We start from the raw sequence: 140458 nt of genomic DNA, 5'->3' as shown, positions 1-140458 counted from the left end.
TGCTGTTGCACGGTCTGGTGAAAAATAAGCTTGAAGAGCTCTCAAGACCTGGTCTGGATTTCAGATGTTATGGCTATCCCAGGTTAGTAAGAGGCCATTTTTTCCAACTTAAAATCTTACACTATCTATCCGTCTATCCGTCTATCCATCCATCGATCCATCGATCCATCGATCCATCGGTCCATCGGTCCATCGGTCCATATCGGTCCATATCGGTCGATCGGTCGGTCGATCGGTCGATCGGTCGGTCGGTCGGTCGGTCGGTCGGTCGGTCGATCGGTCGATCGGTCGATCGGTCGATCGGTCGATCGGTCGATCCGTCGATCCGTCGATCCGTCGATCCGTCGATCCGTCGATCCGTCGATCCGTCGATCGGTCGATCGGTCGATCGGTCGATCGGTCGATCGGTCGATCGGTCGATCGGTCGATCGGTCGATCGGTCGATCGGTCGATCGGTCGATCGGTCGATCGGTCGATCGGTCGATCGGTCGGTCGATCGGTCGATCGGTCGATCGGTCGATCCGTCGATCCGTCGATCGGTCGATCGGTCGATCCGTCGATCGGTCGATCCGTCGATCCGTCGATCCGTCGATCCGTCGTCCATCCAATCAACACGCGTGATAGTGGTGGACACGAAAGATAACAACTGTTATTGGATTTCCAAATCTCCTGTACTTTTCCATTTTTCCAACATTTTAAAGTGCATGCAGAGATAGACAGATAAAGCATCTGATTGCGCAACACTAAAACTTCAAATGAATGCGTTTCCAAGCCAACTGGAAACAATAAAAGCGAATATTATTTTTGGACAAGCTGGATTTTGGGTGTCATTAGATGGAAGGAAGGAGCCATCACACTTTTCTGTAAAGCGTAGAGCGTCTCTGCAGTAAAACTTTATTCCCCGCTAACAAGGCAACAAAGCAATATATAGTACAGCAAATGGACAATAATGACGGATGGTTTTCCCTCCAGCGAGCAAAAAGATGATGAACTCACCTGAGGACAGCAAAGCACGCGTTTCCTTCCTTCCTCCGACAACAACAACAACAACAACAACAACATAGTCGCAGTAGCGGGAAACCACTCCGATATTGTTCCACATATCATTGTTATGCTTCAGGGGCAAAGTAAATTAGATTTATTTTGTATTTACAATGTTGTATGTTTCCTTTTTTACAGTATAAACAATGGAAAGTCACATGACTCTTCAGTACAAGGTTGTTCAAACATTAATAAATAATCATTATTAGCGCTTACTAGTTGTTAATTATTTAAAGCTATTCAAGTTATCATTAAACCTGAGAAAATACAGTAAAATTTAAGAGTGTATGAATTATTCTACAGTTTATCCCAATGGTAAATCAAGTCTAAATTATGAGAAATAAAGTCAATATTATGCGATAAAACATAATCGTGATAAAATAAAGTCAAATATGAGGCCAAAAGTTGGACTTTTTCATTATTCTGAGATATGGAAGTCATAATTATTATATAAAAAGTAGATATTATGAGCTAAAATGTTGAAATTAGAAGATCGAGTCATAATTATGATAAAGGAAAAGCATAATTATAAATAAAAAGTGAAAATTATGTGGAAAAAAGTCGATATTATAAGATATAAGACATAATTATGAGTTAGCAAAGTCAGAATTATTGGACAAAAAGTGAAACTTACAAGATAAAAAGTCACAATTATGAGAGCAAATGCAAAATCTAGTCATAATTATGAAATAAAAGTCATAAGTCAGACAAAGAGTTGAATTTATGAGATGAAAAGTCCAAATTATGAGAAATAAAGTCAATATTATGCGATAAAACACAATTGTGAAATATTAAAGTCAAATATGAGGCCAAAAGTTGGACTTACATTATGAAGCCATAATTCTGAGATATGGAAGTCATAATTATGACATAAAAGAGTAAATATTATGAGTTAAAATGTTGACATTACAAGATCGAATCATAATTATGAGAAAGGAAAAGCATAATTATTGGATAAAAAGACAAAATTATGAGGAAAAAGGTGAAAATTGTGAAATAATAAAGTCAAATATGAGGCCAAAAGTTGGACTTACATTATAAACTCATAATTCTGAGATATGGAAGTCATAATTATGAGATAAAAAGTAGATATTATTAGCTAAAATGTTGAAATTACAAGATCGAATCGTAATTATGAGAAAGGAAAGGCATAATTATTGGATAAAAAGTCAAAATTATGAGGGAAAAAGTCAACATTATAAGATATAAGACATAATTATGAGTTAGCAAAGTCATAATTATTTGACAAAAAGTGAAACTTACAAGATAAAAAGTCAAAAATTATGAGAGAAAAGCTACAAAATGCAAAATCTAGTCATAATTATGAAATAAAAGTCGTAAGTCAAACAAAGAGTTGAATTTATGAGATGAAAAGTCGTAGTTATGAGACCGGAAAGTCATAATTATGCCATAAAATGTTGAAATTTAGAAACACAAAGACTTATTATAAATTATGACCGCATCGTTATGACTTTGTTTTCCTCACAATTTCGACTTTTTAAATTAATAATTGTTAATTTTCTTTCAGTGGTGGAAACGGGTTTAAAAACGAAGCACTGATGTTTCGCTTTTTCATTGTATCTTTTCCCCATAACCCAAGTGCAGTTTTAGAAATGTCCACAAGATGGCGTTATTGCCCAACTAATATTTAGCTTCAAAGGCGGGGAACTAAAAATCCACCAAGGCTCCTTGAATGCAACACTGTTCACTTATGTATTATTCTTAGTCTGATTTAAACATGCGTTTTTGTAACTCGGTTGTTTTATGCTAGTGTTTAAAATATCTTTTTTTTTTAAATATCTTATTTCTTAACTCTCTCTTTGAACAATCCCTTGTCAACATCCATGTAATCCCCCTAGTCTCCACTAGATGGCAGTAGCGCAGCATAACACTGCTCCAACTGCTGTTGCTATTGTTTCCCAAACGGAGTTAGCTTCAAAGGCAACAATGATCAGTTTTTAATCAATTACTCCAGATCACGATCACTCAGCACCCCAACATGAAACAACACCCGAAAACAGCTTTTTATTTATGAAACATGTATCATGTATCATAAGCCGGCTCTGCTTATAAATATGCATCACATCTGCAACTGAATTAGGCTCCATTGAAAGGTGGCCTTTTGATAAAAAACCTGCACCTTCATCACATCTCCATAAAGGTCTAAGCAGGTTATGATAGTGATGCACACATGATATCATATATTACCACAGGATTATGATAAAAGTTTTTTTTATGATTAAAAAAAAATATGATTAAAAAAAAAAGATTTTACTGTATAGCTAGCTCGTGCATGTGAAGTATTCAAAATGAGAGCCGCAGCTTCATTAAATTTGCCAATAAAAATATGTGCGATAGCTCATTGGCTTCTAATGGCCGTCACGAGGAAGAACGCGGCTGGATCCAAATGGGTGTATGTTACATTTAATTTGTTTGGCATTTCACAGATGGTAATGCATTCACAAGTAGGCACATTACAGAACCAGAACATAGACCGAGCCGTACCACACACACACACATATAAAGCCTTTTTTTAAGGAATATGTGGAGCATCCAAGTGTGTGCTGAAGCTAGGACATAATAGAAATGCCATTGGTTGGCGGCGCCATATTACATTGCAACATATTAGGTTACTGCAAGTTAATTAATGCAATTCCATTCCTGGTGAATATCTTTGTGCCTGGCTGTGCTCCAAAGTCAGAGATAAGATTGGCCCACAGACAAAGCATGCTAACAGCGCAATAAACAATGAGGTTGGTTGTCATCTGGGAGCTGGAGAAGCGGGGGGCGGGGGGAAATGTAGGCTGATGCACACCGCAAAATAGGAATCAAATAAATACTCAAAATGTATCAGTGTGTTTATTTGTACCATTTCTAGCTCTACTACATTAAAAAATAGCAATTAATGAATAATTTTTTGGGCTGCACGGTGGTCGAGTGGTTAGTGCAAGGACCTCGCAGTTATGAGACCCGAGTTCAATCCCGCCATCTCCGTGTTCATTCATTCATTCATTCATTTTCTACCGCTTATCCTCACGAGAGTCGCAGTGGTGCTGGAGCCTATCCCAGGTGGCCAACCAATCACAGGGCACATATAGACAAACAACCATTCACACTCACATTCATACCTATGGACAATTTGGAGTCGCTAATTAACCTAGCATGTTTTTGGAATGTGGGAGGAGATGGGGAGAACATGCAAACTCCACACAGAGATGGGTGGAATTGAACTCGGGTCTCCAAGCTGTGAGGCCTGCATGCTAACCACTTGACGACCATGCAGTTGGATTCATTCATTCATTCATTCATTCATTTTCTACCGCTTTTCCTCACGAGGGTCGCAGGGGGTGCTGGAGCCTATCCCAGCTGTCTTTGGGCGAGAGGCGGGGTACACCCTGAACTGGTGGCCAGCCAATCACAGGGCACATATAGACAAACAACCATTCACACTCACATTCATACCTATGGACAATTTGGAGTCGCTAATTAACCTAGCATGTTCAAGGGAATGTGGGAGGAGACAGGGAGAACATGCAAACTCCACACAGAGATGGGTGGAATTGAACTCGGGTCTCCAAGCTGTGCGGCCTGCGTGCTAACCACTCGACCACCATGCAGTTGAATTCAATATTAATAAATGGAATATTTTCCAAGTTCAAAAATGACCTTTGAAATGATTAGAGCCCTGTAAACATGAAATAACACCCCTATAGTCACATTTATACTTGACCTAATATAGCAGACATGATAAGCAATATTCGGTTCGCCAGCCAATCACAGGGCACATATAGACAAACAACCATTCACACTCACATTCATACCTATGGACAATTTGTCGCTAATTAACCTAGCATGTTTTTGGAATTTGGTAGGAAACCGGAGTACCCGGAGAAAACCCACGCATGCTCGGGGAGAACATGCAAACTCCACACAGAGATGGCCGACGGTGGAATTGAACCCGGGTCTACTAGCTGTGAGTCCTCGGTCACCTTGCAGCCACACATAAAACAATAATTGTAAAATAGAAAGCAACAAGCATAAGCAAGACTTATGTTTAAACTAGCTTTTCTCTCATTATGTCTACTATACTGGGTATTACGAGTGAAAAGGTGAATATAGGGGTGTTATTTATGAATAGAGGGCTACCGAACAATGTTCGGTAATGGTTTTATTTCATTTGAACATGCATCAGATTACAATTGAGTGCATCCCATAATCAGTTCCCAGTTCCACATGTCCAAAAGGAGTAGGAAGAAACAAAGGTTATTAAATCCTACCCCTCCATCTGGTACTTTTACAATCAGTAACTGTTACATTTGTTCACTTCCTGCTTTCCTAGTATAATTTAAGGCTTTTAAAATAAAATAAAATAAAATAAAATAAAATAAAATAAAATAAAATAAAATAAAATAAAATAAAATAAAATAAAATAAAATAAAATAAAATAAAATAAAATAAAATAAAATAAAATAAAATAAAATTAAATTAAATTAAATTAAATAAAATAAAATAAAATAAAATAAAATAAAATTAAATTAAATTAAATTAAATTAAATTAAATTTAATCAAACTTGTGACATAATGGGTACCATAGTGCATGTCAATATAGTGATATATATAGCACATCATGACTGGTTCAAGACTCTTCATCCTTGTATTTAGCAAACATCAACTGTGCTTTAACTACAAAAATATTCCATTTAAAAATAATGAATTCTACTTTAAAGTGTTTTAAAGTCTACTTTATTATGTTTTTTTTCCACTTCTCTCATATTAAACGATGCCAAAGCAACATCGATACCAGCAATGAGTTCAATGTAAAGAGTTCACATTTTAAATCTCACGTAGAAGCCCATAAACGCTGGACGCTGACCACTCTCGATACTGCCATCTTGTGCAGTTACAACAGAATTACGATCAATTTAAGGCTAACATGACATGGACTAATGAATCGTACGCACACAGTCCAAAAGATGACACCGTGTCATGAGAACAAGACTCAAGATGATTACTTCCTTACTTCCTACCTTCCCTCATTCGGACTGCTGTTAGGCGCAATCTTCTTCCATACAGCCAAGCCAGCTAATCAATGCAAAGATGCTTTTCATACATACCCCCCCCCCCCCCCCACTCCCTGCAGTGTGTTGCAAAGATAAATTGGCTGCGACCTAACAACGACCCCGGCTTGTGTTCACGAGACCATTAAACAAGGATACTGTGGCAGAGTAAACACAAAGAGCAAAATGGGAAGGCGGTAAAAAAAAACAAAAAAAAAAACATAAAAATACACAAATACAACAAATGATGGAGCTCATAAATATAAATAACTGTTTTGACAAGAATGGAATATACCTGTAGCCTTTTTTGTGTATAATAACGTCTTCCAAAAGGTCACTTACATCCATTGAGAAATGCTATTAAAATACAGTTGTTTACTCTTCCGAAATGATGGCTGGAGTGTGCAACCATGAAATGAAACTTCAGGCAATAAGGAAAAATACGCCTCCGATGTTAAAACTACATAAAACCAACCCTATCCATAAAACGTCTCCTAATAAAATCTATGAAAAAGCTTCCTCATTCAGCAGAATTGCAACCTGTTTGCAACCTTCTAAATAGGGTTTTAAACATTATTAGAGCCCTCCACACATGATATAACATCCCTATGGTCAACTTTACTAGTAAAGTAGTAGCTTGTAGCAATGTTCTTGCTGATTTAAAAAGCCTGATCGGTCAATTCTTAATATTTTTCACATATTTTCTGGTTCTGGTGCTGAGGGAGTCGAGTCTGGGAGGCAAACAGGAAGTGATGTCTGGGATCTAGAGTTTAGCTTGGCGTATAGGTAGCCCATGTTAGGGATTATTGTGTCTTTTGTGAGATAATTCAAACCCATAATAAAACTCGTTCGTGTTCCGATGATTAAGTCACAATAAAAATAAAAATTTTAAATAAAATTTAAATAAAATTAAAAAAATAAAAATAAAAATAAAAATAAAAATAAAAATAAAAATAAAAATAAAAATAAAAATAAAAATAAAAATAAAAATAAAAATAAAAATAAAAATAAAAATAAAAGTAAAAGTAAAAGTAAAAGTAAAAGTAATAATAAAAGTAATAATAAAATTAAAATTAAAATTAAAATTAAAATTAAAAATAAAAGTAAAAATAAAAATAAAAATAAAAATAAAATTAAAATTAAAATTAAAATTAAAATTAAAATTAAAATTAAAATTAAAATTAAAATTAAAATTAAAATTAAAATTAAAATTAAAATTAAAATTAATTAAAAAAATATGAATAAATAATTTAAATTATATTAGGAAAGCAGGAAGTGAACAAATGTAACTGATTGTTTACTGATTGTAAAAGTACCAGATGGAGGGGTAGGATTTAATAAACTTTGCTTCTTCCTACTCCTTTTGGACATGTGGAACTGGGAACTGATTATGGGATGGCCTCAATTGTAATCTGATGCATGTTCAAATGAAATAAAACCATTACCATTACCATTACCAAATACGCTAGCCTTGGCTAGAAGCCCCGTGGCAGCCTTTCTCTCGTGTTAACATAATCCAGAGTGACGTCTGTTTAATTTGTTTGGCTATTCTAATAACCTTGCATATAAATATAGTTACCAGACGCATCTACTGCATTTTCACCCCGGAAGCCTCGAAAGAAATTAGCATTGGGATTTATAATCATTTTAAGTTCAATCATCACAGGCACAAGATGAAGTGGGGGGTGGAGGGGGGGGGGGCGAAGAGAGGGTTGAGGGGGAAACTATTAACCTGCACAGCTAAAGCAAACAAGAGGAGCTGGCAAAAAATAGCTCGGAAGAAAATGATGTCAGATTGCATGTTTTTAGATGCTGTTTTCATGAGAGACTCGTCGACTTTATCAACTGGTTTACGTCATGTGACGCTACTTTATTAGAATGGGAAACGCCACTCGTCAGTACACAGCTGGGATAGGCTCCTGCTCACCTGTGGTCCTAATGAGGTACAGAAAATATACACACAATTTCATCAAGGAAGCATATTACGCCAAACTCCAGATAATGAGCATGGATAAGATTATTTCTACTAATAATTTATTTCCAATAATAATAATAATAAAAAAAAAATTTAAAAATTAAATTTAAATAAACTCGATAATTTTGCCGGCCTCAGTATATTGCCATGTTTCTGTATTCCGTCACCTTTGTCAGTCATACAGTCTCTTTGTCTGTATGGGTGGAGGCGGGGCCGCTAGCATACACACAGTGCAATGTCGAAAAAATTAAATCAACTACATTGCAATTTTTGCATTGTGCTTTTCGGAAAAATAATCTTATAATCTCATTTTGTGTCCCCTAATGTTCCCTAATACTCCTAATTCACAATTACACAGGAGTACTTTTATTGTTTTTACATCCTACTGCAAAAACTTTAAGATCCTTGATAGGAAAGGAGTGCTCTGATGTGTTTAAGGACCTACTGCAAAAACGCTAACCTCAAATCCTCAATAGGACATGAGTGCTATTGAGCGTTATTTTTTTTTAAGTACCTACTGCAAGATCACTAGTCAAAGATGCATTCACGGACATCAGGTCATCAACAAACTCCAGTCAAAAATCTTAAAATGCATTCATTCATTCATTTTCTACCGCTTATCCTCGTCGACAATTAACCTAGCATGTTTTTGGAATGTGGGAGGAAACCGGAGTACCCGGAGAAAACCCACGCATGCACGGGGAGAACATGCAAACTCCACACAGAGATGGGCGAGCGTGGGTAAAGACAAAATAAGAAGCCAAAAAGTTACCACTTCCACACAAATAGGAGGAGAACTCATTCATTCATTTTCTACCGCTTATCCTCACGATGGTCGTGGCGGCGCTGGAGCCTATCCCAGCTGTCTTTGGGCGAGAGAGGCGGGGTACACCCTGGACTGGTGGCCAGCCAATCACAGGGCACATATAGACAAACAACCATTCACACTCACATTCATACCTATGGACAATTTGGAGTCGCTAATTAACCTAGCATGTTTTTGGAATGTGGGAGGAAACCTGGAGAAAACCCACGCATGCAAACTCCACACAGAGATGGCCGAGGGTGGGATTGAACTCAGGTCTCCTAGCCGTGAGGTCTGCGCGCTAACCACTCGACCACCGTACAGCCAAGTCAACATATTATCCGACAAATTTTTCAAACAAGTAATCTCAACAATTCAACATATTGCTAAGTTGATGTACCACACCCGTAGTTTTGTGCGATTTGGCACAAAATGGCGGCATGGACAGCTATCAAACGTACCTGAAGCGAGTATCCTGAGGTGCTGGGCTGTCTTAAAACGTAATGAAAGCAAATAAAAAAAAGAGGCTATCAATTATAATATGCAAAATGTACATTATGTATGCCGAGCATGTTTTTATTTGCTTAACACTTCCCAACATACTTATACAACTTCCACAACAAATTTTGCTGAGCGTCAACATCATAATCAATGTTTGTGAGAGCTGCACCCGAGATAAAAAGTCATTTCCGAAAAAGCAAAAGATTGAAGTAATCAACAAGTCTCTTTTACAGCCCATCTGATACACAAATTGTAGTTAATGAAGCTTGCGAAATCAATTACCTGCCTGATACTTTGCATGCACGCCGAGACACAACGCAAAGACGCAAACGCACGAAGCGTGCGTAAACACGCATTACTCACAGCGCTTGTATTATTGTGCTCTATTTAAACTGCAACGAGCGCTCCATAACTCAACCTCGGGTTCTTCCACCACGTGAGGCAAGACGATGATCACTAAACGCGGCAACATGATTAAACATGGCGTGGATTAAAGAAGCAAAAAAAAAAAAAAAAAAGAGGCAGTGTGGTTCACTGTGCTTTGTGGGGGGGGGGAAGTAGGTCACAAAAGCTTTACTTGCATTGACTTTCTTGCTGATCGTGTCAAGATCTTTAGGGCTCGACAAGTTGAAGAGAATCTTCCTGACAGACGACTCCCTGTGACAGGAGCACTATGCTACTCAAATGTCCTCCAAATGACAGGGACACTTTAAAATACCTACTGCAAAAAACAGGAGTCAAAGATCCTTTATATGACAGAGGAGTTATGCTTGTTTTTAAAGACCGACTGCAAACATGCTAGTCAAAGATCCTCCATATGACAGGAGCACCATGCTGAAAGGATCTACTGTAAATATTCTAGTCAAAGATCCTCTACATGACAGGGGTTCTGTGCTGTTTGGAAGGACCTACTGCAAATGCACAAGTCAAAGATCCTCTATATGTCAGGAACTAGCGGCTGTTTGTAAGGAGGTACAGCAAAAAGCCTAGTCAAAGATCTTGTAGAAAACAGGAGCATTAGGCTGTTTGTAAGCACCTAGTGCTAAAATATAGGTCCAAGATCTTTTATAGGACAGGGTTGTTTATAGAACAGAACTTACTGCAAAAATGAAAGTCAAAGATCCTCTATATGTCAGGAGCTAGCGGCTGTTTGTAAGGAGGTACAGCAAAAAGCCTAGTCAAAGATCTTCCGTATGACAGAAACACCGGGCTGTCTGGCAGGAGCTACTGCAAAAACACAAGTCAAAGATCCTCTAGAAAACAGGAGCCTAGTGCTAAAATTTAGGTCCAAGATCTTTTATAGGACAGGGTTGTTTATAGAACAGAACTTCCTGCAAAAATGAAAGTCAAAGATCCTCTATATGTCAGGAGCTAGCGGCTGTTTGTAAGGAGGTACAGCAAAAAGCCTAGTCAAAGATCTTCCGTATGACAGAAACACCGGGCTGTCTGGCAGGACCTACTGCAAAAACACAAGTCAAAGATCCTCTAGAAAACCGGAGTATTAGGCTGTTTGTAAGCACCTAGTGCTAAAATATAGGTCCAATATCTTTTATATGCCAGGGTTGTTTATAGAACAGAACTTCCTGCAAACATAAAAGTCAAAGATCCTCTAGATCCGATGTCAGAGTTATGCTTGTTTTTAAAGACCGACTGCAAACATGCTAGTCAAAGATCCTCCATATGACAGGAGCACCATGCTGGAAGGATCTACTGCAAATATTCTAGTCAAAGATCCTCTACATGACAGGGGTTCTGTGCTGTTTGGAATGACCTACTGCAAATGCACAAGTCAAAGATCCTCTATATGTCAGGAACTAGCGGCTGTTTGTAAGGAGGTACAGCAAAAAGCCTAGTCAAAGATCGTGTAGAAAACAGGAGCATTAGGCTGTTTGTAAGCACCTCGTGCTAAAATATAGGTCCAAGATCTTTTATAGGACAGGGTTGTTTATAGAACAGAACTTACTGCAAAAATGAAAGTCAAAGATCCTCTATATGTCAGGAGCTAGCGGCTGTTTGTAAGGAGGTACAGCAAAAAGCCTAGTCAAAGATCTTCCGTATGACAGAAACACCGGGCTGTCTGGCAGGAGCTACTGCAAAAACACAAGTCAAAGATCCTCTAGAAAACAGGAGCCTAGTGCTAAAATTTAGGTCCAAGATCTTTTATAGGACAGGGTTGTTTATAGAACAGAACTTCCTGCAAAAATGAAAGTCAAAGATCCTCTATATTTCAGGAGCTAGCTGCTGTTTGTAAGGAGGTACAGCAAAAAGCCAAGTCAAAGATCTTCCGTATGACAGAAACACCGGGCTGTTTGGCAGGACCTACTGCAAAAACACAAGTCAAAGATCCTCTACAAAACAGGAGCATTAGGCTGTTTGTAAGCACCTAGTGTAAAAATATAGGTCCAAGATCTCTTATAGGACAATTGTGTTTATAGAATAGAACTTACTGCAAAACACTGGTCAAAGATCCTCTAGAAAACAGGAGCATTAGGCTGTTTGTAAGCACCTAGTGTAAAAATATAGGTCCAAGATCTTTTATAGGACAATGGTGTTTAAAGAACAGAACTTACTGCAAAAACACAAGTCAAAGATCCTCTAGAAAACAGGAGCATTAGGCTTTTTGTAAGCACCTAGTGAAAAAAATATAGGTCCAAGATCTTCTATAGGACAGGGGTGTTTATAGAACAGAACTTACTGCAAAAACACTGGTCAAAGATCCTCTCTATGTCAGGAGTGCTTTGTTTTTTTGAAGGTCCTGCTGAAAAAATGAAAGTCAAAGATCCTTTATATGACAAGAGCAGTATTCTGTTTGTAAGGATGTACTCCAAATACAGTAGTCAAAGATCCTCTATCTAACTAAATAGTGGTGTGTCAGTTATGAACGAACGGGTCAAAAGAACTAGTTCTTTTTTGTGAACGGAATGAACGAGATCACCGCTCCTAAAATACCCGTTCGGTTCGTTCAGTTGGTAATGCTTTTTTTTTTTTTGATTGGCAGGTGAGTCAGTTCACGGTTTCTTTTGCAGGGCGGTACTTTCTGCGTTCTTGCATATCGTCGTGCCTCGCTCTGTGGGCGAGTGGAGTTAGCTGACTGAAAGACCAAGACCGAGAGATTGACCGACACTCGTCGGGCGTTCGTTCATAACCGACAGTTGAGTCGGAACGACTGTGAACATGAGTAAACTGACAGACTCGACATGACTGATCGGGTCTATGCATGGGGGAGATCACATGCTAACATCCAATTGACCGAAATGAATGAAATGAACGGATCTTTTTTACTGAATGAACGTGAATGATCCGGTTCACTGAAATGAACGGTTTTACCCACCACTTTAACTAAAGCACTATACTGTTTGAAAGGATGGATTGCGAAAAAAAAGATCCTCTATATGACAGATTCCCTGTGCTGTTTGTAAGGACCTACTGTAAAAAAAAGATCGTCTATATGACAAGAGTTCTTGGCTGATTAATGATGTACTGCAAAACTTTATACTATATTCTTATATTGAAGCTCCTACTGCAAAATTAGTACTCAAAGATCCTTTCTATGACAGGCACACTGTGCTGTTTTTAGGAATCTGCTGTAAAAATGTTAATTTGAAGTGAATTCGCGGGACGTCTGCGTTCATTCATGAAGTGGACTCTGCTTCATTGCCACTGAATTTTGAGATTCTCACCAGCTGAGAAATAAATCTACAACGGGTATCATGAATTATTCAAGCTGACTTTCAGGAAGTTTTCTTCAGAGAAGAGCGTCCAAGTACAGAAAAGTATTTTCCATATCCAATACTCCACTGCGACATAATGGCGACTTGAGCAGCATGAAACATGAGCTAAACAGACGCACAGAACAGAGCTTCTTCTGATGGTCAGTGTCTGTCTTTGCCATGGCAACCAGCATTTGAAAGCAAGGGGGGGGGGGGGGGGTGAGAGAACATGGTGTACCTTATTAGATGACAAGCACAGATTTACCTCGGCTGAATATCAGCAGACAATAAGTGTCATCTGACGATGAATTGCTCATCCGACTCTGGTGCCTTTGTGGAATTGCTTTGTGTGTGATGCGTTTATTGTGTGTACGGTATAAAACGCAGCCAAGCGTACACATTACTGAAAGAATCATCATTTTGATTTTTAAAAAGGTTACAACACATTGCTCAACAATAGTACGCAGGCTTCCCGATCAGTATAATCATTAGGAAGCTAGTGAGCTAACAAAGGCATACCAAAAACTTACCACTTCCACACAGGATGAGAGGAGAGCTTATTTTCACGTCATCATGTCGGACGTGCCATCGGTTATTTTCCATCATGCTCTCACTGGGGGATAGAAATGTTTTTGACAGTTCACCACGCCTCCCCCAAAGGGGCCCCCGCCCCACTATTTGAGAAGCACTGTAATAATTGAACATTACTGAGGCCTAGTTGCCAGAATATTTGCAATTAAAAAAAAAAAAAAACAATAGAGCGACAGAGCAATTATTGAACCGCAATATTTCAAGGGACAAATGCAAACGAAAATCTGAAAATTAATCAATTATTAATCAATTATTAATCAAAAATTAAAAATATCCATATATTTCTTCATAAAAAAAAGACCAGTAAAAAAGTCTACAAAAAAAAAAAACATTGGAAGACAAGTTGTGTTATTAGTATTCTAGTATTAGTTATTAGTATTCTGGCCAATCCTTGCAGTCATAGTGAAAAAAAGTTATCCTCCCATTCTGTGCGGAAGTGGTTCGCTCTTAGCTTCTTACTTTGTACCTTCTTACCCCTCTCCGCTTGAAACACGTTCTTAAGTTTAAAAAGAAATAATTCTAATTCTAACTCGCTAGTTCGGAAGCTTGCTATTGCTATGGCTAGCGGCCGTTTCTTGTGTCCCTGCAGTGATTCTAACCACTCGACCGCCGTGCAGCGTAACGGTGCGTTGTTATGTCTTATTATTGCTTATCATGTTTACTATGTTAAGTAATAGGAGTGTAAAGGTGACTATAGGGGTGCTATATCATGTCTTCAGGGCTCTAATGTAAAAAAATGTTTTTTTTAGTCAACTACAAAAATATTTATTAATAAAATATTGTTTATTGACCAGTCCAGGGTGTACCCCGCCTCTTGCCTGAAGACAGCTGGGATAGGCTCCAGCACTCCCCGTGACCCTCATAAGGAAAAGCGGTAGAAAATTAATGAATTTATAATAATATATATTTATTCAGATTTATTCAGATTAATTCACAACTTTGCGGAAATTCATCTATTATGCTTCCTGTACTAAAAACTTGCACTATGTACTAAAAACTGTACTATATGTATACTCACTATCCAATGCCGTATGCAATCAGAAACAAAAAGATCATCTTAATCTTAAATCAGTTCATCAGATTGCTTTCCGTTGGGAGAAGACGAGCCATTTCCAATGTTTAGATCATTTTTGAAATATTTCAGTGATGGGGGCTCTCTGTCCGCTTGAGTGAACGTGTCTATAAAACGCTGAGAGAAATATAGGTTGCTAAAACACACTTAATTTGCCATGATAGATTGAGTCCATGCTTCAGTGGCTGTAATTGAATCTGTGACCTATTTTTCTTCTTCGTCTTCTTCTACTATGCAAGGAAATTGTCTCCTGGGTTAGTTTTCAACTCATGTTTAAAAAAAGAAAATATATTCTTTCAAAATGGATGGACAGCATTTATATATACATTCTTATTCAATCATTAGCATGTATTTCCATGCAAATTGGATTTTAGCACGCATATATATAATACTCAAATATGCCCATAATTATCATAGCTCTCGTTTAAAAAAAAAAAAAAAAAAACGCTTTGCAAATCAGCAGGACAGTAATTTATCTTTTCCTGCCCGACACTTAATCCTACTCGCCGTACCAAGATGAGCTCATTCGTCTCCAAGTGAGTACTACAATAACTACGTATAGAAATGTCAGTTATGTGCTGTCGGTGAGGCAAAACCTCATAAATAAAAAAATATTATAATAATTATTAGCATTTTCTTCACTTAAAATGGCTGAGTTGTAAATTTTCTGATCAAATACAAGGAAAAAAACGACGCTGAAGCTTATTGGTTCCCGACCCGACCGTAATAAGTGACTCACAAAGCAGGATTTCTTAATCATAAATGAAATATTTTCATAATTAGAACATTTTAACCCTGTTTCTGACCTTCTGACTACGTTTTTTCAACATTATTAGAGACCTCTAGACGGCAAATAACACCCCTACAGTCACCTTTACACTTGTATTAGCTAATATAGTAGACATAATAACTAATAATACATAATCATAGGCCATATTCTACCACAAAACAGCATGATTTATTAATATGTTTTGGAAAACCTGTGACTGTGAAAAAATATAATAGCTAATATAAATTATTTTTATTATTAATAATATTACTTAAGATTTTCCTTTTATGAGATATGTTACATTTTTATTTACATACATTTACATAAATATAAATAATTGTGTCTAATAATAATAATAAAATAATAAATAATAATAAAATAATAAAAGTCATCATAATAACTAAGATTAGTCAGATTCTCAAACTATTATGTTTATTTATACTGACATTAATACGTTATATTAATATATTTTATGATTAAAGCTTATATTTACGTATACAGTATGACTGAATTATAAATATAATTATATAAATATAAATAATTGTGTCTAATAATAATAAAAGTAGTCATAATAATAAAGTTTAGTCAGATTCTCAAACAATTGTATTTATTTATACTGACATTAATATGTTATATTCATATATTTTATGATTAAAGCTTATATTTACGTATACTGTATGACTGTATGACTGAATTATAAATATAATTAGGTATATAAATAATGTGTCTAATAATAATAATAAAAGTAATCATAATAATAAAGATTAGTCAGATTCTCAAACTATTCTAGTTATTTATACTGTCATTAATATGTTATATTAAATTATTAAATTATTAAATTATTAAATTATTAAATTATTAAATTATTAAATTATTAAATTATTAAATTATTAAATTGTTAAATTATTAAATTATTAAATTATTAAATTATTAAATTATTAGTAAAAATAGTATTAATTTTACATAACATATATTATTATATCATATATTATTATATTATTATTATATATATTATTATTATATTATAAATAAAATTATATAAATATAAATAATTGTGTCTCATAATAATAAAAGTAATCATAATAATAAATAATTGTATTTATGTATACTGACATTAATATGTTATATTAATATATTTTATGATTAAAACTTATATTTTCATATACAGTATAACTGTATGACTGAATTATATATAATTGTGTTTTGTTACCATTAATGTTATTATCAGGGTGGATGCGTTCTGTCACTTAACCCAAGCAAAAAGATAAAAGATAAAAGTTGTTTTTCCTTACGGAATCGCACTCTGCAAGGCCGTTATTGAGGTCCTTGCAGGTGGCCACCAAACTGCCCGTATAACTCCTGCAGTTTGAGTTGAAAGCCCAAAACTTCTAGCGTATAGCAGTAATGTGTTTACTCCCTCAGGTGTGTGATTGCATGTTTCATAATAAAAGACTACAGGTAATGTTAGGTTGCTGTTGATTTTCAAGGTGACAGAACGGGCCCCCCCACTGACAAGTCACATTTAGGAGCTGCAATCTTGCCGATTTTTCTTAGAGAATCGCAGAGACTCAGAATTCATCCGTTTTCCTACGGATCATCTAGTGGTGAGTACATTTTGTGGTCAGTCATTTTATGAGTGAAAAAATACGTTTTGATGACTTAACAGGCTACATAAGGATTCTTTTTTCATGGCGCTCAAAGGAATTTCTCCTCCTACGTTCAAAAATGGCAAAAATAGAGAGGAGGTGGAGGGGGTTGGGGTGCAAAAAAGTGGGTCATCGCTGTCCTTGTTAAGAGAACATTTAGGGAAATAGACACATTCCCACGCCAAGTTCATTATGGAAACCATGACAACGCACCACCACATTTAGACCAACTTGCTGAAATCTGAGATGTACTTCGTAAAAATTGCCAAAAAATCTGCCAACAGAAAATTTGATACTCAACAATTTATTTTTATGTTTTTTGGGGAATTCCATTAAATAAATAGTATTTAAAAAGAATCAAGAACACATTAAATGAAATTAATAAGTAAAATATAACATTATTTTTTACATAATATAATATTAATATATTATATTTGTATAATATTAATAACATTATATATATTGTATAATATTAATATAATATTTTTAATATAAATGACTTAATATATAATATTTTAATTTAAAATAATTCATCACAATCAGTCTAATTACTTATTTATTAATTTATTTTAATTTCTATTTATATTATTTTGCCATAAAATGTATCTTATTCAAATGAAAAAAAATCAATAAAAATATCCATCGCAAAATACATAAATTGATTTTGCAATAAATAAAGTTCCCTTGAAATAAATGATTTGTAAATCATTTCAATTATTGGATGGAGAATCATTAAAATGAATCATTTCATACATTTCTTTTGACACAAAATAAGGGACTTCTGCACACAAAACATTTCTGCTTCAGATTATTGTTTTATTTGGAACAGGCAGCCAATGTTCCGTCAGCGCCATAAAAATGTGATTTCAAAACATCAAATGGAACAGTAGGGGGGTGAAAATCGGGCACATCATAGTCTCTGTGGCATATATCGCTTTTTTATATTCAAAATAAAGTAAAAAGTACACACACACACACATATATATATATATATAATATATATATATAGTATGTGAACCAGGCACTACACACTGTGGCTGCGATAAAGATGAAGGACTGATGATCATGCTTTCTGACTGCAGAAGAAGATTGCCTCATGGCCAAAATAAAGTCACTTTCACTTTATTGTGAATTCATCTGCAGTCCAACACAATGTAATGACATCCACTACAAAATAATCATGCTAAATGTTATTATTTATTTTATTACATCTTCTCAAGAGACGACACTATAGAAAGTAGACTATTGCACTTTAGAGTAGTCAGTGTATACCTTCAATAGCAGTATAAAACCATTATTGTCTCAATAATATAACTAGAAAAACACAAGTGCCGTAGTCCCTCCTGTATTGTGATTTATGTATGATTTATGCATGTATTTGTCCTACATATTTACATTATTTGACTATGAAAACATACCATGGAGGGATTTGAATGACTTAAAGAATAGTAGCAATGCTAACATGCTAACATAAGTATGCTAATATCTAGCATAATAGCAAGTGTTTGTAGTATATACTTCTGAAAATGCTAAAAATGTTAAATATGCTAATATACTGTTAGCATGCTAACAGCTAACATGATAGCGCTACTCGCCTGCTTCAGTTTATAAGCATAGAAATTCTAAAAATGCTACTATGCTAATGCTAATAAGCTCATGTTAGCATGCTAGTAATGTTAACAAGCTAACAAGCTAACATTATCATATTAGCATTAGCATACTAGCTCATGTTAGCATGCTAGCAATGTTAACAAGCTAACAAGCTAACATTATCATATTAGCATTAGCACACTTAACTCTCATGGTAGGTGTTGACTCATGTTGACAGTATGTTATCTTGGCTAACATGCTAACATTCATATAGTAGCATTTTTATCCATTTACATAGGTAGACGCTATCATGCAATGTGTTAGTATGCTAATGTTAGCTTGTTGACATTGTTAGTATGCTTATGTTAGCATGATAATGTTAGCTTGTTAGCATTGCTAGTATGCTAACATGGGCATACTAGCATTTTCTCCATGTTACTGTGCTAATTTTAGCATGTTAACAATGCTAATATGCTAACTGTAGCGTGATAACACCTAGTGTGATAGTGGCGTTTTATGTGTCTACCCCCCCCCCCAAAAATGCTAGTATATTAACATTAGCATTCTAGCAATGCTCACATGCTAATGTTAGCATGCTAACACCTGGCATTCTAACACAATGGACCAGGATGGCTAAATGTCAAAACAAGTGCTTTGCACAAATGCTGAAAAAGGTCCTACTTTCCCATTTTAGACAATAATTTAAAAAATCCATGATCCAAACCGTGATCCGGATTACCCACAAAATGTAATCATTTCTTCTATATCCCATTTCCAACAATTCCTGAAAAGTTATTTTGAACAAAACCAACAGATCCACACCGGCAAAAACAACAGTGGTAATAAATAACAAAAAAAACAAACGTATGTCAATTTAAGTTATTCGTTCATGATCACATTTCACATTTTGCAGCGTATTTCTGAGAAGTTCTCCAATCCTTGTTTATAAATTCTTTTTTGCAGCTTGTTATGACAAACCTTTCACCTGATTTATTTCGTGTTTGTTACGATGCCGCCCAGGCTGCGCCATTTAACAGCTGCAGTAAAAAAATGTAAACATCTGCTCATGCCGGATTTATTCTGGAAGCCTTTTAAAAGCTTGGCAGGTAGCTAAATTATAGGTTTGCTAAGAAACTTGTAAACTTAAATATACTGCAGTACACGTACCCCACCCTTTTATTTCCTTATACAATAAGGAATTCTCTGCACGGGATAAGCCTCTTTTAGATGGAAATGTGTGTGAATGGTTATTGTAAAAGCTTCCATTGCTTATCAATGTGAGGGAAGTGAATTGGTTTCATCCATCCAACCTTTTTCTATGCCGCTTATCCTCACTAGGGTCGTGGGTATGCTGGAGCCTATACTAGCTGTATTTGGGCAAGAAGCAAGGGACACTCTGTACTGGTTGCCAGCCAATCACAGGGCACATATAGACAAACAACCATTCACACTCACATTCATACCTATGGACAATTGGGTAACGCCCTCCACCCACTTTCCATCACACTGCGTTTTGCTAATAGCGTTTTTTGTCCGTTTTTTTTAGTTGGGACCTGATATTTTCCTGAAACTTACTTGACTTGACTTTACTGCTGATTACTAAAGAAGGCAAAAAGGTAGAATCAAACAGTTTTTTTCTGATGAAAGACGAGTGTCTTATATTTTTTTGGTAGGTTCCATGTTTATGTATGCATTTTGCTAATAGCGTTTTTTTCTCCGTTTTTTTTGTTGGGAACTGATATTTTCCTGAAACTTACTTTACTTTACTTCTGATTTACTTTACTTCTTTCTGATGACTAAAGAAGGCAAAAAGGTAGAATCATTTTGTTTCTGATGAAAGACGAGTATCTTATATTTTTTCATTTTTCATATTTTTTTTAGGTTCCATGTTTATGTATGCATTTTGCTAATAGCATCTTTTCTCTGTTTTTTTAGTTGGGAGCTGATATTTGCCTGAAACTTACTTTACTTTTGATTTCTAAAGAAGGCAAAAAGGTAGAATCAAACTGTTTTTTTTCTGATGAAAGACGAGTGTCTTATCTTTTTTGGTAGGTTCCATGTTTATGTATTCGGCCTGTAGCGTTCCCTGTGTGTAGTGTTATGTCTTGCCCTGAGTATCGTCTTGGGTAACGCCCTCCACTCACTTTCCTTCACACTGCGTTTTGCTAATAGCGTTTTTTCTCTTTTTTTTAGTTGGGAACTGATATTTTACTGAAACTTACTTTACTTTACTTTACTTTACTTTACTTTACTTTACTTTACTTTACTTTACTTTACTTTACTTTACTTTACTTTACTTTACTTTACTTTACTTTACTTTACTTTAGATTACTAAAGAAGGCAAAAAGGTAGAATCAAACAGTTTTTTTCTGATGAAAGACGAGTGTCTTGTCTTTTTTGGTAGATTCCATGTTTATGTATGCATTTTGCTAATAGCGTTTTTTCTCCGTTTTTTTTTAGTTGGGAACTGATATTTTCCTGAAACTTTACTTTACTTTACTTTACTTTTGATTACTAAAGAAGGCAAAAAGGTAGAATCAGTTTTTTCTGATGAAAGACGAGTATCTTATATTTTTTTTGGTAGGTTCCGTGTTTATGTATGCGGCCTGTAGCAATCCCTGTGTGTAGTGTCATATCTTGCCCTGAGTGTCGTCTTGGGTAACGCCTTCCGCTCATTTTCCTTCACACTGCGTTTTGCTAATAGCGTTTTTTCTCCGTTTTTTTTTAGTTGGGAACTGATATTTTCCTGAAACTTACTTTACTTTAACTTCTGATTACTACAGAAGGCAAAAAGGTAGAATCAAACCGTTTTTTTCTGATGAAAGACGAGTGTATTATCTTTTTTTGGTAGGTTCCATGTTTATGTAGCCATAGAACACAATATTCTGTGTGCTTTGAGTCCAAATCGTCGAAAATTGCCGGTACTGAAGGGGTTGTCTTTTGAAAAAAAATGTCTGGGATTGAATGAGTTCATTGGTTTTATTTCCCTTGGCCACAAAACAACATCCATAAAATTGTTATGAGTGTTTCTGTTTTTTGCAGAAGAACCTGCATCACACAACTCTTACATCAAAACGCTTGTGTTACGGAGGTCTGATGTGAAATAATAATTAATGAGATTACACCGTGCTACTCATGCCGTTATTTTTAACACCATGGCTGCCAACATTGGTCTTTGCCACAGCAGCTTGTAGTAAAAAAAAATATCTGGGAAGAGCATCCAATAAAAGCTTCAAATCTTGTAAACCAGATCTGGACGCAGAAACCCGAACCTCAACATGGAAGTCTCCTGGGAATACGCCACTGTGCCAGAAAAGGGGGTTCGATTTCACAAGCGACAATCAAACAAAACAAAATGTAACAAAACAAAGACCAGGGACGCAAGCCACCTGCTGCCCTTGGAACAAAAACAGCAGAGGACTTAGTCAGTTAGCATCGGGCGCAGACAAAAGCAATGATGGAGAGTCATCGCCGCTCTCATTGACTTGTTGCTTCTTTTCACAAACGTGCAGCTGTGTTGTCAGAGACAGTCAAGGCGGATGATTGAGACCAACGTTATCTTCTGTATAACGTCGAGAGGATGCATTCTGTGACAATAGACGTGGATAATGCAATCATCTTATAATGTCTGTGAAAATGCTGAGATGGCTACAACATTGGTTCTTAATATACTACAACACAGCATATGAATGCAATCAATGAATAACACACCAATTGATTAGATTATTACTATACCCAAAGTAGACTAATGCACTTTAGAGTAGTCAGTGTATACCTTCTACAGCAGTATAAAATCAGTCAATTCTAAAACTGATAGAATGCTAGTATGCTAATGTTAGCATGTTATCATTGCTAGCATGCTCACATTCACGTAGTAGCATTTTTAGCCATTTTCATAGGTAGATGCTATCATGCAAAGTGTAGAATAGCAGCAATGCTAACATGCTAACATAAGCAACACCTAGCATAATGACACTAACACCTAACATGATGGCGCGGCGTGTCTGCTTCAGTTTATATGCATAGAAATTCTAAAAATGCTAGAATGCTAATGCTAGTATGCTAATGTCAGCTTGTTAGCATTGCTAGCATGCTAACATTAGCATTATTAGCATTATTAGCATTATTAGCATTATTAGCATTATTAGCATTATTAGCATTAGCACACTTATCACTCATGGTAGATGTTGACTCATGAGTCAACCATGCTAACGTCAATTAGCATATTATCATTGCTAGCATGCTAACATTCACGTCGTAGCATTTTTAGCTATTTTCATAGGTAGACGCTATAATGCGAAGTTTTAGTATGCTAATGTTGGCTTGTTAGCATTGCTAGCATGCTAACATGAACATTAGCATTATTAGTGTTATTAGCATTATTAGCATTAGCACACTTATCACTCATGGTAGGTGTTGACTCACCATGCTAATGTCAATTAGCATGTTATAATTGCTAGCATGCTAACATTCACGACATAGCATTTTTAGCCATTTTCATAGGTAGTCGCTATCATGTGAAGTGTTAGTATGCTAATGTTAGCTTGTTAGCATTGCTAGTATGCTTATGTTAGCATGACAATGACGAGCATGACAGTGGATGGTGGGTCGATATTCATGAGACGCTTGTGGTAGCAATAAAACAGGTACAAATAAAACAGAATAATAAAGTACAAATAAAGGCCAACTATGAAAACACAATAAAAAAATAATCAGAGCAAAAAGTTTTGCACTATGTATTATATATATATATATATATATATATATGATTTATGATTATTCCATTTGCATCTGGTGTCACTTTTACATGGCCGTGAATGAAGCGCAAGGAGGAAGTTGCACCTGCCCCTTTGTTGGCTTCCCACAGGGGGGACGATCATTGTGTCTGTCCCAAAGCATTGTGGGTACAGTGACGCGTTTCACTCAATAAAAAGAACACAAAAGACTGAGGAATTTACTGCCACCTCCGCCCCCACCCCCACCCCCCCGTGACAGCTACACGGTATTGTTTCATGTGTTGGATTAAACCCGCAGCTTGAACTGCGTGACATCTTTTGCTTGCCTTGTTTCTTGAAAGCGCACCTTTACACGTCCAAACATGTACGCAATAAAGAGACGCAATTGGGCTTCTGCCAAGTGCATTTACTTTACAAAGCCATCTTACAGAGCAAGAAATCAATTAAATTGAATTGGATACAGCAAAAAGAGGATGAAGCGGGAATGTTATTAAGATGCAAACGGCATCTCCGACTCCTTCCAATCTCTCCGAGCTGTGCTCCTCCTGAGAGATCGGTGCTGTGCAATGCAATAAAGAAGGCATCTGTACTCTTCCAGGTCAGCCGTGCCCTGTTTGGAGAAGGCTGGAATTTGAGATGTAAGGATAAACATCAGCTCCCGGGAGAAGACGCTTACCCATGTTTGAAAACTGTAGCAGAGAGCGGGGGCAAAAAAAAAAAAAAAAAAAGCAAAACGGCCACAAATAAAGCAACATGGAAAAGAAAGTTAATTTTTCACTTGATGCTTCGGGCTACAACATCGGTTCACTCCTCTGGGTTGTGTTTTTAAATGCTAAATGAAAGTCAGAGTCAAAATAAAAGGCCATACGTTACCACAAAAGGCTACTGTTCCACTCCAGTCCTGTAGATGGCAGTAATGCTTTTTAGAAATTAATACCCAGTCGTCTCTATAATTGATGCTGCAGTATAGTAGAAACGGTGTAGGGTCAATGTCTTGTTTAACTATGACAAAATCAGCAATCAGTTAATTTTATTTATTCAAAAACAGTTTTAATTGGATGGGTGAATGTTCTGGGCTCCTATTTCCATACCAGTCATGAGTTGATCATCGTAAATACCATAAGCATATCATATTTTTGACATTTCCACTATGCTCATGGAAAACAGAGCGCTTATTGTGTGTGTGTGTGTGTGTGTGTGTGTGTTGTTGCAAAAAAGGCCAGTAAGGATAATTCATAATGCCGCCTACAAAGAACATACTAACTCCTTATTTCTAAAATCACAAATACTTGAACTTGCTGATATAGTTCATCTTCAAACAAATAAAAATAAAAATAAAAATAAAAATAAAAATAAAAATAAAAATAAAAATAAAAATAAAAATAAAAATAAAAATAAAAATAAAAATAAAAATAAATTAATTAAAAAAAATAAAAATAAATAATTTAAGGAAAGCAGGAAGTGAACAAATGTAACAGTTACTGATTGTAAAAGTACCTGATGGAGGGGTAGGATTTAATAAGCTTTGCTTCTTCCTACTCCTTTTGGACATGTGGAACTGTGAACTCATTATGTGATGCATTCAATTGTAATCTGATGCATGTTCAAATGAAATAAAACCATTACCATTACCATTAACATTAACATTACCATTACCATTATTTACCGCAGCGTTTTCCTTTCAGCCCACACGTTCACTGCCTGTGCCAACAAAATAAATGTGTTTGTGCGTATCCCAGAATAGAAAAGTAATGAATAGATTTGAGCCTCATGATTCAGCACAGGTACGGCTTGTGCTAGTGCTCGGTAGGTAAAATATTAAAAAGTAATAAAGTATCTCTTATATTTAACGTAGGAGAGATATTTGATCTCATTTCTTGGTCAACAATAAGTACAGGGACTTTGTCTTCAAGTATGGCTTGGTTGAGTGGTGGAAAATATGCTCGTTATATCCAGGGAGTCAGTCACTGAAAAACAGTGATGTGTTTCCATGGTGATCAAGGTCCACAACCCCGGTACTGGTCCATAGGTGGGGCCATACCAGCCCACGGAAAATTTTCAAAGTAGGTTCTTCTACTCAACTGCAATGGTGTGCAATATAAGGTCAAAGAGGGCAGGCCGGATTCAAACGCCTGGTGGGCCGCATTTGGCCCCCGGGCCGTAATTTGCCCACCCCTGCTGTAGGGACTCAAGATCGAGATCACCAGTTAGCGTTGAATGTATTTCTTCTAAACTTAAGAAATCAAAAAATTACCACTTCCGCATGGAATGGGAGGAGAAGGTTTTTCACTTTATCATGTCGGACATGGCATGACTGACTTTGTGAAGTGTTATAATAATAATGTAATGTCAGGTAATCGCTCAATGTGTTGTCATTACTGCCACCTAGTGACCAGAATATTTAAATCGGGTTTGACAACAACAAAAATTAACTCTAATTGCATGCAGTCCAGATTAAAAAAAATTACAAATACTACAAAAAAGTGCATTTTTGGTGTGTATTATTTCCAGGCATGTGTGTTAGCCAATAAGCTACTTCTGAGTCTCAGGAGACTTAAGAACTTAAGATGCTGCATATGGAATAGAATAGAACCGTATGCTATTCCAATTGATGGAAATAAATTCTGATACTTTCTGCAGATGAAACAACCCCTAGCTATTATTTGAGTATGTATGACATACTAAAGAGTGAAAAACTATATAGATTATCATCACAAACACAAACAACACTTTGGTGGCACTGTTAATGATGTTTCTTCACCGGAGATGAAATGACAGAATTTAGTTTTCTTTGCAGACGGAATGAGAAACGGGTAGCCATGCTGACTGATGTCCGCATCACGGCACTTAAAAGCCGAACTCGCGTCATTAATCATCGCTTTCTTTCATAGTCTTGACAAGTGAGGCAAGCAAATCCATGTCTGTGTGAGCACACACAATAAATAGAACATCTTACTAGATTAATCCCTAAAGAACACAATGGATCTTCTTTAAAGGGATGTGTTTTTTTTTTTTTTTTTTTGCTGTCATTGTTGTCAACTGGCTCAGATGAACATATTACAGAAATCCTTCAGCTTCCAACATCCCAAACTCAATCACACTAAAAGCACGGGCATCATTGGATGACAGCGGAGGTTTAAGTCCGACTCTAGTTGGAAATAAACCCTGAATTAATACTGTAAACACGACTCCATGCAAACCTAAAATTGGACCCAAACTGGTGTTTTCACAATGTCAAACCTTTGCATTATAAATCCAAGCCACCCTAATCAGGATACGCGGTGTAGAAATGGATGGATGGAGGATGGATGGAGGACCTCATCTGCAGCTTTAAGCGATGCTTTAATTTAACTCATTCAGGACCAAAAACGTATTTATACATTTTTACATACTCCAAAACCTGATCCCAAAGACGTATTTAAACATATTTTATGTTTTTTTTTTTTTAAATAAAATATGAAGACATATTTCTTTCCGTGGGCGGCACGGCGGTCTAGTGGTTAGCGCGCAGACCTCACAGCTAGGAGACCAGGGTTCAATTCCACTCTCGGCCATCTCTGTGTGGAGTTTGCATGTTCTCCCCGTGCATGCGTGGGTTTTCTCCGGGTACTCCGGTTTCCTCCCACATTCCAAAAACATGCTAGGTTAATTAGCGACTCCAAATTGTCCATAGGTATGAATGTGAGTGTGAATGGTTGTTTGTCTATATGTGCCCTGTGATTGGCTGGCGACCAGTCCAGGGTGTACCCCGCCTCTCGCCTGAAGACAGCTGGGATAGGCTCCAGCACCCCCGCGACCCTCGTGAGGAAAAAGCGGTAGAAAATGAATGAATGAATGAATTTCTTTCCGAATTTCTGTGAATTTTACCGCAAGGAAACGAGTTAATATGAGTTAGCTAACAATGAATGCCGTCGGTATTACATGTTATCATCATTCTTGCATGAACACAGCATGTATATCAAACGATAAAACGCTGTTAAAGGTTTTTTTTGGAGGGCTTCGTACTCAAAATAGGTGTGTATCAATGATGTGCATTGTTAGCTAGCTCATATTAACTCATTTTTGGGGGGTTATAATTAAGGATCAACCGATACATCGGCCGGCCGATATATATCAGGTTGATATTTGCGTTCTTTACTTGAATCGCGCGTGCGTTTGCCGATGTATTTTTCCGCCGCATGATTTACAGACAGGCATCCGCCGGGCAGCTTTGTGAAATTTTTGTCAGCTTTTTGAAATATTGCCATTAGATTACAATTGAGTGCATCCCATAATCAGTTCCCAGTTCCACATGTCCAAAAGGAGTAGGAAGAAGCACAGCTTATTAAATCCTACCCCTCCATCTGGTACTTTTATAATCAGTAACTGTTACATTTGTTCACTTCCTGCTTTCATAATATAATTTTGTTTTTTGTTGTTGTTTTTTTAAAATGTATTTTAGTTTATATAGTTTAAGTTTTTATTTTATTTTATATTTTGTCACGTACCAAAGTACGAGGTGATATGACCATACAATGACATAATGGGTACCATAGTAAATGTCAATATAGTGATATATATAGCATATCATGACTGGTTCAAAACCAGTGTTTTAAAAAAAAAAATGCAAATTTTCTCCCTTTTTTGTTGGGAACCGATATTTTCCTGAAACTGCTTATTACCTAAGAACGGAAAAAAGTATAAAAAAAAAATTCTGATGAAAGATGAGAGTATAATCCATGTTTGTATAGCCACAAAACATAACATTGTGTGTCAGAATCAACTAAAACAACCTTTACTGAAGGGGTTAGTTTTGGAAAAAATGTCTAGTTCAGCACTAGAGGCTACACAATGAAGCGAGCGTGAAGCAGCGATTCATACATAAAACTAGAAAATAAATGTATATTCAATACATGCACAGAGAGCAACTAATGTTATTTCTTTCTTAATGGTGGAAGGAATCATCACGGGACGACTGGCCTGAACATCCATCATATCCATATCCTCCTGAGGATAATTATGAATGTTTTCTACGACCCTTGCCGGCTCTACCATGTCATACATATGTAGACACGCCGGCAGGTCAGGAAATCACTGGATTCAACCCAAAAACCGGTGTGGATTTTTGTGTTTATTGAAGAATAACTCGGCAACTTTGACCTCTTCCATGTATATCCCAATGGTCCGTTGGTGATTGTTGACAGTGATTCAATGGAAAATTCATCCGAGATTCAAACTTTAACATTAAATTCAGTACAAAGGCACAACAGCAGCCCTTTTGTTATTATTATTACCATCATGCAGAGTTCTTGCGGGGCGTAAACAATGGTTTGATATTTGTACATTTACAAATTTTGACCCAAAATGAGAGCATTTTATCGGATTGCTTACAATCTGTCCAACTCAAACCAAAAGGGACTCTAACCAAGCAAGTAATCCAAATCCATTGAATCCCTTCTGGGTAGGCTCCAACATCCCCCGCGACCCTAAGCGGTACAAAATGAATGAATTTCTTATTTCTGCTGATTGTGGCTACTACTTACTAGCAATAACAAGAGGTAGAGATGCAAAGGGATGCATGAATAATAATTCGTCCAACTCAAACCAAAACAGACTCTAACCAAGCAAGTAATGCAAATCCGTTGAATCCCTTTTGGGTAGGCTCCAGCATCCCCCGCGACCCTAAGCGGTAGAAAATGAATGAATTTCATATTTCTGCTGATTATGGCTACTACTTACTTACCTTACTAGCAATAACAAGAGGTAGAGATGCAAAGATTTGCATGAATAATAATCCGTCCAACTCAAACCAAAACAGACTCTAACCAAGCAAGTAATGCAAATCCATTGAATCCCTTTTGGGTAGGCTCCAGCACCCCCCGCGACCCTAAGCGGTAGAAAATGAATGAATTTCTTATTTCTGCTGATTGTGGCTACTATTTACTAGCAATAACAAGAGGTAGAGATGCAAAGGGATGCATGAATAATAACCCGTCCAACTCAAACCAAAACAGACTCTAACCAAGTGAGTTATGCAAATCCATTGAATCCCTTTTGGGTAGGCTCCAGCACCCCCCGCGCCCCTAAGCGGTAGAAAATGAATGAATTTCTTATTTCTGCTGATTGTGGCTACTACTTACTTACCTTACTAGCAATAACAAAATGAATAATATCCGTCCAACTCAAACCAAAACGGACTCTAACCAAGCGAGTAATGCAAATCTATTGAATCCCTTCTGGGTAGGCTCCAGCACCCCCCGCGACCCTAAGTGGTAGAAAATGAATTTCTTATTTCTGCTGATTGTGGCTACTACTTTCTTACCTTACCAGCAATAACAAGAGGTAGGGATACAAAGTGATGCATGAATAATAATTCGTCCAACTCAAACCAAAACGGACTCTAACCAAGCGAGCCTATCCATCCCTTCTGGATAGGCTCCAGCACCGCCCGCAACCCTAAGCGGTAGAAAATGAATGAATTTCGTATTTCTGCTGATTGTGGCTACTACTTACTTACCTTACTAGCAATAACAAAAGGCAGAGATGCAAAGATTTGCATGGATAATAATCCGTCCAACTCAAACCAAAACAGACTCTAACCAAGCGAGTAATGCAAATCTGTTGAATCCCTTCTGGATAGGCTCCAGCACCCCCCGTGACTCTAAGCGGTAGAAAATGAATGAATTTCTTATTTCTGCTGATTGTGGCTACTACTTACTTACCTTACTAACAATAACAAAATGAATAATATCCGTCCAACTCAAACCAAAACGGACTCTAACCAAGCGAGTTATGCAAATCCATTGAATCCCTTGCAGACATCCATCCAACCATCTTCTTCCGGTCGTGGGGGCAGCACCCTGAGTATTGAAACCCGGCTTCCATCTCCCCGACTACTTTGTCCAGCTCCTGCTGACGGATCCCGAGGTGTTCCCAGACCAGTTGATTGACATTGGTTGGTTCTCCAGTGTGTCTCCTATTGGTCGGACTTACCCTGAACATGTCCCCAGAGAGGCGTTCAGGGGGCATTCTGACCAGATGTTCGAGCGGTCGAGTGGTTAGCACGCACACCTCACAGCTAGGAGACCAGGGTTCAATTCCACCCTCGGAGTTTGCATGTTCTTCCTGTGAATGTGTGGGTTTTCTCTGGGTACTCCGGTTTCCTCCCACATTCCGAAAACATGCTAGGTTAATTAGCGACTCCAAATTGTCCATAGGTATGAATGTGAGTGTGAATGGTTGTTTGTCTATATGTGCCCTGTGATTGGTTGGCCACCAGTCCAGGGTGTACCCCGCCTCTTGCGAGGGATAAGCAGTAGAAAATAAACGAACGAGTAGTAAAAACCTATATTTAGAAGGCCGTCAACAGGTTTTCTATGCGCTATAAAAATATTCTACTTATAATAAAGAAACTGTACACAGAAATTCACTATCAAGAACAAGTCTATGACCAATTTAACCCAATAAACCAGCTGTTTATGCTAGCAAATATAAAGTTTGCAATTCTTGCTTTCAACATCGGTATGTCTTTAAGTCCTATCCTGGAGCTAGCGAGATTACGCGACATGTTTGGCAAGCGAGGCTGAGAATGTCCGTCTCTGTTTACACCTCAGGCAACACAACATCTACTTTTGAACGCACGTTGAGTCTCTTTGATGGAGGTGTGACAGACCCGCTATAAATATAAATGATACTAACCGAACACTGGAATGTGTTAAATTAGCTTATTCATGTCTGACAGTTGCAGGAATGTCAAATAATGATATATAAAAAAAAAACAAATATCCATTGCAAGCATTTATTTTTCCATCTTTTCTCTGCCCCACTTATTTTATTTTATTTTTTTTATTGCCAAGCGCTACCAAAGGGGGATTGGAGGTAGACTGCAGTAATTCAAGCTCTTATCCAAACATGAGTAACGGTGCAGCAACAACAAGCAGATGCTAATGAACGCGATGCTTCCGCCTCAGGCGGCAGAAAGAAGAGAGAGAAAAAAAAAAGGCAGGGAAAGATTAGACAAAATGCATACTGGAAAACAATAAAGGATTATTACAAGACAAAAGTGATCAAACTCGGCAAGCGTTGGCTATGTATTTCTGCTCGTACAGTTTTTGATGGATGGGAGAGATGAATGCAGGCCATTTTGCATTTTCTCACAGGAGACTCTATGATCATTATTTATGCTTTAAAAGTCTTATTTCGGCTGCACGGTGCATGAGTGGTTAGCTCATAGTTATTAATAAATATTTTTGTAGTTGACTAAAAAACTTTTTTTAAATTAGAGCCCTGAAGACATGATATAGCACCCCTATAGTCACCTTTACACTCCTATTACCTAACATAGTAAACATGATAAGCAATAATAAGACATAATAACTCACTGTTACGCTGCACGGCGGGCGAGTGGTTAGCGCGCAGACCTCACAGCTAGGAAACCCGAGTTCAATTCCACCCTCGGCCATCTTTGTGTGCAGTTTGCTCGTTCTCACCGTGCATGCATGGGTTTTTTCCGGGTACCAAAAACATGCTAGGTTAATTAGCGACTCCAAATTGTCCATAGGTATGAATGTGAGTGTGAATGGTTGTTTGTCTATATGTGCCCTGTGATTGGCTGGCGACCCATCCGACCCTCGTGAGGATAAGCGGTAGAAAATGAATGAATGAATGATTTTTGTAGTTAGAGCACAGAAAAACCTTTTATGACCTTCTAAATGCTGTTTTAAACATTGTTAGAGACCTCCAGACATGAAATAACACCCCTATATTCACCTTTACACTCGTAATACCCATTATAGTAGACATAATGAGAGAAAAAGCCATTTAAGACATAAGTGCTTGTTGCTTTTTATTTTACAATTATTGTTTTATGCAACCGAGGCCTCACAGCTAGACGACCCGAGTTCAATTCCAGCCTCGACCATCTCTGTGTGGAGTTTGCATGTTCTTCCCATGCATGTGTGGGTTTTCTCTGGGTGTTCCGGTTTCCTCCCACATTCCAAAAACATGCTAGGTTAATTAGCGATTCCAAATTGTCCATAGGTATGAATGTGAGTGTGAATGGTTGTTTGTCTATATGTGCCCTGTGATTGGCTGGCTACCAGTCCGACCCTTGTGAGGCTAAGCGGTAGAAAATGAATGAATGAATGAATGATTTTTGTAGTTAGAGCACAGAAAAACCTTTTAAGTGCTGTTTTAAACATTTTTAGAGCCCTCCAGTCATGAAATAACACCCCTATATTCACCTTTACACTCATAATACCCAATAAAGTAGACATAATGAAAGAAAAGCCATTTAAGACATAAGTCCTGCTTGTGCTTGTTGCTTTTTATTTTACAATTATTGTTTTATGCAACCGAGGCCTCACAGCTAGAAGACCCGAGTTCAATTCCACCCTCGGCCATCTCTGTGTGGAGTTTTTTGGGTTTTCTCCGGGTACTCCAGTTTCCTCCCACATTCCAAAAACATGCTAGGTTAATTAGCGACTCCAAATTTTCCATAGGTATGAATGTGAGTGTGAATGGTTGTTTGTCTATATGTGCCCTGTGATTGGCTGGCCACCAGTCCGACCCTTGTGAGGATAAGCGGTAGAAAATGAATGAATGAATGTATTATTTCTGCTGATTGTGGCTACTATATTGAGTTATACAATTTTAAAGGTGACTATAGGGGTGTTATTTTCTGTATGGAGGGCTCCAGAAAGATAGATAGATCGGTGGTGATGTTTGTATATGATATAAGGTTTTATAATAAAGCACACTTATTATGGCATGGCGGTAATTTCACAAGACATCATCTTATGTTTTGCATTATTTTCTTAGGCGTGCCCATCACTGCCTTACATTACATTGCTCGGCTGTAATTGGTTGACGCAACAATAAAATATGAGTCATAAAGTCGCATACAGGGAGCGAGCTAGTTGTCGTAGAAAAGGTTGTAAAATGTCATGAGCTGCGGCGTGTACTAGCAATAACAAGAGGTAGAGATGCAAAGGGATGCATGAATAATGGATTTGCGCGCACACACACACACACACATCGACAACACAGCCACGGGCCTTCAGACGCACACGTTAATGGCAAAAAAAAAAAAAAAAAACCACACAAAACAAATCACATCAAATAAATGCTTGATTATAATGTATGAAATGTTTCTGATCAGTCAGCTGAAAAACTAATTTCATTTTCTCATTAGAGCTTTTAGCCGCCGGCTCATTCTCATGTCACTGTTTATTACTCGCAAAAACACAAAATTAAAATCATCAAGCCGGCTCGCAACCGGAGCTGAGAGCCGCTATTTAGACGACAAAATGAACGAGTTGACAACAATTGAAGGAATCCATCTTTTTCTCTTTTTTTTTTTTTTTTTTTTTTTTCTTACAGAGGAAGTGGATTTACAGCCGCTGTGACCTTTTCCCTCTCTGGAGATTTGTTACGCTGCAGTCATCCATCATCTTTATCATTCACTACCATATTGTCGCTGGTGGACTGTTTTCAGCACTACTAATGTTTACTATTTTGTCTTGTAGATTAGCTTTCCTGATGGAGGAAAAAACAAAGCTATCACGGTGAGGTTTTCTGCATTACAATCATATAACTGACCTTCTGATGGTGCATGAAGAGCATTGGAGTTGTATTATGTTCATATGGAAACAATGGTGGAAAAAGATGTCTGTTTCATGGTGCAGAATTTGCATAGATCTGCAGAAAAATACATAAATGACACTAACGTGACATATGTTGCTTTGCCTGTCTAATTTTTGGAGAGTGAAGGCTCAAATAATTAAAATTAGTACGGAAATATTGCATTTATAAATAGGAAATGGAAATTCACTCATCACGGTCGGGTCTGGAACCAATTACATAAGGTGGCAAGAAACATTTCAATATTAATAAATAATAATAATAATAATACATTTTATTGGTATTGCGCTTTTCAGAGTACTCAAAGACGCTTTACAGTAGAGAAAAAAAATAAAAATAAAGTTGAGTAAAAACAGAGTAAACAATGCATTAAAATACAATATCCAAACATTCATTCAGAGCTAAAATAAGGCTAAAATGCTAAATGCTAAAGCTAAAATATTGAACAAAGCAAAATTTGTTCTCAATCAGAAATCACTCCACACTCTTTATTGCTCTCTATTTCTACCATATCTTACTTATTATGTGGAAATATGGGGTAATAACTATAAAAGCAATCTTCACTCGCTAAATGTACTGCAAAAAAAGGCCAGTAAGGATAATTCATAATGCGGCCTAAAGAGAACATACTCACTCCTTATTTCTAAAATCGCAAATACTTGAACTTGCTGATATAGTTCATCTTCAAAAAAATAAAAATAAAAATAAAAATAAAAATAAAAATAAAAATAAAAATAAAAATAAAAATAAAAATAAAAATAAAAATAAAAATAAAAATAAAAATAAAAATAAAAATAAAAATAAAAATAAAAATAAAAATAAAAATAAAAATAAAAATAAATGGTATATTGGCAACCCAATTTGTTGGGTTGAAATAACCCAGCAGTAAAAATAAAAATAAAAATAAAAATTATAAAAAAAAACTTAAAAAAAATTATATTAGGAAAGCAGGAAGTGAACAAATGTAACAGTTACTGATTGTAAAAGTACCAGATGGAGGGGTAGGATTTAATAAGCTTTGCTTCTTCCTACTCCTTTTAGACATGTGGAACTGTGAACTGATTATGTGATGCATTCAATTGTAATCTGATGCATGTTCAAATGAAATAAAACCATTACCAATTAACCGCGATAAACAAGACATTTACAACATCATACAGTCACAAATGTTAGCATTTAGGCACATTTACGTGCCAATGCATGAGTAGTCATGCCAGGTACAGGGACACCTATTCCTAGCGTATCGCGCTACTGACACTAATCGAACAAAACCCGACTTTGAGTACGTCTAATAATAAACATGTGTGTTTCTGCAGGAGCTACTCCAACCAGATGGTGAGATGTTTTCCCTTTTCCTATCTCATCAGCCTATGAGATTAAGCAAACAAGCTCCGGTAAGCAAAACATAAGCTGCAAAAGTCCCAAAGAACGAGTACGCCGTCTTACAACTTTGATTGACAGAAATCCACTTAAGCTAATCACACTGGAAGTCATGTAAAACAACCATTTGAATATTTCACTTATGTCAGGTTTAAATTGTCAGATGTGATATTTTAAGGACTTTATCTCACCGTCAAGCTTAACATTTGGAGTAAAAAAAAAAAAAAAAAAAAACGGGTTTAAAAATTGTACTTTTTATTCCACATCAACACAAACATTGTCCTGACCTTTTCTACGGAGACCTTTTCATTTATTTTCTAATACACTTTCCTTTGTGAGTGCTTCACTTCTAGTCGTTGTAAGAAAAGGTCAAAACGAGCGCCGGTTGTCTCATGTCTGCTCGCCAAATTAGCTGCGTCGACTTTAATTTCGACACAATTGCGTCCTGACACTTCGACCAGGTTCATTTCACCTTTTTTTATACCCTCAACACCTTTGAATTTAGATCACAAATAATAGAAAACTAGTTCATTTCTCAAAAAAGAAACCTTTATTTAACTGAATTTCTGACAGTCATACAAGTGTAAAAATAAGTTAAGAACTCTTACTATTAAGGCATAATACCAACAAAACATTACTAACGAGTGACGAAGACACAATGCAATGGTGAGTCTTAATTTTGTCATTATAAAGTGTAAAAACAAATAAAACACACTACATCACTGGCATGGAAACAGGAGTTCAGAACATTCAGAGAGAGAATTCCCCACATAATTCAAAACCAAATACGTGGTTATACTTTATTAATAAACCTGAATGTCCTTCATGGGCAAAATGAAAGGCAATGATGCACTAATGGATGTCACTTTGAGAGCAATTTTAAGCCATAAAAACAACCACAAGGTGGCAGACTTTCATATCCAAAGAGCTCAGTAGCATACAACAGGAAGGAGGAAGTGTGTGTGTGGAGTGTACAGAAGGTTACACATTGTAGGGAAAAATTGAACACGTGCACACACATCGTTAATTTTATAACTATGAATTTTTATAATTATAAAAAATTTTAATAATCAAAAAAATATTAAAAATTTATAATTTTTTACCAATTTTTTTTTATAAATTTTAACTACTTCATTGTGTTAGATGTGTAAATATTAGTAATTTAATTTTTTTAATATATTTATTTTAATTTATTTAATTTATTAAATTTATTTACATAAATTTATTTTTTATAAAATTTATTTATATTCTAATTATTTTGATGTGGAACAACCCCTTTTTTGTGTTGTTTATGTTAGTCACTGCTTTTCTGTCAGAACTGTCGGGGTGTGTGGGGGTGGGGGGGGGGGGGCGAGAGGCAGGGACTTCCTTCAGTGTTAGTGCAGACCTGCCAACATATACACATTTTTTGTACTCAACATGCAATTTTGTATTTTGTTGGATTTTCTTGCTTTCAGTTTCGAATTCTCCTTTTTTTTTTTAGTTGGGAACTGATATTTTCCGGAAACTTACCTATGTTCTACTGCTGATTTCTAAAGAACTCAAAAAACGCATGCACGAGGAGAACATGCAAACTCCACACAGAGATAGCCGAGGGTGGAATTGAACTCGGGTCTTCTAGCTGTGAGGCCTCTGTTGCATAAAACAATAATTGTAAAAAAAAAAAAAAAAAGCAACAAGCACAAGCAGGACTTATGTCTTAAATGGCTTTTCTCTCATTATGTCTACTATATTGGGTATCACGAGTGTTAAGGTGAATATAGGGGTGTTATTTCATGCCTGGAGGGCTCTAACAATGTTTAAAACAGCACTTAGAAGGTCATAAAAGGTTTTTTTTGTGTTCCAACTACAAAAATCATTCATTCATTCATTTTCTACCGCTTATCCTCACGAGGGTCGCGGGGGTGCTGGAGCCTATCCCAGCTGTCTTCGGGCAAAAGAGGCGGGGTACACGCTGGACTGGTGGCCAGTCACAGGGCACATATAGACAAACAACCATTCACACTCACATTCATACCTATGGACAATTTGGAGTCTCCTAGCTGTGAGGCCTGCATGCTAACCACGACAAAAAGGTGAAAAAGTGTCAAAACTGTGGTGCATGTGCGTTACAAAGCACCCGCCGTAACTTTAAGATGGACCGCGAATCGCCACTAAATTTGGTACACACCTTTAGGGGAGTGACAAGCACATGTGTGTAAAATTTGAGCAAGATTGATTGAAAAGCATGGCCGCCATCAGGAAGAACTTTGCTGCGGCAGAGTAATAGATTTGAAAATGAAGCGCCCCCATTCCCAAGCACATCTGTCCCATGAATAACCAAAGAAGAGAGAAAGATCGGATGTGATTTTCCATTAATCATCAATGGCAGTCAGCTCGTTTGCACAGTGGAATTCAGAGATTTAGGACATTGTGCAGAAGTGACCCCCTTATGCAAGTAAAGTAGGAGGGGGGAGGGGGGCAATGGGCTTGTCAAAAGCATAGTGATGGATGGTTCTGCCTGTGATTGGGAATGCGGAATTAGCACACGCATGATGAATAGATGCTCACCTCTAAAGAAAAGGCGGAAGAATCAAACGCAGCGAATTCAGGTACCCAGCAAAGATAGCACAGAGCTTCTGTCATATTGAGGATGTCTACTCGAACCAGCGTTTTTGGAGTAGGTACTTACAAACAGCAGATCCTGCAATATAGAGGATCTTTGACTAGTGTTTTTGCAAGAGGTCCTTAAAAGCAGCAAATACTGTTATATAAAGGATCTTTGACAACAGTACTGTCTTTTCATCAGGTAATGAAAAACAGGAGCGCACTCCTGTCATATAGAAGATCTTTGACGAGTGATTTTGCTGTACAGTAGCTATTTAAAAACTACAAATCCTGTCATGGAGAGGATTTTTAGCAGTAGGGTTGTAAAAACAGTAACACTCTCTTGTCATATAGAGGATCTTTGAGTAGCATTTTTGCAGTAATGTTCGAAAAACAGTAGCCCTCTCTTCTCATATAGAGGATCTTTGAGTAGAATTTTGCATCATGTGATGCATGTGCGCTACAAAGCACCCGCTCCTGTCATATAGAGGATCTTTGAGTAGCATTTTTAACAGTAGGGTTCTAAAAACAGTAGCACTCTCCTTGTCAAATAGAGGATCTTTGAGTAGCATTTTTGCAGTAGACTACCTAAAACAGTAGCACTCTCCTGTCATATACATGATCTTTGAATAGAATTTTTGCAGTATAGGCTACCTAAAACAGTAGTACTCTTCTGTCATATAGAGGATCTTTGAGTAACATTTTTGCAGTATGGTTCTAAAACTGTAGCCCTCTCTTCTCATGTAGAGGATCTTTGAGTAGAATTTTAGATGTAGGTTATCTGAAACAGTAACCCCCTCTTGTCATATAGAGGATCTTTGAGTAGCCCTTTTGAGTAGCATTTTTAGTAGTAGGGTTCTAAAAACAGTAGCCCTCTCTTGTCATATAGATGATCTTTGAGTAGAATTTTTGCAATAGGCTACCTAAAACAGTAGCACTCTCCTGTCATATAGAGGATCTTTGAGTAGCATTTTTGCAGTAAGCTACCTAAAACAGTAGCACTCTCCTGTCATATAGAGGATCTTTGAGTAGCATTTTTGCAGTAGGGTTCGAAAAACAGTAGCCCTCTCTTCTCATATAGAGGATCTTTGGGTACAATTTTAGATGTAGGTCATCTGAAACAGTAACCCTCTCTTGTCATATAGAGGATCTTTGAGTAGCTCTTTTGCAGTAGGTTACCTAAAACAGTAGGACTCTCCTGTCATATAGAGGATCTTTGAGTAGCATTTTTAGCAGTAGCGTTCTTAAAACAGTAGCACTCTCCTGTCATATAGAGGATCTTTGAGTAGAATTTTTGCAGTAGGGTTCTAAAACAGTAGTCCTCTGTTGTCATATAGAGGATCTTTGAGTATAATTTTTGCAGTAGGCTACCTAAAACAGTAGCACTCTCCTGCAATATAGAGGATCTTTGAGTAGCACTTTTGCAGTAGGTTACCTAAAACAGTAGCACTCTCCTGTCATATAGAGGATCTTTGAGTAGCATTTTTAGCAGTAGGGTTCTAAAACAGTAGCTTCTCCCTACATAGATGATCTTTGAGCAGAATCTTTGAAGTAGGGTTCTATAACAGTCGTCCTCTGTTGTCACATAGAGGATCTTTGAGTAGATTTTTTGCAGTAGGCTATCTAAAACAGTAGCACTCTCCTGTCATATAGAGGATCTTTGAGTAGCACTTTTGCAGTAGCTTACCTAAAACAGTAGCACTCTCCTCTCATATAGAGGATCTTTGAGTAGCATTTTTAGCAGTAAGGTTCTTAAACAGTGATCTTTGAGTATAATTTTTGCAGTAGGCTACCTAAAACAGTAGCACTTTCCTGTCATATAGAAGATCTTTGACTAGCGTTTTTTTTTGGTCCAAGTCCATAAAAAAATGTTTATCCAAGTCCCCCCACTTTAGGAAGCACTGATTTAGAGTATCTTTGACTTTTTCATCAGATCCTTAAAAATGTGTTCAATTCCACAAAAAGGCAGAGCTGGTCAGGACCGGAGTGGAAGAATGGAGAGTGTATGACTAATCCAACTTTGCGGTACTTTTCCATCTGTAAGACCACCAACAACATAGACCAGGGCCTGCTTGAGTGCTCAGAAAAAAGCATCATAAATATTTCATCCGCATGGAGGAAAGTACAGCCCCCCCCCCCCCCCCCCCCCCCCCCCCCCATGATAATAATAAACATGAGGATATGTAGACTTTCAGGACAGGGAAGCCAGTAGGTGCAGGGACCCTGGTCCCCTGTCGCCGGCCCCCTCTCTCTCTCTGAACAAAGAAAGGACTCAAACAATGCATCACTCTAAGAGCTGAATGGGTCAAGGACTAGAACCCTCCAACCCCCCTCCATCATTGCGTTGGACAGAAACACACTTGTTCTGCTGAGGAGAAAGAACTAATAAAGGCGGGCTGGGCATTAAACTGATAAACCCACCAGGACTGGACGCCGTTTGCCAGACAAATCGACTCTCGTACGCCGCAAGATGGGGCGTCTGTCTTGTCTCTGCGTCACGCCGTGTCCACTGTACACTGTCCAGGCCGAGGCCTCGCAGTGCAGCTGTCCACTTTTACTAGAAACCAGTCAGCCTCCTGGAAACTTTGGCAGCTCGCTATTTGTTAGGCAAATTGACTCATCAACCGCCTCTGCTGTGTATTTGCATGTCTCTCACACACACACAAAAAAAACATGCCGTTTCACAGGAAATTACACGCAAATGCTGAAGCGTGCTGTTGCGAAGCCAAAGGAAGGAATTAATCCAGGACTTTGACACTAGTTAATGCGTCAGTACAATCCCCAGATAGGATGCAAATGTGCCCTCTAGTGTTTGTGAACGGTAGTAATGGTAATGGTTTTATTTCATTTGAACATGCATCAGATTACAATTGAATGCATCACATAATCAGTTCCCAGTTCCACATGTCCAAAAGGAGTAGGAAGAAGCAAAGCTTATTAAATCCTACCCCTCCATCTGGTACTTTTACAATCAGTAACTGTTACATTTGTTCACTTCCTGCTTTCCTAATATAGTTAAGAAATTTACAAATTTACAAATTTACAAATTTACAAATTTACAAATTTACAAATTTACAAATTTACAAATTTACAAATTTACAAATTTACAAATTTGGGTTTGGGTTAGGGTTAGGGTTGGGGTTGGGCTTAGGGTTGGGGTTAGGATTAGGATTAGGGTTGGGGTTTTGATTGGGTTTAGGGATGGGGTTGGGATTGGGGTTTAGGTTGGAGTTAGGGTTGGGGTTCGGGTCGGGGTATGGGTAGGGGTAGGGTTAGGGTTGGGGTTAGGATTGGGGTTGGGTTTAGGGTTTGGGTTAGTGTTGGGTTAGAGTTAGGGTTGGGGTTGGGGTTGGGATTGGGTTTAGGGTTGGGGTTGGGTTTAGGGTTGGGGTTAGGGTTGGGTTAGGATTAGGGTTGGGATTGGGGTTGGGTTTAGGGTTTGGGCTAGTGTTGGGTTAGGGTTAGGGTTGGGATTGGGTTTAGGGTTGGGGTTGGGTTTAGGGTTGGGGTTAGGGTTGGGTTAGGATTAGAGTTGGGGTTAGGATTAGGATTAGGGTTGGGGTTTTGATTGGGTTTAGGGATGGGGTTGGGATTGGGGTTTAGGTTGGAGTTAGGGTTGGGGTTCGGGTAGGGGTCGGGTTGGGGTTTGGGTAGGGTTAGGGTTGGGGTTGGGGTTGGGTTTGGAATTAGGTTTAGGGTTGGGGTTAGGGTTGGGTTAGGATTAGGGTTGGGGTTGGGATTTGGATTTGGATTTGGATTTGGATTGGGTTAGGGTTGGGGTTGGGGTTGGGTATAGGGTTGGGGTTTGGTTAGGGTTAGGGTTAGGGTTAGGATTAGGATTAGGGTTGGGGTTGGGATTTGGATTGGGTTAGGGTTGGGGTTAGGATTGGGTTAGGATTAGGGTTGGGATTGGGGTTGGGATTGGGTTAGGATTAGGGTTTGGGTTGGGTTTAGGGATGGGGTTGAGATTGGGGTTTAGGTTGGAGTTAGGGTTGGGGTTGGGGTTTTTGCTTAGGGTTAGGGTTGAGGTTGAGGTTGGGGTTATATCTTTGGGGTTATATATCTTCTTAGTACATATGTTGTATATATGCTGAAGAAGTTTTCATTATTTCTTATGTGGTCATCACTGGAAAAAGTTATATACTATGTAATATGTGCGTTTATGTTCTGAACACTAAATGTTTCTAGTACTGCATTTGGAGATACTTGCATGTCATTAGCCAGCGCCAATGACCGCAGCGCGTGTTTTGTATACCGACAACCACAGCATAACATAAACCTTGTCAACCTTTTAATCATGGCTCCATACTTGCGAGAGTAAATGTTTTCCTTCATCCTCTCCAATGAGTCATTATTGCTCATCTCTAACCTTTTCCTCCCCCCTCTTTTGTTTGGCAACAGCTGTTATCATGGATTTCTTTCTGGTTTTTTTTTTTCTTTTTTTTTTTGTCTTGCTCTTTTTTTCGGTCAGCTGTGATTGCTCGGGGCAAAACAGGAGCAGATGGTGTTTTGCTATGCATGAATGGAGCGTTGGAGGAGTTGCATTGAATAGGCCAAACTTTTGAATGGTGTCTACGCAGCACCTGCCTCTTGTAGCGGCACTGTGGCATGATGATCTGTCACCCCGGCAGAGGAAAAAAAAAACAAAAAACAAAACAATCAACCTTACTGGGCACTGTCCATATTTATTGATTTTTTTTTTTTTTTTGCTTTTGGTGGCGTAATGTGTAAGTGTACGTTGGCTTTTGACTTAATTGGATGTGACACAGCATGCTGGTGTAATCTATCACTGCTGCAGCCTCCTGGTACACCTAATCAGTTTTGTTGCCATGGAAACACATTGGCTGCATAATAGCTTTTTATTAACAGTCCAAGTGAGCTGCATTAAAAGGTAATTTCAAAGTCGGGACCCTCCGGAGAACACAAAGCACATAAAATACTGATGGACTCAAATGGATTGTTGTTCTCTTCACCCAAGGTATGTGTGCTTGAAAGCGCCGAGATAAGAGGAACTGCTTCCATCGACTTTTGGCGGTTACGGTAAAGGTTCACACTCGCATTAGTCCGTCACAACGAGTAGGAATCTTTTTTCAAAATGTTGCCTCGGTTTTCATACACGTTTTCGTATCATATTATATTTTCGTATAAATCTGCCCGACATGTTACTGATTCACTCTTTCTATATTTGTTATTGAGTGTGACTGCTAAATAACCCGCCATGGGGGCAAGGAAAGTTGTGTCCGCAATTTGAAACCCCCCCCCCCCCCCAAACAACTCATTGCAAAGTCCAAAGATGGCGTCCCCATCAATACAGGAAAAAATTATATGAACTGTTCATTTGTTAATTTTGTTTCTAATTTTTAATGATTTAGCATTTAGCATTTAGCAAAACTACAGTTACTCTTTATAAGACTTTACAGACTTAAAAACAGTTTTTACCCAATCGAAGTAACTACCCTCAAAGCCTTAAGGAATAATGCTTAAACATCGTGCGATAGCATTTTAATTAATTTTATGCTTGACTGAGTGTTTTATTTATTCATTTTATTTTTTATTTCATTTTTACTTCATTAATTTTTTAAAGTATTTTATTTATTTTTTAAATTAATTTAATTATGTTTAAAATAATTCTTTTTCAGTTTCTCAATTTTTTAATTTTTTTAATTTTATTATTTTAATTTTGTAATTTTGTAATGTTGTAATTTTGTAATTTTTTTCAAAATTCAAAATTTAAAAATTTTTAATTTTTAATTTTTAATTTTTAATTTTTAATTTTTAATTTTTAATTTTTAATTTTTAATTTTTAATTTTTAATTTTTAATTTTTTAAATTAATTTAATTATTTTTTAAATAACGTTTTCAGTTTCTCAATTTAAAATTTAAAATTTAAAATTTAAAATTTAAATTTTTTTCAGTTTCTCAATTTAAAATTTAAAATTTAAAATTTAAAATTCAAAATTGAGAAACTGAAAAAGAATTCTTTACAAAATAATTAAATTAATTTAAAAAATAAATAAAATACTTAAATTTTTAAACCCCAAAGTTTTTTGTTATCATTACAAAAATTATCATTTATTCTTAATGTAGTTGATATATGAATTATGCACTGACTGTTATGCACTTTTTCAGTTTGGTTGTACTGACAATAAAGGACTAGTCTATTCTAAAATGTATTTGTCTTGATATTTTTGTGCATAATGGCTCTCACTGTGGTTTGCTGGAGTCCCAAATCATTAGCTTTTGGCTTTATAACCTTTTTCCAGACTGAAGTTATGTTTTAACAGGGAGCCAATCACTTGTGGCCTTCAACTTCCAGGTTTACTGAGGTTTCTGGCAGGGAAGTTGAGAAGTATTTAAGGCCTTTATTGACTATGTTAATCATGGAGTACTTGGAGGAAAAAGAGAGGCCCATTTGCACTCATTAACAGCAGGGACACTTCCTCCAGCAAGATGAAGCGTATTAGAGCGCTATCAATCAGCACAGTGTAGGTTCCCACGCGGCAGCTTTACTCTGCGTTATTAGCCAGGCCGGCTAATAAGAGTGTCAGAGGAGGTCATGTGATCAAATATTTTCCTCTAATAGACACCGTGTCTCAATGAAACAAATCGGCTAGATGCCTGCAATATTTATTGATTCATTTTCTACGCAGGGGTGCTGGAGCCTATCCCAGTTGTCTTCGGGTGAGAGGCGGGGTACCTAACCTAGCACGTTTTTGGAATGTGGGAGGAAACCGGAGTACCCGCAGAAAACTCATGCATGCACAGGGAGAACATGCAAACTCCACACAGAGATGGCCGAGGGTGGGATTGAACTCGGGTTTCCTAGCTGTGAGGTCTGTGCGCTAACCACTCAATCACCGTGCAGCGTAACAGTGAGTTATTATGTCTTATTATTGCTTATCATGTTTACAATGTTAGGTAATAGGAGTGTAAAGGTGACTATAGGGGTGCTATATCATGTCTTCAGAGCTCTAATGTAAAAACAAACTGTTTTTTGTCAACTATAAAAATATTTATTAATAATATTCATTGATTCATTCAATTTCTACCGCTTTTCCTCACGAGGGTCGCGGGGGTGCAGGAGCCTATCCCAGCCGTCTTCGGACTGGAATAAAAATAAAAATAAAAATAAAAATAAAAATAAAAATAAAAATAAAAATAAAAATAAAAATAAAAATAAAAATAAAAATAAAAATAAAAATAAAAATAAAAATAAAAATAAAAATAAAAATAAAAATAAAAATAAAAATAAAATAAAGTAATGCCTATGGACAATGTGCTCTGGTTTGGTTGATTTTCCATTGTTTTTTCAACTATAGACAATCATTTGGTTTTTATGTTGTTTTGACCTCTAAATGCAACCTACACATGCAAAACCTATGCTACCTAATTCGGTGCTTTTTATTGGTTGAATAAGCAACGTAATCGGACACACCTGTCAGTCACATGGTCAAATACTAAATATTTCTATTCAACCTGAAATCAGGCCTTCAGGTTGACTTCCTGCAACCTTCAGGTTCTTCAGGACCTTCAGGTTTCAGGCCCGGTTCAGCATTTTTGCACCTCTTCCCCTCCAGCCCCCCCCCCCAAAAAAAGCGCTGAGTGTGCAATGTGGAGGAGTTCCGTGAGAGGGCATGGCGGCGGGTCGGCGTGGGCCTCGTGGTCAGATGGTCAGTGTCAGCACGGCCTTTGTGGCGCCCGCATTGTGAATGTGCGACGGACGGGAAAAGGACAAAAGAGGCAAATAAATCATTCAAATGGACAATCCCCCCCCCACCCCTTTGCCTGCACATCTGACTCTGCAGTCACTCTCTTGCATGGGGGAGCACCTCAGTTGGGGGGGGGGGGGGGGGGGTGCAATTAGGTCACCCTGTGATTACATTAGTGAAACATGACATACTGTATGTCATCACATGGTGACCGGGGGCCAATATTTACTCAAGTGGAGAGACGAAACAAGGCTGTTATTCAACATAAGGAGTTTCCTTGAAATGAGACATTTTTATTTTTATAATCATAGTCAATTCTATGCTTTACATTTTCTTCCCACAATTAAATAACATAAAAAATCCTTACAGTATGGCAAAAATTTGATAATTATATAAGTGTGTAATTAATGATAATAATCATAATAAATTATATAATTGATTAAATGAAAAAATATTTAAAAAAAAGTTAAAATAAAAGAATACATAAAAAATGATACCTAATGAAAATCAATCACCAATGTATTGTATTAAATATTGAATTCATGTAATATATTTATGTAATATCTTTTCTAAATAATAATGATATTTACTAATATTATATAGAAATATGTGGCTAAAAAATGGAAATTTATTGCAATAATTTTTTTAAATAAATGAATAAAATTGATAAAATAAATAAATAAATAAATAAATAAATAAATGATACCTAATGAAAATCCATCACCAATAATGGAATACATTACATCATTAATACAACATAAAATATTGAATTTATGTAATATATTTTCTAAATAATAATGGTAATAATGATAATAATGTATTTACTAATATTATATAGAAATATGTGGCAAAAAAAATGGAAATTTCTTACAATTAATTTTTTAAATAAATAAAAAAAGATTGATTAAAAAAATAAATGAATAAATAAAAAAATGACCTAATGAACCTAATGAAAATCAATCACCAATAATGGAATACATTACATTATGTATTGTATTAAATATTGAATTTATGTAATATATTTATGTAATATATTTTCTAAATAATAATGGTATTTACTAATATTATCATGAAAAAAATGGGTCTAACTAAATGCATTAAAATATATTTTTTTACATAAAATACACATACAAATAAAACAATATAATATATAATATATAAAATATACTTGTAATTTAATAATTATGTAATAATGATATATAATATGTAATAATAATATTTTATATTTGTATATGATGATATTTTTATTATTATTATCCCATGACCTCAGTGAGGATAAGCAGCATAGCCAATATATGTATGGATTATTATTATTATACTTTTATGAGTAGTAGTATTCAATTCGGTCAAACTGTCTCTGACATCAGGTGTGACAGGAGGCGTTTATTTGAGGTGAGGTGTTTATTTCTAAACAGACGTCTATTCCAGCCTTGTCGAGTGTTTGCACGACAACAAAAAAAACACGCATCAAATATCCATAAAGCGATATAAACACAAGTATATTTATTGTGCAAATAAATCTTTTTTTTTTAAATAACATTAACGTTTTTTTTCTATTTTTTTTAATCACGGCTGGCTGTGAGATATTTGTCCACGCGGTGACCGCAGCACTACGAGGGCTTATGGAATAACAAGGAGCTCCATGCATTATTAATGTGCTGGGCTGTGAATCTGTTCAGAATAATAACAGCCATTTCCCCGAGGCTCATTATTGTGTGTTTTTAAAGCGTGTGTTTGGTTGTCATGGACACCGAAGCCTCTTATACTCTCCCTCTCTCTCTCTCGCTCTCTCGCTCTGCCTTGTATTGACATTCAACTCATGGATGCCACTCACCGCTTTTAATTTTCATCTCATCATAAGGACTTTAAAGAGCGCCGCTATTTTTATTTGTTTGTTTTCTTACTGCAAAAAAAAATAAAAATATATTTTGTTGTTATAATGTATATTCATCTTATAACATGCATTATACAAAGGCATTTAAAAAATATTTAAAAAAAAATTTTTTTTCATAAATTGTGCTACCTATGCAAAATATAATATTTGTCTTTATAAATGCATTTTTTTGTATATTTTTTTCAGTTAATATATTCACTAGTGGGCCAGATGTTACAACCAAAAAAAACTGCATTTTCACTACAAAGGTACTGCAAACAACAGTAGTCACTGTTTAAATTGTCTCTGCTGCGTTTGGAAGAAGTAAAAAAAAAAAAAAAAAAAAAAAAAGAAAAAGCGCAGCCTATTGTGAAGAAGTGACAATTATTGTTTGCCTGCCTTCCCACCCCCATTCGTCGCATTATCCAAGTGAGCCCCCCCCCCGTCCTCCAAGCCTGGGGGGACATCTTGGAAATGAAGCTATTTTGAAGAAGGCTGATGCGCTACTCGGGAAGAAGTAGAGTGTTTTATTATGAGCATTAACATGCTGATAAAACACATTTTTGTGTGAAATGTTGTTGTTTTTTTGGTCTGAAAAACAACATTTGGGTCCCAATGTGGATGGTTTTGTTGTATGTTCTGTCTAATTTTGAGTGCTAGCATAAGCGTTAGCATAAAGAAGGACGCCATAACCAAAAACAACAATGGAGGACTTAACGGTGCTGCTGTAGCATTAGCGCTAATAGACTGTAGCTTAGCATAAAAACAATAACGACTCATCGGTTTACTGAGGAAGGTTATTCAAATGACCCTTAGGGAGTCTTTCTGTATATAACAATGTCGCCAACTAGTGGCCTGGCATGTGTACTACAGCTTATATTCTGTATTATGGAGCATAGTCGGCATTGCATGGGACGCTAATAGCTTGTAGGAGCAGGGACTCAAACTAGCATAAAAAAATAAAATTTTGAGAAGATTGTGAAATGCAAAAAGTTTCTATTTGCAATTTTCAGTAAGTAATCATACCTTAAATTTTTTTTTTTTTTAGATTTTTTTTTAACTATGAGAAACAAATTTTTGGACTGGTATCAACCAGTTATTTACCGGTTATTTTTTTCTTGTTAGTGTATGACTTTATTCCTGAAAATTTTCTCATAAATTCACATTATTCTTGTGACTTTTTTTCTTGGCGATGTACGAATTTATTCTTGTAAATTTACAACTTTTTTCTTCATAAATGTACAACTTTTTTTTACATAACGTTACAGCTTTTTTTTCCGGAAATGTATGACTTTATTTTTGTAAATGTTTGACTTAATTTTTTTTTGTAAATTTTCTACAAAATTCCAAAAAAAATCATTTTTTGTAAATTTAGGAAAAAACATAATTTTGAGGAAAAGGTCATAAATTTTCAAGAAAAAGTTGTAAATTCACAAAAAAAGACAAAAATTATTTATTTTATTTTTTTATTTTATTCTCGTAAATGTATGACTTTATTTTCTTAGTAGTGCAACTTTTTTTCTCGTGAATTTACAACTTTATTCTCGTATATTTCTGACTTTACGATTTACGACTTTATTCTCGTAATAGTACAACCTTTTTTCTCGGAAATTTAAACTTTATTTTCATAAATATATGAATTAGGCTTGTAAATTTTCAACTTTATTGTCATGAATTTACGACTTTTTGCCTCTTAAATTTACGTTATTCTTGTAAATTTACGACTTTATTTTTGGAAATGTAAGACTTTTATCTTATAAATGTATGACTTTATTTTCTTAATGAACTACCTTTTTTTCTCATGAATTTACAGCTTTATTCTCGTAAATGTATGACGTTTTGTCTTGTAAATGTACAACTTTTTTCTTATAAATGTACAATGTTATTTTTGGAAATGTAAATTTTTTTCTTATAAATGTATGACTTTATTTTCTTAATAATACTAAAATTTGGTTTTGTCAATTTACTTACAACTTTACTCTTGTAAACGTACAACTTTTTTCTTGTAAATTTATGACTTTATTCTCGGAAATTTTAAACTTTTTTCTCATAAATTTATGACGTTATTTTCTAAATAGTACAACATTTTGTCTCGTAAATGTACAACTTTTTGTCCTGTAAATGTGTATATTTTTTCTCATAAATTTTCAAATTTATTTTCAGAAATGTATACCATTTTTTTTTCTCGTAAATTTATGACTTTATTTTCTTAATAGTACCAACTTTCTCATAAATTTACAAATTTACTCTCATAAATGTATGACTGTGCTTTGTAATTGTAAACGTTTTTTTTTTGTAAATTTATGACTTTATTTTCTTAATAGTAAAACCTCTTTTCTCATAAATGTACAACTTTACTATTGTAAATGTACGATTTTTTTCTCATAAATTTGTTACTTTATTTTCTTAATAGGACAACCTTTATGCTCGTAAGTATACAACGTTTTGTCTTGTAAATTTAAAACTTTTTTTCTCGTAAATTTACTACTTTATTCCCGAAATCTAAGATTGTGTTTGTTTTTTCCATGTGGCGCTGTTAGCTTACGCATCTTCAAGAAAAGAGTATCGGTATCAGCAACAGTATTACACCAACATTTGCAGTGTGCCCCCCCGTCAACACTATTGATTGGAACTTATATATTGATTAAACTTATTTGCCTGTTACGTAAACAACAACGATGCAGAACACAATTTTTTTTTTTTTTGGACACCACTGATGTACGCATATTGTACCCATTCTCCCCTATAGAGGTCTCCATAGGAAACACATGAATGAATAAGAAAAATTGGCTCCGTTCACGTTCATCAGTGTGTTTATTTTCAGTAGCTAACAATAAGATAAAATGCGGAATAACTTCCAAAACCCACAAAAAAAAAGTCTCCCTTCAAATAATAAATATTTTGCCATTGATAGTTTAATAATTCTGAACACACAGAAATATATAATACTTCATACAAAATTATGGCTACCGTCATATTAGTGATGTGGAATGTCTTTGTTGACTCTACTCCCGTATGGCGACTTGGATACAAAGAAAAGTGTGATTGTTGCTATTGGAACTGATAAAAAAAAGTAGAAAAAGAGCAGAAAAATGCACTATGTGATATATATAGCAATCCACAGGTCATGTTTTTTTTTTAACTATGTTTTCATTAAAGCCTCACATATTAAAACTTTACAACAAGTGATATGAAAAATGTACAACATTTCTCCCCCCCCCTCCCCCCCCAACGCCCCCGTCGTTTATTTAGGGTCACTTCTGTACAACTGGCAAAAATACCTCCAATGCCTCTTTTTTTTTTAATTGGCTTTGGCAGTGCAGCAGACTTGATTCTGCTTTATTATTATTATTATTATTATTATTTGACTTTTTTTAAATGGTAAAAATACTTGACTTTAGAAAGCGTTTGACTTGAGAAATTAACCATAAAATATGCCCCCGCTTTGTGAGACAAAAAAAAAAAAAAAAAAAAAAAAAAACATAACTTAATGGTTAAAAGATGACATTAGCGGTCGGCGTAGCTAGCCCCGCCTCTACAAAACAGGTACAGCAGATTACAGCGACACTTTTAAACGGACGACATGGCGACGTAAATGACTCACAATGATTCGTCTTTCTTTTCGCTCGATGACTTGTCCATCCGTCCGGTTAAAGTCCGTGCTTGGTTTTTCGTTTTTTTTTTTTTTTTTTTTTTCAAATAAAGCTTTATCGTTAAATAAAAACAGCGACAGATACGTGGCGGTCAGCTTCCGTTGACAAATGAAAGACGTCACAATTATTTAAGTAAACGCCGTCCTCGCTGGGACGACCCCCCCGCCCCCACCCCCCCACAACCGCCCCCCCCCTGTACATATCCGTCTATAACAATGGACACTTGGAGTTCTTTGTATATAACATTCTGACACACTTCTTAAGTGCAACGTTGGAAAAAAGCAACCTGGAAATGCTGCTTTTTAAAGAGAACGTACTGTTCGTCGACAAAAGGATTTTGGCTCAGAAAATGCTAACTTGCGAGAGGACTTGAGCATGGGCCTGGATCTGGGATTGGTGCTGCTGCGGTTGCTGCTGTTGTTGTTGTTGTTGGGGGGCCGGCTGGGGGCTTCCGAGCGACGCGTTGGAATGCGGCGTACCGGGGGAGTGCTGCGGCGGGGAACACTGGGATTGCTGGAGATGTTGGATTTGTTGCTGATGCATGTGATGCTGCATCTGCATGTGCTGCATTTGCATCTGCTGCTGCTGCTGCTGCTGCATGTGGTGCTGCTGCAGCTGCTGCTGAAGGTGATGCTGGAAGTGCTGATGCTGCATCTGCTGCTGGATCTGCTGGTGATGCATCTGCTGCTGCTGCATCTGATGGTGCTGGAGGTGCATCTGATGCTGCATGGCATGCTGCTGCTGCTGCTGCTGCTGCTGCTGCATGGGCGGGCTCATCTGCGACACTGCCGTCGACTGAGCCCCCGCCACCATCGACCCGCCCATCTGGCCGAGCATCTGCGGCGGCATCCCGGCGGGCATGTTCTGGTGGGAAACGGTGACCGAGGTGACGATCTGGCTGCCCCCTAGTCTCATCTGTAAGGGTTTGGGGGCGATGGCTCTGGGGAGAGCTTGTTGGAGAGCCTGGGAAGCTGAAGGCATGGAGGGGTGCTGGTTAAGGGGCGAGGGAAGCACCAGACCCGGGGAGAGGCTGGTGGAGGCCAGGGTCTGCTGCACCGATCGGATCGTCTGCGCCTCGGCTGATTCCGCCGCAGCCTGAATCCAAGTGAAAACATTAATAAACTCATTTTCACTCACAAATAAATATTTTCAGATGATAAATAAGACGGGTGTCTCACCTTGGAAACCAGGCTAGCACGATACGCTGCCAGGGCCTTCAAATATTCTTTCTTGGCTGCCTCTGTTTTGCTTTTATACACCTGCAATCCCACAAAGAAAATGTGTTCAAGAGAGCCTGTTTATGAATGCACAATAATAATAATAATAGTAGTGTAAAGGTGACTATAGGGGTGCTATATCATGTCTTCAGGGCTCTAATGTAAAAAAAACCCTGTTTTTTTTAGTCAACTACAAAATATTTATTAATAATATTCATTCATTCATTCAATTTGTACCGCTTCACAAGGGTCCCTCAAGCGGGGTACACCCTGGACTGGTGGCCAGCCAATCACAGGGCACATATAGACAAACAACCATTCACACTCACATTCATACCTATGGACAATTTGGAGTCGCTAATTAACCTAGCATGTTTTTGGAATGTGGGAGGAAACCGGAGTACCCGGAGAAAACCCACGCATGCACGGGGAGAACATGCAAACTCCACACAGAGATGGCCGAGGGTGGATTTGAACTCGGGTCTCCTCCACTCGAACCACTTGACCGCCGTGCAGCGTAACGGTGAGTTATTATGTCTTATTATTTATCATGTTTACTATGTTAGGTAATAGGAGTGTAAAGGTGACTATAGGGGTGCTATATCATGTCTTCAGGGCTCTAATGTAAAAAAAAAAAACTGTTTTTTTTTGTCGACTACAAAAATATTTATTAATAATATTCATTCATTCATTCAATTTGTACCGCTTTTCCTCACAAGGGTCACAGGGGGTGCTGGAGCCTATCCCAGCTGTCTTCAGTCAAAAAGCGGGGTACACCCTGGACTGGTGGCCAGCCAATCACAGGGCACATATAGACAAAAAAAACATTCACACTCACGGGGAGAACATGCAAACTCCACACAGAGATGGCCCGAGGGTGGGATTGAACTCGGGTCTCCTAGCTGTGAGGTCTGCGCGCTAACCACTCGACCGCCGTGCAGCGTATCGGTGAGTTATTATGTCTTATTATTGCTTATCATGTTTACTATGTTAGGTAATAGGAGTGTAAAGGTGACTATAGGGGTGCTATATCATGTCTTCAGGGCTCTAATGTAAAAAAAAAACCCTGTTTTTTAGTCAACTACAAAAAATTTATTAATAATATTAATTCATCTTGGTTAGCGGGCGGACCTCACAGCTAGGAGGACCAGGGTTCGATTCCACCCTGGACCATCTCTGTGTGGAGTTTGCATGTTCTCCCCGTGCATGCGTGGGTTTTCTCCGGGTACTCCGGTTTCCTCCCACATTCCAAAAACATGCTAGGTTAATTAGCGACTCCAAATTGTCCATAGGTATGAATGTGAGTGTGAATGGTTGTTTGTCTATATGTGCCCTGTGATTGGCTGGCCACCAGTCCAGGGTGTACCCCGCCTCTCGCCCGAAGACAGCTGGGATAGGCTCCAGCACCCCCGCGACCTTTGTGAGGATAAGCGGTAGAAAATGAATGAATGAATGAACATGCAATTTGAATCTCTGTTTTGTTAGATTTTCTTGGTTTCAGTTTCGAATTCTCCTTTTTTAGTCGGTAACTGATATTTTCCGGAAACTTACCTATGTTTTTGGCTGGGGGGATAAGCGGTAGAAAATGAATGAATGATCCCAATTTATCCCAAAACCCCCAAAGTCATTCGAACAGTACCGTGCGTGGACTGTTGCGTTCTGCATTTTTTTGAGATAGAAACCATCTTTGCAGGGTTGGGCAAACTTTTTGACTCGCGGGCCGCATTCAGTTAACATAAACACCTTTTTCATTTATAAGTCGCTCTGGAGTATAAGTCGCAGGAACAGCCAACCTATCAAAAAAAGTGCGACTTATAGTCCGGAAAATATGGTATTTTTTTTACGTTTTTTACGTAGTTTGCCCACCCCTGATCTATTGGCAAGTAAGAGATCCTGCTATGACGTAATTAGCGCTCCAGCTCAACGCTATTAACTTCAAAAACCAACAATACTGTATCTCATAATTTCCTTACCTGCTTCTGCTCCTCCCCGAGGCCGTCCCACATGGACGCCACGATCTTGGACACTTCCCCGAAGGTGGCGTTGGGGTTCTGGCCCTTGATGGCAGCCTGCGTGTCTCGGAAGAAGAGTGCGTAAGCCGACACCGGCTTCTGGGGCTCGTTTGGGTCTTTCTTCTTCTTCTTTTTGGGAGTCTTGGGCTTTTTCGTGGGATCGACGGGCGCTGGTCGCTTTTCGCCGACCACCTGAAAGGACGGAGAATGGTCATGCTAATGCTAATGCTAATGATGCTAGTATTTGATACGCTGCTGATTTAGTAAGTTGACCCCCTTACAAAGATTATTTATGGTCGATTTATTGTTATTAACAGAGAGAGACAAATACAAAGAAAAATACAGAAAAATAAATAATGCACGGGAAAGACCAAAGAGCTGTCAAAAGGACCATCAGCAATAAGCACATCCAAAAACAGCACAGGTTCACATTTGCTTACCCTGTGGCCGTCCTCCTGGTCGTCTTCGTTGATGGAGCTGGAAGGCGACGGCGTGGCCGACTTGCTGGCCGGTGGCGAGGGCGAAGTGTGGGCGATGTTGTGTCCCCCCATGCTCAGATTGAGCTGCGCGTTGAGATGCGACTGGTTGATGGTGGTCAGCTGATTCCGCGAGATCATCCCGTTGGGGCCGCTCATGTTGGCAATCGACTTCATCAGCATGGCCGGGTTTGCCGTGTACTGGCGAAGATGGCCCGGTCCGACGTTCTGTCAGAATGGATGGAAAATGCGAGGCATTGTTAATATGCTAATGTCGTATTGATCCGACGCTTTCATGTCAACTTGGATGTTGCACTTGTACGACGCTCAAGAGGCTCCGTGTCTTTTTAAGTGTAAATGGGTCATGTTGATTGTTGTGTGGCAGATCGAGCGTCACAATGGCCGGCTTATAAATGTCTTGATTACGAGCCATGGTGAATTATTTTGACTCAAGCCACTGAGACATCACAATACACACACACACACACACACACACACACAAACACACACAGTAGTGCTCGGGACCTCCAGATGACGAACCGAGTACAGAACAACATAGGGTTCTAGAATGATAATGTACTTCAGGAAACAAATCATTACAGTAAATAAAAGTACTCATTCATTGATTTTCTACTGCTTATTCTCATGAGGGTCTAGGGGGTGCTGGAGCCTATCCCAGCTGTCTTCAGGCGAGAGGCGGTGTACACCCTGGACTGGTGGCCAGCCAATCACAGGGCACATATAGACAAACAACCATTCACACTCATATTCATACCTATGGACAAATTTGGAATCGCTAATTAACCTAGCATGTTTTTGGAATGTGGGAGGAAACCGGAGTACCCGGAGAAAACCCACGCATGCACGGGGAGAACATGCAAACTACACACAGAGATGGCCGAGGGTGGAATTGAACCCTTGTCTCCGAGCTGTGAGGTTTGCACGCTAAACACTCGATCGCCGTGCAGCCCCTAAGTACATTTAACTTTAATCACCATTTTAATTTTCAACACTTACATTATATATATATATACTTAGCTACTTAGCACTACTTAGCATGCTAACAATAGCATGTTAGCATTGCAAGTATTTTAACATTAGCATAATAGCATAGTAGCCATTTTCATAGGTATATATGGGTAGGTAGATACAATTATGCTATGGGTTAACATGCTAACCTTAGCATGCTAACCTTAGCATGTTAACATTTCTGGCATGCTAACTTGAGCATACTCAGATTTTTTTTGCAATTTTTGTCAATACGCACTTAGGGCTATTATGCGGGGTGTTAGCAAGCTAACATGAGCATGTTAACATTGTTAGCATTCTTAAATCATTAAATCAACATTATTAGAGTCCTCTAGACATGAAATAACACCCCTATAGTCACCTTAACCACTTTTACTTTAGAAAGTACCCGGAAGTATCTGAGTACCCGGAGAAAACCCACACATACACGGGGAGAACATGCAAATTAAACACAGAGATGGCCGAGGGTGGAATTGAACGAGGTCTCCTAGCTGTGAGGTCTGCGCGCTATCCACACGACCACTGTGCAGCCACAACTAAACATATTTTGCATAATAAACATACAACCATAAAGCAGTACACCCTGGACTGGTGGTCAGCCAATCACAGGGCACATATAGACAAACAACCATTCACACTCACATTCATACCTATGGACAATTTGGAGTCGCTAATTAACCTAGCATGTTTTTGGAATGTGGGAGGAAACCGGAGTACCCGGAGAAAACGATGTTTACGTTTTACTGCGAATGCCCCATTGACTATTCTGGTTGATTATAGCGGCACATGTAGACAAGATATTGGAATATTCCTTTCCATGGATACCATTATTTTGGGAAAGGTCATTCGGAATGAGAAAAACTCCTCATGTAAACATGGCTATTGAGATTGAACAATTGGTTTCAAGGGAATCAATCTTGAAGAAAAGATGTGTCCATTTTCTAATGGGAACATTTGGATACAACCACCTCGACTCTTCTCGAAGGAACAGTCAAACGAGCTGGTAAGAGCCTTGAAGGAACATCCACTCCTTAAACGAGACTTGGACGCAACCTCAAAGTCCTTCACGAGGAACATCTTGTTCTTGAACGACTCTTCTTTGAAGGAATAACTGATTCTTGAATGAGTCTTCGGGAAGGTGCATGTGTACATTGATTTGCACTGATTGCATCTGGGATGAAATTCTAGGTGCTCCCGAGAGGTCCGGATTGATCAGAGAGCAAACATGGAACAGAGGAAGAGATGTAAAACGCCACACTGTGTTTGAATCCATCTGCTATTCCGAGGCACAAACTCAATTTTCCCCTAAATCAACACATCATAAACCAACGCATGAGGCTTTATTGAACGCGCCTTGGAAGAATATTGTATCACCCTTTAAGGATGGAGACATATTGGATGTGCTGTCCACTTGTCTCTTCTGTCATGAATACAATTTGTGGAGTGACGGAGTCAAGGTGGATGAAAAAAGTGTTTTGTTTTCTACCCGATGACAATTTACATACCCGCCTGGCTTCCATGCTTTTGTCGTCTTCATTACTGAAAACATGATTGCTTGCAGTAAAAAAAAAAAAAACGATGCACGCTGAGCTCATTAGTCCAGGCCATCTGTACGAGACATTTTGTTTGGAATAGGCTGATTTGCTCATAATGCTACTTGAACACGGTGCTGTTTTTGTTCTGTTTTTTTGTAGGTATTGATGATATTTGGGAATTTTGGTGCAGGTTTTTGAAAAATATGGTAGAAAATATGGTAAAAAAAAATATTCGGTAGAAGAAAAGTAATTCTCTCTCAGGTTACTGCATGTTGTTATTTAATTGATGGTGTAATTTCTAGCCGTTAGTGTTTCAATGTTGCTCCACAGTGTTGTGTGGAGCAATGTTTAGCTATGCTAATTATTAGTTCCACTCAGTCTTCATCAGTCTAATATTGTTCAAAAAAATGGTGAATGGTTTCATTTATATTTAATATATTTCCTTGCGAAAATCCGCTATTATATTATGTACATACTGCGTCCATCATTTCCTGATGTTAGTGTTCCAGTGCCGCTCCACAATGTTGTGTGGCCAATGTTCAGCTATGCTAATTATTAGTTCCACTCAGTCTTCATCGGTCTAATATTGTTCAAAAAATGGGCAAATGAAAAATTTGCCCCAAAAAAAATGACACTCCACAATGTTGTGTGGTCAAATTATTAGTTTGGCATAATTTTCTGTTCTGGGAAGCTATGGAACTTTTAGCATTATTATGGTTTCATATATATTTAATATATTTCCTTGCGAAAATCTGGACGTTAGTGTTCCAGTGCCGCTCCACAATGTTGTGTGGCCAATGTTCAGCTACGCTGATTATTAGTTCCACTCAGTCTTCATCAGTGTGATATTGTTAAAAAAATGGACAAATGAAAAATTTGCGCAAAAAAAAAAATATGACACTCCACAATGTTGTGTGGTCAAATTATTAGTTTGGCATAGTTGTCTGTTCTGGGAAGCTATGGAACTTTTAGCATTATTATGGTTTCATATATATTTAATATATTTCCTTGCGAAAATCTGGACGTTAGTGTTCCAGTGCCGCTCCACAATGTTGTGTGGCCAATGTTCAGCTATGCTAATTATTAGTTCCACTCAGTCTTCATCGGTCTAATATTGTTCAAAAAATGGGCAAATGAAAAATTTGCCCCAAAAAAATGACACTCCACAATGTTGTGTGGTCAAATTATTAGTTTGGCATAATTTTCTGTTCTGGGAAGCTATGGAACTTTTAGCATTATTATGGTTTCATATATATTTAATATATTTCCTTGCGAAAATCTGGACGTTAGTGTTCCAGTGCCGCTCCACAATGTTGTGTGGCCAATGTTCAGCTATGCTAATTATTAGTTCCACTCAGTCTTCATCGGTCTAATATTGTTCAAAAAATGGGCAAATGAAAAATTTGCCCCAAAAAAATGACACTCCACAATGTTGTGTGGTCAAATTATTAGTTCCGCATAGTCTGTGTGTTCTGGGAAGCTATGAAACTTTTTGCATTATTATGGTTTCATATATATTTAATATATTTCCTTGCGAAAATCTGGACGTTAGTGTTCCAGTGCCGCTCCACAACGTTGTGTGGCCAATGTTCAGCAACACTAATTATTAGTTCCACTCAGTCGTCATCAGTCTAATATTGTTAAAAAAATAGACAAATAAAAAATTAGCGCAAAAAAAATGACACTCCACAATGTTGTGTGGTCAAATTATTAGTTTGGCATAGTTGTCTGTTCTGGGAAGCTATGGAACTTTTTGCATTATTATGGTTTCATATATATTTAATATATTTCCTTGCGAAAATCCGCTATTATATTATGTGCATACTGCGTACAACATTGTGCCGCTCCACAATGTTGTGTGGTCAAATTATTAGTTCGGCATAGTCTGTCTGTTGGTAAATTTTATTATAAGCAAGTAATGGTTGTATTTATGCACCACCTTTAAGATCGTCTTTTCCGCTGTTCACTCCTGCTTTAGCATTTTCCAGTGTGCGTTCCATAATGTTGTGTTTCTGATCTGAAAGCTATGCAACTCAAGATGTTTATTTGCATCACTATTGTTTATTATTATTCTAAAAATGTATTACTAAAGGGTTCCAGTTCTGGGAAGCTATGGAACTTTTTGCATTATTATGGTTTCTACGCTCCACAATGTTGTGTGCGTTTATGCTGTGGATAGCTATGTAACTTCACTCTATCCAGTCCGCTTCATTAATTTGTTGTTCATCTGCATTAATACTTTATAGCCATAATATGAATAATAATGGCTTTTTGATGTTCCACTGTATTTCTACCGGTTTTATTTGTCCACAACAACAAAAAAAGGTGCATCAGTCATTTTGCAGGAGGGTGTTTGATTGGAATCAATGTGCAAAGATAACAGCTAATAATGACTCACTTGTCAAAGACTCATCTTGTTGCCTTGAGTGAGTGTGAATGCTAAGCTGTTACTCCCGCCGCACTCATTTACATTTTGATTGTGGTATTGTCGCCACTCGCCCGAGATATTTTGATAGTCATCGTAAATCTGCAAATAAGTCCTTATCTGGAGCTCGCAGACGCCCAGATGTGCTCTCCTGTGTGTGTGTGTGTGTGTGTGTGTGAGAGAGCTGGAATCTATCTAATCAATACATGTTCATTCACTTTGTGTTATTTCCGTCAGCATTGTTCAGCATCATCATTGTTGTAGTCACGGTTTATTCCGAGCATGCATCGCAAAATTTACAGTGAGTCACTTCAAATGTTTTTCACGATGGATCACGCTTGAAAAGGAGTGGGAGGAAATAGTAATGGAGAATGTTATATAAAATAAAATATCAATATTAAAAAAAAATACAAATATTACACTATAATAATATAAATAAATTTTTTAGACAGGCTGACATTAGTATATTGGATGGATGGGCTTTTTAAAAACCTTTAACATGGAAAGTAGTAGCTTTAGCTTGTAGAAAAAAGCCATGCAAACGCACACAGCAACCTACCTACTGCACCATGTGGGCATGCCCAGTAGCTTGTGGTACTCTTTCTCTTAACATTCTATTGTGTTTGTCGCATTTCTTCGAGATTGCTAAATATTTTGAGGGGTGAACATCCAATGTTTTATTGTTTATAGTTCATATTGTGGGATGCACGGTGGTCTAGTGGTTAGCGTGCAGACGGCACAGCTTGTCCATCCTCGGCCATCTCTGTGTGGAGTTTGCATGTTCTCCCCCTGAATCCTGAATTTTTTTTCCGGGTACTCCGGTTTCCTCCCACATTCCAAAAAAAAAAAAAACATGCTAGGTTAATTAGCGACTCCAAATTGTCCATAGGTATGAATGTGAGTGTGAATGGTTGTTTGTCTATATGTGCCCTGTGATTGGCTGGCCACCAGTCCAGGGGTGTACAGCTTTATGGTTTTATGTTTATTATGCAAAATATGTTTAGTTGTGGCTGCACGGTGGTCGTGTGGTTAGCGCGCAGACCTCACAGCTAGGAGACCTGGTTCAATTCCACCCTCGGCCATCTCTGTGTTTAATTTGCATGTTCTCCCCGTGTATGCGTGGATTTTCTCTGGGTACTCGGATACTTCCGGGTACTTTCTCCCACATTCCAAAAACATGCTAGGTTAATTAGCGACTCCAAATTGTCCATAGGTATGAATGTGAGTGTGAATGGTTGTTTGTCTATATGTGCCCTGTGATTGGCTGGCCACCAGTCCAGGGTGTACCGAAGATGACTGGGGTAGGCTCCAGCACCCGCCGCGACCCTCGTGAGGATAAGCGGTAGAAAATGGATGAATGAAATTTTGTAGTTAGAGCACGGAAAACTTGTATTCTTGTATCTTTCTAAAAATATATATTTTTTTAACATTAGAGCCTTCTAAACATGATATAACACCCCTATAGTCACACAGTATTTTACCCAATATAGTAGACAATCAAGAAGTGATGGATAGTGGGCAGAGCTTTAAGATGCGTAGTGAAGCCTGATTTTTAGTGACGTGGTAGACTTGACTACCCAGCATACCTTGCGGGCATTTGAAAATAACCGTTTTAAGTTAGTTTAGAGCTCAGTCGGTGATTTATGTGATGCGTTATAGATGCGTTGTGTTTTCGTTTTGTTGCACCGTGAGCAAGTAAGTATGTCATTCTGCTATATAGACGACGCCAATGTCAATTTGTGCTCTCTCGGTAGACGGATGCCTAATTTTACCGCATATACTAAAAGTGTAAGTACTATAAGTGTAGTACTAACAAATAAATCACTCGCTGGGTGATACCAATCCGACGGGGCGATGACAGCGAAATATATTGAAAAATCCGAATTTTGGCAGCGCGAGAGAGAGACGCGAGAGAATTTATGAACAGTGGCGTGGCGCGCTAAGCTGTAAGAGCACTGAAAAGAATGTTAACAAGTTCAATTTCCATTCAATCAATGGCAGAGCTCTTGGAAATGTTCCATGGCAGGAGAGGGCTAAAAATCATCTATATGGTAATTATGAGCATGAATCCCCACAGTAACTTTCGCCAGCATGAAAGGTCAGTCCTATTAAAGATAGTTTATCAGCGCTCTGCACATATTCCTTTACTCGCCTTCTAAACGGCTACATCATTTTTATTTTTTCTCACACACACACACACATATACACACACACCTCCCACGTCCCTTTTTTTTTTCATTTTCAGCTTAAGCCAAATGAGAAAAAAATGGAATTGTGAATGTTGTTAAAGGATATAATAGCATGAAGATAAACTGTTTTGCAAACAGCGGCTCCCTCTCTCCATCCACCGTGTCCACCTTTAACCTCTGAACTCAAAAAAAAAAAAAATCTGTCATTCTCTCATCTCCCTGATGCATGATGGGTATTTAAAAACACTCAGTGTATTTTGAGGGCATGCCAGTGAAAGGTAAATTACAGAATCAATCACACAAGAAGGTCAGGCTGCATGAGTCTTCATTACAAGTATTGCACGGACGCATGAATATCTTTCATTTCTGACCGAGCCGATGTGTCACTCAAGCTCTTCGTCAAGGGAGAAGAAGAAGAAGAAAAAAAAATCCACTCTGTTAAATTGATGTACAGCTCATGTCAGGGCTTCACGGCTTGGAAGGTTTGATGTGATGCTTTCTGCAATGTGCGGTGAAGAGTGACGCTACTATATTGACAATATAATATTGTATAAATAAATAAAAATATATATAAATGTACTATATATATTTTTTTTATATTATTTTATTTTATAAATAATATAATATAATTATTTTATATTATTAAATATTATAATATTTATTATTATTTATTATATATATATATATATATATATAAATAAAAATTCGAAGGTTTGATGTGATGCTTTCTGCAATGTGCTGTGAAGAGTGACGCAACTATATTGACAATATCATATTGTATAAATAAATACATAAATATTTAATATATATATTTATTAATATTTATTAATAGTATTTTATATTATATTGTTTCATATATAATTTCATATATATATGGTGAAGAGTGACGCTACTATATTGACAATATAATATTGTATAAATAAATACAAAAATATATATAAATTTAATATATATATATATAAATTTAATATATATATATTAATATTTATTTATATTATTTTATATTATATTATTAAATATTATATTAATTATTATTATTCATTTTATATATATTTATTATACATATTTATGTATTTATTTACTAATGTTATACATATTATATATATTAATTTAATATAATTATAATATAATTTAATTTAATATATATTACTAATATATAAATAATATATATAAATAAATGTATATATACATATATACATATAATATATAATAACAACATTAATGTTCATTTTTGAGTGTATCCTACGTAGTTTTTTCTGTGTTTTATTTGTCTTTAGATGACCAGTATTTACAAGGACAGTACTATCGGGTTTGGAAAATACACAAGCTATGACAGCCTTCATCGTCCCTTTGACCCTGAACGGGATGAGCGGCGTGGGACTCGGTCAAATGGACGGACATGATATTAAATGGAGTAAGGCGATATCTCCTGCGTTACAAGACAACTACTGTATGCTTGACACCCAATCATAAAAACAACAGACACACACGGCCAATTTATCTGCGTCCTTGCACATGTCAGGACACACCCACAATGCAGCAAAGGCACCAGGTGTTTGTGGAAATAAGATGAGACCCTCGCTGTGTGGTGGCCACGGAAGGGGGGGGGGGGGGTATTTTGCTTTTGAGGCAGCATCACAAACCGGGGAAAGGGAACATGCTGGGACACAAAAATGAAGAGTCAGAAGCTTGTTAGGGGAGCAGATGAAATAAATAATGAGAAAATGTATCTGCCCTGCATCTGTGGACAATTTGCAAGACGTACGCCTCCCCATTATGGCGCGGGAATTAGCTCAGGAGGAAATAAGCATGGCGACTATTCACTGCTTCCCATCAGGTCGTCATGAAGGCTCCACTTTGTGGACGACCATCATGCTAACGCTGGTGTGGACCACATTTTGATGTGGTTGCAACTTCATTTTTACATGTTATTCCTCGGAATATTCTGGCTTTATTCTTACAAGATTGTGACTTTTTTTTCAATTATGACTTTGTTTTCCTAATAAAAAAATCCTAAAATTCCTAAAAAAATAATAAAAAATGTCCCCAACATAATTTTCTTTATTTAGCTCACATAATACATTATTACAGCTTAATAATAATGTTTTTAAAAATAATGTTTCTTTAATATTTGGCTTTATCGTTGCAAAAATGACAACTTTTTTTTCCTTTTTTTTCCCATTAAATTACGTTTTTATTCTCTAAATATTCTGGCTTTGATGATGACTGACGACTTTTTTTTCAATTATGACTTTATTTTCCGATTATTACTTTTTCCCCAACCTAATTTTCTTTGTTTGGCTCACATAATACATTATTACAGCTTAATAATAATGTTTCAAAAAATTATGTTTCTTTAATATTTGACTTTATCTCCGCAAAAATGACAATTTTTTTCCTTGTTTTCCATTAAATTACGTTTTATCATAACAATTTTCCCAACCTAATTTTCCAAAACTTACAACTTTTTTATTGTGTTTTGTTTCTCATTGTATTACATTAGTAACTGTTTTTTTTTCATATTTCAACTTGATGCATCTGAAAATTACATTATTATGATATTGCAATATTTTGGCTTCATTCCCACAAAATGTATTTTTTCCCAGAAGATGACAGCATAATTTTTAATTATGTCAATTATGTTATACAAATTTTTCCAAACTAATTCTCCAAAATTCGCAACATATTTTTTTTTGTAGAACTTTAGAAAATGTTTATTTAATATTTCAACTGTTTTTCCCCTGAAAATATTTTGACTTATTTTGACTTAAAAACGATTACTTTTTTTTCTGTAAGATGACAATTTTCTAGCAATATTATGACTTTATTCTCCTTTTTTAAAAAAATATCATAACATTGTTCCTAACCAAAACCTATTTATTTTGTTTTTTTTTTATCTCTTCTAATATTACCACGTTTCCTATATTATTATATAATATAATAATAATAATATAATAATAATATAATATTTCAACTTCATACTTCTAAAAACTACATGTTTTTTTTCCTCATAATGTTACGAGTTTATTCTACTGATATCAAAATTTTTTCCCAACCTTATGTTTCAAAATTTGGAGCATTATTCTTTGTTTTGTTTCTCATAATATTGCTGTTTAGTGCCAAAATAACTTTTACATTTTTTCTTTAATATTTCAACTGAATGCTTCTAAATATGACACGTTTTTCCTAATAATCTTATGACTTTATTTCGTAAAATTATGAGTTTTTTCCTCATAAGATGACATTTTTTCCCAATAATATCATGACTTCATTCTCCTAATATTTCAACTTTATTGTCATAAAAAAATTGTTTTTTCCAAGCTTCTTTAATTTTTTTTTTAGTATGTACCGTGGGCCCCCAACACCAAACACGCCAATAATTCATTCTTTTCCCATAATATCATGACTTTATTCTCCTAATATTTCAACTTTATTGTCATAACATAACTTAGCTTCTTTAAATAGGTTTTTTTTAGTGTGTACCGTGGCCCCCCAACACCAAACACGCCAATAATCCTTTTTCACACTTTCTTTTTACAACTTTAGAAAATGATGTTTATTTAATATTTCAACTGTTTTTTCCCTGAAAATATTTGGACTTATTTTGACTTAAAAACGATTACTTTTTTTTCTGTAAAATGACAATTTTCTTGCAATATTAGGACTTTATTCTCCTTTTTTTTAATAATAATATCATAATATTTTTCCCAACCTAATTTTGCAAAACCTATTTATTTCGTTTGTTTGTTTGTTTTGTTTCTCATAATATTGCCACTTATTGCCAAAATAACATTTTCTTTAATATTTCAACTGAATGCTTCTAAAAATGACACTTTTTTCGTAATAATCTTACAACTTTATCTTGTAAAATTATGATTTTTTTTCCTCACAAGATGACATTCTTTTCCCATAATATCATGACTTTATTCTCCTAATATTTCAACTTTATTGTCAACTGAATGCTTCTAAAAATGCCACTTTTTTTCTAATAATCTTACAAATTTATCGTGTGATATTATTATTTTTTAACTGTGTACTAACCAATGAATGTTGTATTTTGGTGTGTCTTTTATTCTGTTTACTTGCTCTATTCAACTTCATTCTTTTGTAAAGTGTCTTTGAGTATCTTGAAAAGCGCTATACAAATAAAATGTATTATTATTATTATTATTATTTATATTTTTTCCTCATAAGATGACAATCTTTTCCCATAATATCATGACTTTATTCTCCTAATATTTCAACTTTATTGTCATAACATAACTTAGCTTCTTTAAATAATTTTTTTAGTATGTACCGTGGCCCCCCATCACCAAACACGCCAATAATCCTTTTTCACACTGAAGAGTGCAGGAGAGGGAAAGTTGATGAAAAATGTAATTGCCATATTGTAGCGCTCATTTGTTTTCCTCTGCGGCCACAACAAACAGCAGAGAACGTAATCATGTATATAAGGTTGTCATTGCTTTATCAGCGCCGGCAACAATGACAAAACACCTCTCTTACTGCCTCGTAAATCACACAGAACAGCTCTTATCTCCTTTCAAAGTTAGCTCTCGGAGATAAAAAAAAAACAGGTGAATGGAGTGACGACACCATTGTCGCAAGACTTTTGGGGGAAATCAATCCCATTTGGAAAAAAGAGGGGGAATGAAGGAGCCCAATGTGCACCGGCCGATAACAACCTGCTTTCTCTACTAGCGCACTCCAATCAAGACACATGAGCCATGCAAATGGTCTTAAAAGAGGAATAATGTCGGGGAATCAAATCTAATCCTCCAGCAAGTCGTGAGAACGGTCCGGAATGTAATTGTGTCAAGGTTCCTCCAGATGTAGGAGGCTTAACTGACCGTGAAATGAAAATTCTTTAGGCAGGAGCCTAGTGGGGGCTCGCTTACTGTACGCAACGTGGATGTTTTAAAAGCGGCAATTATCTCGCCAGGCCACGCAGCACGAAGGCAGTAAAAGTTTATAGTCCTTTCCCCCTCCATATGGAATGTAAATAAATACAGTGGAACATGAGAAGAAAAAATATGACTCAAAAGTCAAAGTAAACTTGGGAGTTCAAACCATCACCACGCGAGATTTCAGGAACGACGGATAATACCTCAGAAGTGTGACGATAACCATAGAAAAGGAAACGGGACTTGAGCATCTGGCTGCTTACTACAACAACAGTAACATAAATAGCATTTTTTGTAAGTACGTTTTTGCTTTTACTTTGGATTTTTTTTGTTTTTTTGTACAAAAAGACAGTGATGGCAAAGTGTGATGATAACCATAGAACAGAGATTCAACTTAGGTTGACGTAGAAAGTGTGTTTGCTTTTTTGTGGTTCCACTACAGTGACGACAACCACAAAACATGTGGCCAAATAGGAAAGTGATGCTAACGTAAATAGCATGTTTCAATGACGCCACTACAGAGAAGTACCTGGAAAAAAAACAGTGGCGGTAACCATAGATCCGGAAATTGAACATAGGAATGATTAAAGATTAGCAAATATAACATTTGTCATCTCAGGGTGAGTAGTTTTACTTGATTCATATCACCTTGTACTTCGGTACGTGACAAAAAAAAAACAAAAAACAAAAAAAAAAACATAAACTATATTAGGAAAGCAGGAAGTGAACAAATGACAGATTAGCAAATATAACATTTGTCATCTCCGGGTGAGTAGTTTTACTTGATTTAGTTTTATTTAGTTTTATATTCATTTCCTACTTCCTACTTCCTAGTATAAAGTATTGAACCAGTCATGATGTGCTATATATATCACTACATTGACACCTACTATGGTACCCATTATGGCATTGGATGGTCATATCATCTCGTACTTTGGTACGTGACAAAACAAAACAAAACAAAACAAAAAAAAAACTTAAACTATATTAGGAAAGCAGGAAGTGAACAAATGACAGATTAGCAAATATAACATTAGTCATCTCAGGGTGAGTAGTTTTTCTTGATTTTGTTTTATTGTTCAGTTTTTCATTTGTCAGAATGTTACTTAAAACAGAGCCTGTACTTCATCTACATTATTTCCTACTTCACTACTTCCTAGTATAAAGTATTGGACCAGTCATGATGTGTTGTATATATATATCACTATATTGACACTTACTATGGTACCCATTATGTCATTGGATGGTCATATCACCTCGTACTTTGGTACGTGACAAAATTTAATTTAATTTAATTTAATTTAATTTAATTTAATTTAATTTAATTTAATTTAATTTAATTTAATTTAATTTAATTTAATTTAATTTAATTTAATTTAATTTAATTTAATTTAATTTCATTTCATTTCATTTCATTAAAAAAAAACTTAAATTATATTAGGAAAGCAGGAAGTGAACAAATGTAACAGTTACTGATTGTAAAAGTACCAGATGAAGGGGTAGGATTTAATAAGCTTTGCTTCTTCCTACTCCTTTTGGACATGTGGAACTGGGAACTGATTATGTGACAAAAAATAATAATAATAATAAAAAAAAAACTTAAACTGTATTATAGAAAGCAGGAAGTGAACAAATGTAACAGTTACTGATTGTAAAAGTACCAGCTGAAGGGGTAGGATTTAATAAGCTTTGCTTCTTCCTACTCCTTTTGGACATGTGGAACTGGGAACTGATTATGTGATGCATTCAATTGCAATCTATTGCATGTTCAAATGAAATAAAACCATTACCATTACCACAAATAACTGATATTTCTGTTATTTAATGGTATAAAACCATCTCTACACGGGTATCTCAATATCATCATCAAGCCAATCATATTCTTGTCCTTTCCGTTCCACTCTGTCCAAAATGAACGTGCCATTTGTATCTAATACGTCTGAAAGACAAGCAAGTCAGTCAGCCGGATGACATTTCCATTTTTCCTCCTCGCCGCTTCGATACCGCTGTGGCATTTAAGAACACCTTTTCCAACCCGAGACAACAATCTCGCACCAGTCACTTGCTGCAAAACATTACATTTTTACAGCTTAAAATGTACTGTACATTAAATAAAAATAAACTAAGACCCGTAAATAGGCATAGAACATCAATGCTATCGGTCCCATTGTTATTGTTAATGCTTCATGCTAAAAACATACACACTGTAGCAGCACTCACCAGTGGTTGTCCATTGCTGAGAGTCATCCCTTCCTGGTCCATCATATTGCGGGAGATGGTGATAGATGGCAGATCCAGGCTCTGAGGGGGGAACTGAGGGATGAAGGAAGAACCCCTGTGCTGGGCCGCCGGCTCTGGCATTGTCCCGAAAGGTGACTCTCCATCCGACAGACCAAGACCTGGTTCCATTTCAGGTGGAGGTGTGATGGGAGGGATCTCAAACTCCTCGTCGCCTAGACTCGGGGTGTGAAATGTCTAAAGGAAAGACAGGAAGTGGGAAAATATAGAGACATGGATTCAAAAACGGAGAATTTTTCATGTAAAATTGACTTTTATTGCAGGTTTGGATTATCTCACATTATCTCACAGGCATAATATTCCCCAATAAAAACAGACTTCAATCACTTCCTGTTAGCCCACCACTCAGGTCCCCTAAACAACACATTTATTTCAACACACAAGCATTTTACTCTTATTATGTATAATATATAATGTAATACAAAAGTAAAGGTGACTATAGGGGTGTTATTTCATGTCTGGAGGACTCTAATAATGTTGATTTAATGATTTAAGAATGCTAACAATGTTAACATGCTAATATTAGCTTGCTAACGCCCCAAGTGTGTATTCACAAAAATTGCAAAAACAATCCTAGTATGCTCAAGTTAGCATGCCAGAAATGTTAACATGCTAAGGTTAGCATGCTAAGGTTAGCATGTTAACCCATAGCATAATAGTATCTACCTATGAAAATGGCTACCATGCTATTATGCTAATGTTAACATACTTGCAATGCTAACATGCTAATGTTAGCATGCTAAGTAGTGCTAAGTAGCTAAGTATTGATATAATGTGAGTGTTGAAAATGAAAATGGCGATTAAAGTTAAATGTACTGTACTGCTTTATGGTTTTATGTTTATTATGCAAAATATGTTTCGTTGTGGCTGCACGGTGGTCGTGTGGTTAGCGCGCAGACCTCACAGCTAGAAGACCTCGTTCAATTCCACCCTCGGCCATCTCTGTGTTTAATTTGCATGTTCTCCCCGTGTATATGTGGGTTTTCTCCGGGTACTCAGATACTTCCGGGTACTTTCTAAAGTAAAGGTGGTTAAGGTGACTATAGGGGTGTTATTTCATGTCTAGAGGACTCTAATAATGTTGATTTAATTTCAATTTAAGAATGCTAACCATGTTAACATGCTCATGTTAGCTTGCTAACACCTAGCATAATAGCCCTAAGTGCGTATTCACAAAAATTGCAAAAAAAAATCTGAGTATGCTCAAGTTAGCATGCCAGAAATGTTAACATGCTAAGGTTAGCATGCTAAGGTTAGCATGTTAACCCATAGCATAATAGTATCTACCTACCCATATATACCTATGAAAATGTCTACTATGCTATTATGCTAATGTTAAAATACTTGCAATGCTAACATGCTAATGTTAGCATGCTAAGTAGTGCTAAGTAGCTAAGTATATATATATATAATGTAAGTGTTGAAAATTAAAATGGTGATTAAAGTTAAATGTACTTAGGGGCTGCACGGCGATCGAGTGTTTAGCGTGCAAACCTCACAGCTCGGAGACCAGGGTTCAATTCCACCCTCGGGCATCTCTGTGTGGAATTTGCATGTTCTCCCCGTGCATGTGTGGGTTTTCTCCGGGTACTCCGGTTTCCTCCCATGTTCCAAAAACATGCTAGGTTAATTAGCGACTCCAAATTGTCCATAGGTATGAATGTGAGTGTGAATGGTTGTTTGTCTATATGTGCCCTGTGATTGGCTGGCCACCAGTCCAGGGTGTACCCCGATAGGCTCCAGCAACCCCCGCGACCCTCGTGAGGATAAGCGGTAGAAAATGAATGAATAAATGAATGAAATTCTGCTTGGTGGAAATTCACTTATCACAGTCGGGTCTGGAACCAATTAACCGCAATAAATGAGGTGATTAGCATTAAAGCTACAGACACAACAAAACAGCCTCTTCCCAGTAGGGCTTACTAAAAGCACTTTTAAACTTAGCTTTCGGCCAGCACACTTCCACTACATTATTGTAGCACCTCTGAGACGTTGGTTGAAAACTAGTATAATATGGGACCTTTATAGAGAGGCCATATGCTTGTAAAATGTAACATTTCCGAAATAGCGTCCACTTTGAGGACCATAAGGGGGAAAAAAAAAAATGAAGCGGCAATCACAGGAGAGTGAGAGGATGCGTGATAAAGCCACTTAATCTCTAGGATGCAAGATGTTTGGCTTGAAGTGCGCTGAGAATACACGTCGCCGAGCTTTAAAGAACATTTTCACTCATGAATACGCCCGGCCAGGAGTGTTTCTTTTTGTCCCCCACCCTCGCTTGCACTCTTAAATCTGCTCATCAAACAACCTAATCCTTCTTGCCGTTCGAAATTAAAGCTTTCGGATACGCTTAATTTGCTTACGCGCTTTCTCGGAGACGGGAATGTTCGCACACTTAGGTCTTGTTTTGCTTTAAGCCACTCTGTGCAGAGCCTGTACATTCATATGCTCACAATGACCGCATGGCAGGTCCACATGAATGCAACATGGGGGCCTTGCAGCCTTGGTGTCAAAAGGTGCTGGTGAGTTCTTAAAAAAAAGCTTCGAGAAAGGAATTTCAAAGCAAAGAAGCTCAAAATGATCCGTCGACATGTACGTATAAGCCAAGTCGTTATTTGGGAACTGATGGAAGGTAGAATCACCGCAACTCAGAACTCTTCTATTCAAGGACGTTCTCGACATGGACGGAATTGGCTTGAAAGCCCCCGAAAAATGAAACAATTATAATAATCACGGAGGCACACTTGAGCGTCTTTTCAAAGCACCTACATTTACTTTTTAAGAATGGAGAATCCATGACACGCTCGCCACCTCTTTTCTGACTCTCCATCGACACGCCGACAGCCTTGAATTATCGTGTCAGGTGTAAAAACCTCATCGTGTCCCGAAAAAAAAACATTCCCCTGAATGGATGTATTTGTTCATGGAGCTCTTCTACTGCTGAAGCGCTGCCCATGAAAATGGTGGAAATTCGACAAAATACGCACCTGTGCTGTGTTGGCGGTGCTATTTTGTTGCTGACAAATAGTACAACGAATACTATTACTATTACTATACTATACTAATACTACTGACTTGAAATTTCTCACACAGGTCAATCTTCTCGACAAAACAAACATTGTAAATTTAAAGTGTGAAGCTAAATCGTCACAGAATTTGGTTCACACATTTAGGGGACTGACATGCACATGAGTGTAAAATCTGATATATATTTTTTTTATTTTATGATATATATATATATTTTATGATATATTTTTATGATATATTTTATTATATTTTATTATTTTTATATTATATTCTAATTATTATAATGTTAATATTAATACATTATATTAATATAATATAAAATATAAAATATAAAATATTAATATTAATATTAATATTAATATTAATATTAATATTGATATTAATATTAATATTAATAATAATAATAATATTAATATTAATATTAATATTAATATTAATATTAATATTAATATTAATATTAATATTAATATTAATATTAATATTAATAATAATATTAATATTAATAATAATATTAATATTAATATTATCCTATACTTTAATACCTCGATTTTCATTTACGACTATATTTGTTTCAATAGTGACGAAAATGAATGAATGAATGAACATGCAATTTGACTCCCTGTTTTGTGAGATTTTCTTGCTTTCAGTTTCTAATTCTCCTTTTTTTTAGTCGGGAACTGATATTTTCCGGAAACTTGTTCTACTACTGATTACTAAAGAACTCAAAAATTGGAGCCTATCCCAGCTGTCTTTGGGCGAGAGAGGCGGGGTACAACCTGGACTGGTGGCCAGCCAACAGCAACCAACAACCAACAGCCAACAACATAGGTAAGTTTCCAGAAAATATCAGTTCCCGACTAAAAAAGGAGAATTCGAAACTGAAACCGAGAAAATCTAACCAAACAGAGAGTCAAATTGAATGTTCATTCATTCATTCATTTTCTAGACAAACAACCATTCACACTCACATTCATACCTATGGACAATTTGGAGTCGCTAATTAACCTAGCATGTTTTTGGAATGTGGGAGGAAACCGGAGTACCCGGAGAAAACCCACGCATGCACGGGGAGAACATACAAACTCCACACAGAGATGGCCGAGGGTGGAATTGAACCCTGGTCCTCCTAGCTGTGAGGTCTGAGCGCTAACCACTCGACCACCGTGCAGCCCACAAAAAAATATATATTTTATTTAAAAAAAAAAGTGGGAGTGATGGGAAGAAATTTGTGCAAAAAAAAAATGTTGATTGCATGATAAAAATCTGTAGGGTCGACTATCTAGAACCTTTTCGAGCCCAAGATCCCTGGTCTCGGCTATGACCTGGGTTGTCATCCTAATTTATCTAGGTTCTTGTCATTGAAATGTCATTCAAATATACCTTGAAGAATGATTACCAGGATACAGTAGTATTATATACAGTAGTATACAGAAGTAATTTACCCAAATAAGGCCCATTGTCCATTATTAGGGTTATGGAACAACAAGGAAGTTGATGACCAGCATCATTGCTGCAAATGTTAATGATGATACAAATCAACATCAGCACCAAAGGCCTTTAAACCGTTCAGATCACATTTGCAACAAGAAGATGAAAAACGTCTTCTGTCCATGACGAAAGACACGCTCCTTGGGGGGATGGGATGGGGGGGGTTGTCAGATCCTGCTGAACGCCGCCGAGTGTCACAGTGTTGCTGCGAGTCATTTCAAATACAGCCAAGCTAATCCCGCTGAGAGAAAAGGCTGTGATCGCAGATGAAGAAATGCAATGTTCATTCTTCTCCTCCTCATCATCCTCATCATCATGGCCTGGTTATCCATTGAAATGCTTGTGGAAAAGCTCAGGAGTGCCAAGCGCTCAGACAGACGCTGGCATGGGAGCAGTAGCAGTCACCAGAGTCCAAGGTATGAGATGCTTGAGCTTGTGGTTGGAAAAGATCACCCAGGGACACAATTCAGGTACTTAAGCATCTTTCTGTGGTGTAGAAAACCCATATTGACCTGAATATACCAGGGGTGGGCAAACTTGGGCCCGGGGGCCACATCCGGCCCGCCAAGTGTTTGAATATGGCCCACACGTTTTTCATTTAAACTCAACGTACAACCTGGCATCATGGCTAGAGCCAACCTTTTGATGGTTTAAGTAGCTGTTTTATCAATTTCGTTATTTGATGTGGTCTGTTGTTTACAAAGTGATCCTGAAAAAAGGGACACAAGCGCATAAAAATAAAAATAAAAATAAAAATAAAAATAAAAATAAAAATAAAAATAAAAATAAAAATAAAAATAAAAATAAAAATAAAAATAAAAATAAAAATAAAAATAAAAATAAAAATAAAAATAAAAATAAAAATAAAAATAAAAATAAAAATAAAAATAAAAATAAAAATAAAACAAAAATAAAAATAAAAATAAATTTTATTTGTATAGTGCTTTTCTGAGTACTCAAAGACTGAAATCCACAATCCACATATAATATTATATTATATAATATAATATTATATTATATTATTATATATTTTTACTTGGGGTATTATAATATAATATAATATAATATTATTGTTATTACTATATAATATAATATAATATAATATAATATAATATAATATAATATAATATAATATAATATAATATAATATAATATAATATAATATAATATAATATAATATAATATAATATAATATAATATAATATAATATAATATAATATAATATTATATTATATTATATTATATTATATTATATTATATTATATTATATTATATTATATATTTTTACTTGGGGTATGTGTACATGTGGCGCCAATCGGTTTCACCATTTCGACTGTGATGAACAAGCGCTTGCATGTCCTCCTTTTTAGGGAAAAATGAAAATAAAAGGTCAGAAAATCCCGCAATTGTATTTTTACGCTCCACAAAAAAAATATTTTTGGTTGAAAAGGGTCATGTGTAAACAGTCTCCTTAACTCCGTCCATTAATGCTTATCTTGTTTCCGGGTGAAGAACAAATAGGAAGAAACCAGAAGTGCTATTAAAGCGATGGCAGACAATGTACATTACATAAAGTCAATACAGCCTAAAGGGATGCCAGGTGAAATATCCACAATCTCGTAATTGAAGATACTCGGCAAACGGGATTAATGGACAGATGGGCAACTTGTAACCGATCAGCTTTTTTAAAAACATTTTCTGTAGCCACGTTTTGAACAGAACCGGAGAGATATAATAAGTAGCATTTGTCTGATGTCATATGCACATTGCACAAGACCAATAAAGAGCTTACAGAAACAAACCAAAAACAGGAAGGTGAATGTTTATCCGTGGATTTTCTCCCTGCAGGCACGTCTTTCAGGGAAAGCAAGAAAAAAGCTTTTTCAGGCAATAGCGGACCAGGCCTTACAATAAACGTAGTAATGCAATTCACAGATGCAATAAGCAAGACATGTTGAAGGCAGCAGCATGTAATTACTGCCAGAGAATCAATGGAGGCAGGATTAAGGCTCCGGTTTCAAATCAGCAAGGCAAGACAAGCTACCCTAACCCCCCCCCTCATCAACATCATTTCACATTTGTAGTCCATTTCTACATATTTATAGTTCATTAGCCGTCTCTAATGTGATTGGCTGAGTAAAGTGATACATGTGAGTGGAAGACAATCTTTAGTGGATTGTATCCTTTACTTCGTTCAAAGCTTTTTTTCCCTGCAAGGATGCCTGCTTTAGCAGGCATGGCCAGGTCATCTTATCTCATCCTCTAAGTGCTTCAGGTAAATGATACAGCGGCCATCAAAACAGCAGAGTGGATGCAAAAGCACTCTGCCTCTCTCTGCACAAAAGATATGTAGTACATTAGGAGTGTGTAACAATCGGAGTGAGATGGAAAGCTTTGTATTTGTGTTCAGTACACAGAATATCTCTGTATACTAAATGAAAGATCATAAATACCATATTCCATTTCCGCTTACCTCCTATGCTAAGATAGCATTTTTACCGGGAATGGGTAAAAGGCAGTCGGCACATTTGACCATAACTTTAATTTTATATATTTTTTCACTTAATAGAATTTGATTACATTGCATAAATGCATGATGATTGCATTTATTGTGAATGGCAATCTCACTTGCTTCAAATAGAAGCATTCGTTCATTCATAAGTTTCCGGAAAATATCAGTTCCTGACTAAAAAAGGAGAATTCGAATTCGCGAGAGGCGGGGTACACCCTGGACTGGTCGCCAGCCAACGGCAACCAACAGCCAACAACATAGGTAAGTTTCCGGAAAATATCAGTTCCCGACTAAAAAAGGAGAATTCGAATCTGAAACATAGACAATCTAACAAAACATTCACAAGGGTGATGGGAGGGTCACAAGGGTGCTGGAGCTTATCCCAGCTGTCTTCAGGCGAGAGGCGGGGTACACCCTGGACTGGTTGCCAGCCAACAGCAACTGACAGCCAACAGCCAACAACATAGGTAAGTTTCCGGAAAATATCAGTTCCTGACTAAAAAAGGAGAATTCGAATTTGAAACAAAGACAATCTAACAAAACATTCACAAGAGTGATGGGAGGGTCACAAGGGTGCTGGAGCCTATCCCAGCTGTCTTCAGGCGAGAGTCGGGGTACACCCTGGACTGGTTGCCAGCCAACAGCCAACAATATAGGTAAGTTTCCGGAAAATATCAGTTCCCGACTAAAATAGGAGAATTCGAAACTGAAACCAAGAAAATCTAACAAAACAGAGAGTCAAATTGCATGTTCATTCATTCATTCATTTTCTAACGCTTATCCTTACGAGGGTCGCGGGGGTGCTGGAACCTATCCCAGCTATTTTTATTTTTATTTTTATTTTTATTTTTATTTTTATTTTTATTTTTATTTTTATTTTTATTTTTATTTTTATTTTTATTTTTATTTTTATTTTTATTTTTATTTTTATTTTTATTTTTATTTTTATTTTTATTTTATTAATAATTTATTTATCCAGCCAATGTCGACAAAATATTACTATTTTTTTCTCTATTTTTATTAAATAGTTCAGGGTAACTATTACTCTTATTTTATGAATTATGTTCTTTTATGAGTTCATTTATATATTTGTAAGAAATGTTTTATTTAGGGTAACAAAAATAATTAATACAAAAAAATTATGTGTACATACAATATTATATATATGAGGCTCTAGCACATCCCCGCTACCCTAGTGAGGATAAGCTGCATAAAAAAATGAATGGATTGATAGATGTATATTATATACGTATATGTTTTTATGTCAACAGAAACATACTAGTCCAGGGGTGATAGACGAGTATATTGTGAAGGTAGTATAGGTCGATCGCATGGCATTAAAATAATAGACGTCAGCCTATCATCCATCCTCACTATGACATGTGTCATCCAGGACAGCCGGTCTGGTGTCTTATCTGTTCTGACACACGGGTCACCAGGCATCCACGTACAACCGCACCGACTGTTGCAAAGCTCTACAGTAACAATCTCCGAGAGTTAGCCTTGAATGTATTATTTATCACAATGTTTTATTCGAAATTCTGGAGCTGGTCGCAGACGCACTGGGAACGTAGCCTTGGTGTCATTTTCTGAGTACTTGGTTAAAATATACTTCATTAGTCACGTTTACATGAGGAGTTTTTTTTTTCCGAATGGAATCTTTCCGAAAGCAATGGGATACATGGAAAGGAATATTCCAATCTCTTGTCTACATGCGCCGCTATAATCAACCAGAATAGTCAATGGGGCATGCCCAGTAAAACGTAAACATCAACATCACGTGATACCGACTTCCTCGAGTTTTTCGTTCACTTGTTGGAAGAAACTCCTGATTCCCAGTTTTCCGTTCGTCGAGTCTCGAAATTTAGTTTGAATCAAAAACAAATTTTCCGCTGAAGTCCAGTGCCGATTGCTTGCCTCCATTTTCTTAAATCGAAGAACGTCTGGAGCTAGTCGCAGACTCAATGGGAACGTAGCCTTGGTGTGATTTTCCGAGTACTTGGAAAGACTTGGTTAAAATACACCTCATTAGCCACGTTTACATGAGGAGTTTTTCTCTTTCCGATTGGAATCTTTCCGAATGACCTTTCCGAAAGCAATGGTATACATGGAAAGGAATATTCCAATCGCGTGTTTACATGCGCCGCTATAATCAACCAGAATAGTCAATGGGGCATGCCCAGTAAAACATAAACATCAACATCACGTGATACCGACTTCTTCGAGTTTTTCTTTCACTTGTTGGAATAACTCCTTATTCCCAGTTTTCCGTTCGTCGAGTCTTGAAATTTAGTTTGAATCAAAAACAAATTTTCCGCAGAAGTCCAGTGCCGATTGCTTGCCTCCATTTTCTTAAATCGAAGAACGTCTGGAGCTAGTCGCAGACTCAATGGGAACGTCGCCTTGGTGTAATTTTCCGAGTACTTGGAAAGACTTGGTTAAAATACACCTCATTAGCTATGTTTACATGAGGAGTTTTTCTCTTTCCGAATGGAATCTTTCCGAATGACCTTTCCGAAAGCAATGGTATACATGGAAAGGAATATCCCAATCGCGTGTCTACATGCGTCGCTATAATCAACCAGAATAGTCAATGGGGCATGCCCAGTAAAACGTAAACATCAACATCACGTGATACCGACTTCCTCGAGTTTTTCTTTCACTTGTTGGAATAACTCCTGATTCCCAGTTTTCCGTTTGTCGAGTCTTGAAATTTAGTTTGAATCAAAAACACATTTTCGGCGGAAGTCCAGTACCGATTGCTCGCCTCCATTTTTTTAAATCGAAGAACGTCTGGAGCTAGTCGCAGACGCAATGGGAACGTAGCCTTGGTGTAATTTTCCGAGTACTACAGAATAGTCAATGGGGCATGCCCAGTAAAACGTAAACATCAACATCACGTGATACCGACTTCCTTGAGTTTTTCTTTCACTTGTTGGAATAACTCCTTATTCCCAGTTTTCCTGACATCTTTCCGTTTGAGCGGGTACAAGATACCTCAATCGGATTGGGGAAAGGAATATTCTACCCCTGGGAATACCATTATATATTCATTCGGATTGGCACTTTTCTTTCGGAATGAGGTGTATACAAAGGTTAGATTCTTATAACCCGAATGGAATTGGAATATTTGGGTGGCTATTGTTGTATGTTTCCAGCATAAGCAAGTCGTGTTTACATAGGAAGCACTTTCTTTAGTGCTTCTTGTCCTTCCTCTGGTTTTTCATCTCCCTGTCTCCTCCAGATCGAGGACCAGAACCATCTGTGCCCAAACACTGAAAACAGTTGTTCCTTTTGATAAAGTGCAAATGAGCTTGCCTGTTTGTTTTTCTTTCCCTGATTAAACTCAAGGATCTGAACAACGAAAGTCCCGCGCATAGACCATCCCATCCCAGAGGTAGTTCATTATGACCTGTGGATGTGGACGATGTATCACACTGCAGTGGTTTAACCTCCAACACTTCAATCCTAGGACTGGGATTCTAGCAATGCCGAAACGTATTTGCCGTTTACCGGGCATTTATTCTCTTCATATTTCTAAGACGTCACAGTGCAGTCGGATCACATCAACGGCAGCTCTTTAGAACTTAGTCCTACACAAGAGAGGTCGGTCTGCGATGTTGTCTCTGGGTCAGAGGACGAGGATTATGAGGCAGGAATGTTTGGCAATACAATAAAAATGGCAATGGCAATAAAAAAAAATAACCGAAAGAGATGGAGTAACTGAGATTGATTAGGGTGAAAAGTATAGAGACGATATGACTTATTATATTGGCTCACGTCCTTGAAGTAGTGAATTACGACACACAAAGAAATGAAAGAAGAGATCTATTATCCGTGGAATGAGGCCCTAAGGAAGGGTTCAGTTGAATTAAAATCAAAAGCATCAGTGTTGTTTTTTTCATAAATATTTGCACAGATTTAAATCATAAAATCGAATGTTATATAGTGGAACCTCAAGTAGTTTGGAAAATAAATTACCCGCAAAAAATGCCACTTATACTCCAGTGTGACTTATGTATGTTTTTTTCTAGCTAATTATGCATTTTTGGCCTTGTGCAACTTATACTCTGAAGCGACTTATAGTCCAGAAAATCCGTAGTTTACAAACAAGTAGTTTGTAAAATAAATTACCCGCAAAAAATGCGACTTATACTCCAGTGCGACTTATGTATGTTTTTTTCTACCTAATTATGCATTTTTGGCCTTGTGCGACTTATACTCCGAAGCGACTTATAGTCCAGAAAATCTGTAGTATTTTACAAACAAGTAGTTTGTAAAATAAATTACCCGCAAAAAATGCGACTTATACTCCAGTGCGACTTATGTATGTTTTTTTCTACCTAATTATGCATTTTTGGCCTTGTGCGACTTATGTATGTTTTTTTCTACCTAATTATGCATTTTTGGCATTGTGCGACTTATATTCCAGTGCGACTTATGTATGTTTTTTTCTACCTAATTATGCATTTTGGCCTTGTGCGGCTTATGTATGTTTTTTTCTACCTAATTATGCATTGTTGGCCTTGTGAGACTTACACTCTGGAGTGACTTATAGTCCAGAAAATCCGTAGTATTTTACCAACAAGTAGTTTGTAAACAGTAGTTTGTAAAATAAATTACCCGCAAAAAATGCGACTTATACTCCAGTGCGACTTATGTATGTTTTTTTCTAGCTAATTATGCATTTTGGGCTTGTGCGACTTATATATGTTTTTTTCTACCTAATTATGCATTTTTGGCCTTGTGCGACTTATACTCTGGAGTGACTTATAGTCAATCCGGCATCAAAACTCACCCCAAAGTGATGTGAACGCAAGTTAATTTACTAGCTTAAATCGTGACTGGAATTGCACCTTAGTTAGCCTGTTAGCGTCAATTGCTAGCCTGACGACCAGGTTGTATTTCCACCTGGTCAGCACATCATTTGACATTAGCATTCATTAGTGGCGAGTACCATCAAATGTGTGTGAGGCATATTTGGGCTGACTGAATCGCGGTTGAGCAATGGCAATTGAAGAGAGAAAGATATTTTTATGGGCATATACAAAACAATAAAACGTAAAACAAAACGTAAACAATGGCGATACTAAAAAGTGCATTTCCAGTTGAATTGTTGAAAGCTGAAATAGAGGTCAAAAGAGACAGGATACTCACATCGCCAGCGGTCAGCAGGGCGCCGCCAGCTTCAGACATGTTCATGTAGTTGTTGTTGTTTTGGAACTGAAAAAAAAAAAAGAAGAGACAAAATACAATCAACTCGCCGCTCTTGAGATTCCATCGCGTCGTCACCTTCACAGTAGGCACCTGTCACTCAAAAACACTCGCCGCTGCGTGTTTACACGCTGCCTTGACCCACCTTTAGCGCTCACACGCTGCCACTTTGACTGATTACGGGCCCGGCGAGCCCGGCGGATTCAAACAAGAGCAGGTGATGAGAATCTGCTCTTTTGGGCGTGACAGTTAATGATTGCTTGCATCACAAAGTATCAAGATGCAGTAGCAGCTTATTAACTTCACGTAACCTGAGTGAGTCGTGATACCAGAGGTGGTGGAGTGGAGAAGAAGAACACATGATCTACATCCACAAAACTGGAAGAACAAAGAAAACAAAACCCCATTCAAACCTCAACCGCTTCAATGGAAACAAAGCAACACGATCAAATGTTATCAAGTAAACAAAAACACTAATGCAAAAAAAAAGACACTGTTTTGAAATAGATACTGTTCTTCTATTGCTAAAACCTACTGAAGTAAAACTTTATTTAAATTCACAAAGTCCAGCCTCTTGTACACTGCCTTGGCCCAATAGTGCGCAGAACAAATTCGTTGAGTGCCCAAATAAAGCATCGGATAAAGCAATGGATTGGGATTCTTTTAAAATTGGGACACTATAGACCAGGGGTGGGCAAACTTTTTGACTCGCGGGCCGCATTAATTTAACAAAATTGACGGGGGGGTTTATGTAGTATTTTACACGTAACAGTCCATTTTTTCACCTATATTTTTACACATATTTTACATGTAAAAGTGTCATGCAATCTGCTATATGTGCACTTTGAAATCATTTATTTGATGTAAAGTGTGTTATAAATGTATTATTATTATTATTATTATTGTTATTTTTATTAGAATTATTATTATTATTAGTTATAGTAATGTTATTATATTATTATTATTTTGTTAATAATATTAATAATATTACTACCATTATTATATTAATATTATTAACAACAATATTAATATAATAGTAGTATTATTATCATTATTGACAACATTATTATTATTATTATTATTATTATTATTATTATTATTATTATTATTATTATTATTATTATTATCATTATTATTATTATTATTATTATTATTATTGTGCTTGTGCTCCTTTTTCCAGGAGTATTTTGTAAACAACAGACCACATCAAATAACGGAATTGATAAAGCAGCTACCTCAACCATCAAAAAGTTGGCCCAAGCCACGATGCCAGGTTATGTGTTGAGTTTAAATGAAATACTTTGGAAAAAACAGGCGGGCCATATTGAAACACTTGGCGGGCCGGATGTGGCCCCCGGGCCGTAGTTTGCCCACCCCTGTTATAGACAGATTCCAGACAGGGAATCCTGCCCTGTTGCAGCAAGGAAGTTACGCATTGATGACAAATTTTAACGCGTGCATGGATGCGTAACATAAGTCTGTTTTTTGTTTATATTTTCGGGTGTCTGGGAACTGGAGTAACTGGATTAACACGATTTTTTTACGGTAAAAAATGATGCATTCGTTTCAGTTGGACTTTTTGGAAGCGATTAATGACAAAAAACGAAGTTCCGCTGTACCACAGAAATGCAGGTCCAGACCATCACACTACCACCACCATATTTTACCATTGACTGGTATGATGCCTTTTTCAAAAAGTTCAACTTTTGTCTTGTCAGACCACAGAGTATTTTCTCGAAGATGCACGTAAAACTGTCATGATACTGTAGAAAGTGTTTTTTGTTTATATTTTTGTGTGTTTGGAAATGGAGTAACTGGATTAACACGATTTTTTTACGGTAAAAAATGATGCATTCGTTTCGGTTGGACTTTTTGGAAGCGATTAATGACAAAAACGAGGTTCCGCTTTACCACAAAAAATGCTACTTGGATACAATTTAGAGTAATCAGTCACAATACATGTTGGATTTTATGTTTTTGCTCGATGAACCGCAGCTCTTAGGGCCGGACGCACTCATGCAACCTCAGGGCATGACGCCGCCATGTCGAATATTTTGTGTTGCCAGCTTTTTTGACAATAATGGCTGTGTTTTGATTCATTTTCAGTGCATAGTACTTCTATACCCCCATAGAACCTTCACACTGAAAAAAAAAAAAAAAAGGCCCCTTGTATTAGAGTAATAGTCGGCGGTGAGTGCCACGCTGTGAAGACACAAAAGTGTTTAAGACAGTCGATAAGCTATTAAAAACCAAGCACTTTGCAAAGAAATAACATGTTTTCACAACCTTCGCCCCCCCCCCCCCCCCCCCCCCCCCCCCCGCGTCACCCCCACCAACGCCCTATCCCGCCCCTGCGCATAGCCTGCTGCAAAAGTGGCAGCCACTTCCTTTCTTTGGGGACACAAGCGTGGTGAAAGGTCGGAACAATAGGACATAGAATGAAGAATTATGGGCTAGCAGCTGCAGCACAATGCATCTCTGTGTGGAGCGAGGGGAACCAGGCAGGCCCGACCCACGCACGACCCAATTGTGAAGTAGGAAAGGGAGGGGGGGGGGGTAGAAAAATCATGACATGTTTCTTCTACGGGAAAAAAAGTTTTCCCATTTCCAGGCATGTCTATTGTGTGTTTAGACGTCTCTTCAAACATCACCAGGAATTAATGAAGAGAAGGAAAAATAAAATGACCTCTTATCTATTGCAGCGAGGCTAAACAATAGTGGAAACAAATTAAGATCAGAGCCGACGGAGAAGTGCATTAATATATTTCTCTAGCCTTTTGTTCCCGTTTTTTTCTTGTCCTCCTTTTATTCTGAGCGGTTAGTATGTGAATGTAATTACCGAAAAGGACTTGGGCTAATCAAGTAGGAATGGTATCCATTAATTAGTCTGTGCCCTGGAGAGAGAAAAAGAACATGGAGGGGGGGGGGGGGGGGGGGGGGGGCTGGAGAAGCCGTGTTAACAACGTTCCGCATCAACGGGTAGCGGTGTCAAAGAAACGGTTGTCGAGAGCAGGTGGTTTTTTTTTTTGCGTGTTCTGGTGTCATCATACCTGAGGATGCCCTACTGAACTTTCGGTCCACGAGAATTTATGAATTTGTACGACGCCGACTAGAAACCTGGAGACTTGGCATGGTAATTAACCCAAAGCTGAACTTATCTCGGAAGTGTGCTACTCCTTCTGCGAGATAGCAAATTGGGGTCTGGGAGATATCTGAGCGAGAGGAACATTGGTCCAGATGATGGCAGATGATAGCGCAAGGCTGTCTATACATTTTTAAGATGGGGTCCGCAACCAGCATTCAAAGGATTTTTTTTTTTTTTTTTGCGAAACATAACTTAAAGTAAAAAAAAAAGTAATAATAGTAATAATAATGTAAAAGTAATATAAATAAATAAATATAAATAAATATTGTAATTTTGAATGAATTTTTTAATGAATATTAAAAAATATTATAAATAAATATAATATAAATATAAAGTCTGTGGATTTTGCAGAAATAATGTACTATATAAGATGACCCCATTTTTTGCGAAACATAACTTAAAGTAAAAAAAAAGTAATAATAATAATAATAATAATATAAAAGTAATATAAATAAATAAATATAAATAAATGTTATAAATTTTTAAATAAGTGTTTTAATGAAACATAACAAATATTATAAATAAATATATATAAATATAAAGTCTGTGGATTTTGCAGAAATAATGTATATAAGATGACCCCGTTTTTTGCGTAAAAAAAGTAATAATATTAATAATATAAAAGTAGTATAAATAAATAAATATAAATAATATTATACATTTTTAATAAGTTTTTTTTAATTTAATGAATTTTTTAATGAATATTAAAAATATTATAAATAAATATAATATAAATATAAAGTCTGTGGATTTTGTATATAAGATGACCCCATTTTTTGCGAAACATAACTTAAAGTAAAAAAAAGTAATAATAATAATAATATAAAAGTAATATAAATAAATAAATATAAATAAATATTATAATTTTTTAAATAAGTGTTTTAATTAATATTAAAAATATTATAAATAAATATAATATAAATAGTCTGTAGATTTTGCAGAAATAATGTATATAAGATGACCCCAAAGACATAACAACCCCTAATTTTTATAACCGTTTTTTGGGTGGAGAAACTATTTTTAAGAAGAAAATAAATCCAATGAATATGTACTTTTTATTAGGGGTGCACCATAAATTGGATTTGAGGAATTGTGACATCATACCGATAAAATATTCATTCATTCATTCAGCCTATCCCAGCTGTCTTGGGGTGAGAGGCGGGGTACACCCTGGACTGGTGGCCAGCCAATCACAGGGAACATATAGACAAACAACCATTCACACTCACATTCGTGAGGATAAGCGGTAGAAAATGAATGAATGAATGAATGAATAATTGATCGCTAATTTTCCTCATAGTCAATGAAGGATATTCAGTCAATTGCCTCCATTCTATGCACATTTCTAGTCAAGCCAATTATTCTAACGTGTCACACACGACTGTCTCATGAAGATGACATGCAAATGTTTATAAATCAGTAAGCCACGTGTCATAAAAAAAACAAACATCAAAGACTAGCATAGCAAAAAGTCAGACATGAATTGAGATTTTCATTAGTGAAAAGTGAATGGAGTTAAGTCAAAGTGATAATTAGTGTCGTGACAGCCCCCCTGTGGCATATTTATTGGGTTATTTCAAGGAGGCCCCCTTTAAGAGCGGTTGTAGCGAATCTCCACAGAGAACGGCGAGAGGACTAACATGGCGAGAAAACATCCCCCGTCACCTGTATCAATCTTGGCCATTAAAAGCTGTTTCGTGTCGCCGCCCAGCAGGAGCCAAAAGCCTGAGTGGAGATTAGGATTGTTACTTTTTTCTTTTTTTTTTTCCTGGAATGGGAGTTTGGTGTTCATGTACGTGGTGATGGAGTCCAATGCCACATGAAATAAAGTGTGATTGGACGGGCCGTGCAGCTGATGGTAAAATAGATCAGGGCGGATGTGAACGGTTGGGTAATATAGTTTTTTTTAAATTATGTCGAAATAAAAAATTGAAAAAAATGTAAAAAAAAAATAATAATAACATACAGATGTGTGAAAAAGTGCTCGCCTCCCTCCATGAGTAGCAACAACTGCAATCAAGCGTTAGTGATAACTTGCAATGAGTCTTAAAGCGCTGTGGAGGAATTTTGCAGAATTGTTGTAATTCAGCCAAATGGGAGGTTTTTCCAGCATCTCAATAGGATATATATATATATATATATATATACACATTTATAAAATAATAATTTATTATTATTATTATTATTATTATTATTATTATTATTATTATTATTAAATGTATTGTATGTAGTCCGGATCTGAACCCTATTGAGATTTAACATTTATTAAATTATTATTATTACATTTATAAAATGTATATATATATATATATATATATATATATATATATACATTTATAAAATAATAATTTATTATTATTATTAAATGTATTTATATATATATATATATATATATATATATATATATATATATATATATATATATATATATATATATATATATATATAAATTTAATAATTTATTTTAAAAAAAATTAATTTATTACTATTGTTATTATTAAATTTATATATATAAATTTAATAATAATACTTTAATAAATGTTAAATCTATGTTAATAAATGTATATATATAGTTATAATTATTGATTATTATTATTATTATTAATAATAATAATAATTACATTATATATATATATATATATATATATATATATATATATATATATATTATATATATATATATATATATATATATATATATATATATATATATATATATATATATATATATATATATATAATATATATATATATATATTATATATATATATATATATATATATATATATATATATATATATATATATATATATATATATATATATATATATATATATATATATATATATATATATAATAATACTTTAATAATAATACTTTAATAAATGTTAAATCTCAATAGGGTTATATTATATTTCATATATATCATTATTAAATTATATATTATGAAGTACAAGGTTACATTTGTTCACTATATATAATTATATATATATATATATATATATATATATATATATATATATATATATATATATATATATATATATATATATATATATATATATATATATATATATATATATATATATATATATATATATATATATATATATATATATATATAAATAATATAACATATATATATATAATAATATATATATTATTGAAGAATGCATTGAAGAAAAATGCATGTCGGCAGCAGTGGTTGGTAGGTAGCTCTTGGTAGAGTAGAGTAGCAGTACCAGCACATTACCTTAGAGTATTAAAAGCTTACATGACTGCTGAGCCTGATGAGAAAAGACAACCAACGTCTATTTAAACACAACTAGGCTCCTATAGCTGATGTCATATTCCCTTTTTTTTCCATTCTGCTGTGTCAATTTTGATTTGTTTCCTCCCCCCACTTTGCTTTCTCGCCTCTTCTTTGAAATCACAACGTAGAGATAAGAGTATGAAAACTAACTCTGCTGGGAAATAAGGTGTTTTGCAGCTATTATCCCAAACAAAATTATTTCAACCTCAAGGTGAACACAATATTGCACCAATATGACCCTGCGTCACCTAGAAATATGATGGAGTAACCGCACGGATCTGATGGGAAGCGGGAAGAGGAGCATCGATATCGGGATGTGTTCAAATGGAATAAAAATCATAAGCAAAATAGCAAATGACAGAAAAAAAAATGTAGCTTTAACCGTGTTATAAAAAAGCTACAAACAAAAACGTCATAACAAATTAGCTAATTGAACATTCTCCCCCCCCCCCCCCCCCCCGGAATGAAAACCACCAAACTAATTCAATAACAGACCCCCTTAGTTCCAAAATCCCAAACTGCTGACATGAGATTTTGCAGTCGAGCTTGAGCGCAATAACCGCAGCCTTGCGCCTGAGGTTCTCTGGGACGGGACATTTATGCTAATATGTTCCGCAGTTGTCACCATAAAAAAAAGTCGAGAAAAAGCAGTGCGGTTTAAAACACGCAGTCATTCACTTTGCGCTCTTTTAGTTCAAGCTTCCTTTCAAGCTCCGGCCAGGATTGATTGTAGAGTTGCATAACTGGTATATATCATTATCCTGAACATCTGTATTTTTTCCCAAAATAAATCCATTTCCCTTTTGCCTCGAGTCCATCGAGGCAGCTTAGCCCACAGTCAAAGGGCTTTTGAAGCATCTAAAACAGGGGTCTCGAACATGCGGCCCGCGGGCCAAATGTGGCACGCAGGACACTACTTTGAAGCCCCCGCTTTGATATGAAAGTTTAATGTTTGTGCGGCCCGCGCAAGTTTGATATGGATGCTGTATGGTATCATGTACCCAGAAAAAATTATTACGTTTGATTCATGTTCATGTTAAAGGTTAAATAACTGTTAATAGTTATCCTCCCTATCCGTGTGGAAGTGGTAAGTTTTTGGCTATTTAAGTTTAAAGGAAATAACTTGGAGGCTACCGTTAAGGTCGCTAGCTCTCTAGTTTGCGAGTTAGCATGTGTCTCAAAACCCTGTAGTTGCGCAATATGTTGTAAATAAAAAAAAGTATAAATGTGACTATAGTCGTGTTTTGTCATATATACAGGGCTCTAATAATGCTAAGCCCACAGTCAAAGGGCTTTTGAAGCATCTAAAACAGGGGTCTCGAACATGCGGCCCGCGGGCCAAATGTGGCACGCAGGACACTACTTTGAGGCCCCCGCTTTGATATGAAAGTTTAATGTTTGTGCGGCCCGCGCAAGTTTGATATGAATGCTGTATGGTATCATGTACCCAGAAAAAATTATTACGTTTGATTAATGTTCACGTTAAAGGTTAAATAACTGTTAATAGTTATCCTCCCTATCCGTGTGGAAGTGGTAAGTTTTTGGCTATTTAAGTTTAAAGGAAATAACTTGGAGGCTACCGTTTAGGTCGCTAGCTCTCTAGTTTGCGAGTTAGCATGTGTCTCAAAACCCTGTAGTTGCGCAATATGTTGTATATAATAAGAGTATAAATGTGACTATAGTCGTGTTTTGTCATGTCTACAGGGCTCTAATAATGCTGAGCCCACAGTCAAAGGGCTTTTGAAGCATCTAAAACTGGGGTCTCAAACACGCGGCCCGCGGGCCAAATGTGGTCCACAGGAAACTAGTTTGAGGCCCCCGCCTTGATATGAAAGTTTAATGTTAGTGCGGCCCTGCGCAAGTTTGATATGGATACATGTCCAAAAGGAGTAGGAAGAAGCAAAACTTATTAAATCCTACTTTTACAATCAGTAACTGTTACATTTGTTCACTTCCTGCTTTCCAGAATACAGTTTAAGGTTTGTTTTTGTTTGTTTTTTAAATAATGCACCTTGCACTGAAGTACAAGGTTACATTTGTTCACTTCCTGCTTTCCTAATATAATTTACGTTTTTTTTTTAATAAAATAAAATAAAATAAAATAAAATAAAATAAAATAAAATAAAATAAAATAAAATAAAATAAAATAAAATAAAATAAAATTTTTAAAAAAATAAAAAAAAGATTTTTTTTTTATTTAAAATTAAATTTTGGCACGTACCAAAGTACGAGGTAAAATGACCAATGGGTACCATAGTAAGTGTCAATATAGTGACATATATAGCACATCATGACTGGTTCAAGACTCTTCATCCTTGTATTTAGCAAACATCAACTGCTTGTATTGTTTCTTGAATTGGCTCATTGTTGTGCATTGTTTGAGGGTCTTACTCAATCCATCCCATAGTTTGATTCCACATACTGAAATGCTATGGCTTTTTAACGTAGTGTTTCAAATGTACTTCTTCCCTGAGATCATATTTCTCCTCTCTTGTAGAGAAGTATTGGATGACATTTTTAGCTAATTGGTTATTTTTAGCCTTATGCATTATTTTAGCTGTTTGAAGATGAACTATATCAGCAAGTTTTAGTATTTGTACAAACAAATAAAACAGCCGTGTATCCTGGTGGGACACAATAGCAGATTTCCCCTGGTCATACAATCTCATTCAGCAGAATCATTCTCCAGCTGCCTCCCTGTGTCCTCACAGGGCCCATTCACGCCCAGCAGGGCGACCGCGGCTGCAGCGCTGAGCTGACATATACGACCGCATTTCCTCCTATGTGTGCCGCGCTCCATTTGTAAAGTAACTCCGCAAAAACCAGCACGTCCTCGCAGCGGGCTGTGCAAGCTGCGCTCTGATGTGCTGCTGCGGAATCAATAGTTAATTCAGTTTAAAGCTAAAATCATTACTCCGACAGCCCAGCACTGTCTTCCACTATTACGACCGCTGGTCTTCAAGTGAACTGGCGCCGAAGGGAAGTGTGACTGTTATGGAGAAGAAAAAAAAAAATGTAGGTCTCAGTTTAGTTCGGCGTGTGTGTTGATTATCTCAGCTGCAGCAACTGACCAGACAGCGCCAATGCCTTTGTGCAACACGGGGACACACTTTAAACTCACGCTCACATTGTTTGAGTTGCTTTTACGCTACATATTAATGGTAATGGTAATGGTTTTATTTCATTTGAACATGCATCCGATTACAATTGAATGCATCACATAATCAGTTCCCAATTCCACATGTCCAAAAGGAGTAGGAAGAAGCAAAGCTTATTAAATCCTACCCCTCCATCTGGTACTTTTACAATCAGTAACTGTTACATTTGTTCACTTCCTGCTTTCCTAGTATAATTTATTATTTTTTTAAATTAAAATAAAATAAAATAAAATAATTAAATTGAATTTTTGTCACGTAGTTTTTTTAAGTTAAGTTAAGTTTTTTAATTAAAATAAAATAAAATAAAATAAAATAAAATAAAATAAAATAAAATAAAATAAAATAAAATAAAATAAAATAAAATAAAATAAAATAAAATAAAATAAAATGTCACGTACCGAATTACAAGGTGATAAGGTGACAAGGTGACATTTGTTCACTTCCTGCTTTCCATAATACAGTTTAAAGGTTTTTGTTTTTTTTTTATTGTTTTTTGTTTTTTTTAAATAATGTACCTCGTACCGAAGTATGAAAGTACCAAAAGGAGTAGGAAGAAGCAAAGCTTATTAAATCCTACCCCTCCATCTGGTATTTTTACAATCAGTAACTGTTACATTTGTTCACTTCCTGCTTTCCTAGTATAATTTAAGTTGTTTTTTTTAATTAAATTAAATTAAATTAAATTAAATTAAATTAAATTAAATTAAATTAAATTAAATTAAATTAAATTAAATTAAATTAAATTAAAATGACACAAAATAAAATAAAATTTTACAAGGTGATAAGGTGACAAGGTGACATTTGTTCACTTCCTGCTTTCCATAATACAGTTAAAGGTTTTTTTTGTTTGTTTGTTTGTTTTTTTTTAATAATGTACCTCGTACCGAAGTACGAAGTGATGTGACCATCCAATGCCATAATGGGTACCATAGTAAGTGTCAATATAGTGATATATATAGCACATCATGACTGGTTCAAGACTCTTCATCCTTGTATTTAGCAAACATCAACTGCTTGTATTGTTTCTTGAATCGGCTCATCGTTGTGCATTGTTTGATTTCCTTACTCAATCCATTCCATAGTTTGATTCCACATACTGAAATGCTATGGCTTTTAACATAGTCCTAGCATATAAGTATATTGACATATATAAGTATATAAGTACATATTGACATGCAAAATGCAACAAAGAAGGATCATTCGGTCAGAAATGACAAGATTCACTGAGAAAACAAGCGATGAATTTCTAGTCTAGTGTTGAAAGACAAGCTATTGTTGTGATGCTGTAATTCCTCTGGGCTGAGGTTATATTCGGTAGACGCGGCACACAAGACGAGATTGATGAGACAAACAGGCCAGGGGGCGAGCACATTTGTAAGATTTCATTTAATGCATCATGGAATGAGATCTGACTGCTTGTCTTTAGTGCTTGCAGATGTAACCATGACAACTGAGAGGGTCTTAAGGGGGCCTCCATCGCCGATATTTTGAAAGATCACAGAGTACACTATCATGTTTGATTTATTTTTTACTGAAAATGCATCGGTTTTTTTTTCCCCTTAACAATACTGGATGCTCTAAGGCGGGGGTGTCCAAAGTGAGGCCCGGGGGCTATTTATTGCACAAAGTACTAAAATGAATAAAAGAATACAAGACCAAGCTGAAATGTCAAATACAGTAATCCCTTGTCGTTTTGCGATTTGAATTTCACGTTTTTTCAAAATGAACACATTTTAAAATGATCACTTATCACAATTATCAATAGCCTCAGCAGGAAGTACACTGACCAAAAAAACAACTCCACCAGTGCTAAAGTGTGAGTCTATGATATGTCTATTGTGTCTTATTTTCTGTTATTTTGTCTACTATATTGGCTATATGAGTGTAGAAGCAACTATAGGGGTGTTATTTCATGTCTCCAGAGCTCTAAAAATGTTAAAAGCCGTAGAAGGTTGTCTTACTTTTGTTTACTGTGTCTTATTTTCTGTTATTTTGTCTACCATATTGGCTATATGAGTGTGGAAGCGACTATAGGGGTGTTATTTCATGTCTCCAGAGCTCTAAAAATGTTAAAAGCCGTAGAAGGTGGTCTTATTTTTGTCTATTGTGTCTTATTTTCTGTTATTTTGTCTACTATATTGGCTATATGAGTGTAGAAGCAACTATAGGGGTGTTATTTCATGTCGCCAGAGCTCTAAAAATGTTAAAAGCCGTAGAAGGTTGTCTTATTTTTGTCTAAGGTGTCTTTTTTTCCGTTATTTTGTCTGCTATATTGGCTATATGAGTGTAGAAGCGACTATAGGGGTGTTATTTCATGTATCCAGAGCTCTACAAATGTTAAAAGCCGTAGAAGGTTGTCTTAATTTTTGTCTAATGTGTCTTATGTTTTGTTATTTTGTCTACTATATTGGCTATATGACTGTAGAAGCAACTATAGGGGTGTTATTTCATGTCTCCAGAGCTCTAAAAATGTTAAAAAGAGATGAAGAAGATTGTCTTATTTTTGTCTATTGTGTTTTATTTTCAGTTATTTTGACTGCTATATTGGCTATATGAGTGTAGACGTGACTATAGGGGTGTTATTTCATGTGGCCAGAGCTCTAAAAATATTAAAAACCGTAGAAGGTTGTCTTATTTTTGTCTAATGTGTCTTATTTTCAGTTATTTTGTCTACTATATTGGCTATATAAGTGTAGAAGTGACTATAGGGGTGTTATTTCATGTCGCCAGAGCTCTAATTTTATATTGTGGTAATGTGGTAAGATTTTAGTCAAATCCTGATGTCAAGTTTACAGTTTCTACTGGTTCTTACTGGAATGGATGATCTGTACTCTCATCTCTTAACGAGAATAGTATAGTGTTAAACCAACCACACTAAGATTTCCCATATGCTGCTTACGTATATAGTCTTGGCTTAGAGTCTTGTTTGCATTGTTTACAATGCAATGTAGCCTGAGCTCAGTATGTGTAGGTCAACATCCAACACCCCCCACCCCACCCTTTTTTTTTGGGTTCCAAGCTGCCTCATGCCCTTGCTACACTTGAGAGACAATCCCACAAGAAAGCACGCGCTAAATGGGGCACCATCTTTGATCTGATGGGGTGCACAGCCATTGGCCGGCAGCCACAAAAGGAGCTTAGGAGATGAAGAAGGCCCTGAGAAACATGGTGTAGCTTTCTCACAATGGCTGCCGCTGCTGCATGGACACTGCGGGACTCAAAAGGCAACGACATGAGAGGCCTGATGGTGGGCTCTTGTTGTCGCAGCTTGAGCGCCCACCCCCCCACCCTCCTCCTTCCCTGCCCTGTCTTCAGATTCTGTTTGTTCCCCCGGAGCTTTGAAGGCACTCCAAGATGCAATCTGAAGCAATGTTGTTTTGTTGAAATGTTTACCAGGCTAACCGTCAAGTTCAACAATTAATTAGTGGACGACTCAACAATTTCCTACCTTCACCTTCCTCTTGTGTTAGCTTTCTGGTATCATCTCTTATGTTACCGGGTCGGTTTTGACCCATGTATTAAATCAGCTATAAAATATAAATATATATTTCACATCACAATATAAAATGTTATGTGATTCTTTTTATGCATTAAAATGTAAAATGGGTCGGTGCGGAGACTCTAACACAAGACTCTAACACTAAACTTTCATATCAAGGCAGGGGCCTCAAACTAGTGTCCTGCGGGCCACATTTGGCCCGCGGGCCGCATGTTTGAGACCCCTGATTTAGGGGTACCAAAATGTGGTATAGAGATTACATTTGATAATTGATAGCCAGGACTTTATTTACCACATTGTATATTTTTCTAACCGAAATAATGATTTGGAGTACATGAGAAATTGGAAAGGAAAATTTTGGAAATTTATTGACAGCAGCAACAGAACCAATGTTGTATAGCAGATTTTTCACACCGACAGCTGAGTAGCTCCGATAGCTTTGTATCGGAGTTGATACAAAAAAAAAATAATATCTCGAGATTGCCTCCAGCCACAAGGTGTCAATGGCAATGTTTTCTGACTTGGCACAAATGACACACAAGCGGTTATTTGCTTTTCTGCACCAAACACCTGGCGACAAAAGGGGAATCGTCAGTTAGAGGGATTGTTTGCAACCGTTAGGCAGCTGCCCCCGGGCGCTAACTTGCTACCCTTCGAAACGTGCTACAAGCAATAGTAAGCCACTCCCCGCATTAGTTATGTTTGTTGTCGGATAATAAAAGCAATTTGGTTACTAATGTGTGTTAGCATTGGAAGTATATTTTTTGCTGAAAAAAAATACTCTTAAAGGGGACCTTTTTACACTTTTCTGATCTATAAATGTAGTTACAATGTAGTATTCTCGTGTTAAACGATGCCAAAGTTTCAAATAATGAAGTTTGCGTATTTGGAAGTTAGCTCTGAAAAAAGTTTGGGTTGGCTCAAAACGCTCGGTTTTAAAAGGCGTGGTTAAACTGGCCCTTTGTGACATCACAGAGGGGCGGACTTTATTCATTCATTCATTCATTTTCTACCACTTATCCTCACGGGGGTGCTGGAGCCTATCCCAACTGTCTTTGGGCGAGAGGCGGGGTACACCCTGGACTGGTCGCCAGCCAATCACAGGGCAGGGCGGACTTCCTTATATATAAACTCCGCTGTTAGCTCGCTAGCAATACCTCGAAAGGGAACACCACATTTGTTTACAGTTCCTAGAGACGCCACCATCAGGCACAAGTGGTTGGAGTTGATCAGTGTTCTAACTGTGTTTAGTTTGTGTAAGTCATGAAGCAAAAGCGTTTGTCTGTCTAGCATTATAGCATGCTAATGCTAATATACCATACATTGCTAATAGCCTTTTCCCACCACAATTAGTGAGTCTACCCAAGTTTTTCACACACTAGTAGTCCCGGAAAAACACGTTACCGATGATTTAGAAAACCTAATGCTAAAATGCTAAAGCTACTTAACATTGAGAGACATCTTGAACTTCAGACTGTCCAATCTCTGCATCCAGATCGGATTTATGATCCAACACATATGACTGTATGTTAAAGTCAGACATTTTAAAAAGATAAATCACCGTTTATTATCAACTTATGTGACCCACCACAGCAGAGTGGGCGTGTCTGGAGGCGGGCCGTGGGTGGAATCCATCAAAACAGACTGTGTTTGTGGGAACCATGAAATCCAAACAAATACGGCTGAGTAGGTGCAGATTCTGGAAGAACTAGAACGCTTTCCGTGCTGGTCATTGTGTGTAGCTGCTCTATAGAAGTCCGCAACTCAATACAAATGGTGGAAAAAATGAGCATAATTGGTCACCTTTAAGGCAAAAATTGCAAACAATCCCTTTAACTGAATAGAGGTGTTAATTACAGCATTTACTTTAATAGTGTATAATAATGTGCTATCATGGAAGCTAGTAAATAGCTGCTTAATAAAGCAACTGAGGCGAAACAATGTGCACTATTTGGCTGCAACCAGGTGAGATTGTGAACTAATTTGTAGTCTACAAAAGAATCAACTAAGAATAAACGCATCAGAAAAAAAGAATAAAACTACTGAATAATCAATTCATTGTTTGCTCAAGGAAACTGGACTATTGTGTTAGTTTCAGGGTGCACTAATGGTGATAGTTGTTGTAGTTGTGCCGGTTCATTGGGCAGCAATGAGTTGTGGGACTTGGACTCAAGATAAAGCTCTCTCAACACACACACACATATTTCTGGTTTCCCACTGTGCTGTTACTGGCTACACTTTTTAGAACAGGCTTTTGGATGGCAGAATCAACACAATCCACAATTTCCTAGCCAAAAAAAAAAACGGAAAGCAGGTTTTTTGAACATGTGTGCAGACTTTTAGTACATGCTCATTTAGGATTGCAGCCCATTTAAGCCAGGGGTCTCAAACTCAATTTACTTGGGGGCCACTGGAGCTCGGGTCTGGGTGAGACTGGGCCGCATCAGGTTTTCAAAAAAAAAAAAAAAATGCATTTATTAAAAACAAAAAAATTTAAAAAACGTCGCTTTGGTTCCAATTTTCTACAAGAAAATTCTACAAGAAATATTTTTTTTTATTAAAATGAACAAAGCATTATTAGAGCCCTGTAGACATGACAAAACACGACTATAGTCACATTTATACTCTTTTTATTTACAACATATTGCGCAACTGCAGGGTCTTGAGACACATGCTAACTCGCAAACTAGAGAGCTAGCGACCTAAACGGTAGCCTTCAAGTTATTTCCTTTAAACTTAAATAGCCAAAGACTTACCACTTCCACACGGATAGGGAGGATAACTATTAACAGTTATTTAACCTTTAACATGAACATTAATCAAACGTAATAATTTTTTCTGGGTACATGATACCATACAGCATCCATATCAAATTTGCGCGGGCCGCACAAACTAGTGTGCCGCGTGTTTGAGACCCCTGATCTAAAATGTCCCAACCCTGACATAATGTAAATCTTATGATTTATTGCTACAAATACACACTTGTAGATGACCGCCAAAGTCATAATTACTCATAATTGTTTATTATACGGCCGTGCCAGGCCACATTATGCTTCAAATTCCGCTGCCTCACTCGCAAAATATATTAACCAATAAATCATCACTGTTTCGTGGTTGACAGCTACAGTTATAAACCAAAAAATATGCATATGTAAGCAAATTTGTAATATATTTTCCTAATTTTTTAAAAGTTGAATGGCTACATTAAAAATATAAGGCATTCATAAGATGCATTCATGGGTAGCATTGTACGTTGATATCAGGGTAATAAGAGTTTAAAGGTGACTATAGGGGTGTTATTTCATGTCTAGAGGGCTCTAATGAGCCACACTCAGATGACTTCAGGCGAGGGAACACTCTGGATTGGTCGCCAACCAATCGTAGGACACATGTAGACAAACAACCGCCAAAAACTACAAAAAGTGACCTGCATATTAACCATTGTTATTGTAGGAGCTACAGGAAACCTCGGATATATATCGGACTCGGATATATCGGAAATTCGCTCACAACGGACAGATAAAAAAGAACCGATTTTTCTGTAATGCATTTCCAATAAAAATTCATTGCATATATCGGATTTTTTATAACGGATTTCGCCTATTTCGGACAAAATCTCCAGTCCCGTTCCAATGCATTTCCATTAAATTTCCCTCGCATATATCGGATGGCCGCATCGTGGCGCTCCGATTCGCCGAATCGTGACAGGCCGCTATACGACGTCATTTGCAGCGTTTGCAGCGTTGCCTGCGCGTCCAGGTACATTGGAAACATAGTCAAGGAAGTGCCTTTTTATAACGGATAAAATCCCATTTACGCATATACCGGATATAAATCCGATATATGCGTAAAACGGACATTTTCCGGTATACGCATATAACGGATTTCGCTTATATCGGACAAAACCAGTGGGAACAATTGAATCCGATATATCCGAGGTTTACTGTATAAGGCATTCATAAGATGCATTCATGGGTAGCATTGTACGCTGATCTCAAGGTAATAGGAGTTTAAAGGTGACTATAGGGGTGTTATTTCATGTCTAGAGGGCTCTAATGAGCCACACTCAGATGACTTCAGGCGAGGGAACACTCTGGATTGGTCGCCAACCAATCGTAGGACACATATAGACAAACAACCGCCAAAAAGTGACCTGCATATTAACCATTGTTATTGTAGGAGCTAACACCTAAATTTACTACTTTTTATTTCATGTTTAGAGGGCTCTAATGATCCACCCTCAGATTGTTTGAGACCCCTGATTTAAGCGACTTAAATCATTCTTCTGTGTCGGTTCTGTGCACTTGTACTCGACTCTGAATCATTAAGTGTAGTTGTTTCTCTTTCTTTTATTGTGACAAAACACCGGTGCCACCTCTGATCCCTCTGGTATTTGCAGCATAAAGCTGCATTTGGTATAAAAAATAAAAATAAAAAAAATAAAAAATGAAAAGACCAGTTGTTCAATCTCTATAAATCTGAAAAACACAAACTGCTGAGCGGTGACTCATATATCAGTCTATTATATACTGCGTGCCTGACTGTATTAAACAAATGGCCGGGCCTGCAGCTGGAAAAGAGAGGCAATATGGAGAGAGCAAGAGGTTATTGTCTAATTTAAATCCTGGCAGCTTTCCCAGAGCTGCACCACATTCCAATTTGTGGCTGTGTTGCTTGGCACTCCCCGACAGAGGTCCGGCTGCAAATACTCTTGGGCTGCTCTCCAGAAATGTGTCTCCAAACTGACAATCAACAAGTTGGCGGGGATTAAAAAAAAAAAAAACGCCGACAGCCGGGCCAAATTCAAGTCAAATAATAAAAATGTACAAGTACGGATTGTGTGTTTTGTGTCAGTACTGTCACTGTCGGAATATCATAACCTTGCATCATTTCGACTTTGCTCGATTCCGTGTTGCATAAAGAAACAGCAGCTGGAAAAGACATCTGCGAACATGTAGCAGCCGCGGAACGGCTGAGTGGGCTTTTAGAGGCAATTAGCTTTTTCAAGCATTTTCTCCTCGGCGTACTATTGTGCCTTCATCTGCCAGACTGACAGCGCACCAGGACATTATTAGCAAACTTGACGCACTAAGTTGCCGATATTGTTTTCTTCCTGACAGCGGCCATTAGGCTAAGTGTCTAGCTTTAGTTATTTAAACTCCTTTTAAATGTCACGTGAAGGTCTCCCGGATCATAAGTGACAGCTTTGAAGAATTCCAAACAAATCGCAGTAGTGGTGTTTTTAATAATTGGTACTCGTGTACCATATTCTCACGTTATTGCACACAATCTCGGGTTTCTCACATGTCCGTGCGATCGTGCAAATGGAGCTCGCAAGGTAATGTGATTTGGGAAAAGAGGGACAGAGATGGGAATGAGTCCTGACCTACTCTGGATGACGGGAGAACAAAGTGTCTTTATTCGGATGGATGATTCAAATAAAGTAATGTAATGACATGTTATATGATACAAAACAGTCATTTGAGACATTAACACAGAGTTTACACAATAGTGACTGTCTAGTGATGGATTATATAAACAGAAAATATACATATGTCACCTGTTTAGAATTTGAATTCTATTTTTTTTGCTAGCTGAACATTGCAGGGCGCTGTGGCTTAGTTGGTTAAAGCGCCTGTCTTGTAAACAGGAAATCCTGAGTTCGAATCTCAGCAGTGCCTTTTTATGCACTGATTTCGGCTGTGTGTACATTAAAACAGACCGTTTTCGTGGGAACCATGAAATCCAAATAAATACGGCTGAATAGGTGCAGATTCTGGAAGAACTAGAACGCTTTCTGTGCTGGTTATTGTGTGTAGCTGCTCTATAGGAGTCCACAATTCAATACAAAGGGTCACTTATATCAAGTTTTTATTGTGTTACCTTGATTTCGGCTATTTTATTATTATTTTTAATAATTATCTCTGTTTATTGTGTGTCCTGTGATTGGCTGTTGCATATTAAACCATGAATAGGAGGCGCTGTGGCTTAATTGGTTAAAGCGCCTGTCTCGTAAACAGGAGATCCTGGGTTCGAATCTCAGCAGTGCCTTTTTTACGGACTGATTTCATTTTCAACTAGGGCTGCAACGATTATTCAAATAATTGCAATACCTTCGATTTTGTTTTTTTTTTCTGCTTCGGGGAATTGCTTACATTACTAACACGCGTACGGCTCAAGTTCTTGTTGTGTTACCTTGATTTCGGCTGTTTTTATTATTATTTTTAATAATTATCTCTGTTTATTGTGTGTACATTAAAACAGACCGTGTTCATGACCGTGTTCATGAAATCCAAAGAAATACGGCTGAATAGGTGCAGATTCTGGAAGAACTAGAACGCTTTCTGTGCTGTTATTGTGTGTAGCTGCTCTACAGGAGTCCACAACTCAATACAAAGGGTCACTTTGTATTGTCACTTACATCAAGTTTTTATTGTGTTACCTTGATTTCGATGGTTTTATTATTATTTTTAATAATTATCTCTGTTTATTGTGTGCCCTGTGATTGGCTGTTGAGTATTAAATCATAACCATGAGGCGCTGTGGCTTAGTTGGTTAAAGCGCCTGTCTTGTAAACAGGAGATCCTGGGTTCGAATCTCAGCAGTGCCTTTTTATGCACTGATTTCGGCTGTGTGTACATTAAAACAGACCGTTTTCGTGGGAACCATGAAATCCAAATAAATACGGCTGAATAGGTGCAGATTCTGGAAGAACTAGAACGCTTTCTGTGCTGGTTATTGTGTGTAGCTGCTCTATAGGAGTCCACAATTCAATACAAAGGGTCACTTACATCAAGTTTTTATTGTGTTACCTTGATTTCGGCTGTTTTATTATTATTTTTAATAATTAGTTCTGTTTATTGTGTGTCCTGTGATTGGCTCTTGAGTATTAAAACACAACTAGGAGGCGCTGTAGCTTAGTTGGTTAAAGCGCCTGTCTCGTAAACAGGAGATCCTGGGTTCGAATCTCAGCAGTGCCTTTTTATACACTGATTTCAGCTGTTTTTATTATTATTTTTAATAATTATCTCTGTTTATTGTGTGCACATTAAAACAGACCGTGTTCATGAAATCCAAAGAAATACGGCTGAATAGGTGCAGATTCTGGAAGAACTAGAACGCTTTCTGTGCTGGTTATTGTGTGTAGCTGCTCTATAGGAGTCCACAACTCAATACAAAGGGTCACTTTGTATTGTCACTTACATCAAGTTTTTATTGTGTTACCTTGATTTCGGATGTTTTATTATTATTTTTAATAATTATCTCTGTTTATTATGTGTCCTGCGATTGGCTGTTGAGTATTCAAACATAAACAGGAGGCGCTGTGGCTTAGTTGGTTAAAGCGCCTGTCTTGTAAACAGGAGATCCTGAGTTCGAATCTCAGCAGTGCCTTTTTACGCACTGATTTCGGCTGTTTTTTATTATTTTTTTTTTTATTGTGTTTAATTTGTTTATTGTGTGTACATTAAAACAGACCGTGTTTGTGGGAACCATGAAATCCAAATAAATACGGCTGAATAGGTGCAGATTCTGGAAGAACTAGAACGCTTTCTGTGCTGTTATTGTGTGTAGCTGCTCTATAGGAGTCCACAATTCAATACAAAAGGTCACAAAGGGTCACTTTGTATTGTCACTTACATTAAGTGTTTGATTGGCTGTTGAGTATTAAGCCACAAAGCGGAGGCGCTGTGGCTTAGTTGGTTAAAGCGCCTGTCTCGTAAACAGGAGATCCTGAGTTCGAATCTCAGCAGTGCCTTTTTTTTTATGGACTGATTTCATTTTCAACTAGGGCTGCAACGATTATTCAAATAATTGCTACATCCAAACAATACGGCTGAATAGGTGCAAATTCTGGAAAGAACTAGAATGCTTTCTGTGCTGGTTATTGTGTGTAGCTGCTCTATATGAGTCCACAACTCAATACAAAGGATGGAAAAATGAGCATAATTGGTCACCTTTCAATCCCTTTAACGGGATAGAGGTGTTAATTCGAGCATTTACTTTATTGTGTGTCCTGTGATTGGCTGTTGAGTATTAAATCACAACCAGGAGGCGCTGTGGCTTAGTTGGTTAAAGCGCCTGTCTCGTAAACAGGAGATCCTTAGTTCGAATCTCAGCAGTGCCTTTTTATGCGCTGTTTTTATTATTAGTTTTAATACTTATCTCTGTTTATTGTGTGTACATTAAAACAGACCGTGTTTGTGGGAACCATGAAATCCAGTGAAATACGGTTGAATAGGTGCAGATTCTGGAAGAACTAGAACGCTTTCTGTGCTGTTATTGTGTGTAGCTGCTCTATAGAAGTCCACAATTCAATACAAAGGGTCACAAAGGGTCACTTTGTATTGTCACTTATATCAAGTTTTTATTGTGTTACCTTGATTTCGGCTGTTTTATTATTTTTTTTAATAATTATCTCTGTTTATTGTGTGTCCTGTGATTGGCTGTTGAGTATTAAACCGTAACTAGAGGAGGCGCTGTGGCTTAGTTGGTTAAAGAGCCTGTCTTGTAAACAGGAGATCCTGAGTTCGAATCTCAGCAGTGCCTTTTTATTCATTACTCATTACATGCTGGTTATTGTGTGTAGCAACTCTATAGGAGTCCACAACTCAATGCAAAGGGTCACTTTGTATTGTCACTTACATCAAGTGTTTGATTGGCTGTTGAGTATTAAGACACAAACCGGAGGCGCTGTGGATTAGTTGGTTAAAGCGCCTGTCTCGTAAACAGGAGATCCTGAGTTCGAATCTCAGCAGTGCCTTTTTATGGACTGATTTCATTTTCAACTCGGGCTGCAACGATTATTCAAATAATTGCTACATCCGAAAAATACGGCTGAATAGGTGCAAATTCTGGAAGAACTAGAACACTTTCTGTGCTGTTATTGTGTGTAGCTGCTCTATAGGAGTCCACAACAACGGAATAGAGGTGTTAATTCGAGCATTTACTTTATTGTGTGTCCCGTGATTGGCTGTTGAGTATTAAACACAAACAAGAGGCGCTGTGGCTTAGTTGGTTAAAGCGCCTGTCTCGTAAACAGGAGATCCTGAGTTCGAATCTCAGCAGTGCCTTTTTTACGGACTGATTTAATTTTCAACTAGGGCTGCAACGATTATTCAAATAGTTGGAGTACCATCATTAGAAAAATTATTTTATTATTATTTTCTGTTTTGAGGAATAACTTACATCAAGTTTTTATTGTGTTACTTTGATTTCGGATGTTTTCTTTATTGTCTGTGTTTGTCCTGTGATTGGCTGTTGAGCATAAGAACACAAATAGGAGGCGCTGTGGCTTAGTTGGTTAAAGCGCCTGTCTAGTAAACAGGAGATCCTGGGTTCGAATCCCAGCAGTGCCTTTTTGAGAAGTCAGTAGCTCAGTGTATAAGGATATCTATAGACGATGGTATGCATCAAACACAGATTAGGTTTCATTGCAGCATAAACTGTCATATTTGGTTTCCGTGTTGTGTTTACATTGCTATGACAGACACAACCTGGAGCTAATTTGGATTAAGCCTGTTTGGACATGACATTTGCTGTATTGCTGTATCTTAGTGGCTTAAAGTGACTGTCTCGTAAACAGGAGAACTTGGGTTTGAATCCAAGTTTTCCCTTTGCCTTTAGTAATGGTAGTGGAAATGGTTTAATTTCATTTGAACATGCATCAGATTACAATTGAGTGCATCCCATAATCAGTTCACAGTTTCACATGTCCAAAAGGAGTAGGAAGAAGCAAAGCTTATTAAATCCTACCCATCCATCTGGTACTTTTACAATCAGTAACTGTTACATTTGTTCACTTCCTGCTTTTTTAAAAATAAAATAAAATAAAATAAAATAAAATAAAATAAAATAAAATAAAATAAAATAAAATAAAATAAAATAAAATAAAATAAAATAAAATAAAATAAAATAAAATAAAATAAAATAAAATAAAATAAAATAGTTTGATTCCACATACTGAAATGCTATGGCTTTTTAACGTAGTCCTAGCATATATTTTTAATTTGACGGGGTACCTTAGCCCCTAAGGACGTGACATTCAGAAGGTTACGGGATTCAGTCCACTCTGATTCTTGATGAATACAAGTAAAAAAAATATGTTAACTTTGTAGCAGTGGAACCTCAATGAATGTCACAACCTTTGCCTCCATGGAGTGTCTTGCCGCCACAGTCAGGTCTTGGATTTCAACAAGATTCAAGTTTAAATTCTTCTCTTACCTCACTACTGTAATTACCAATCATTTTTAAAGTACAGGAACTTAGGCTTGCATGGAAGGTATCTCAGGGTTCGACCAAGGCGCTGTGGCTTAGTTGGTTAAAGCGCCTGTCTAGTAAACAGGAGATCCTGGGTTCAAATCCCAGCAGTGCCTTTTGTTTTGTTTTTGTTGTTGCCTTTTTGTTCTTACTTTTAATGGTTGCAGATTCTGGAAGAACTAGAATGCTTTCTGTGCTGTTATTGTGTGTAGCAGCTCTATAGGAGTCCACAACTCAATACAAAGGGTCACTTTGTATTGTCACTTATATCAAGTTTTTATTGTGTTACCTTGATTTCGGATGTTTTATTATTATTTTTCATAAAATACATTACTAGGAGGCGCTGTGGCTTAGTTGGTTAAAGCGCCTGTCTAGTAAACAGGAGATCCTGGGTTCAAATCCCAGCAGTGCCTTTTGTTTTTACTCAAATTCAAGCCGGTAAAAAGGTCTCATCGATAGGGTAGGAAAAATAATGTTCTTAAATTGTTAACACATACTGTACTTTTTGTTTTGGGTTTGGTTTTGGAAAAGGCAGCCATAGTTATTATTAAAAGCAAGTACTAGACCAGGGGTGGGCAAACTACGGCCCGGGGGCCACATCCGGCCCGCCAAGTGTTTGAATACGGCCCGTCCGTTCTTTCCAAAGTATTTCATTTAAACTCAACATACGAACTGGCATCGTGGCTTGAGCCAACCTTTTCGTTTTTTGACATGGTCTGTTGTTTACAAAGTGCTCCTGAAAAAAGGGACACAAGCACATAATAATAATAATAATTATTATTATTATTAGATTATTAGATTAATATAATTATTATCAGAACTATTATGATTATTATAATTATTATATTAATGCTAATTATTATATTAATTATATATAATATTATTGTTATATTTGCATATTTTACATAATAATAATATAATAATTATTATTTTAATTTTATTGTAATTATTATAATATTTTATTATTTTTAAAATATTTAAATATAAATATAAAATAATAAATAATAATAGCAGATTGCATGACAATTTTACAGATACAATAATACCAGGTGGACTGTTACGTGTAAAATATATAGTCTGCCCCCCCCCCCCCCCGTAAATTTTGTCATATCAATGCGGCCCGCGAGTCAAAAAGTTTGCCCACCCCTGTACTAGACCAATAAGGTATTGCCATATAATAAGACACATAATACACATAATGATATATTTAGCTACTGTAAGAGAATACTAAACCACTCCAGAAGACTAACAAGCTTTTTCCTCCGAGTTTCCCTCCATTGATTCCTGCATTGATTGTCTCAACCATACGATTCATCCCAGCTTGTCAAACATCACTGACACAATGAGCACAATTAAATTAATGATTACGAATGAGAACCATTTGCGGCACAATCTCATACTGGAGCATCTTTATAAATCGCCGGCGCTATTATGCACATTGAAACAACCTTGTATGTTCCAGTTGTCCAACCCCCCCCCCCCCCCCCCCTCCACGACCCCCTCCTCTTTCCTGCAGTATTGATTTCCAGCTCTCACTCCAGTCCCTGTTAAGAGTAGACCCACCCCCCTTTGCCCATCCTCCCTTGTTTCTACAGTGCAAGTACTTAAAAAAAAAAAAAAAAAAAACGAGTAAAGGGGGGGGGGGTCATTGACATTTTCTGTACTTGAGCCTTGACCTGCATTTTCAGACCATGCCGCCGGTTTCTCCACTCCAGCAAATGAGGTCAGGCCATGGTCAGACCGTGTTTTATGGACTTCACTTTTTATTTACACGTATTAGAGTAATATATCAAGTCTTAACACTTAAAACAAAGAAACACGCAAAAGCTTTTCCAGCTCCGTGCATCACGTCAATAAAGCCCGGAGGCTAAATGGCACTAAGTCAATTAATCAATGTGAAAACAATGGGGAAATCTGTTAATTCAACATGGGTGGAAGAGTGAGGGGTGGGGTGGGGGGGTCATCTTTGTTTCTGCTATTGACCAACATAGTGCCTGCAACATTTATGCCTTCAAACCGCTTGGTACATCATGTCATGTTAAGAAACAGCAAAATGTAGGCCATTCCTGTACTACATGATTCCTCACTGCTTAGTTTTTTTTATATATATATATATATATGCAATCCCCCCGCCCCATCCGCTCTCCCCATCCCTCCCCCCACCAAGAGACCAGTCAGTGTTGTTTAGCCGACTTTCTTCAGAAATGTCATATCTCCAAACTGAAAGATCAGGGACACGAATAGCCGAGAGAAAAGTAAAACTACCAGCTGTGTTTAATCGTGAAAACTAACAAGACATTAATAGGGCTTGGCCTTGCCAAGTTAAAAGACATTTTGGAAACTTTGCCATCACTTTGAGGTTGATGTTCGACTTCCAGTTTGTTTGGATTATGATGGATTTTTTTTTTTTCCATGAGAAATATTTTATCAACTGTACAGGCAATGTTCTTTTTTTTTATACTTTTTTTTTTAAGTAAATATAAAACGAAACAGCGAAAAATGATGTTTAATGCATACAGGTCACTAATAATGGTAAAACTCGTATATAGAAAATACATTTTGGAAACTTCACCATCACTTTGAGGTTGCTGTTCGAATTGCAGTTTGTTTGGATTATGATGGATTTTTTTTCCCATGAGAAATAATAATCAGAAAATATTTTATCAACTGTACAGGCTATTTTTTTTTTTTTTTTAGACTTTTCATCGGCAAAGTAATTATAAAACGAAACAGCAAAAAATGTGCGCTCACAGACGGTGTTGCTCACCGTAATTGATTTCATAAATACAGGTTACTAATAATGGTAAAACTCGTATATAGAAGGTCATAAACCGGTCATATATGCAAACTTCCAGTTTATTTGGATTATGATGGATTTTTTTTCCATGAGAAATAATCATCAGAAAATATTTTATCAACTGTACAGGCTATTTATTTTTTTTTAGGCTTTTGATCGGCAAAGTAATTATAAAACGAAACAGCAAAAAATGTGCGCTCACAGACGGTGTTGCTCACCGTAATTGATTTCATGAATACAGGTCACTAATAATGGTAAAAACCCGTATATATAAGGTCATAAACCGGTCATATATGCGGTCATATATGCAAACATCCAGTTTGTTTGGATTATGATGGATAATTTTTGGATGGATGGATTTTTTTCCATGAGAAATAATCATCAAATAATATTTTATCAACTGTACAGGCAATTTTTTTAAGGCTTTTCATCGGCAAAGTAAATATAAAATGAAACAGCTAAAAATGCTGTGCGCTCACAATTGATTTCATGAATACAGGTCACCTCTAATGATAAAAATCTGTATATAGAATGTCATAAACCGGTCATATATGCGGTAAAAATTACCTTATTAAAATTGAATCCTGCTTTCTTTCCGCTATTTTTTCTTCCGTCTGCCACGTGCACGTTATACCGCACATATTGATACGTGTTAATTATAAAGTAGCAGCTGCTATGTACATTTGTGCATGCAAGGCTAAGAAGGGCTGATGAACAGTAAGCCATTAAATAATGTAGAATAATGAGCTGTTTCATTTTAATCCTGTTTGGGCAATGAAGAGATTAATATGTCAATCCTGGTTTTTGGCAGGTTGCGGCAGACAGCTACGGCAACACAATACTTCCTGTTATATCAAATCTCATTTATGCAACACACAAAAAAAAATAATAATAATCCAGCCTATTATTGGGAAAATAATATATCTAAGTAAAATAAAGCACTTATGCTCTGGGGTGTAATTTGTCATTGTTATTCCGTGCTCGCTCACCTCCACTTAAAACGTGATCCTTCTGGATTTTAATTAAGCACCGAGGTAGCTTCCCAAAGGGGTATCGTGCTTGGCAAAGGAAACCACTTTGATTTACTACTTTGTTGTTTCTGCTTGAAGCTGCCTTCTTATGAGAGGCTGCGCTGATGAATGAAAGAACCCGGGCGATTCTTTTCTTATTTGTTAATTAGTTCCCGTCAGTTCCTCTTAAAAAAAAAAACAAAACAAAACAAAACATCAAAACGCTTGAATAGCTACAGCACACGGAGGTGTTGAACTACAACTCCGAGGCTTAATATAACCAGCTACATTTTAACACTAAAATAGCCCATTTTTGTGATAAGTGTTCTGTTAAGATAAATTGATAAGAAAGTTTTGTTCAAAAGCAAGTTAAAAGATGCCAGTTATTCATGCTACACACAGTAGAATACAACTGGGAAATCCTGGAGTAACTTTATATACTATATCATTGCAATATTATGCTGATAATATAACAATACAACCACAATTAACAGAAAATAAGCCACTTAAGAGGCTTTTTTAAACACTATTAGAGCCCTCTAGACATGAAATAACACCCCTATAGTCACCTGTATACGCTTATTACCAAATATAGTAGACATAATAATGGAAAATTACACATAAAATAGTGTAATAAAATGTTAATGGGGGCTGCACGGTGGTCAAGTGTTTAGCACGCAGACCTTGGTTAGTGTCATTACTCTGTTCCAGAAGGTCTGACGCAAACCGAATCTAATATATAATATTCCAACCTTCTAAGTATACTTTTTAAAACACTATTAGAGCCCTCTAGACATGAAATAACACCCCTATAGTCACCTGTATACGCTTAATACCAAATATAGTAGACATAATCATGGAAAATTACACATAAAATAGATTTACACAATGTTAATGGGGGCTGCACGGTGGTCGAGTGGTTAGCGCGCAGACCTTGCTTCGTGTCATTAATCTGTTCCAGAAGGTCTGACACAAACCGAATCTAATATATAATATTCCAACCTTCTAAGTATGCTTTTTTAAAACACGATTAGAGCCCTCTAGACATGATATAACACCCCTATAGTCACCTGTATATGCTTAATACCAAATATAGTAGACATAATCATGGAAAATTACACATAAAATAGATTTACACAATGTTAATGGGGGCTGCATGGTGGTCGAGTGGTTAGCGCGCAGACCTTGGTTAGTGTCATTAATCTGTTCCAGAAGGTCTGACACAAACCGAATCTAATATATAATATTCCAACCTTCTAAGTATGCTTTTTTTTAAAACACTATTAGAGCCCTCTAGACATGAAATAACACCCCTATAGTCACCTTTATACGCTTATTACCAAATATAGTACACATAATAATGGAAAATTACACATAAAATAGATTTACACAGTGTTAATGGGGGCTGCACGGTGGTCGAGTGGTTAGCGTGCAGACCTTGGTTAGTGTCATTAATCTGTTCCAGAAGGTCTTACACAAACCGAATCTAATATATAATATTCCAACCTTCTAAGTTAGCTTTTTTTTAACACTATTAGAGCCCTCTAGACATGAAATAACACCCCTATAGTCACCTGTATACGCTTATTACCAAATATAGTAGACATAATAATGGAAAATTACACATTAAATAGTGTAACAAAATGGGGCTGCACGGCGGTCGAGTGGTTAGTGCGCAGACCTCACGGCTAGGAGACCCGAGTTCAATCCCACCCTTGGCCATCTCTGTGTGGAGTTTACATGTTCTCCCCGTGCATGTCTTCGGACAAGAGGCGGGGTACACGCTGGACTGGTGGCGAGCCAATCACAGGGCACATATAGACAAACAACCATTCACACTCACATTCATACCTATGGACAATTTGGAATCGCTAATTAACCTAGCATGTTTTTGGAATGTGGGAGGAAACCGGAGTAAAACCCACGCATGCATGTAGAAAACATGAAAACTCCACAAAGAGATGACCGAGGGTGGAATTGAACCCGGGTCTCCTAATGTGAGGTCTGCGCTCTAACCACACGACCCTATTAACGTTGTGTAAATCTATTTTATGTGTAATTTTCTATTATTATATATCCACTATATTTGGTAATAAGCGTATACAGGTGGCTATAGGGGTGTTATTTCATGTCTAGAGGGCTCTAATAGTGCTAAAAAAGCATACTTAGAAGGTTGGAATATTATATATTAGATTTGGTTTGTGTTAGACCTTGTGGAACAGATTAATGACACTAACCAAGGTCTGCGCGCTAACCACTCGACCACCGTGCAGCCCCCATTAACATTGTTATTCTATTATTATATATCCACTATATTTGGTAATGAGCATATACAGGTGACTATAGGGGTGTTATTTCATGTCTTGAGGGCTCTAATCGTGTTTAAAAAAGCCTCTTAAATGGCTTATTTTCTGTTAATTGTGGTTGTATTGATATATTATCAGTGATATATTATCAGCTAACCACACGACCGCCGTGCAGCCCTGATGCTAAATATGCTAACAGCCTTTGCCTTCGACCCAGAACCCAGCAAAATGCCGCCATGACACAACAGTGTGCGATTTCCCACAGAAAAACAACATCCTATAATGAGACTTTGAACACAACAGAGCAGTTCATGTGTTATATTCCAGGATTCCTAACAGTAAATCTACCTCTGTTAGAACCAATCCCAGTTTTCTGGACCTGCAACCAGGAAAAAGACTATCCAGCCATTCTGTGTTATTTATACAAAACAACAAGCTGCATGTTTTTGTGTGCAGTTAATGAAAGATGGACAAACACCGTCGGTCAGTTGACAATATGAACCATATTTAATCTAACCCAGGTGTTCAATTGTAGCCATTTTAAGAGGCGACATTCCCTGGAATAACTCACAAAACACAATGTGGCTCTGATTATTGCTGTCCAATTCGGTTCTGCTGTTCCCCTCGAACAGATGTGCCTTGCGGTTTTAACTCATTTCTCAGTACGACGGAGGCTTAATTTAACCTTTTTTGTTCAGACTACTTCCTGTTTGGATGAACGTGAGGAGGAATACTCCAGCCTCATAGGCGGAGCAGAAGCTGGACAACGCAACAACAGAACTCGCCCCCCGGGGTTGTGTTTTGGGGAACCTAAAAGGACTCTCAAAGCTACAGGGGCGCTTTAGCTCGTTGAAGGTCACCATCGTGGATCTGATCAGCCAGCAGCAGGCCTTCATAAAACCATGCAGTGTATCATTATTTTCAAAGTGTTTCATTATGGACGGTTAACCTTGGCTAACGTCGACCTAACGCTGTAATCAGCTGCCAGTAATGCCTTTCAAATAGCGTAATCATGCCGCCGCTCTCCTTGTTTATCAGCCAGGAAAGGCATACATGTATAAAACGGTCAGCTGGGCAGGTCCTCGGAAAAGTTAGCTTGAATACATTTGAAAAAAGTAAACGCCATTCGAAAGAGGCCTTCGTCTGCCATCGTGCATCACAAAACCGCAAGGAAGAGTTCAACTGCCAAAAGAAACAAGGACAACTTCAACGCTACGAATATCAGAGCATTTCATGGAACATTTGCAGAATAATGTCAGCTGATGTTTCAGGGACTGGACCTTCGTTTGAGCTGCCCCCTCTGGCAAGGAACCTCAATGTCTTGTCCAGGATGTGATATTCCAGTCATATATTTGTATTTATGAAAGGGAAAACCATCGGATAAGCGGTATTAGTTACACAAAATCCAACCATACATCCATCGATTTTCATCGATTTTTTGGGCAAGATTTTTTGGGCTACGCACTGGACTTGTCACCAGCCAATCGCAGGGCAAACAAAATCTACAAAACCAATTCCCACAAAACCTCATAGAGCAGGGGTGGGCAAACTACGGCCCGGGGGCCACATCTGGCCCGCCAAGTGTTTGAATACGGCCCGCCCAATCTTTCCAAAGTATTTCATTTAAACTCAACATACAACCTGGCATCATGGCCTGAGCCAACCTTTTGATGGTTTTATCAATTTCGTTTTTTGACATGGTCTGTTGTTTACAAAGTGCTCCTGAAAAAAGGGACACAAGCACATAATAATAATAATTATTATTATTATTAGATTATTATAATTATTATTAGAACTATTATTATTATTATTATTATTATTATTATATTAATGCTAATTATTATATTAATTATATATAATATTATTGTTATATTTGCATATTTTACATAATAATAATATAATAATTATTATTTTTATTTTATTGTAATTATTAGAATATTTTATTATTTTTAAAATATTTAAATATTAATATAAAATAATAAATAATAATAGCAGATTGCATGACAATTTTACAGATACAATAATACCAGGTGGACTGTTACGTGTAAAATATATAGTCTGCCCCCCCCCCCCGTAAATTTTGTCATATCAATGCGGCCCGCGAGTCAAAAAGTTTGCCCACCCCTGTCATAGAGCGTGGTGCATATACAAAAACTAGAACCAACTTAGATTTTGATCAGGATCCAAATACACACGGTCCATTTCCATCGAGGAAGTCCAAACCAGATCCAGCATATGGTTCCGCTCTGTAACGGAACATTACAACCATAACTGTCAAATCCAAAAAGTCTGACAGCGATCTGCTTGAGAACTGTTTCTGCTATTTTAGTGGTTCTCGGATAGTTAGGACTCAGTTCTGGTGCAAATTTGTGTTGATTAAGAGAGTACAAGCTTTCAAAGAAAAATTGTCGAAAACATTATTGGTGGTAACAAATTGATTTACGTCATTACGTTAACATTTTAGCAACATTAGCATAAGCGTATCATGGTAGGACGCACTAATTTTAATCTGACCTGAACACATCAACAGCAGTGCAATGCCAAATCCGTATATTTATCTCCTACTCCTAAACGCGTCTATCCGTTCATCCTGGGAAAAAAACTTCCTAATTCTGGAGGTCATTCAAGGACACTCTGGACATCTTTATTGTGGTCGAAATAATGTGTGGTGTAAATAAACATAAAGAGAAAGAATAACATGAGCAGATCATCTGTGAATTTAACCGACCTAAAGCAGTCACAAGCCGTCAGTGCATAGTCAACTCCGCCGGCTCCACGCATGCTTGAGGCTCAATGCCACCGGGGTGGATCTCGCCCTGTTTTACAAACATAAATGTTTGGTAATCTTAGTTAAAATTACTAATAATTGCACTCAAGCCTCGTTGGGACAACGATGTGTGAAAAGTTCAACAAGTCATACAAACTACAAGATAAGAGATGGAGGCTGGAGTCGAGTAATTATTACACTTCGAGAAGCGCTGGTCGAGATAAAATAATAAAATTATTTGACTTTTATGAAGTGATGGCTAATTTTAAATTAACAAACTAAGAATCCTGTTTATTCTAAACATAATGAAGGCGATTTTATTACTCACTTTGCTGTCTCTTCTACGAGGTTATGCTTGGATAACCTTGGAAAAGTAGTTGATAATAGACTTGGGTAAAACTACTCACAGATGTAGGCGAATTATCGTCTTTGGTTCTTAAACTGTTGACTTTTGTTGCACAAAATCCTTGAAACTACCTCAAACGCACCAAAGAAAATACAAACTGAGGCAAATACTTATTTCCCGGATGATTCATGTTGCGACCACATAGAGGATTGGATTTGAATAAAAACAAAATCGAATCGGGCATCGTACCCTGCATGGTGAATGTAGCTATCTCTGCAAATGGTGATTAATTAATTTGTTAATTAATTGTTGTTTTTGTTAATTAATTAATGACATTGAGGTTCCTTGCCAGAGGGGCAGCTCAAATGTTAACTAATTAATTTGTTAATTAATTAATTTGTTAAATAATTAATTTTATTTTTATTTTTATATTATTTGTATTATTCTATTATTCTATTATTATTTTTATTATTTTTATTATTTTTATTATTTTTATTATTTTTATTATTTTTATTATTTTTATTATTTTATTATTATTTGTATTATTTTTTATTTGTATTATTACTATTTATTATTATTAGTTTGATTAATACATTATTTTTGGATTAATTAAGTGAGTAATCTGGTTCAAAAGTGCAATCATTTGATAAATAATTAATTTAATTTTTACATTTGTATTATTTTATTATTATTTGTATTATTGTTTTGTATTATTACTATTTATTATTATTAGTTTGATTAATAAATTATTTTTGGATTAATTAATTAATTAAGTGAGTAATCTGGTTCAAAAGTGCAATCATTTGATAAATAATTAATTTTATTTTTACATTTTTATTATTTTTTATTATTTTTATTATTTTTATTATTTTTATTATTTTTAATTATTTTAATTATTTTATTATTTTATTATTTTATTATTTGTATTATTTGTATTATTTGTATTATTTGTATTATTTGTATTATTTTTGTTATTTTTGTTATTTTTATTATTTGTATTATTTTGTATTTGTATTATTACTATTTATTAGTATTAGTTTGATTAATAAATTATTTTTGGATGAATTAATTACTTAATTAAGTGAGTAATCTGGTTCAAAAGTGCAATCATTTGACAGGCCTAGTATTAGTTTCTGTCTAGCTTATTTTCATTTCATTTTCATTTATTCTGAAGTTGTGAATAAAATGACACGGTGGAAAAAAAACACCATCATGATTTTATGCGATACGTGATCTTGAATCGTGTCACATCCTGACAAGCAATTGGTTGTCTCAACCCTGTCACAAAAAGACCAAAAGAGCATATAAATCCTCCCCAAAGTGGATTGAAAAGTAGAACTCGTCACATTCTCATATGCATAAAGGTGTCGAAGTTGTAACAATTGACGCCATTGTAGTCCGCGTCTCATTGTACTTGGCTACACTTTGCACAGCTCAATACTTGAACGCATCTGTGTGTCCCGATATAAATCCATCCGCCCATAAAAATGAGTGATTTTTTTTTTTTTATTCAAAGCTAATATTGAAGCTCTTTGTCCGATGCGTCTGAGGGATATTTGCACACCTGCTCCTATTGTCAGTCCTTTTGAGCGCTGCCTGGTAACACATTGCATTATGGGAATGTGTTATGTGAGGTGGGTGATAAATCATACAGCACACACCTGCAAGCCCAGGAGGAGGAAAATCTAGCTTTATTTTCCAAAAGAGGCTAATATGTTAATATGACTTGACAGAGAACACACACAAGCTGCAATAACTATATTTTCATTTTGAACATGTGATATCTATGGAGGACCAAAACTGCCAAAATAATAAATAAATAAATAAATAAAAGTGAAAATAAAAACAAAAATGAAAAAAAAAAAATCAAAAAATTAAATACACAAAAATAAATATAAATGGAAATAAAAACAAAAATAAAAAAATATATACATAAATAAATAAATACAAGCAAAAATAAATACAAAAATAAAAAACAAGATTCAAAAATTAAAAATAAATACAAAAATAAATGTAGAAATAAATACAAAATAAATATATAAATAGAATTACATATCAATAAATAAATAAAAGCACTCTGCTCTCATATGTATTTATTTCATGCTGCAGACAATGTCAGCTTGAAATGCAGAAGGAAAAACTATTCAAATGAGGGGGCGGTCCTAAGTGTGTCTTGGGTTGAACTGTTCGCCTATTGGTTGATCGACATGTGAGTGCGAAAATCGACTAGGTATGCCTGCAAACAGCCACAGCAAGAGGAAGTCACCACACCACTCTCAATGGCGGTAAATATGGCTGCAATCTCCAGGGATCTCCGTTTGCTAGCAGATATTTCGGATAATGCTTCCCCGGATTACCTGCTTTTCCGGGTGGAAGCCTTATTGGAGCCTGATCTCTCTCCTCCCCGACGGAGCTTTTTCGCACTCACATGTCGATCAACCAATAGGCGAACAGTTCAACCCAAGACACACTTAGGACCGCCCCCTCATTTGAATAGTTTTTCCTTCTGCATTTCAAGCTGACATTGTCTGCTGCATGAAATAAATACATATGAGAGCAGAGTGCTTTTATTTATTTATTGATATGTAATTCTATTTATATATTTATTTTGTATTTATTTCTACATTTATTTTTGTATTTATTTTTAATTTTTGAATCTTGTTTTTTATTTTTGTATTTATTTTTGCTTTTATTTATTTATTTATGTATATATTTTTTATTTTTGTTTTTATTTCCATTTATATTATTTTTTTTGTATTTCATATTTTTTTTCATTTTTGTTTTTATTTTCACTTTTAATTATTTATTTATTTATTATTTTGGCAGTTTTGGTCCTCCATAGATATCGGGCATTGAACCTGATTGGATGGCTGACTGGAGGATAACGAGAGGAATTGGTTTCAAGTGATAGAAATAGAACCAATCAAACAAGAAGGGCATTTTATCAGAGACGAGGGCTTAAATCAAGCATGTCAAGTTAAAAGAAAACTGTTTTAATACAGCCTATGTGCCCATTAGGAGAATTGAACATTAGAGCTATGAAACATGGGAGGGCCGCCCCCCCCCCACCTCTCTGGAAAGCTTTAAAAAATGGATGTGTCCTAACAGGGCAGCTAACCACTGCAGGGACACAACACTTATTGAATCAGCCAACTGGAAGTGATTGACTGGTGCTTCTTCATTCGGGGTAAAAGCGGCATAATTTCTCCCCCCCCCAACCTTCTCTTTAATATACCGACGCAATCAAGCCCGTCAAAGATGTGCTAAGCCCAAATAAATCAATGGATAAGTGGGTTATCACATCAGTGTCCCTGACAGGAAGGTTGATTTCCACTTAAAACTACAAGCTAAAAAAAAAAAAACCCACTCCAATCACGGAGCTATCATGTTACGATGCAGCATTGGGTCTTATCTAAAGAATCTGAAAAGTCATGCCCCCCTTCTCCCTCCTGCTGATTCTGACTTCCTGTCTCTTAGAGGGGGGGGCAGGCAGGTAACGTTCAGTGACTTCAGTGGGTTTCCCAAAATCCATTGGGAATACTGAACTGCAAGTTGGGTATGGAAGTCTTTAGGAATAAACCACCTGATCTTATCTTAATGTTGCAGTTCATAAACAGAGACCACGTCAAGCCCAAAACCGGGACATTGCAAGACCGAGATCGGGTTAAGGCTTGAAATAACTCTATATAAAACTTAACATAGTACCAATGAGTAAATAAGGTACAAATTAGGTATAGTTGATAATTATAGTTTTGGTATTTGAGTGATGCTGCACAAGGGTCTAGTGGTTAGCGCACAGACCTCACAGCTAGGAGACCCGAGTTCAATCCGACCCTTGGTCAACTCTGTGTGTTCTCTCCGGGTTCTCCGGTTTCCAAAAAAAATGCTAGGTTAATTAGCGACTCCAAATTGTCCATAGGTATGAATGTGAGTGTGAATGGTTGTTTGTCTATATGTGCCCTGTGATTGGCTGGCGACCAGTCATCCGAAGACAGCTGGGATAGGCTCCAGGATAAGCGGTAGAAAATGAATGAATGGATAGTTTTGAGTGCCCACGGATCAGATAGACTAAAAATTTTGGACCAAAAAATACAAAATGTGAGTTCTGTTTTGTTATTCTATTTGTTTGGGTTACGAAATGCACAACTGTCGGACATTTTCATTTTGTGAAACTGACTCTAGGTTGGTGAACCTGATTTAGTCAATGTGTCTGAATATTGAGACTGATATGGTATCTGATAGCTACGCCATATGAGGCAGCATTTTAACTCTCCATCTGATGACTAAATCTTCCCACTACAGTATATTATACCAGCATCCAAAGCAATAATGTGCTTTTTTTTTTTTAGACCAGTTAACCATTGTCAGAAGGGACAAATAAAACTCTTCTTTTACGACTTTCTGACTAATCCACACGGAGCCGCCTGTTCTGTGTTTAGAGTTGTGAAACTTCACGGTGACGAGAAAAAGTTGTGTCAAATATTTGTCCGTTCCTAAGACATTAACTCCAATATTCAAACGAAAGAGTAATTAAAAATACATACTATCACTGTACTTTTATTCCTGAGCTTTGCAAGGACGGAGAGGGAGACTAAGTGTCAATAATGAGACCAATACCAATACTTGTCTATTTCACATGAGAAGATAATTTAACACATTCAAGAATACCATCCTTGATGGTCCTTGATGACCCAATGTTGATTTGTCTACCTCTCCACTGAAATTCACTTCACTTTTCCTTTTCCTAACCCTTAGATGCACGAGTGACTGGACCCTACACTCTTCCATAAGTGGGTCAAAAATGACCCATACTAGAATCAATGCATTTTTATGTCAATTTTGCCATTTTGGTTAGGAATAATCACTTGTATGATATTTAGTATTATATTTAGGACCACACAAGAATGACACACAATATTATATGAAGATAATACTAGGATTAGCACTTTATGGGTAAAATAATCTTCTCGAGGGGTAACACTTCTGATATAGTCTGTGTGGTCTACAGATAATTTATTCCTGACAGCCAAAGTTGATAAGAATTAAAGGTTCCGATTAGATTCCATAGAAAATACATAGGAGTCATTTTTGACCCACTTATGGAAGGTTGGGGTAGTAACACAAAAAGTAAAATTTCTTAAAATTTATAAAAGGTAAGTTAAAAATGTGAATGGCATGATATTAAAAACATGTTTTTTTTTTAGGAATACCTGGAATATGAAATGATAAAAAATTTTCATTACGAAGATATTTCAAGAAAACAACCTGACCGGGTCATTTTTGACCCACTTATGGAAGGTTGGGGTAGTAACACAAAAACTAAAATTCCTTAAAATTTATAAAAGGTAAGTTAAAAATGTGAATAGTATGATATTAAAAACATGTTTTTTTTAGGAATACCTGGAATATGAAATGATGAAAAATTTTCATTACTAAGATATTTCAAGAAAACAACCTGACCGGGTCATTTTTGACCCACTTATGGAAGGTTGGGGTAGTAACACAAAAACTAAAATTTATTAAAATTTCTAAAAAGGTAAGTTAAAATTGTGAATGGTATGATAGCAAAAACGTGTTTTTTTTAGGAATACCTGGAATATGAAATGACGAAAAATTTTCATTACGAAGATATTTCAAGAAAACAACCTGACCGGGTCATTTTTGACCCACTTATGGAAGGTTGGGGTAGTAACACAAAAACTAAAATTTCTTAAAATTTCTAAAAGGTAATTTAAAATTGGGAATGGTATGATAGCAAAAACATGTTTTTTTTAGGAATACCTGGAATATGAAATGACGAAAAATGTTCATTACGAAGATATTTCAAGAAAACAACCTGACCTGGTCATTTTTGACCCACTTATGGAAGGTTGGGGTAGTAACACAAAAACAAAAATTTCTTAAAATTTATAAAATGTAAGTTAAAAATGTGAATGGCATGATATTAAAAACATGTTTTTTTTTAGGAATACCTGGAATATGAAATTGTGAAAAATTTTCATTACGAAGATATTTCAAGAAAACAACCTGACCGGGTCATTTTTGACCCGCTTATGGAAGGTTGGGGTAGTAACACAAAAACTAAAATTTCTTAAAATTTCTAAAAGGAAAGCTAAAAATGTGAATGGTATGATAGCAAAAACATGTTTTTTGAGGAATACCTGGAATATGAAATGATTAAAAAAAAATTCATTACGAAGATATTTCAAGAAAACAACCTGACCGGGTCATTTTTGACCCACTTATGGAAGGTTGGGGTAGTAACACAAAAACTAAAATTTCTTAAAATTTATAAAAAAAATGTAAGTTAAAAATGTGAATGGTATGATAGCAAAAGCATGTTTTTTGAGGAATACCTCAAGGCTGAAAAGGCTGAAATCATAGTATATTTACATTTTTATGTATTAAAAAAAAAACTCAAATACCAAAATAGATGCTGATTAATCAGATTAATAATCAAATAATTTTTTAATTGCAGCTCTACAATTTTAATTCAGAACGTCTGCTTGTAATAAATCACTGAATCAACACTTCCCAGAAGTTGTGCGGAGAAACCGAAGCGTATCCATGGCAGCAAATCTAACAACCGCATATCTCCGACCACAAAAAGAGATAAGCAGCATTATATCAGTTGTTAGACTGACTGCACAGCTGCGGGTTCACACGGACACTCGGGCGACAATCGCACTGAGCAAACATCATTTAGGTGCTTTAAAAAACATCTGATTTCAGGAAGTCGTGCATGAAGACGAGCAACGCGTACCAACATTCTCGGATGCGGGAGCTGCGAAGTACAGTGCAGTACTGTGGCGCTTACGTACTAAAAATAACCCCCCATGTAATCTCAGTGGGAAAATCGGGCATTTAATAAATCTGGCAAACTACATTTCCTCCTGACAGGCTACAATTAAAAGACTCAGCATTAAAAAAAAAAAAAAACTGTCAGCTATTCACATCTTGTACATTTACACATTTTACACGCACCCTGGAGTCCTATCTGTCAAGTGTGGAGCTTGAAAAAACAGCTTGCGAGGTCACACACACACACACACACACACAGACTTGCACACACACACACACACTTCCCGGGCACACAGTTTAAGTTGTGTTTGGATATGTTTAGAATGTGTGTGATGAAATGGCACCAGCTGTGTACACTGGAGAGATGCACAAGGCCCGGTACTAGGGCTAAAGCTTGAGCTTTAACCCCTTCCCTGCTGACCGTGCAGAATGGGGGGGATGGGGGGGTGGGGGCACAAAGGACGCCTGACCCCCGCTACGGTTAGGACACAAAGGGTTTTGCCTCTGGGAAGGCAGAGCGACTATTCAAGTGTCAGGATCAGTTTCTTTTTACAGACTCCGTAAATGCCTCAGGTAATTACAGCTGTCACCCATCAACGGACTTTTTTTTTATTTATTTTTTTTATTTTTTTTACAGTGCAGTACTTATGTGATACAAGAGGATCATCACTCCAGGAGGCTACAAAAATAATTTGGTTTACGGTTTAGCTCCTTTCAAACATGCATAAGGCTGTTACATTAAAGTACATCACAAGTTTACACTTGCACTTCTGAAAGAGTTTATTTAATCCGACCCCTTGAAATTTTACATAAATGTCTTTGCTATCTACTTAAAAACACACTGAAAAACTGTAAAAACCCAACATTCAGAACGAGACACATGACCAAACAACAATGAAGGAAACTCTCCAGAAAGAAAACCAATTTTATCCAAGAGGAGACTGAGGGCAACATGGCGAATGTACAATATACAAATGATACTATACTCAAATGTTATAATGGACACAGAATCCGATCAAAAATAATAACACCGCCCCTTTAATTATCATCTCTCGCCACATACAGAAATGCCCAAAACATAACTAGCGTTAGCAACTACTTTAAGTCGTACTTTTAGCATTCAAATATTTTGTTTTTTTCTGGTAAGAATATTACATCACTAAATAATTACAACAAGATGGCTGCTGGCAAAGTGACACCGTGACGGCCAGTGGCTTGGACAGCGTCACGGCTAATACTTCCCATCTGCTGTACGACATTGGGAAGGTTAGCATCTCTACAAGTGTCGCTACAGTATGGCTATTAGATACAATAAACTAACTGATTTGGACTACCATTTTGCATACAATAAACGCGTATAATAAACGCTATAAGTATGCTACATTGGCTATGTTCTGTCCCGGTCTCTACCATTTTTATACAGTAAACCTCGGATATATCGGACTCGGATATATCGGAAATTCGCTCACAACGGACAGATAAAAAATAACCGATTTTTCTGTAATGCATTTCCAATAAAAATTCATTGAATATCGGATTTTTTATAACAGATTTCGCCTATTTCGGACAAAATCTCCAGTCCCGTTCCAATGCATTTCCATTAAATTTCCCTCGCATATATCGGATGGCCGCATCGTGGCGCTCCGATTCACCGAATCGTGACAGGCCGCTATACGACGTCATTTGCAGCGTTTGCAGCGTTGCCTGCGCGTCCAGGTACATTGGAAACATAGTCAAGGAAGTGCCTTTTTATAACGGATAAAATCCGATTTACGCATATACCGGATATAAATCCGATATATGCGTAAAACGGACATTTTCCGGTATACGCATATAACGGATTTCGCTTATATCGGACAAAACCAGTGGGAACAATTGAATCCGATATATCCGAGGTTTACTGTATGTCCCTGTACTTGTAACATTGTGGTTCAGGTTGTTGCTTTTTGTCCCAGTCAGTGCTCCAAGACCCGGGCACTACAAAGCTGTGGTGCCGATCCCAAACAAAAAGGGTTCTGTCAGGAAAGCTATCTGGCATAAAAACTCATCAAAACATTAGCCACGTATACATGGACCCAAATATTCCAATTCCATTCGGTTTATTTGCTCAAACGGAAAGAATGTAACCTTTGTGTACACCTCATTCCGAAAGAAAAATGCCAATCCGAATGAATATATACAGTAAACCTCGGATATATCGGATTCGATTGTTCCCACTGGTTTTGTCCGATATAAGCGAAATCCGTTATATGCGTATACCGGAAAATGTCCGTTTTACGCATATATCGGATTTATATCCGGTATATGCGTAAATCGGATTTTATCCGTTATAAAAAGGCACTTCCTTGACTATGTTTCCAATGTACCTGGACGCGCAGGCAACGCTGCAAACGCTGCAAATGACGTCGTATAGCGGCCTGTCACGATTCGGCGAATCGGAGCGCCACGATGCGGCCATCCGATATATGCGAGGGAAATTTAATGGAAATGCATTGGAACGGGACTGGAGATTTTGTCCGAAATAGGCGAAATCCGTTATAAAAAAATCCGATATATGCAATGAATTTTTATTGGAAATGCATTACAGAAAAATCGGTTCTTTTTTATCTGCCCGTTGTGAGCGAATTTCCGATATATCCGAGTCCGATATATCCGAGGTTTACTGTAATGGGATTCCCAGGGGTGGAATATTCCTTTCCCCAATCCGATTGAGGTATCTTGTACCCGCTCAAATGGAAAGTTGTCAGACTGCGTTCTTCTTCGTGGTGTTTTTCTTCTTCTGTTGTTTATTGGCGGTTGGCAAGCAGCTTTGGTGTGCATTAGCGCCATCTGTGGAACAGAATCTAAACCCTTCTATACGCCATTCCATTCAAGTCCAGTTTTATTAAAAAAGAAAATATATATCTATATAAAACATGTCCCGAGTTTAATTATAAAATATCAGCAAAATTGAACTTTATCTTTTTTTGTTCCCGGGTGCGTTCTTTCAGCGAATGCTGAGATATGACGTAACACACAGTTCGAGACGTTCTTCGGTTTTAAAAATGGAGGCGAGCAATCGGCACTGGAATTCTGCGGAAAGTTTGTTTTTGATTCAAACTAAATTCCAAGACTGGACGAACGAAAAACTGTAAACAACTGGTTGATGTTTACGTTTTACTGGGCATGCCCCATTGACTATTCTGGTTGATTAAAGCGGCGCATGTAAACATGCGATTGGAATATATTATACCATTGCTTTCGGAAAGGTCATTCGGAAAAATTCCATTCGGAAAGAGAAAAACTCATGTAATCGCTGTGGAAAAACCAAAAAAAACATCACTAGCATTTATGTAGCCTTTGCATTACTTCGGATTTCTAACGTACTGTTGGTATTAATATGCATCTTAGATGTCCACTTGGACCACCCACTACGTTTCTGTCCGTGTAAATGATTGATTGATTCTTACACAATTTTTTAACAATGGGAACGCAACCACAATATACCTTTTATTGCTTACCAATAACTACCGTATTCATTCAATTATTAGAGTGCTTCCAAATATTGGTCCCCTCCTTTACCAAAAAAACAGTCCATGTCGATCCATGTGTTTCAGCACTGCTGGAATTCCTGTTCGCTGGAGCATTAACGCCAGAGCAGGTGAAGAGTTTGCAAGAACATCTGTTGGTAATTTCAATCTCTCTGCGCCTGGAGGCAATGAAATCCCACACTAAATGGATACTGTATCTGAAACATTATTAAACCTTAAGAAAAAAAATGGGGGGTACCATATGGTCATAAAAGGGCGGGCGGGTGGGTGGGTGACTAGATGGGGAGCAACACTGGGTTTCTTTCACAAAACCATTTCAGTTGATCACATTATGGTTTTGCAAAAAAAAAAAAAAAAAAGCCACACAAACCCAAACAATTCCTTGTCTTCGCCCGAGTGCTAGGACATCTAAAGTGTTAGTGCCCAGAAAAACCACATAACCTTCGTTGTCTTGCATAGTGCACATTATGGATTCAAACAAATGAAAGCTGGATGCATGAAAATAAACTCCAGAGTGCTCATTTATTTAAGGTTTTTTCCAAAAACGACCCAGGGCAGAGCTTTTACACGTTGCACTGACTGCAACCAGGTGTTGCTCCACATGATCCAGAGAGGCAATAAAAGCATGAGTCACGATGCCGAGCTGCCAAATCAACCATCAATCATTGAAGAGCAACATTCTGCATTAACTGAATAATATAATATAATATCATATAATATAATATAGTATCCTCTAAATGACTTTCTCTTAGAAAATCAAAAATGGGCGACTACATTTCTTTGACAGACATGACAATTAGGGATATGATAACAGAATAGGGGGCTGCACAGTGGTCGAGTGGTTAGCACGCAGACCTCACAGCTAGTAGACCAGGGTTCAATTCCACCCTCGGCCATCTCTGTGTGGAGTTTGCATGTTCTCCCCATGCATGAGTGGGTTTTCTCCGGTTTCCTCCCACATTCCAAAAACATGCTAGGTTAATTAGCGACTCCAAATTGTCCATAGGTATGAATGTGAGTGTGAATGGTTGTTTGTCTATATGTGCCCTGTGATTGGCTGGCCAGCACCCCCGCGACCCTCGTGAGGAAAAAGCGGCAGAAAATGAATGAATAACAGAATAGGGGGCTGCACGGCGGTTGAGTGGTTAGCATGCAGACCTCACAGCTAGAAGCCCAGGGTTCAATTCCACCCTCGGCCATCCCCGTGCATGCGTGGGTTTTCTCAGGGTACTCCGGTTTCCTCCCACATTCCAAAAACATGCTAGGTTAATTAGCGACTCCAAATTGTCCATAGGTATGAATGTGAGTGTGAATGGTTGTTTGTCTATATGTGCCCTGTGATTGGCTGGCGACCAGTCCAGGGTGTACCCCGCCTCTCGCCCGAAGACAGCTGGGATAGGCTCCAGCAACCCCCACAACCCTCGTGAGGACAAAAAGCGGTAGAAAATGAATGAATGAATGAATGAATTACCGTATTTTCTGGAGTATAAGTCGCACAAAACCAAAAATGGTCGAAAAAAACATACACAAGTCGCACTGGAGTATAAGTCGCATTTTTTGCGGGTAATTTATTTTCCAAACTACTTGACCAAAACAGACATTACGTCCTCTTGGAAGGCAAGTTCTAACAATAAAAGAATAGAGAACAGGCTAAATAGGTGTAAGATATGCTAATTTTCCTTTTTTTTAATTGCTGTATAAGCATTGGCACCGTTTAAAAAGTACTGATTTGGTACTCTCTGTGGATAAATGTGAACAATACCTAACAGTAGTTTGGGTCAACTGTTACGGTTCTGATGAATCTGGCAACATTTGACTCCAAAAATTACACTCAAACTTCAAAACGTAAGACTTCAGGGGCGTTTTCGACACGACAGTTTTGATAAAAGAGCAAGAAAACGAAAGCTGAACATGTGTCTTGTTTAATCCAAAAATATTTCATGAAGCATTTTTTTTTTGTCTTTTGTGTGAATTGTGGCATATTCTTCCTTCATCTCATCTCCATTAGTCATGACTAGAGTGTCTAATTAACTCTGTGTCACTCTTTGGATTTTTTCTGAACCTCTGATGTCTCCAAAAGTGCCTGTGGGTCCTTCCATCTCTGTCGTCGTAAAAGTTGAATAGTCTCCGTGCTGCAGCTTTGAAAACATGTTGCCAGTTTAGAGATCGGAAAAAAAATCAAATGTGAGTAGTTACTAAAGAGCCTGCCACTGTGTATAAATAGATTTAAAAGAGCGATGCTTAACGCCACACTAGTGCAAACGCTCACTGAGGTGCGTGTGATGATTTGAACGATACATGCAAAAGGAGAGCATTTGCTCACTATGCAAACGTTGTTGTGATTAGCACAAAATGCTATAAACTCATTTTTCAACTGGTGAGCATAAAGAATAAGCCTTCTCACTCTCGTTTATTCCTTTTTGCATTGCAGCCAATTAACTGTTCCATATGATTACACTTGACCTGGGGAATTTACAGAAAAAAAAAGCCTTACAATGAATCAAAGGGGCTGATGAAGACATGATGAAATCGTGCACATATGACAACTTGGACCAGAATGAAGCTGATGAAACAGTACGACAAATCTGGCAACTGTACCGAGCGACATCAGATAGACCCCAATAACCTACAGTGTGTTATAGGAGGGGGGGGGGGGGGCATTGTTTAGGGGTGTGGGTGTGTGTAGGGGGGTTGGGGAGAACAGCAGTTGTGAGATTGTTTTTGTGTCAGGGTGATGGATGGCGGCTGGGGTCCGACAGTTCAAATGTTATACCGCCGACATCATATCGCCAAAGCTGCGGCTTACGTAACAAAAGTGATGCTAATAAACATACCGCAACTCCCGACTGGCGCTTAACAAGCGTGCCGCCGTGTGGAAATAAAGTCGATGGAGAACATCACCTGGTTCCGTAATTATAGTTTACACCAGGGTTGCACAAACTTGGGCCGGGTACCAAAACAGCACTAAGACCAACATTCTCTATCAGTGATATAATGGAAGTTAAGTCAATCATGTGGAAGTTATAATCAAAACTGGAGTGCACTACCTGTCTTCAACCACCAGAGGTGCTGTTGATTCCAACTCAAAGAATTAGCTCTCAGCTAAGGCCTACATCAGGGGTCTCAAACTCAATTTATTTGGGGGCCACTGGAGCTAGGGTCGCATCAGGTTTTCCAAAAAAAAAAAAAACGCATTTATAAAAAACAGAAAAATGAATCAACTTTGCTTTGGTTTCGATTTTCTACAATAAAAGCTCTGATAAAACATTCCACTGTTCTCAAATATTTTAATTTTCATTTTTCTGCACAAAATAAGATGAAAAATAGATAAATCAAGAATAAAGAAAATCAATCAATCAGTAATAAATAAATATAATAATAATAATAATAAAACAGCAAATAATAAAAACTTAAGAAACCACATATAGTTGGTGGGAAGACAAATTATTTTTTTGCAGATTAAAATGAACAAAGCATTATTAGAGCCCTGTAGACATGACAAAACACGACTGTAGTCACATTTATACTCTTTTTATTTACAACATATTGCGCAACTGCAGGGTCTTGAGACACATGCTAACTCGCAAACTAGAGAGCTAGCGACCTAAACGGTAGCCTTCAAGTTATTTCCTTTGAACTTAAATAGCCAAAAACTTACCACTTCCACACGGATAGGGAGGTTAACTATTAACAGTTATTTAACCTTTAACATGAACATTAATCAAACGTAATATTTTTTTCTGGGTACATGATACCATACAGCATCCATATCCAACATTAAACTTTCATATCAAGGCGGGGGCCTCAAACTAGTGTCCTGCGGGCCACATTTGGCCCGTGAGCCGCGTGTTTGAGACCCCTGGCCTACATCCATCCAATAAAACACTAACATGGAAACATTTCGGTATTCAAAAACTAGCAATCGTAGTTGATAAAAGATAGTCAAATGCTCATCATTATGTTGGACTTTAGCGGTTTCTGCAGAACGCTACGACAAATAACGATGCTAATCTGACTTTTTGGAGGGTGGGTATATGTTTTCATGCATATCCTTCCTTTCAAGGAAGCATATTTGGTAAATGTGAGTACAAGAATTAAGGTTAACGTACATAAAAACAATGCAAAATCATGCTAAGCTGCAAAACCGACTTCTACTACTAGTATCATCCATAATTCCATATTTAAAATGCACATATCTAGATTTACAATTTGAGGTTATGGGGGTAATTTGAATCCTCAATAGATTTGCGACTATGCTGGAGCCTATCCCAGCTGTCTTTGGACAAAAGGTGGGGTACACCCTGGACTGGTTGTGCATGTCTTTCGTTTGAAGAAGTTCCAAAACTACACCACTGTAGTATAAAAGATGACTCACAACAGAAGTGTTCAAGTTTCTTTTAGTTTTTCTGGTAAAAAAATAGCCTTTTAAACTTCAAAAATACGAGCCAAAAGCATCACTGCAGGGCAGTGGAGCCAATCAGTGCAGAAAGCCAAAGCTAAATAATGCATGCATTTGCCAAATACTATAATATATGAATATATTTTCACATATCACTATACTAAAGTATTTTGATTACAATTATTTCTCTTGTTTTTTTTTTATAAAAGTATTCTACCATATGAGGTTACTTTATAGTTATACTGTAGATGGAACACAACTACTACTACAATGAATAGTACACTATTTGTACTTCAGTATTAGTAGTGGTTTTGTTTCTGCATCAGTTCAGCAGCAATGCAGTTGTCTCTTGCAATCATATCTAACACGCTCGTCACATTTGGACATGCAGGCAGGTTTTAGTCAATGCACGCTGCAAAGACAGACAAAAAACTTGACTTCTCATCAGCAAAAGTTTGCAAAAACAAATCAAATGACCTCGATTAAGTGTTTGACATGAAATGCACATAATAAAAGCTGATTTTTTTACGGTTTAAAGTCATTCCAATGGGTGTACATTGGTACATTAATTGCACCAACGTGGTGTAGGAATCAAACCGAGCAGCTGCGGCTCACCTTGTTGAAGTTGTAGTAGCCCAAACAGTGGGCGAAATCCAGGTTGGGTGGCTCTCCTGGAATAGAATTTCCACCGGCATTGGGATAAAAACGTACATCCATGATGTGCGAGAGGGAAGAAGGGGGGGGGAGGTCCGCGCGGCTGTAGCGCACCGAGCAATGGGGGTGCCTTTTCGGCTAACAATCCAAGCGCACTCTCGGAGAAACAAACAAACAAACAGAGCTCGGTAGTAGTTTAAACAAATGTGGACGTTTGTTTTACTCCTCTTCTACGCCCGCTTTCATCCCCGTGGAAGCCCAGAAAGGTGTCCGTCATGGAGCGGCGGTCGAGCATGTACACGCAGCTGCTGTATACAAAAGACCGGCGGTAAGCGAGTAAGTGAGTGACTGGAGTGGTTAAGTTAGTAAGCTGGGGGTCCGCCTCCTTTCTCGTTGTGACCCCCCCGCACTCAGATATTTCAAATACAGCGCTTAAAAGCCACCATAAAAGTTACTCTTCCATTACCAAGCGCTACCCCTTTAAGTCAATTTACAAGCTAGAAGTAGCAAGCCCAGGCTAAGTAGCTCCGAAACAAGTGAAAGGAGGCTCCGCATGTGTGGGCTTAATGCGTGGATGTGATGTTCCCACAGCAGTCCAACCTTCTTCGGCTTCACCGGAGACGCGAACAAGGTAAAAGTGAGCAGAGTTGAGAAGACACTCCCCTAAACACAACAAGAAGCTGCCATGCTAACTAGATGCTAATATAACTCATCTGAACATGTTAACGCTTCAAAGTGGATTCATAACACAGGGATCGAGTCCGTGGGCAGGGCCAAACAAGGTGGACAAAATATTCAGATGCATTAAGAAAATCAACTGTATTATTATTTTTATTTTTTTTAATAACAATATAGGCTGCACGGTGGAGAAGTGGTTAGCATGCAGGCCTCACAGCAAGGAGACCGTAGTTCAATTCCACCTTCAGCCATCTCTGTGTGAATTTTGCATGTTCTCCCCGTGCATGCGTGAGTTGCATTACTAAAATGAGGAAAATAATATAAAATTATATTTTCTTTTATTTTTTTTATTTATAGTGTAATTAATCTTATTAATAATTAATAAAATTAACTCAAGTACTTGTTACCCCCAAGAAAAGAACATCATACAAAAATATATAATACATATTATAGTGTGACTACATTAAAGATAATATTAAATGGCGTACGATTGGGTGGCGGCCATTCTAGTGTGTACCCTGCCTTTTGCCTGAAGTCGGCTGGGATAGGCTCCAGCATGCCCCGCGACAATACAGATAGCTAATATACAAATATGTAGTATACACAAATATACATTAGTATTAAGTATTTACCCTATTTACCCTTTAAGCGTTATAATGCACATTTTTTAGCATACAAATACTTCTATTTGAGGAGGAGTGGTTAGCATGCAGGGCTCACAGCTAGGAGACAGGAGTTCGATTCCACCCTCGGCCAACTCTGTGTGGAGTTTGCATGTTCTCCCCGTGCATGCGTGGGTTTTCTCCCACATTCCAAGAACATGCTAGGTTAATTAGCGACTCCAAATTGTCCATAGGTATGAATGTGAGTGTGAATGGTTGTTTGTCTATATGTGTCCTGTGATTGGTTGGCGACCAGTCCAGGGTGTACACCGCCTCTCGCCTGAAGACAGCTGGGATAGCTGGGATGAGGATAAGCGGTAGAAATTGAATAAAATAACGATATTGCTCAATCAATTCCAGTCTTTTTTCAAAAGACAACCATGGCCATTTTAGACAACTTGGACTGATTCTTCAAGGGACGCAGAATATTGTGTTGGAACCTACCAAAATAAAGATACAAATAAAGATTTGATGCCTTTTTGCCGGATCCGAGTATGATCGGTATACGTGTTTAAAGAAAATGCTAATTATGTATACACAGTCAGTGGTAACGGTAACAACATTAGGTACATACACTTACACAGTAGCACAAAAGCGGCATCAAGCATTCTGCATGTAATGCTAACATAAGCGTGCTAAAATATTACATCCCTCTCAATGCATTGCAGTATACACTTTGCAATCTTAAAACTTGTTTCATAATGAACACAATGCATTTCACAAGACAGCGGGCACAATTGTGCATCAGTCACTGACAATGTTTTGTTTTGGGTTTTTCGTCTGCTTGCGTCGGCTGGTTCGGCTGGTGATGTAAAGTCAGATGGAAAACTGCTCATAGTAATTTTGAGAAAAAAACTTTTTCCTCACGAGGGTTGCGCGGGGGTGCTGGAGCCTATCACAGCTGTCATTGGGCGAGAGGCGGGGTACACCCTGAACTGGTCGCCAGCCAATCACAGTGCACATATAGACAAACAACCATTCACACTCACATTCATACCTATGGACAATTTGGAGTCGCTAATTAACCTAGCATGTTTTTGGAATGTGGGAGGAAACCGGAGTACCCGGAGAAAACCCACGCATGCACGGGGAGAACATGCAAACTCCACACAGAGATGGCCAAAGGTGGAATTGAACCCTGATCTCCTAGCTGTGAGGTCTGCGCACGAACCACTCGACCGCCGTGCAGCCCCCTATTCTGTTACTCATTCATTCATTTTCTACCACTTTTTCCTCACAAGGTTCGCTGGGGTGCTGGAGCCTACCACAGCTGTCATTGGGCGAGAGGCGGGGTACACCCTGGACTGGTCGCCAGCCAATCACAGGGCACATATAGACAAACAACCATTCACACTCACATTCATACCTATGGACAATTTGGAGTCGCTAATTAACCTAGCATGTTTTTGGAATGTGGGAGTAAAACCCACGCATGCACGGGGAAAACATGCAAACTCCACACAGAGATGACCGAGGGTGGAATTGAACCCTGGTCTCCTAGCTGTCAGGTCTGCGCTCTAACCACACGACCCTATTAACATTGTGTAAATCTATTTTATGTGTAATTTTCCGTTATTATATACATATCTACTATATTTGGTAATAAGCGTGTACAGGTGACTATAGGGGTGTTATTTCATGTCTAGAGGGCTCTAATAGTGTTTTAAAAAGCCTCTTAAATGGCTTATTTTCTGTTAATTGTGGTTCTGTACAGATTTAAAACCTGCCAGATACAGATAGTGGTGTACGTGCTCATCCCTATCCCCATATATATATATATATATATATATATATATGGGGGGGGGGGGGGGGGGGCACCACCACCCATGTGTGCTTTTTCCTCTCCAAAAATAGGCATTTTTTTCCAGACATTCATAATTTAATACATTTATGTATATGTGATAATAAAGCATACAATGTCAATATAATAATGAAATGTTATGTATGTAATGTATAATACATTAACGAACGTTCTCGTTAGGGCTGCTGGAAGAAGCTTTGCAAGCCAATAAGGATAATTGGGAGACAAGAAAGCAAAATGCAAACACAATTATGACAGCAGTACTTGAAATATGGTTTTAGCGCTTCCAGGCATGCTAATGCAAATCCCTTATGTGTTGTATGCAAGGAAAAGTTCATTGTTCTGTAATTTTGTGTTAAAATGAAAAAAAAAAGGAACTTCCCAGAACTTTTCACAATGGCATTGAAGACATTTTTGCTATTCATTCCCGTCCAATTGTTGGTGAAAGACTGGATTTTCATTGCTTGACTTGAAGGCATCTTCAGTGAACATACTTGGAGTTAATGCTAACAAGTCGTGGCGGTGTCTTTTTGCACTAAAGTTTAAAGTCGAGAAAAGTCATCAAAACAACATGATTATATGCATATTTAAAATTTACAACAGCAGCATTTATTTAGGATAGCATGCTTAGTTTATGCAAATTTGAGCATTTCCTGCCATTTTATAACGTGTTGTCAAATTGTACAAGCAGTTCCACGTAGAAGCTCTTAACTGAAGTACTGAAGTTGGGTACACTTGACTTACTGCAACACCCCAATGTTCAGAAAGCTGTATCGGAAAACTTTAAAATAATGCTTGTATTTTTGTACAAGTGTTAAGCTGCACTGTGATGAATTTAGTGCTGTTAGCTAAGGGTTCTTGGGGATGACAGTGTGAGCTAGACTGTTATATTGTTACACTAGTATACGTACGCTAACCTCCTCTGATGTTCAATGAGTTGACAAGCTCATTGTCCGTGCACTGATAGCTCATAATTGGCTCCTCCCAAAGAAACCACTATCGTTCCCTCACTGACTCGCGAGCGGGACAGTATTTCAACAATTTGTAGTAGTTCAGGAGATGCCACGAGATTAGAATTTAGCCATGACAAAGTTCAAAGTTTAATAAAAAAAATTATCGGCTTATACACCAGAATTTTTGGTAATCTAAATGGCAAAAAGCTCGCTCACCTGTGACTACATTTAATTGTGTAATACAGACGTCATTTAATTAATTTGATCACTACTCTCGCATGTAATTAAAGCTGCCACAGATAAAATATTCGGAATATCTCCAAAAAAAAAAAAACCAAACAAAAAAACGCATTTATTGAAACCAAAATTTTTTTTAAAAACTTTAAAAATTAAAAAAAGAACGCTTTGGTTCCAATTTTCTACAAGAAAAGCTCTGATAAAACATTCCACTGTTCTCAATTATCTTACTTTTTATTTTTCTACACAAAATAAAATGAAAAATAAATAAACTAATCAAGAATAAAGACAATAAATCAATCAGTAATAAATAAATAAATATAATAATAATAAAACGGCAAATAATAAAAACTTAAGAAACCGCATATAGTTGGTGGGTAGACAAATGATTTTTTTCAGATTAAAATGAACAAAGCATTATTAGAGCCCTGTAGACATGACAAAACACAACTATAGTCACATTTATACTCTTTTTATTTACAACATATTGCGCAACTGCAGGGTCTCGAGACACATGCTAACTCGCTAAACTAGAGAGCTAGCGACCTAAACGGTAGCCTTCAAGTTATTTCCTTTAAACTTAAATAGCCAAAAACTTACCACTTCCACACGGATAGGGAGGATAACTATTAACAGTTATTTAACCTTTAACATGAACATTAATCAAACGTAATAATTTTTTCTGGGTACATGATACCATACTGCATCCATATCAAACTTGCGCGGGCCGCACTAACATTAAACTTTCATATCAAGGCGGGGGCCTCAAACTAGTGTCCTGCGGGCCACATTTGGCCCGCGGGCCGCGTGTTTGTCAGGACAATCACCCTTTCCCAATGCTAACAACACACTTAATAAGTGCCTAGAATCACATTTCCTTGACGTCAAACAACAAAGTTCTGCAAATATTAATATTACATTTTGTTAAGAAATGGGTTAGCCCTCTGAGGGTTTTTTTTTTTTTTTTTTTTTTTTCAAGAAACTGATTGTTCCCCTTCCAGTGTGTTTTATTAAATAGGTCACCAGTTCTCAACCGCAGAGGAATCTTAACATTTGATATACCGAAAGTTGGCAGGTACGCTCACTTTCATAACACAGATATACGGCTGTTTTTAACAGGATTTTGATTCAGTGTAATTAGTGTAAATTTGCATTTAAATCCCCTTGTCCGAAAAAACTCATACTTTTTCTTTTTTGTGACAGTCACAGATGAAGATGTTAATAAACACAGAGGAGGATTTATTCCCTGCTACTTACTGGTTTTGCAGTAAGTAGTCAAACAGGAGTCTTTTCATTCGGCTGTCACATTTGGCTCTCCAGAGGGGAAGAAGAGGTAAGAATAAACACGGGAAATCAATGCAAGTTGGCCTTGAGAATACACCAGCAAAGCTTTCTGTTTGTATCCTGTCGGTCTGCAAATGTCACATCAACTAAATCTCTACACTCAAATACATTTTCATTATAAATCCATTCGTACCTTTTATGGAAGACCTGTGAACCTGCGTTGCCTCGTAGGTTGTTATTTTTTTAAATAAACCGATTTTAAATGAAGTTAAAAACTCAAGTAAAACCGAGTTTTGATGCCATAAAATCAACTCTTGGTCTGCTATATTTTGATAAACCAAGACGCATACTACCAGGGTACATTAGTGTGATACCATATTAACCTGTACTACGTAATACAACCCTGAATATAAGAGGACTCTTCTTTTTCAAGACCATTTTTAAGACAAACAAGATCAACTTTACCTCTAATATAATAAATACAGAGAAATAATAACTGCTAGATCAACATCTAGCAGTTGGAATTCCTGATTCCGTGCCAGCATAATAAAAATATTTTAACCTCTCAACGGCATTTCACACTGGACTGTTTTGTGGACATGGGCCGGTATGCTGCTCGACAAGCTTCAAAACTAGCTTAAAAACCTGACGTTTTTCCTACGGTACTTGGTCGTGTCGAAGAGTCAGAAGATCAAGCAGTAAGTAACAATTTATCAGTGTCCTAACTATGCATATTTTGTGTAAGTCATGAAATAAAATTGGTTGTCTGTGTAGCATTATAGAGTGCGCATACAGGGAACAGGGTTGCTAACAGCCATTATCTAGTTTTTTAAACACTGGTAGTCCAGCCAAAAATGTGTAATGACCACATTGCATGTTACCGATGCTGTAGAAAACGCGGAAGTGTTAAAACTACTTACCATTGAGAGACATCTTGAAATAACCTCTTTTCTTGAGAAACTTCGGACTGTCCAGTCTCTCCTTTCGGATCGGATTTGGGATCCAACACATATGGCTGTATGTTGTAAGCGTACATTTAAAAAAGATAAATCAATGTTTGGTTCGGTACAACACCAGAAGTCCTCCTGAGCACTTGGGAGTGTAACCAACCAGAGCAGAGTGGGTGTGTCTGGAGGCGGGTGGTGGGTGGAATATATTAAAAACAGCCCATTTTCACAGGAAGTAAAACACCAATGAAATATAGGTGCAGAATATTCTAGAAGATCTAGAAAGCTTTCTGTGCTGGTTATTGTGTGTAGCTGCTCTGTAGGAGTCCACAACTCGATACAACGGGCCGAAAAATGAGTATAATAAATCCCCTTTAAGTTCGTCTTTGGTGACAAGCTTAAGCCAGAATTTGGTTAGAAATAATAGAGGTTCATGTACAGTACACAGTACCTAAAGAATGAAAGCTGGTTATTGTATGTAGCTGCTCTGTAGGAGTCCACAACTCGATACAAGGGGCCGAAAAATGAGTATAATAGATACCATTTAAGTTTGTCTTTGGTGACAAGCTTAAGCCAGAATTTGGTTAGTAATAATAAAGGTTCATGTACAGTACACAGTACCTAACGAATGAAAGTTGGTTATTGTGTGTAGCTGCTCTGTAGGAGTCCACAACTCGATACAACGGGCCGAAAAATAAGTATAATAGATCCTCTTTAAGTTTGTCTTTGGTGACACGCTTAAGCCAGAATTTGGTTAGTTATAATAAAGGTTAATGTACAGTACACAGTAGCTAAAGAATGAAAGCCGGTTATTGTGTGTATCTGCTCTGTAGGAATCCACAACTCGATACAACGGGCCGAAAAATGAGTCTAATAGATCCCCTTTAAGCTAGAATTTGGTTAATAATAATAAAGGTTCATGTACAGTACACAGTACCTAAAGAATGAAAGATGGTTATTGTGTGTACCTGCTCTGGAGGAGTCCACAACTCGATACAACGGGCCGAAAAATCTGTATAATAGATCCCCTTTAAGTTTCTTTGGTGACAAGCTTAAGCCAGAATTTGGTTAGTTATAAGAAAGGTTCATGTACAGTACACAGTACCTAAAGAATGAAAGATGGTTATTGTGTGTAGCTGCTCTGTAGGAGTCCAGAACTCAATACAACGGGCCGAAAAATGAGTATAATAGATCCCCTTTAAGTTTGTCTTTGGTGACAAGCTTAAGCCAGAATTTGGTTAAAGGTTCATGTACAGTACAGTACCTAAAGAATGAAAGCTGGTTATTGTGTGTAGCTGCTCTGTAGGAGTCCACAACTCGATACAAGGGGCCGAAAAATGAGTATAATAGATCCCCTTTAAGTTTGTCTTTGGTGACACGCTTAAGCCAGAATTTGGTTAGTTATAATAAAGGTTCATGTACAGTACACAGTACCTAAAGAATGAAAGCTGGTTATTGTGTGTAGCTGCTCTGTAGGAGTCCACAACAAGGTTCATGTACAGTACATAGCAACCAAAGAATGCAAAAAAAAAAAACTTTTTTAAGTCAGTACAAGTGCATAATGTATTTGTCAAAGTTTGGAATGACTCACATAAAGCAAACGCATGCATTTCTGCGATTGCACATTGAGTTTCCATGGAGCCTGATTGAAGGCACGGTGCGTTGGCATGTCATGTGCGAATGTAATCAATGTCATACAGTGTGCTGCTGCTGTGCTCCAGGCAGATAATCCTCATTTGAATGCTCTCCAGCCCCGCTTGCTTGCCCCAAGATGGTCGACAATCCGTAAAAACCAAGGCAAGAAATCTGCTTTGTAATTACGGACACATTGACCCACTAACGTTTTCCTGTTTGATAGCTGCACAAGCTGCACTATGCACAAAACCGCGCGGTACTATCCTCACCGATACGCCCACCCAGTCAAATCCCATTCACCGCTGCCTATAGTGACATATAAAACAGACCACATGGTCGCCCACACAGCACACATCAGATAAAAGCGAGTTCCGCTACATTCCCAATTCAGCCTGGTTATTGGATGTTTGCTTTTGCCACATGACACAATCATAGTGTGTCTTTCTGGTCGCGGTTATTACTTATTCCTGTTTTTTTTTTTTATTGTTGTTTAGCTGTGCAGCCAGCCAGCGGAATTCATTTCCTTTGCTACCTCTGTTTATGTGTCTCTCTCTCAGCCAAGATGAATTATGCTTCTCCACCATGTGTCATTTCCTTCCAGCTTGGCAACACTGCAAGCATTTCTTTATTTATTTTTTTGGTTACATGAAAACAAATTATCATCTGCTGGCTCCTGCTTACATTCAATTAAAGCAGAGCAGCGCAATTATACAGCCTTACAAAAGAGTAATACATGCAAAATAATTCATTAGCCTAATAATCTTTTATTTACGTGGCGTGTTGAGGCTCGTGATTGTGTCAACGTGTGACACTTCACAAATTGCTCTCCAACAAAGACAATTTGATGCGGGTTTTAATTACGAGACGCACAATAATTGCTATTATTCCACATTTTTTTCACACCAAAAGCTGAAACAATAGAAGAACATAGAACAATATGTTCTGCATGTCGGGAATCGCAACTGCAGCAGAAGCGCCAAAGTACAACCTGTTATGATTAAAAAATGTTGTTCCCCATAGAAAGCAGTTAGAGTGGAACCAAAACGTATTATTTTTTCCTAAAACAAATAATGTAAATACAGTTAATCTTCCAGAAAGGCAACCATGTAAAAAAACATGTTTTTATAGTTTTACAATTACTGTATAATTACAGAAAACAATTTAAAATGCATACAGATAAGCATACATAAATGATGAATAAAAGGGATAAATGAACTTTTAAGGTTGCTTTCTCAAAGACACGGTAAGGCAGCGAGACACCACCTTCTTGTTTTGACATGATTTATTTTTTGAATTTAACTTCTATCACTTCTGGACCACTGAAAGTAAACTAGTTATGTTGTTTAGGTTATAGTTATCTGAATACCTGTTAATATGTTTTGTTAAGGCTGCACGGTGCTCGAGTGGTTAGCGTGCTGGCCTCACAGCTAGGAGACCCGAGTTCAATTCCACCCTCTGCCATCTCCCACATTCCAAAAACATGCTACTTTAATTGGCGACTCCAAATTGTCCATAGGTATGAATGTGAGTGTGAATGGTTGTTTGTCTATATGTGCCCTGTGATTGGCTGGCCACCAGTCCAGGGTGTACGCTGCATCTCAACCGAAGACAGCTGGGATAGGATCCAGCACCCCCAGCAACCCTCGTGAAGATAAGCGGTAGAAAATTAATGAATGAAAAATTGCTTCGGTTTTGTTTTTCGTTTTTTTCTGAACTTTTGGAAGAAATTATTAGCAAAAAATGACATAGCGCTGTAAGAGTTAAGACAAGACCTGATGTAAAAGAGTGTTTTCTGTGTTCACGGCACCAACAAAAGTGGCATAAAACTGCACTTTAGCCAGGGGTTGATTTGTTTGTCTTGATGTCCGTCTATTCACGTTACATTATTTATCCGTTTTTTCCCCAATGTTATTGTTATTATTATAACTTGCTGTTCAAGATGAAATATCTTTTCTTGGTCTCTGATTTTACACCCCCCCCCCCACCCCCCCCCCCCCCAAAAAAAAAAACTGTGCCTTCTTCCCACATCCCAATAGCCTAATTGGAGACTCTCAAGTGTGAATGGTCAGGGTGTCTATATGTGCCCTGCGCACTCTTAAAAATGCTGGGTTGTTTTTTTGACCCAACCGCTGGGTTGAGCCTGTTGGGTCATTTAATTGGGTAATTTTTATTGAATTGGGTATTCTGAGAACCCAATTCACTGGGTTATCTCTGTTGGGTGTTATTTGCTGCTGGGTTGGGATTTCCATTATGTAAAAATAAAAGTAAAAATTAAAATTAAAATAAAAAAATAAAAATAAAAATAAAAATAAAAATAAAAATAAAAATAAAAATAAAAATAAAAATAAAAATAAAAATAAAAATAAAAATAAAAATAAAAATAAAAATAAAAATAAAAATAAAAATAAATGGTATATTGGCAACCCAATTTGCTGGGTTGAAATAACCCAGCAGTGTAGTAAATATGAACCCAGCATTGGGTCATATGAACAACCCAATGGTTGGGTTAAGATAACCAACCCAACTTGTTGGGTTAAAATAACCCAACGCGAGGTTGGTCCAATATTTAACCAGCGTTGGGTTGGGAAACAAACCATTTTGGGTTGTTTTTAACCCAGCATTTTTAAGAGTGTGTGATT

The 140458-nt window shown here is 36.9% G+C and overlaps 1 protein-coding gene, 1 long non-coding RNA gene and 13 other non-coding genes across 15 annotated transcripts; 14 read left to right on the top strand and 1 right to left on the bottom strand.

Annotated features, from left to right (window-relative positions):
• Positions 1-51515: 51515 nt before the first annotated feature.
• tox3 (TOX high mobility group box family member 3) lies at positions 51516-130272 on the bottom strand. Its single transcript, XM_058088838.1, has 7 exons — positions 129584-130272; positions 81584-81649; positions 69322-69576; positions 54984-55247; positions 54505-54735; positions 52493-52573; positions 51516-52409 (listed from the first exon to the last, which is right to left on the bottom strand). Exons 1-7 carry the CDS (start codon positions 129683-129685, stop codon positions 51657-51659), a joined length of 1752 nt encoding a protein of 583 aa, XP_057944821.1. The 5' UTR covers positions 129686-130272; the 3' UTR covers positions 51516-51656.
• trnat-ugu (transfer RNA threonine (anticodon UGU)) lies at positions 100363-100436 on the top strand. The gene has a single exon. It is a non-coding gene; the product is annotated as a tRNA-Thr (tRNA).
• On the top strand, positions 100733-100806 carry trnat-cgu (transfer RNA threonine (anticodon CGU)). Its single transcript has one exon. It is a non-coding gene; the product is annotated as a tRNA-Thr (tRNA).
• trnat-ugu (transfer RNA threonine (anticodon UGU)) lies at positions 101292-101365 on the top strand. The gene has a single exon. It is a non-coding gene; the product is annotated as a tRNA-Thr (tRNA).
• trnat-cgu (transfer RNA threonine (anticodon CGU)) lies at positions 101662-101735 on the top strand. Its single transcript has one exon. It is a non-coding gene; the product is annotated as a tRNA-Thr (tRNA).
• On the top strand, positions 102074-102147 carry trnat-ugu (transfer RNA threonine (anticodon UGU)). The gene has a single exon. It is a non-coding gene; the product is annotated as a tRNA-Thr (tRNA).
• Positions 102438-102511, top strand: trnat-cgu (transfer RNA threonine (anticodon CGU)). Its single transcript has one exon. It is a non-coding gene; the product is annotated as a tRNA-Thr (tRNA).
• On the top strand, positions 102807-102880 carry trnat-cgu (transfer RNA threonine (anticodon CGU)). Its single transcript has one exon. It is a non-coding gene; the product is annotated as a tRNA-Thr (tRNA).
• On the top strand, positions 103229-103302 carry trnat-ugu (transfer RNA threonine (anticodon UGU)). Its single transcript has one exon. It is a non-coding gene; the product is annotated as a tRNA-Thr (tRNA).
• trnat-cgu (transfer RNA threonine (anticodon CGU)) lies at positions 103443-103516 on the top strand. The gene has a single exon. It is a non-coding gene; the product is annotated as a tRNA-Thr (tRNA).
• Positions 103753-103826, top strand: trnat-cgu (transfer RNA threonine (anticodon CGU)). Its single transcript has one exon. It is a non-coding gene; the product is annotated as a tRNA-Thr (tRNA).
• trnat-agu (transfer RNA threonine (anticodon AGU)) lies at positions 104038-104111 on the top strand. Its single transcript has one exon. It is a non-coding gene; the product is annotated as a tRNA-Thr (tRNA).
• Positions 105055-105128, top strand: trnat-agu (transfer RNA threonine (anticodon AGU)). The gene has a single exon. It is a non-coding gene; the product is annotated as a tRNA-Thr (tRNA).
• trnat-agu (transfer RNA threonine (anticodon AGU)) lies at positions 105352-105425 on the top strand. Its single transcript has one exon. It is a non-coding gene; the product is annotated as a tRNA-Thr (tRNA).
• On the top strand, positions 129731-135647 carry LOC131139327 (uncharacterized). The gene is made up of 3 exons (XR_009132226.1): positions 129731-130253; positions 134955-135028; positions 135157-135647. It is a non-coding gene; the product is annotated as an uncharacterized LOC131139327 (long non-coding RNA).
• Positions 135648-140458: the final 4811 nt, after the last annotated feature.

This window comes from Doryrhamphus excisus, chromosome 12 (assembly GCF_030265055.1).
Source record: "Doryrhamphus excisus isolate RoL2022-K1 chromosome 12, RoL_Dexc_1.0, whole genome shotgun sequence".
In the NCBI taxonomy this organism is placed as follows: domain Eukaryota; kingdom Metazoa; phylum Chordata; class Actinopteri; order Syngnathiformes; family Syngnathidae; genus Doryrhamphus; species Doryrhamphus excisus.
This window is presented reverse-complemented; position numbering and strand designations above follow the sequence as displayed.

Coding starts and splice junctions, on each gene's coding strand:
- tox3 (XM_058088838.1), bottom strand. CDS start 129,685: ATGGATGTACGTTTTTATCCCAATGCCGGTGGAAATTCTATTCCAGGA. Junction 54,736..54,983: donor ACCAGGAGGACGGCCACAGG/GTAAGCAAATGT, acceptor CCGTCCTTTCAG/GTGGTCGGCGAAAAGCGACC. Junction 52,574..54,504: donor TCGGGGAGGAGCAGAAGCAG/GTAAGGAAATTA, acceptor GTGGGATTGCAG/GTGTATAAAAGCAAAACAGA.